This window comes from Bacidia gigantensis (genome assembly GCF_019456465.1).
Source record: "Bacidia gigantensis strain McMullin 20006 chromosome Unknown contig_233, whole genome shotgun sequence".
Lineage (NCBI taxonomy): Eukaryota > Fungi > Ascomycota > Lecanoromycetes > Lecanorales > Ramalinaceae > Bacidia > Bacidia gigantensis.
In genome coordinates, this window is record NW_025408599.1 from 1 (window position 1) to 144,179 (window position 144,179).

Consider the following 144,179-nt stretch of genomic DNA (forward strand, 5'->3'; position numbering starts at 1 on the left):
CTAACGTTGCTGGCGCAATTTCCGCCAACGCTGCTTCTATTGGTATTCTCAAGCGTCGAGGGCTCACCAATTTGGTCGACAGGAAATGAGGGGATCTCAGCTGATATCAGACTAAGGACGTTTTCGGAAATGGCCAGCGTCAGTCCTCGACAATGGATCAACTGCAAAGACTTGCAAGCCTCATTCGACTCCTCCTGTTGGGCAACTCTCAATCTCACGAGCTGGCTGACTAAGTGGGCTCAGAACCATCCAACTTGCACCGAGGATAGATTAGACCCAAGAATGGACGGTTCAGGATGCTGCAGCTCAGATGAGCCATGGGCGCGATGTTTTCTTCGTTTGGCTCGAGGAACGAACGATCAAGACTGCACCGTAATCAACAATCAAAAATGTGGGAGCGACATAGAATTGGACCCAGGTCTGAACGAGACCACTAATCATCAGGTGCGGTATATACAAAAGAATATTCACGAGATCAACAACTTTTTCTCAAATTACTTTCATGGTAAGGTCGCTCTTCTGTATTAAATCAAGCTTGAGAGAATGTCGCTGACTTTCTCTGTAGCGATCGATTCTTCCAAGTCTACCACTTCATTGGACGTCGGATCTCTGACCTCGACTCTCAACCCAATCAAAAGCACTCCGGTAAGTCTCCTCAACCTGGTCGCGGTACTTGGCATGGGCCTAGCTTTTCTTCTCGTGAGTACCTCCTCCACGTTATCAATTCGAAAGCGCCTTCTCATAACGCAATCATATGTAGGCGCCGGAGCTTGCAGCAGGTACTCTCGCGATTCGCAGTCTCGCTCTTCGAGTCCTAATCCAATCCTTCCTCGTCTCCGCCACGCACTCCCCCTCACTGATCAAGTCATTCCTCCCTCTCGGCTCCGCAGCGTCTCAAGTCGAGCAAATCGGCGATCTATCTTCCATGCTGGAGTCCATCACCACCGACCTAAAAGACGGCTTCGACCGCTTGCTAAAAGTTCTAATGGGCGATGTCGCGCAATTCACGCTCTTCGCCTCCACAGGCGCCTGGTCTGGGCAGATCTCCGCCGACTACGCGCAGAGTATCAAAGGCTATGACTTCATGCTGAAAACCCACATTTCTTCACAAGCGCTTAAGATGAACGATTATTGGGGACAGGCCCTTGCAGAGGTCGACCAGGAGTGGTGGGATACGTCGGGGCAAAGTGGAAGGCTCACGCGCGTCTACGATGAACATATCGAGGGGGACCATGACCATAAAAGTCCACCTGACGGACAGCTCAACGGCAACTGGTTTCGCAGCAATGCAACGAGGAGGGTGTACGCGTTGAATTGGAAGCGCGGCGAAAAGCCAGAGAATGGGCAAGATGCTGGGGATATACTCAAGATGTTCAAGGCATATGGATGGGCGCAAATGGAGGTTTTGTTCGATGGTGCGGTCAATTGCACCTATTCTGGCCGCGCCGGAAGTGACCAAGTCATTGGTATCAACCCGGATGGGGGATTGAACGTCGAATGCATCTCCAGTCTGCCGATCTATTTCTACTGTAATTGGACGGATTTGAGGTCGTGTTGTCCGGCGTATCAGTATGATGGGACATGTCCGTACTTTGGCCACGTGGGAGGATGTAAGTGGTTTGGGCTGGGGAGTGTGGGTGTGGAGTGGATGTGGAACTAATTAACTAATCGGCTTCAACGGAAGCCTTGACATCTAGCAGCTTATTCGTTGGTGACGCTCGTAACCCTTTCTTGTGCGCAATAGATGCCGTGGTTATCGATGATAGCACTCATGTGAGACGGTAGTTTCTTTAGCTAAGCAGGATTCTTTGTGAGGTTCTTTGGCAGCTGAAAAAAGCAGAAAGTGGTGCAAGTACTGTATTCAGTACATATTCCGACTCTTTAATCACGCCTCTTGGCCCGTTGACCTTCCCTCGCTTAAGATCTCTCACCATTTTCGCTCTCCATCAAGCCTCAAACGAATTAACCAGAATTTCCCATCGAAATCAATATAGCATTCCATAGTATCCTTCGACTCTGCCTCCCAGACATGGCCATGGGATGTGAGATGCGCAACATCCGGCGCACCCTCAAACTCCTTTAGTGGGTGTTGCCTTTTGTTCATGCCCCTTCCTCCTCCTTTCATAGGCGCGGACTCAAATGAAATTTTCGGCTCTTGATGCACGTAGGCTTTCACTTTGACGACCGATCCCGTAGTGTATAGTTCCCCAAGCGTCTTGGTGACTTCGGATGAAAGCGCTGTAATGGGACATTCGAGAGTCAATTCACTCAGCTTTGCTTTGTGGTCGCGTAGTATGGAGATAGCCCGTAGGAGCTGGCTGTTGAAGCTTGCGCCAATATTTAGCTTCGGCATGAAGTCAAAACAACATGATGGCTGATCATTCTCGGGCGTTATGTTTTTGATCTTGTTGGCCATCAAAGCAACACTGTTGGTATAGAATGTACGGGTAGCTTCTTCGTTGACTTGGCGGCATGTTTGTAGGAGTCCAAGGTATTGCTTGATATCTGGCTTGCAGATTGCTTTGACGGTCCAGACGGTGTTATCGTTAGGGTCTTCGCTTAAGCTTGTCTCTATCAGTGCTACGGAAACGAAGACAGAGGTAAGACTCACAGGGGTCCGGACTTATAGAGCACACGACGCTGTTCCTCATCATTTGGAAGTAACGCATAATTATAGAGCTGTTGCCGAGTCTCAAGCGCGAGATCAAGAAAGCCCACAGCCATGATGCTTTCTGCTTTTAAAAATAGAAGTCTAGCTGTTCTGAGGTGGTGATATGAATTCTTTCAGAGAGGTTTTGTACGCGAGCACATCCGACAGTGTTGTGTTGTTCGCGTACACAACACGAAGTCACGTGTTGAGGTTGACAATGACGTCATCTTAACAATGTAAACATACGACCAAAGCGGAGAGGCGAGGCTCTTCTACCTTCTCTTCGCGGGTCGCAGGATGAGAATGCGCTACAAGGGACCAATCTTGCCTCGTTTTCTTGCAGATTCTTGACAAGCATAATACGTGGTTGTGGACAATGAACTTGCTTAGGATAAACAGAGTTGCGTATTTGCTAGAGCAAGACTGTCCCGTGAGAGTCATCTATTCGCCTAATTTTCATCCTATAAGAATTTTTTTTGACCCCCAAAGCAACCTTTATCATCTTCATCATCCTTCAAGTTCTATTCATCTTTGACAAGGCTGCTCGCCCTCAACGCGTTTCAACAATTATCCTAGCATCCTTTAATCGGCGCTTTCTCGTCAGCATTATCATGGCATACACACACCACCATCATGGCCGGCCTTCCAGGTGTAAGTCGAAATTTGCCCCCTGCAGAGACCCTTGAAAAAAACCAGACTGACTAATGTTTACTAATACTTATCCGTAGCTACTGCCTCCAACAGTTGATAATGTATAAGTACTGAAAGAGGAAGCCACTAATAACCCTGAACCTCCAATCTACGAGGGCATCTACTTGCATCGACACAGAGTCCATAAGATATCTTAAACTCCCGCACAGGCATCGAACTCTAAAAGGATGGTTCGACTGGAATGATCTGAGAATAGTTCCTTGATTCTCATTTCCACAACAAATGCTTCTTGCCGAGATAGCTCAAGCACGCCGGGGTCGAGGGAGGGATGGAGTCGCTACGCTGGGAGCCGGCGCGTATGAGTGAGAAGGGCCTCGAGCGAGAACGGCAAAGTCATTTGGTTGTGAGAAGGCGACGTGCATTTTGGTTCTCTCATAAGTTTCGGCCTAAAGGGTGTCACATGTTGCTTAATGTTGGATTTTGGGATAGTTGGCGTCATCTGAATTTGAGATGGATGGCGTTATGGGTCTTTGGTGTATGTGCAAGTCATTTACCACGCTGTTTCAAACCAATTAGACCTCCTATCATCTCCATATCTTCATTCTGAGTCTCTCCCTCCTAGCATATTGCTTCTTCACTAATACCTCCCCTATCCTTCTATTTGGCATCATTTTCTACGACTTCCGAATCTATTAGAAAGCAGCAGTTCTTCTCCCTGAATCGCTTCTTGCTTGCCGACAAAGTCACAAGGAAAGATGGCTGAAGAGACTGCTTTCCCGTCGTATGCCAGGTGTCTTGACTAAGCCTTCGCATCAAAAACATAATCGCTCAAAAGCTAGCTAATATGACATGAGTAATACCATGTATATCTCTTTCACCAGCGGAAGCCAATCAAAAGGCTTACAAAAACTCACACACCCAAGAAACCGCGAAGAAAGAGGCGAAGATAGTCACCGAGAACCTCAGGAGCTTACTCCTCAAAACCACAGCCGCGGCAGCTAGTAGGCTTGAGGTGGCTCTTGCTGAAGCATATAAAGGGCAAGGGCTGCGTACTCAGCGTGAAAAACGTGTTCAAGAAGCCTTAGAGTTGGTCGGGCAGATTTGGCAGTAGAAGGGGAAGGGGAAGGGAAGGCGGAAGTGCTCTTGTGGGAAGTTGTGAAAGTAAAAGGGAAAGGGAAAGGGGAGGGGGAGGGGTAATTAGATTGGATGGGTGCTATTGTTGGGCGAGTGTTGGAAAAATGATTGTGAAGGGCTAGCGCATGGACTGCCGGTAAGACCGGAGAGTATGGGATGAGACAGGAGATCTATGAAAAGGGGAATACATATATACATTAATACTTCAAGGTGTGCTTGAAGAGCTTGCATTTCCGACTCAGAAACGATTGTTTAGATTCCTAACACTTTCATTGCTAACTGCATAGTCCTCACATAGGCGTTGCCGGTGCGTGGGAGCTTGTGCGGTACTACTGATATATAGAATTAGAAGATACTAGGAAATGGATGTTGTTCTTTGGAATGGGTCCTCTTCCGATGGAATGTTAATACTAAAAGGGAAAACCCTCGCGGTATTTAGAACCTCATCGTGAAAAAGGTCGCCATTATAGCTTCCAGGATTAGCTTTCTTCACAGCAGCCGTGTTACATCGAGTGTCTGCTATGCACTCAACGGAAGTTGAAGGGCACATGTAAAATTGCATTGCGGTCTCCGTTAGGTCTCCAGTTCATCTCGTGGATTGAAAACATTTGCAAATCCAAAATCAGTGATAATGATATTTCGATTCCGATCCAGTATTAAATATGAGTATCCAAAAATCTAGCTCTTTGGTTTTCGCGTTTGAGTCGAGGATATGTCAGTCCAAGTCATGTCGCAATGCAATTGAAGTAACTATATTGCAGAAGATTGTGGTCAAGATCTCTTCCTACAGGTATAGAGCTTTTTCAGTGAGTTACGGGTCTCTTCTGCTCGTTTACTGGTTATGCTAATGGTCAAAGTGATCTAGGTGTTAAAGTGTTTAAAGCATAATCTACTTGATTAAATGAAGACTAATGGCTCTCGCTTTCAACACTTTACTCTGCAATGACAACCTTGTTCCTCTATGTCCCTTTCCCTCTAGCTAGTTTCTAGCATCTATCTCTTTAGGACCGATGTTATTCCTTTACGGCCACATTCTTCTACCCTGAACACAAAATCTGCCACCTTGTAACTGGCTCAAAGTAACGATGCAGTATGCACAAGAGAAACAGCCATCGAAGATTAGATGCGACGTCGATGGTGGCGGCGCAGGCTCAGCTTAGAGCTCCCACAAGAAACAGGCGGCCTAATAGATGTTCGGGTCGTGGCAGAGTAGCCTGCCAGCGACCAGACAGTAGCTCACTAGAGGGTTCGTTATTGTCACGACCTCCTCCGGCTATGACACGAAGAGGTGCGATTTTGATTGTTTTGCTAAAGACTATATAGAAGCGAGAGATGGCTTGGCAAATACTTGGAATTGGACAATTCTTTCAGCGGGCGCTCTTAGGATGCCGCCGCAGTTGAAAAGCCCCTCCTGCTTCCGCTGGAAGCTGCCGGACTTGATCGCAAGTGGCATAGGCAACCAGAAGGAAAAAGGAAACTCGAAGGTGCATATTGCACTACGCCGCCTTCAGCTCGGAGTGTCTCCCGTGGGTTTGAAGGCAAAAGCTAGCTAGCACTTACAAAGTTCCGGCGTCGAATTCCATCTCTTGTGGCATTCCAGCCAAGGGTCTCGGAGGTGGAGCTCAGAGTAAAAGAGCAAGGCTACATTTATACTGGTCAGATCGGCCATGATCGCAAGAGATGGCCATACCCTTTGGCTGGTATCTGTCTTGGTTGAGTAAAGCGATGAAGCTTGGGCTACGGGTCTCCCAGAGGAGAGTGTCCGAGGGCAATTCTCTGGTAAGATCGGCATCAAGTCTCAAAGCCTCGCTACCAGCTGAGCTCGGCGCGCTCAGTGATTATGTCGTCTTCTCCGTCGCAATATGTTGGACGTTTCTTCTGTTCCTCGCCCGTAGCGCCGATTCTCGTGCTGCCATACCTAATTGTACTTACTACGAAAGGACTTGCAGCAACAGAATTATCGCGATGGGGCTTAGAGAGCTTTTTAGAGCCAAATGCCCAAAGGGACTCTATAGACTTTTCGATACCCATTGTCTCAAGAACGTGAACTTCAATCTTTCGGGGCGCCTGGGCTTATCCCTAGCGGTAGCAGAAGCAGTATCCCCCACCCAAATCTCCGCGAGAGCGTTGCGAGTTCTTATCTTCCTAGCATGTCCGACGCGACCGTAGGCTCTAACGCTTCGCCGCCATTAACAAACTCCCTCGTCATCGTCCTAGCCTTTCGCGAGTCCATGGATGCACCTCCACCTATGGATCTCATTTCACCTATAATGCTAACAACAGGACCTTCTTCATCCCCCGCAGAATACCTGTCTCCAAACGCCAAATATTTAATGACCCTCTTCAAGGTTTTCGACTGCTCCTCCTCGCGCCTTCTTCTGGCCCCTTCCCTTTACATCATACTAAAATAATTGATATCGCCTCCTGCACTCCTTCTATGGTGCATACTAGTCTAGTCTACATAGTAGAGCTAGTTCTAATTAGGGTACTTGGAGAGGATAAGAAGGTTCTTTTGCGATTCCTACTACATTCGAGTGCTCTGTCGAAGTAGTCGTTGGCCTTGGCTTCTAAACCGGCTTTTGGAGCTAGGGTTAGGGTAATCCCTGCCGTGGTGAAGAGAACAGATTTTGTCTCTAAGTTGCTGTTGGGAGCGTTTTAGAATCTGTCGATAGGGCGACGAAGAAACGGGTTTCAAAAGGTCAAGAGATCAATCCAAAGGAATGCTTTACGAATCGCTGCAACTGGATATAATAATTTAGTGTCTATGAGAGGGACTCAAAGCTTACAGAAACCTTATAGTCGGCCTGCAGATGAGTTTGGGGGGAGGGGAACCTAGGGAGTGCTTGTATGTAGCTAACGGCTTCTTGATTAATGGAAGTATTTCATGACTCGGTTATTCTGAGTCTAGGGACGCGATGCACAGGATCTGCTTCGTCTTGCATGACGGAATCTCGATGGTAAAGTTTCGAAATTGATAGAATAGATGTAGTTGAATCACTAATATCTATCTGCGATTAGACGGGGCACTTGCTATTGATGGGGGCCGAGTAATATGACGTAAAAATCTACGCGCCTCCTTTGGCGGGAAGGCGGTTAGAGTAAAGAGGATGGCGTCACTACACGCTCAGTCCCTTAGAGGGTTCGAGGGGGTCGTTGTCCACATCGCTGAGCTTAGGATAGACATCTGTTAGTGCACCGAATAGCTAGTATAGGCAGCTCTGGAGCGTGTATTAGATGTGTATCCCCCATCTATTGATATAATGTTGAAATCTAGTGCTAGGGGGCGGCATTCAAGCTTGCCAGCTGAATGCATGGCTAGCGCTTTATGCCGCGCACTCTGACAACACGTACATTGGATGATAGCTGTTAGTAGTCTATCGGTGATCAGCCTTCTGCTTCATTTTTGGAGGGATATAGGATGCTTATGTCAGCAGCGAGAGTGAAGCTACGCTAGCCAAAGATGAGCTAGTGCGAAATGGCTGCCTATCTAACCCCTCATATCCTCAGCCTCATTTAAACTTCACGCGACTTCATCCATCAGCTCGCTGGTTTAAAGTATCATTATCTACCTAGTAAACACAGAATCTTTGCGGAGCAAAGCTGGAGCAGCTTGTCACTGATGATGAACAGCGCTGAGAGCGTAGAAACTCACGATCACGCTGATTCACGGACCTCTCCGGAATCTCAAGACAGTGAAGGAGATAGCTCCGCCAATGGCTCTGAGGTCTTGCAGTCGAACGTTGTTGATGCTGGAGCTATAGAGAATGTTGGGCAGAGGCCGCCAAGCGAAGGGCATGAAGCACCAGGCGTGGACCTGGAGCCGGATATGCCGTTGGAGAACGTCCAGGAGTCAGCTGCCGCCAGTCCGAAATCTGGTACTGAGGACTATAAAAATTGGTTTGGAGAGCGGGGAATTATGAGGACGGTGTATGCACTCACGTTTGGCTGCTGCTGCGTTACAGTTATATATACTGTGCCGGCTTTATCTATCGGTAATGCTAGGGTTTTCCCGACATTCAATTCATATATGGCAATCCTAACGATTGAAGTTGGTAGCTCTATGGTCCTAATGGGGATTCTGGAAATGACATTGTATCTCAAAGGTATTAAACGGGTCGAAGGATCATTGAGTGCCCACCAACCGTTGCATCCGGCGTGGCAAGCTCTTTTTTGGGTCACAGAATTTTTGTTTCATAACCCAACCTTGGTGTTCTCTCTCACTGGGGTGATATTCATCCTTAGTCTGACACTCACAGTTAACAAACCACTTGAGGAGGGTTGGGGTTCGATGGTGCTGCAGTGGACTACAGGACCATTCCCTCAAACGTCTGAAAGATGTGACGTTCGTGTTGAAGCAGTGCAGGTACCGCTGTTTACAGAAGCTATTTACAGCACTCAATTCGGTCGAATTGAGTCATTCGCCGAGATATTCAGGTATATTGCCTTTGATATGAGGGCCGCTTTAAACATACAGAATGATCCAACGCTTTGTCATCAGGGGTTCGTTGGCAATCAGGATTTGTATGGTTTAGGAATCCGACTTGGCATATACCTTCAATGGGTTTCGTCCTTGCTTGCCAACAACCTACTCCCAGAGAGCCGTAAGGAACCTCAAAAGGCTTTCTTGATCTTCTCTTTAGCAATTTGCATTGCAACGATCACCTCGACCTTCATCGCTTCCTGTACCTTTGCTATTGAGATTGAGATATTCTATTGGATGTACTGGGGAGGAGTTTTCTGCGTCTTCATGTCGTCGCCAAGCTCGAAACGGCTGGGATCAACCATCGCGTGGATTAGGCTTCATTGGACTACTGCCATCTATTCCACGACACATATTTTGATGCTCTATCATGGAATTTTCTACATCTACTATGGTTATGACCAGACCTTTTCTCGAATGCCTTGTGGAACATACCACTTTTTCTTGGCGCCAATGAAAGATCCTAGTCGAAGCTTCTTCGTGCTTAGAGACTTATTGACTGCAGCCATTGCCCCGTTCTCTTTCCCATTGCTGTTCGTCTTTCCATTCATGGGTATGCTCCTTGCGGCGGAGATGAAGAGAACTGTCAAAGACTCCCTCTTCTATCAATCATTCTTCCTCACTCCACACCAGTCAAGCAACAACTCGGCAGAGACCGCAACACCGACTATGTCCGTGCAGCTTTCAATGAGATCTCGAATGGTACGAAGGCTTAAGAGACTTCTTGGGAAATTCACCAAAATATACAGGGAAATCAGAGTGGAGATTGGGCTCTCGCCACATGCTAGAGACGGTATTTATCTAGTGACACCCATTGACATCAATAAGCGAAGGTACATCTCAAGGGTAGCGTCATCTCTGTATACTGACTACGTCAAGGAGATATCGCATCCGTTGTGCTGCCTTGGGTTTAGTATCCTTCGCGGTATCAATCACCGCCATTGAAGCAATCCTAAAGTGGAACAAAGTCGTCGGCGTCTACTCCCTTAGATCGGCTGGACAGTACGTAGCTTTTACAATCGGCCTCGCCTCCTTCATATCTATATGCTGGCAACTAATTCAGCAAGAAGGGGTAATTATGCCTGCACTCATGAGTTCTGTAAATGCGCTAAAAACACATTAGCTACGTAGACGAGATCTTCGATGACGACAGACGCTCAGTGGAGATGTAGAAGGCATCGAATTGGAACTAGTACCCAACACGCTCACAAGCGCTGTGCGTCATGCGTTCAGTCAACCGGATATTGGGTTCCTCGCAGACCATGGCGCGCTTCCAGACTCGGTCGAGGCGACGCATACTGACGACGTGACCAGAGACTCCTGGGGCCCGTCGAATATTTCTAATACGGAGGATAATCAGTATGCCATGAGCGGAGCACTTCAAAGTGTATGAGATATCACTACAATGATTTGATGGCACGCAAATGGCCTAGTAGTTCTACATTCTCTTAGACATACCACGACACAACTTCTGTCGCTAAAGAAGAAAATGGGAGCATTCACTAAAGCCTTCTCCTTTCCTTGTTCACGCGATGAATAAATTGTAATTGACGGTCCCTAAGCCAGGTGAAGGCACAAACTCCCTCAATTTATCTCGCTAAGGCCTCTTGCGAGGACTCTAACCCTTACATCGAAGTGTTGCCCGATATATCACATCACAGACCATGGCGCTCACTATGTCAGGAAGTGGAGGCTCCAACGCATATCTCCAACATCTGAATCCTTTGTTCGGAGAACAACAAATTGCAACAAGTCGACACACTCCTGGAACTCTAAGACCCTTTAGTCCTGAGTAAAGCAAGTAGCAAGCAAACTTTGAGCGAAGCTACTCAAGTGAACTCATTCCTTACCTAGCATACGCATACGAGAAAACTCATCTTTGAGCCTTTACTGAAGGCTTTGCTGCGTCTACGATACAAGGACATAGATGCCGCTTTCGCCCGCACCATCATTGTAGACGAGACGCTTACTACGCAGACATCCAGTGACATAATGGCCACGATAACTGCTATTACTTACCGCAAGATCACTTGGCTCGTTGCCATGATCTGCTTCGTTGCATTCACCAGGCATATCGGCAGCTTCAACACCGCATTACGAAGGAGCACATGCAGTGGCGCTGTCAATACGTTTCAAACCCGCGCACTTTCGAAATTACAGGAACGTAGGTTGGTCGTCACGAGCAAGGGATTCATGGGCCTTGTGCCTTCATGCACGAGATTGAGTGATACAATCGCCGTGGTGCTGGGGGCACCGATTCCCTTTGTGTTCAGACCTAGCGAGGGCGACAAGGAGGCGGTTCAGCTCGTTGGTGATGCTTATATTCATGGCATCATGGGTGGCGAGGCTATATATTTTGAGGACTTTGCGCCCAGAGAGATTGTTATCTACTAAGACGAGGCCTTTCCATACAGTGCCCTTACGATGGATGTGTTGGCAGTGTAGACCTATAGTGTACTATCGCTAGACTTCTCATCATGGTGAGGAAGGTGTGAGAACTTAATGTAAGCAAATGTACACTATCTCAACACGTGTCTCACTAATGTTCTTAGCAAAGCCGCTCCTCTTCGCTCTCTCTAAATCCTCTCGACCCCCTTTAGCCCCCTTCTCAGCATACTAAGCCTACATTCCCAGCCCCCACTTTCCCTTCCTTCTCCTCGCCAGCCATCACCCCGAATTAGCATCATTCATAAAATCGCACCCAGCAGCCGAACAAGCATTCTTCTTCGCCACGCAAGCATCATACGCCGTACTATCACAGCATCTCGCGGGCTCTTTTCCCTTACACCTCGGATCCGTCCACGCGCACGGGGGGTCACAATACACGGCGCCGGACATCCCCCATTCGGCCGTGCCTTACAATCCTGCGCGCGCTGACACTGGCCCGCATACAGCTTACACAACGCCAGCGCATCCCCACTGCTAGGATTGGGACCCTGATTCGCCTGCGTCGGCGGCGCCGGCCCCGACGCATTCCGCGGCGTGAATGTCAGCGTGCCCGCTTTCGCGTACACGTCGGAGGGCGAGTGCATGACGGAGTTGACGTCGTAGGGCGAGACGGAGTCGAGCGTGGAGGCGGTGTTGAGGGCGAACCAGGACATGCCCGCGCAGGTGCAGGAGCGGGCGTTGCAGCAGTTCTGGCCCGGTGGGAGGGGCACGCCGTTCGTGCAGATCGGGACTACGTTTTCGCAGTGGAACGTTACGTAGGTTTCGCGGTCGGGGCGTTGGTGCTCGTTTGTTGCGCCTGCCGACGGAGGTGCGCGATTAGTATGTGTTATGTGTGGAGGGGAAGGGAATAATACGAGGGAGGAGGGGACGAACGGGGGGGAAGGGGAAGGGGAAGAGGAGGACTCACCAACGACATACCCGAATAGCTTCGCGATCTCGTTGTCGCCGCAGTAGCCGGCATTGGGGCACGCACTATTTGGCCATGGCAGGTTCATCGTCCGCGCGGAGTTCTTATCGTACCCGAAGCTAGCGACGCAGCCTGAGCAGTCATTGTGTGTGATTGTCAGAGTGCCCGGTGTGAAGGCATCACTCGGCGTCAATTTCGTGAAGGTCAACCAGGGCGCGACGGTGAGCCAGCGATTGATCGTTGCGGTCACTTCCGTATCGAGCTGAGATTGCGCTGAACCGTCCACGAACCTGTATTTGATCTCGCCGTTGGGCCACGATTGCGCGCCGGCGAAGACATCAAAGGCCCTTGTGTCTTTGGACGAAGCTGAGACTTGTTTGCTGAGAAGCTCTTGCTCAGAGCCGTAGACAATCGAGCCGTCAATGATAGCTTGGCCTTGAGATGTTATCCAGTAGTCGACATTGCGGATGCCGAAGAGTGAGTCCTTGATTTTGATGGTCGTCAGATTTCGGGGTGCGAAAAATGCGCTGACATGGTTCTCAGGGGCGGGGGCGGAGATAACAGTGCTTATGAGAGACAAAGCTGCTATGATGTACCGCATTTTGACGAGTAATCAAGGTGAAAAGAGCAAGAGCAAGCGCTCGACTTTCAGATAGGCGTCAAGAAATACTGGAGAGTCTCATCAAGCAACTCAGGGAATGGGTGGGGAGACTCCTACTCGCCATAGTTTTCTCAGCGGCCTTTCTGAAGGACTCAGATTTGCGCTTGTCTTCAGTGGAGTTGCAATAGCTACAACTAGGGCGAGTGCGAAGCGATTGTGGCTTTCGATCATCCGAGCATTCACTCCGGAGCAAGTGTGGTAGCTGCCTCTTGAGTCAGTAATCTCCACGATCGAGAGGGCATAAGGTTTACGTGAAGTCGAATATGGATTCAAGACTAATCCGAGGAAGGTAATATGGGCAACAGTCATATTGGCCAAAAGTCACCTGCAGGCCTCTTGAGGCTCGACTGATCCCACACTTGCAGCACGGGCTAGGGCAAGCTTTTTGCTATCTTAGTGCTCTGCCTTTAAAAGCGTTGGAAGAATCTGAAGGCGTTGTGACTCTGGGGTCTAAATGGTGGAGCCTCATGTTCTAGACCTTGCTTAGCAGGCATTCCCAGAAGTGGAAGTGCAGAAAGACCCTGACTTGACCATCAGACCACTTACTATTCACTTTAGGCCGCGCTCTTCGCTGATCTAACGACCAACTAAGACAGCCTAGTGCCACTTGGGTATTAAGGTTGAAGTTAAACATCTCCTGACATTTTGGCCTAAGCTATCCCATAGGCGCGCTTGATGTACCCTTGATAGACTCCAGGTCCGTGAGTGCTCGAGCGCGATTTTCGAGGGCAAAGGGGAGCTGGAACTTTGGTGGTATAAGGGATCAGTGCTAGGAAGCGTTGTGAGTAATTTGTCATCTGCCTTTTGTATGTTCAACGAACCTCTTCGCAAAATGTTCCTTAGTCAACTTAGTCCTTGATCTCTGAGCGATCACGTAGTGAGTTTAATGTCTGCGCAAAAGCCCAAGATATAGGTGATAGTCGATACCACGCCCTGTTGGCGAGAACAAAGGTACCACAGGGGAGGTGAGAAGCGTGTAGGCAAATCCTTAGTGCCTTTCGTATGCGAAAGGTTTTCGCTTATCTTTGATAGACTTTGAGCCACAGAAGTAGAGGACGCCAGCCCTAGAGGTTGCGATGAAGAGGTCTTGAGAGAGATGGCTGTGGGACGTCCTCTTCGCCCGGTTTGCTAATGGGCTAGGTGAGCTTCTTCATCTCGCAGCGGTAATGAAGTTCTGACTTATCAGGATCTGACTTATCAGGACTTCAAGCCTCTCCCTCCATTCGCAGGATTCCAGCTGCCTTAGTCCCCACGCCGTGCAGTATGTTCGCATAAAGTGCGCGCGTTCCTTGTCAGTCAAGTGAGGGGGATGTTCGCGTGCGCTGAAGCCGTATCATGCCTCGAGATCTTTGATAGGAATACCGTCCGCTTTTGGTGTGGTAGCGAGGAGGGTGGGTAGAACAGGGGTGGAGCTGATTTTAGAAGAATACTTTAAACGCAGTAAACGATCTACTGCTCGAATTCACGAACGGTATTGTCCACCACCAGAGCAAAATCCAGCATGCGGACGATGGTTTCAGCCGTTGGAGATGAGTCGCATGGCGAACCGTCTTCAGTTGTTAGGAAGCGATATGCATGCCCAAGGCAAGAGACGCTTCTTGGTACTAGGTAGTCGAAGACGCGAGGGACTTTGTACGCGTAGACCTTGCGGAGTCGAACGTAGATTGACAAGAGAATCAGACACGGATAGACTGGGAAGCTGACAGAACATGTGACTCTCAAGTTGTTTTGGCGAGAGGCACATAAGAAAAGATTAGAGCTCGTGAGTCGTAAGACCATCGCAGCAGTCTTGCGGATCTGCACATTATTCTGGATATATTGCAGCGAAAGCTAGCCTTCTCAAAGTCAGCTCGCAAAGACATCAATTACAAGCGCAAGGCTGCAAAAGATGTTATCCATAGCAAGATGGTTAATAAATGCTTCGACGATGTTTTTGGGGACAATCAGCTTCGCCTAAAAGCCCTTAGGAGCCATGCGAAATGCTTTCGCTGCGGCTACGCCTCCCTATCAATGGAATAGGGACTCTCAAATATTGCTGGGTCTCCTCCGCATCTCAAACTCTGAAGGATTTGGAAGAGGAGCAAGAATACCAACCAATTCTTCCAAGTGGTCATCGCACTGCGGTCTAAGACTTGATTAATGTTGAGAAGCGTGGTGGACATCTACTCTTCCTCATTTAACGTGGCCGTCAAAACTAGAGATTTGCTCAATCACCTCGTATATCAAACAACTCAGCTGAGGTGCAACCATGTCAAGACTGTGCATGCATGATGATCCTTTAGAACCACTTGCTTTCAACGTAGTCAACGCTTTGATTGACTTACATCGGTCGAGATGGAGCGACTGGTCTGTCTGCTTTATAATACATATCAATTGAGCTTGAGACGGACTATGAAAAGTCAACTATACCCATTGATATGGATATGGCATAAGACTTGTGCAAATTAGTTAGACCTGCATAACTTCCCCTGAATCTTCCGAAAGAGGAATAGTTTGATGGAAGCAGCCGGCCGGAGCCATGTTTCCCCGCTCCGCTTTCCACTTTTGAGAGGACCTTCAACCGATTTCTCTCCATGTCTTACCATGTCTTACCACGAAACAAGCAAAGAGATTGAGTTACATCATATTAAGGTTGCATATTAACTCCACGAGACAGCTGCCCGGGCGGAAATTTGACGGGGCTGTGTACAGACCTTGCCGGCCTTTTCTCCGCTTCTCCCGCTGAAGACATTGGTGCGCATATATATATAACCTTTACCGCGTATATATAACGTTTCCATGTTCGAAACAAGAAAATGGCCTCAAACACTCCTGGGCCGTGCAATGGGGATGGCTCCCCATTGCTCTCTAAAATTTACAACATCTCTAGCCAACGTGTTGTTTGTTGGACAGCCAACTCGAGCATTAATGTCAACCACTAATACTCTGAAAGCAGTACTAGTGCTCAACCCTCAAGATCTAATCCGCCCTTAAGTGATGCGAGAATGGACTGTTGGTATTCGGTCTCTGCTAGTGTCTGCGATTCTGCACCAATATGGCTCGACCCAATTGCTTCCTGGGTTCAATAGTAAGCATAGACAACCATTGCGCCAGGCGCTAGACCGTAAGACTAATTCGTTAAAGGCGACAAGAACGAGGCTCAACTAGATGATCCTAAAGGCTGTGGCGGAGACTCATATAGAGACTACTTCCCCTACATCATCCCCTTTGCCAACAACCAATCATGCAACATATATGGTCCATTTTGCCAGACAGGCTCCATCACCGTCGCCTCCCAGTCTTGCGATGGGAAAAGCTTCGTGACGAAGACCGTAACGACGCCATGTTCGAGTTATCTCGCAGCCCAATCAACTGGGGTCTCCAACAATCCTGGTACGTGTTGATAATCTACTTTGAGATAACAGTAGCTCATGAAGACGAGTTCTCAACTGGACTGTCCATTATGGTCGAAGCCCAGAATGCATATCATACGCGAAAGCTCTCATAAATCACCAACCATTGGACAACTTATGCCCGACGACTTTACCTGCCGAGACGCAGAAATATCCCATGCAAAACTCCTCTGTGAGAGGACATGGATCCCTAACGGAACAAACGGTAAGATCAACAGGCACACCGCTGGTCCCAACGAATCGTACTGGGCTTCAATATCCCTGGCCAGGATTGATCCACAACGCGGACAAGATCGCTGGCGGTGACCACCAGTATTGTTGTGGACCTTGCTATGTCGATATCAGTGAAGTCAAGTTACATTATTTCTCCGATACCACCAGCAATGCAACTTGCAATTCATCAATTGCCGGAACGAGACATGGGCTATCATCAGTGTCCAATTCTACAAACAGTACTCATAAATACAGCAACAATGACATACTCAATATCCTTCACTCTGGCGATAAGGATCGTGCCAAAAGAGCGCCTCGAGAGATAATTGTCAGTGGCCATACCCTGTACGTCGCCATTCCCTAACCTTTGGGGTCTATTGTGTCCTTTCTAATCACCGCTCAGGACTTACCCAAGCTTGTACCTCGAGCTCATGGGCACCGCATCGGTCATTGATGATTGTGGCTCTCTAGGAGAGCTGGCCACTTCGAGGTTCGTTGCAGTCGCACCTGGGGACCTATTCACGATGACTGGGAGCGTCTCAATGGGCGATCAATACATCCCGGATGGATACGGCTATGGCAATATCTCGGGACCTACCCTTTATCCGCAGAAGATCAACACAGTTGATCTTGCCTGCCCAACATTTGGTGTTGGGAAGGGCATATCCAGTGATAGGTTTGGGACGGCCCAGATCACTACTTTTGGCTCCCCTTATCTCCCACTGATCTCTCCGCCTCCTGAGCTATTGAATGCGAACTCGGCATGGAGGAACCTCTGCGGAAACAAACTGTACCCACCTGACTTCAGACCTTTCGCTCTCTTCGATCCCCCCCATGGATACCCCATATACACCTCTCTGCTGTCAAACGTAAAGCAGGCTAGTCCCAACGGCCCTCCTGACCCAGGCTTTAGCAATTCCGCCCCTCCAGCAGCTGCCGCCAAGCAACGGGCCAACGAGATGGTGCCACAGACTCTGGGCCCATCTCTACCGTCGCCCTCGCCATCGCAAGATTCGACAACGAATGACGATCCTACTCCAGTGAATAGCTCTAACAATCCGGATGCTGCAGAGGCTGTGAATAGCCCGGCTCCAGGAAGCGAGGCGAACCCGGACCTTCAATCGCAGGACCCGTCGTCCGCGAATAACGATCCTACTCCAGTGGATAGCTCTAACAATCCGGATCCTGTAGGGGCTGGGAACAGCCCGGCTCCAGGAAGCAAGGCATACCCAGATCCTCAATCGCAGGATCCGTCGTCAGGCGAGGACTTCTCACGGACGTTCTTTAGGACGACTTCTCAGGGAGACACTGGAGATCATGGGGATACGCATGGCTCGGACACTAAAGCAGCAGATAAGGAGCCAGAAGGAAGCGTCGCAAGCTCTGATAAGAGCGCAGAGGGAGGCCCCAATTCGGCTCAAGCCGATCCAGGAGATGGTGGGTCTGTAGGCTCTACTAGTGGAGGTTCTGGAGGTGGAATCATTGGGAGTGAAGATTTGGGGAGTGGAGGCAGTAGCAGTGGAGGCTCTGGCAGTGGAGGCTCTAGCAGTGGAGGAGGCTCTACCAGCAGTGGAGGCTCTAGCAGTGGAGGAGGCTCTACCAGCAGTGGAGGAGGCTCTACCAGCAGTGGAGGCTCTAGCAGTGGCGGCTCTGGCAGTGGTGGCTCTAGCAGTGGTGGCTCTGGCGGTGGAGGCTCTGGCGGTGGTGATGCTGGAACTAATAGCGCTGTTAGTGATAGATTAGGGGCTACCGGAGGTGGAGAGTCAGGAAGTGGAGGGCCAGCGGCAAATACACCAGGAGGAAACACGTCGGGAGAGAATAGCTCTGGAGGTGATGGCATTGGCAAGTCAAGCTCCGGGGGGTCTGACGATAGACCCAATGCTGCTGACACAAGTAACGCCGGGCTTGCAAAAGGTGACTTAGGCGTTCCCATAAGCGGGGATTCTGGCAGCTTCGACAACAAATTCTTCGGAGACTCTAACAGCGAGTCAAAGCCCGCCTCTCAAAAGACAAGCCCAGGCTTTAATCAAGATGATGATCAAGTTTCCGCTGGTGGGACTAATTTGCAAACACCTACAGGCGAGAAAGGAGCCGGCGATACAGCGCCATCGACTGGAGATGCGTCATTACCAGCCTCTGGTGGAAGCGCCGTTTCGCTTGACAAGCAAGGCAATCTCTACGTCAACAAGAAGAAGATTGACACGACTTCTGGAGAGCCAGTCACCCTAGGCGGCGAGACATTCACGCCTAATCCTTCAGGCTTTACAGTTGGTGGTCAAACTGTGAGCCCTGGTGGTCCAGCAATCACACTCCCAGCCCAATCCACCCCAGGTACAAGCGTGTCCCTGGACAAACAAGGCAATCTCTACATCAACAACCGCAAAACCGCCTTACCGCCCCCAGGGCAGGTGATCACGATCGCTGGCCAAACTTTCACCCCCAACCCCAACGGCTTCAAGATCGGCACTCAAGTAATTACCCCCGGTGGAGCTGCTGCCACTCTTACCAGCAACGACCTTGTCACTGCGCCATCAAACCCTAACGCCTCTGTAGACCTCTTTAACCCCACTTCCCCGCCTCCGCCTCCGCCTCCTCCTCCTTCCTCTTCTCCTCAGCAAAGCGCCAGCCCGTCACCCACGCCCTTCACGCTCGCAGGCAAGACCTTCACCCCCCTAGTCGGCACGAACGCAGATGGCGAGCCCTCCGCAGTCAAGTCTGGAAATGTGACGGTTTCGGCCGGCGGGCCGGCTGTTACGGTCGATGGGACGAGTGTGAGTTTGGATGCTAAGGGGACTTTGACGGTGGGTGGGGAGAGCACGGCTGTGAATGGGGCGAGCGTCACGGATGGAGGTGGGGGTGGTGGGGGTGGTGGGGTTGGTGGAGAGACTGTGAGCGGGGTGGGAAGGGGATATAGTAGGGAGTTTGGGGGGACGGGAGGGTGGAGAGGGGTGATGTGGGTGGTAGTAGTGGCGGTGGTGGTGAGTTGGGGCTGGGGGTGGGGGTAAGGGTGAGATGGGATGTTCCTACATAAAATTGGATGGATGTATAGATTTTACGATGATGAATCAGCATTGGCGATCCACTGAAGCAAGTTTCACTAAGACCGGAATCTCCGACGGTGGTCATTCGCTTCCACAGACACATATTACAACCATGATCCCAATCCTGAGCATGGTGAGCAGTGTTGTAAAGCCTTCGTGAGTACAAAGATCAATGCAAAGACCTGTGATCTGGCGTGGAGTAATGTCAAATCTAAAATGTGTTGGGAGAGCGATACTACCACCCTGGATTTCAGCGGACAAAGGGACAATGTATCGCAATTACTTGCCGATCCAAGACAGCGACGTCAATCTCTATGTACAGCTTGGTATAACGATAGGGAGATGACTGGTACGATGAGAGGGAATTTTCTTCGGCTACCTGCATATTTTTAAGCGGTGCCATGGCACCTTTAATTCATCACGTTCAGCGCAGCGGAAACTAATTAGAACTTTAATTTGACAGTCGTCCCATCTTTACGTAATGGTTTTCATATCTGTGATATTTACGATTTGGACTAAGCCTAGACTGTGGGCCTTCCGTGCTCGTCTAGGTCTGGTCAAAGGCGACAGCTAGAGTTTGACAAATCCATCGGCTTTTCCGCCGGCAGCAAGCACAGAGTTAGGGTTACAGACGACTTCAGATGATTCCTTAAAGCCTCTTGATACTTGGACCATTCCATGAACGTAAGAAGGGTTTGGATCGTTCTATGAATGACAGTGGTATGATACAGAGTACAGACGGGCTCTTCGGGGCTTTTCAAGGTAGCGTGCGGGGAGGTTCTTCTGGGGCTTGCTCGGCTGGGTGAAGCTGATAGACCTTAGGTCAGGATGCAGATCAAGGCGCTCATTCAGTTCTTGATCGAGTCGGGATCACGTGTCAACAGCTGCAAGACTAAGATATCAACGAGTAAGGCAAAGATAAGTTGGTGGTTCACCGACGTACCTAAGGATGTAGGTAGGATACAGATCGATAGGTGAACTTCCACGCTTGAGCCTATTGCCGCTGTACATGAGACCGCATATACTATAGGACGAATGATAAGGCTGGGGAATTGTCGATTTCATTAGCAGTGGAGAGCAAGTGGGGACATTCCTTGCTGACGAGGTACACAAAGATACATTCCGTAACGTTATGCTGCAGCGCAAGTAATGCCTGCAACGCCACAAGAGATACATCATGCAGCTAGATAAGCCGAATCCACACCTCGAGATATATCAGCCTACTATTTTGTTTCTTGACCCGAAACCCTCGGCTCTTCAAGCAGGCTGTATGCTGCGCCCTGTTTGCCTGAATACGCCTCATTCCAATCTTTTGCTGCACTATTGTGCCCTTCCGAGTGGATGATTGGAGATCTTGTGTTCATCCCTCTCTGCCTAATGTTTCACACCCCCTGAGTTATGCGCACTGCACAATCTCTTCAGCTGCAAAAGGTTCGCTACCTGAGTTAGGAGGGGCGAAGTGTTTTCTTTATAGGTACACCACATATCAAAGGCTTATTTTGACTAGGCCACGGGGTTGAACCTGAAAGTCCATACTCAGATAGCCTAGATTCTGGACCACAGTAGACAGTGTCACTGTCTCATCGCAACGCTAGTACATCATGACCCCCAGCCATGGCTTCGACCTAAATGAGACGTTGCCTAAACAACTGAATCTCGGCTTGTTCATCATCTTCTTCGCAATGGCGTGTCATTGTTTACGCTTCAAACACTTCTGTAGCTCATGTCGGTTTCCTTAAGTGTCGTTTCGTCAAAGGACTCCTGACCACTGCGATTACTGTGGCTGACCCTGCTCTGCATCAACAAATTGTTCCCTGTGTCTGGCGTATCAAAGCTTCGGAGCGTGAGAAAGTGCCCATTGCCCTTGACTGCGGAACCAAGAGTCACCCTCCCATTGTCGGCACCGGGAGTCGGCGTCGTACTGCCCTCGCGGCGGAGACCAATCCATTTGAAGAATCGAGAATTACTGATCTTGGTGATCCAATACATGCGGGACCTGAAGATTTCCCCCGCACTACGCAGAACAGGAGGGAGCGCTGGGAAACAGCAACACATGATGCCAACGTCAATTTCGACGACCCTAAAAGTGTAAGCGTTGGATGTAAGTCTCAGTTTTGGGGACTCTTTACGATGTGATGTAGACAGGGATGATCGCCCAGGAGAAATCATTAAGGGCTCGACCATTGCGGATTCGATAATAGAGATTCAAAATGCTGCATATGATTGCTCTACATGAGTGTGAATATATAAGCCATCGTTGCTGAGGTGGGGGAGCTCACAGAGTTCCTGTCATGAATATGGCAATCACACCAAATTTCCGCTTGCGCGATAGCTGCAGGCTGGAAGTCACTGGTATCGGAATACAGAGGAGATAGATGTCACTCGCGATATTGAAGGAAGCCTGTACTGTTCCCAAGGCTCTTGCTTGGACAACACGATGCTCATTAGCAAAAGCCTTCTGGAATGATTCTCCAGGAGGAGGTCCACAGAAATACAAAACGAGCGCAAAGCTGATGGCGTAGAAAGCGGAGTTGACGGCGATTCCGAGATAGATCAGCCATCGGGTGTTGCGCACACATGAAAAGATTCGATAGTAGAGCAGGAGGAGCGATATTTTCGTGATGAGAATGACAGGCGAGTACATTGCCTGCACGGCATATGCTTTCTACAACGGTCAGCCAAGCTTGAGTAGATGAGCTAGTGCACCCAAGGCTGTCTGAGCGGCAAACCTCAGCGTAGGTGTCTCCGAATGTCGCAATTGGATAGTCCCAGATGTGTCTCCCATAGCCTGATTCTGTAGCTACCAAGCCATCAGCTCTCGGCACGTAGTAGCTTGTAGCTAACACTGACAGATCATAGTCGCTGCTACAAAGCCCGATGCTCCAACCTGCGATCACTTGAGATATTGGTCAAATCGTGAAGGAAAAGATACGCTAACAGCAGCAGCAATACAAGTGTCTACTCAAGGTCAGCAGCTCTCTGTACTTCACTCGGCTTTATGGTTGGCTTACAGTCGTCTGATGCAAGCTGCTTAGTATATCGGCATCTCGAATAAAGACGCAATGCAACAAATATTATCATCATGGCCGTAGCCGTTGAACATGTTGCATAGAGAGTTGGAGCTCGTGAGTAGGCATGAAAATTAGGGATGACACCAGGCGGAGGACGTCCTGCGGGCGTGTTGGGATCCAGTGTTGTCATGTTGAAACAGATAATAGCCAAGTCTGATGGTCGTGATGCCGTTCGCACAGCTTACGAGAAAGAGGATTTAATGGGACTTTCAATAGTGGGCGCTAACAATCACTCGAAAGTAGACAAGGCTGAAGTCCTTACGCTTTAGCCTTGACAGGAAAAGACCGCAACTCAAGTATTCTACTATCATGTGGCTCAGCCAGCTCGGCTTGACCCTGCTTCAGACTTTAATCGCAGATCGAGATGGTAAATGAGAGGGAACATGTCTGCTCCTACAACAGGTCTTCAGCTCCGTGCTCAAAATGGACTTCCATACAGGCTGGTAGCACAATCTGACACATTGACCTGCATTTACCACGCAGATGAAAATTCAAAGTCCGTCCATATTCTACATACAAACCAGCAGCCGAAATCCAGGGGTAGCTGCAGCGCTTCAATCCGACGCGAGAACGTACAAGATTGACGTAGGCAGCTGTGCCTCATGCGCGGTTCATTTCGAATAGCTGTTGTCTGCAGTATGCAGCTCAGCTAGTATAATTTCAGTCATTGGTGGAGATGAGTGATCGTCATCGAGCTGTCAAAAGCTGCTGCGAGAATGACGACTGACCGCCAATGCAGGGCGGTGGATCTTCATGTGCGAACAAAAGACTTCGGAGTAAATGATTGGACCGGGTATATCCAGCAAGGCTACACCACATCCTTTGCCAACGGATGCCCTGAACAGTCATCGAATTGGAGTCGGTGAACTGAACTCTTTGAGATCCGCTTTTATGATTGGTGATAGTGAACGTGCTCTAGCTGATTATGGGCGGCTGTTCTACTCTAAGTAAACGGACTGGTCCGCGAGAATTTGCAGATCACCGTTGACACGTTGCTTTATTACCGGACATTGCATCCAATTTGGCTCAGTGAGAGTCTGGCGGTGGTGAAGAATAACATGCTGCCTCATATATGCACGTTGACCCCAGTAAAACCTCGGAATGTAGTCACATTGTTCCTGGATGAAAAGTTTCGGTTACGAAATGAGAGACAAGTTATGAAACGACGATTCAAACAACAAGTTCACCGACCTTTCGATCGCTGCCTCGTCAAATCCCACACCCTCAAACTGCCATCCAATTCTCACCACTCTACGTGCACTACTTGAGCGCAACCCGACCGTCGTCATCAGAGTTATCCATAGACCATGGCTATCTTCTCGTCTACAGTTCTTTTATATTCTGCTGCAACTGTCTTGCTGACCGCCCTGAGCTTCTTCCTTTCCAAGCTTGCTAGAATTTGAGGTCAATTCCTTGCAATGAAGAAACAAGGCCTGGTAAGATGTTGCGCAGATGCCTCTTAACATCCTCCGCCTTGTGGGGATACTATGTGAGTCAGGATGTCCAGGTAGAGGTTCTTGCGGTCCTAATAGGCAGAGAAGTAGTACATAATGCGAAACCTGGTCGGGCAATAGCATCTGATGAGTGAGGATGCGTATTCTCCCCACCGCCTAGGCTGGCGCTATTGCAGGCATGATCAGAGCATCTCGCCGGAGTCGCAATTTCATATGCGCAATACGAAGTTTCCGACTGCCACGTAGAAGGCTTGGGGAAAGAGGTTCAGCTCTTCCACGTACTCGAGGGCCTAGGAACCGCTTTTGTTGTTTCTTAGCATGTCCTCACCGTCTTGTATGAGACATGGGTGAAGAGTCCCGCTCCATAGACAACATGTCAAACGATATCAAATACTCTATATGCGGCATCAGAAGGGGTATATTCTCCGTCCATGATCCCATGTACATATGCGTCACCAACAAGCCGATAATTCTGTACTGTACCATTCTCATTCACCTCGAACGGGTGCAGCACATAAGGCGTGCTAGCGTTCGGGAACAAGCACACAATATCTCCCGTCTGGACTCCTAGTCGTGTCAGGCCCAGATAGCCATTCTCAGTCACGAACATTCGCCAGAGTAAAAAGAATCCATCGTTCCGTAGCTCGTTGATGGATTCAGAAGCGGCCTTAGACATGTGGTTAGGGGCCTTGTTGGTAAGGATAGAGGCGGATATCTCACTGAGAGCAATCGCGTCCTCTACTTGGTTCAGTCGACGGCTTGGGACTTGCGTCCATGGCATTGGTTTTCGGCGATCTGCGACTGCGGTGCGGAGTATGGCAATCACTTCGGAGGTTTGTCGGGCGAGGTCCTTTTGAACAGATGGGTCTCCTAAAGTGTCTCTGATGTCCTCGACTATTGGAAGTTGAAAGCCTTGATAAGGGATTTCCTTGTAGATAGCCGTATCTGTCAAAGCATCTCTCGTGGTTTTAATCCATGGAATCAGGACATCGATAAGCCACTGGCTATTCGACAGTTCAAATGTCCCCTTTGGCATTTCGAGTACACTTTTGCTAATTGAATCCAATAATGCGCCCTGGATCGACAACGTGGAGCCGTCAAAGAGAATGCCGCTCTCTTTAGGCTGCGACATCCCAATCGCGGCTTTGTAGAGCATCACACTTCTATTTTAAATTGGATCCTGAAGTTCGACGTATTGTGGAGTCCGAGGATCCGGTACCCAAGATGGGAGATCTCTGGGGCCATCTAGGAGCTCCTGGGCCGTACTGTCGAATCCCCGCTTCGCCGAGAAGCTGAAAGCCAACATATCAATGCCGTAGACTCTTATCAAGGCTTGCGTTACACGTATGAAGATCGAAACCCATCCATCGCTGTATCGGATATCACGTAGCTCTTGCATCTCAGGACTATCGGGATCAACCATGCCGAGCAAGCCGAAGAAATGATCTCGAGGATCTGAGCACTGTCTTCTGGTTCTTCTGATTTTGCTTAGAGATTCCAGCAAACTGTGTAATCCCGTATTCCTCCGCCTCCACTCTAGTTCGCTAGAAAAGTTTGATATTTTGCCAAAAAGATACCACATACTAGATTCAAGCTCACTATCTTTCCCCGCGTCTTTGATGTCTTTCCATTTAACTACGAGCACCAAGGCAAGATGTTCTAAATCCTGATAATCGATTGTATTTAGACCCCAAGATATTAGTATCCGATTGGCCAGGGCGGCTTCCTGCCATGTCCATACGCGTCGCCACCAACTGTCCTCGAAGATAGCGGTCAATGGCTGGATCGGTAAGTCAAAGGTGGTATTTAACCCTACCGAGACGTTGTCTGCGTAGTTAGAGTATCGGATGCATTGTGGCGCAAGATCTCTTCGTAGAGCAAACAAATTCAGCGGATCTATAGACGGGCGAGTGTACTCGGCTAATGCAGCCCCAAAATGTCTGATTTTCGCGAAGGATGTAAAAGCTGCATCTCCTTGCGAGCTGGTTGGTCCAAGCCATGCAACGGTCGCATTCGCTCGAGTGTAGATTTCACTCATCAACTGGATCTGCGACGCTTTTTCCATCTCGTCGTGTTGATTGATACATATTGCGTCAACCCAGAGGTAATAGGGCATGTTTTGGGGCAGCTTGTGAGCTTCCGCATAGTGGGTTACATTGCTGAGTCGGTAGTGTAAGCTCCACTGCATCAAAGCCGTCTTAACATTAAATGTCACTGGTACTTCAAGGCCATTGATGACTACTGACTCTGAGAATTGACCATTACCCCACGTGTGTGATAGAGCTAGATACCTTGGGTTGTCTTCTAAGGAGACAACCTCCATTGCACACTCATACTGGGCACTGATTGGACTGTGATGAGAATCAAGACGTAGCAGGCGTATCTGTCGCTCGCCATTGCTTCGGCCAAGGCTCAGAGAATCGTAGATGCTTGGATGGCTTTCTTTCCATGAAGACCCTAAGCTAAGAGGAGAATGATTATACCATGCGTAAAATTGAGGCACCCAGACAAGGGCCGATATGAATCCAGTCAAGATCGCGATCGCGCCAAGAACCGCATATATCAATGAAAGTACAGGTAGGTACCTTGTCTCAAAGCGCCCACGATTCTCTCTCCGCAGCGCAGGGGCTTCATCGTCAATGACCTGACTATTGACCATACCAAGGAAACTGCCACAACCCAAGCTAAGTTTTTCGCTACATAAGGAACGATTCGCATGAAGAGAAGACCAGCAGGCGGGAAGGAAATTGCATAGAATTGGCTAATCCTACGCTAATCTGGATATAGTTAGAACAGCTGTCAATCCACGCTTTACTGCTCTGGGGAAAGTCTAAAAAGACCAGTCCCATTGCGGTATAGCCTTTGACGTATATACTTGGGTGGCTCGGGGTTATTACAACTCTTCGAATACCTCGAGAATTGAAGTATTATATAATTCCATCTGTATTGACAATATACATGCTTTTTGTACTGACAGTTTCTACTCCAGACCTCTTCTTGGAAGACTTTATTGTAGTAAAGCTTTGAAGGTGTCGGGGGAGTTATGACATCCGCGAGGTCGGCTTGCAGTACTGATAATCTCGAAGCGATTGATGTTTGATATACCGGAGACTCTTCCAACGAAATGAATCACCCTTTGACGATTAGTTGACAGGCTATATCTAGGACTTTGGACAAAGTATGTTATTCAATGTTCCTATCTTGAAGCCTCTATATCGCGGATCTTCGCACTGTCGTTCGCAATGTGCTTACAGAGAATCACAAGTGACATCGACATATATATAAAAGCTTCAGCTTATGAACGCTCCTCTCATTAAAGCAAGAGCAAGGAAGCTTCAAACTCAAGTCTCGGGAGACATAATCCTGTGAAGTATTTGAGCTTGCAAGCTTTAATAGTCGGAGAATTGAACGACAGCGACAGGCAGAATCCTAGGTGAGTCTTATCTTTACAATTAATAGTGCATGAAGACGCTAACTCCACAAAGGTTGTGTGACGTGTGGGCATTCATTTACTCTTTGACGACTCATACCGGAATATTGCTGTACGTGTAGTATTGCTTTAGGCATCAACGCTATCCCTCTGTGCTTTGCTGCTAACACTCTATGTTCAGTACGGATAATGGTGCAGAATTACTCATACAAGCCCCTTCCAGGACCAAGATCCATAAGGCTCTTCGAACTATTGCCTAGCAAGACGAATGACGCCCCCTACAAGGCTGCTTGCAAGATGCCAACATTGACGAAAGCCTCGAATATGAAGCTGTCAGCTACGTATGGGGTAGCGAGGACAATCCAGTCAGCTTAAACTGCGATGGTCGTGAGATGAAGATGACGCAAAGTCTTGCGGGCGCTTTACGTCGCTTTCGTCAAGAAGGTTACGCTCGTACTTTGTGGGTCGACAGCATCTGCATCAACCAAGCAGATTTGTTGGAGAAGAGCGCGCAAGTGCCCATGATGAGCAACATTTTCAGGAGAGCGTCCTGTGTGCTCATATGGCTAGGCGAGGAGAGGCAGGATAGTGACGACGCATCCAAAGCTTTCCGCTGTATGACAATCCTCAACAAGAATTTCTCGGGTCGTGAAGAACTTCATAAATATCACAATATGACTTTCAAGGATAAGTCTCGATATCTGGACCAGGTAGAGCGGGAATTCCGTCTACCATCGCGCGACGATGTGGCAGCTCTAAATAATTTGTTCGAGAGCCCATGGTTCGGAAGAGCCTGGACATTTCAAGAGATACAGGTAGCTCGCAACAGCAATTTCTATCTTGGCTTATACCGTATGGAAGTAGAAATGCTCTATCATAGCAGGGTAACATTGGACCAGCTGGCTGCCTCTACACAAGACTTCAGATTCCTCGTTCGTCGAAATCCGCTCGCACTTTACTCGTTTGTCCAACACTCTGTGAAAGACTCGATCACATCAGACACTCGGAGGACCTTGAGATTCCTATCAACTATGTCAGTACGGCGAGGTGCAGGCTGCAAGGACCCGCATGACTTAATCTACAGTATCCTCAATATCGTTCAGGATGGCCCATCCATCAAGATCAATTACGCGCAGCCTTGGCCGGAGATGTTTGCAGAGTCAACAGCTCAATACATAAATCAATCAGAGAGTCTCGAGATCTTGAATCAAGCCTTGCCTAAGACAGATCTTACCACGTTGCCTTCGTGGGTGCCCGACTGGCGTCTAGGGCCAGATCATAACCTTGGAGGAGCCATGCGCCTCACAAATCTCACCGGGAGACCCTATCGCTGCACTGCCTCCTCCAATGTCGACGGGCGTTTGTCTTCGTCATGTAGGGATCTTAGTCTCCAGGGTTTACTTTGGGATTCTATTCTCGCAGTAACCGAGAGTAGTCCCAAGGCATCAGCTTTCAAGTGGATGCAAAGACAAGCGTTCAATCTGCACGGTGATCAGACACTCAACAGCCCCGAGCAAGAAGAGCTCCCAACACCTGACTCAACCTCCTGCTTCTATGAACCAACAGGACAAAATTTCAACAACTGTTGTATAACACTATGCCTCTTGGACATAGATCCTACGCAAGGCCTTGGTACGGCCACCAGCCACCGTTGGCGTTCATCGTCCATTGAACGTGATACAGAGACCACCAGCTACGATGAGTTTAAGAAACTTATAGGGGAGGCATCGGAGACAAACATGTCGCAAAGACGCATCGCATTCACTCAACACGGTCGGTTCGGTGTTGTGCCAAAAGCTGCGCGCGTTGGAGATACAATAGCCATCCTCATGGGCGGAGACGTACCCATCTTGCTAAGGCCGGATCCAAGCGATCACAAATACGAGTTCGTCGGCGAATGTTATATGCATGGTTTCATGGATGGACAAGCTTTGGTCGAAGCAAGACGCAAAGCAGAGCCAGACTACGATCATAAGGATACGTCTTGGCTGGAGAGACTGCACGAAGAGCCTCTACCGTTCCCCACGGTTGAGATCACCATCAAATAGAAAAAGGCGTGCGGACATGCAAGGAACCGTGGAACTCTATTGGGGCATACATGGTTCATCACGGTGGCTAGACGGGGATAAAATGATCAAGTCCTTCAATGCTTTGCAACACTTCTCTTAGTCCACATTTCCTAGCCCACGATCGCAGGAAAGAAGGTCATAGAATCTCAAACAATGCATATCCTCAGCGGCTAACAAACACAAGACGATAGACCTTGCTCCAACTGTCATCCGTCCCCAAACTAATAATCTCCACATCCTCTTCTAGCAAGCTCACGTTCGCAGACACCGTCAATCTCCTAGAATCCGTCTTATTCCACACAGAGCCCTGAATGAAAATATTCCGCTCCGCACGATCTGCAGTCTTAGTCTGCAAGGCGTCCATGATAGGTTCCAGGTAGCGCCAAGTGAAATCCACAATCTCTAGCACAGAAAAACAAAATTCTGTTTACAATCTACACGTGACCCCTTCAAAAGCTTGAGCTTGAGGTCTTATACAGACGTGCTGATCCTCTATTCAGATAGTATACCTATCTAAGTATGTGTGAATTAATTATTAGTCCGGAGGGAACATAGTAGATGACTGGCTCGGCTCCTGACTCGATAATGTATATGTTTTTGGACGTCCAGAATGTACTTCTCCAATGCTCCAGCCGCCTATTTCATTAGTCTACTTAGTAGACTTTCAACGTATAGCGAAGACGGAGCAGACGCAGCTGATTAATGCCTTTATTGCGGACTTCGAAGCTTTGTACCATATCAAGTCGTTGCAGGCTGTGGGCGGCAAACGCCCGAAGTAAGTTCCACGCAACGAGTGTAGAGGACTTTTGAAAGATGCGCGACCCTGATGCATAGGGATATAGGTCGGAGTCAATACTTCATGCTATACCATATATCACAAAATAGCTAAATTCCATGCCCAAGACCGTTAGACTTATGGAAGCGATCCCATCATATCTCCAAACACTCATTGAAAACAACATACAATACCTTCCCTGTCCGATGTCCGACTAACATACATACTAGAGAGGCAGCCCAAAACGTCACTTCCGACGAACATAACGACGCAGTCATACGGATTACTATATATAAGAAATAGGTTCTGAAGGAGAATCAAGACTTCAATGAGATAGATATGCTGCTAGTGCTGCCCATCATCCAGGCCTCTCCGCAGCTGATTCGGTGCTACCTCCTGGACGGTTCTCGTGAAGGAAGATAAAATACTTTGGAGGAGAGGGGGATAGGGGAAGTAGCAACGAGGGGAGCAATGACAAAAGCATCTCCTATCATATTATAGACGAGTGTTGCACCCCACTTACAAGCATTCATCCCTCTCCTTACATATTCTGACACTATTGGGTCAACGCTTGGGATTTGATTTCGAGTTGAACTTCCCGTTACCACTTTGATCTATGGCTCAACGTCGCTCGTCGAAGCTGCCCTGCCCGTAACAATTCTCGTCCCCAGCACCTGTTTGCCAACACCCCCTCTACTCCTCCCCCGAACTATCACCACATCGCTCTCCTCTGACTTCGACATCCCGTCTCCCGCACAAGCCTCCACAATTTCCTCCCACTAGATACCTCTAACCTTTGTACACTTCATCATCTTCGCCCCTCTACTCTCCACATTCCTCCGATTACATAGCCCCGCCTAAAACGCCGCTACAAGTGATGTTTACACTCCACTTTCTCACACAAACTCCTGAGTCTCTCACCCTCAGCGACGACCCAAGCCCTGCCGCATGTAGGTTCTCGAGCTCTTTCACCGCAATAGCGCTCTCTTGCCTTCAATTTGAATGCTGTACACACCAGGAGCAGAAGCGTCGGAATTGCAGCTCAGTATATTGTAGTCTTGACGTTGGCGGTAGCATTGGCGAGAGAAATATCAAAGGATGAGTAGAGGGCGGTGCAGTGTATATCGACGGTGAAGAGGGAGATTTTGAGGGAAGAGGTGGTGTCGGGGATTTCAGGAAGGAGAGACTTGACCTGAGGGTTGTTTGCGGGGAGGTGCGAGGGTTGGAACATTTGATGGGTGTAGTTGATGAGAAGGCATAGGTCTGCAGTAATCTCATCGAATGGGAGGGAGGCGTCTGAGGGCTCTGTGGAGAGGGTGCTTTCGGAGGAAAGACGAAAGCCAGATATCTCCTCGTGTGTCGAGAGGTTCATGGGTGGGAGCGCGGAGGAAGAGGGGAAAGGTTTGTCACTGTATGAGAGGGACCAATGGGTGAAGATCGTGCTAGTGAATCCCAAAGTATCGAGAACAGGAGGCAGGTGAGGACAATGCCTATTGTGATTTAAATGGGGAAGCTAAATCGTATTAGTTGGGGGTGTGGCAGGAGCGAGGTTGGCAACGGATGACTCCAGTGACTCTGCTTTCAGAATATTATAAATGTGTTGGCCAAGCAAGGCTCTTCCCTGTCTAGCTTCTTGCTCTTGTAAGGGCGATCTGTTTCGAGAAGAGGGTTCACCTCGAGAAGAGTTGGAGGAGCGACCGCCTGGAGAAGAGGCCACAGAGGGATGGCGGCGATGAAAAGAGGCCCCAGAGGAATGACGGCTTTGACGAGACGAGAAGACAAGGGGGCATGGCGGCTTTGCGATGATTCAGAAGAATGGCCATCTCAAGATTCAAATCCAGAGGTGAGACTCGCTTCAGAAGAGCCCCTCGAGATTGGGTTCCCGTCGTAAGAGTAGGCTCCTTGTGAAGACAGCGAAGAAAGACTGGGATCTTCAAGAGAGGATGCCAGAGAAAGGTCACGATCTCGTTGCGGTAATTTGTCTGGCGGAGAAGAACGCCGTTGTAGAGAGCGTCCGGATGAAGGGCACTTCTCATCGGGGAGAAAAAGGTCCTGGACTGGATCTTCTGGCTCTGAGGTTGTCGGGTTTCTTTCGCGGCTGTAGCTTTTAGTCCCGTACGTAAAGATCTGATCCTCAATTTCATCCGGAATCACGGGCGTAAAGTTCCTCTGTTCCGTTTGTTTTCCCTTCCTCTTGCTTTGAACAGTGGCCAAGGGGTGGGAAGGCCGGTCATAATATCCGTCAATGAGCAGATACATCGCGACGAGAGATGTCTGGAGTGACTGAATGGGTGAGCAGATGTTGATACTTTACGAAACGCAATGTATCGCTGGTCAATACTGTTTGTCTACCTTTGAAGGGTTGTAGGGGGGTGAATGCCGTGAGACGGCAGAGCCATTGATCTTAATGGCGCTGCTCATTCAAGGAATATTCAACGGAGATCATTCAATTTGAGTCATGACCTGGATGGTAGCCACGATTCCAATTCCGCTGGATGCGGCAATCCATCTCGCACTGTGTAGGCAAAAGATTAAAGCGTGTCAGTGAGGCTCTTCAGAACGGAAGCAACTTGCTGCTGAGTCTCAATTGAGTTGTGAGAGCATTCATCCTCCCTAGATAAATCATCTGCACTGTTCAAGCAGTCCTCCACAAGTTTGCAGTATGTCAAACCGAGGCGATGTTCGAGCTCGGCGTGTATGCTGGAGGGGCCCCCTTCTGAGAGCAAGTCTTCCCGATGCTGCAAAAGAAGTTCCTTCTTGTGTACTTGAGGCTGGTGAAGTAGTTTTGAGGGATCTTGTGTTGCCTTTTGGGCGTCCGTCTGGCCAACAATGAGTTCCAGGTCGATCATTCGACGCCAAAGAAGGTTGGGCAAAGTGTCCCAGAGCGCAAGTTCGATGAGGAGACAGCCTACGCTGTAGAGATCGAATTCTTTGTTGTAAGGGGTCCTTTCTTGACCAAGCGATGATGGATGGCGGTATAGCTCCGAGAAATCACGTGACGTAGGATCCTCCGTAGCTTCCAGAGGGTTGTCTGCTCTTGCGAAATCGTACCCTCCAAGGTATACCTGCCAAGCGGCTCTATGATCATCCCATGTATCCTTCTCTTCCTTACATACTAAAACATTCTCTGGGTTGATGGACTTGTGCAGCCAGCCTGCGGTATGTAATTGCAATGTAGTCTCAGCCAGCGCTTGCGCGACCGATAATCTTTGATTGAGGCTGGGCTTTAGCGAGGTACTTGATAGCAATTCGAAGAGCGTGGAAGGTTTCGTCGTGGAGGTCTTGGTGGTGGGATACTTGAACAGGTATCCATAGCGTACTGAAGAGCCTTTGACGTATCCAAGGCATTGTAGCGAATGAAAGGATGGATCTGCCATTACGGCCAAAAAACTTGCGACGTTGGCAACGCGATATTTCAGCCGGGTTTCGAGGGCACTGCTGATGTCTTTCCACTCAATGAGAATCTTTTCCTCTTTGTAGATAGCCTCTTCCCGAAAAACGTCAGGTCTTGCATGTCCACGGCATTTTGAGAGCCCATTCAGTGGCACACGCAGGTCCCTGCCTCCCTTAAATGTAGACGACTTATTGGGCTTAGGAGATGCTGGGGCGATGCTCCGGCGTGTATGATCTTCACTTTTAGCTTGCTCTTGCTGAACGGAGGGTATCAAGTCCAGCATGAATCCTTGCTGTCGTAGCCGTGCCGAAGCGGCGATGGCTGGATCGACTGACGCCAGAGGACCGCTCATAGCATCTAGGAGCCCCTTAGTTGGACTGTTTGCGACCACTCTTCTCATGGATTCATTCAGGTCTCGCGCATTCGCGTACTGGTCCGCCGGGTGGAGCAGTGACTGGAGTCTGGCATTCAGATCATGGATGTCTTGCAGCAGGAGTCTAAATTTTGCGGCATCAGACGTTGCCCACTTCAATTTCTTCCACGCATTGTTCCGTCTCGAATGGACTTTCGCGCTATCGTTGACGAATCGCTGCTTCTTCCTGCCAAAGAGGTTGCCGAACACGCTCCTTGTGGTCTGTAGGTCTCCCACCTCCTCTTCTGTGATCTCAGCATCGAGACCATACTGTTCCTTGATTTTACGAGTGTCTGTGAGCAGTTGCTCAAGGTTCTTGAGGGTTTTGTGGACGTTGAGGGGGTTGGAAGTCTTCAGTTGGGGGGTTCGTCGAAGAGGCCGACAGCGTGAGCCCAGGCACTCAGATTGTAATTCTCCCATTCGAGCTGGCAAGCGAGAAAATCCGCTCGACTACCAAGACCTTGAGCATCTTGGAGAACCACAAAGCCCTTGACGCATCCATCGAAGAGTTGTACGGCGAGAGAGACGAAGCTGGCGGCCGCGGCGACTTCCCCAAACCCCGCCATTGGGTTTTTCCGACGCCGGTAATTTATTCGACGCTAGCTCTAGTGAGTACTGAAAGTATCGCGCAGGACGTCACTCCAATCATCATACAATTCATCTTCTGCACACGAGCTGCAATGCGAATGATTCCTCACGATCCTTAGAGAGTAGGGCGTACTCGCGTACTTGGGTGGGATCAGAGATGATTGTATTGGATAAGAGCTGGATGAACAGCGCACCCCTCGCTTGCAGGATGCTTAACCTCAAGAGGCTACACCTATGCAAGACTTGCGGATTGACCAATAACCATGGTGATCGCCCCGCCTTCTGGCCGTGGGGTCGTTGCCGCCGAAGCAGACAAGGCTGAGGAAGCTGAACTTGATTCTCTTGTCGACCGGCAATTTTTCTTCTTCCTAGACGTTACCGCATCACGTAAGAATGGCTGGTATTCCAAACTTCGCAAGTCAATTGTATGGCTCTTCAGGAGACAGGGTCGATCTATGCAGTGCCTGCGAGACCATCAGTGCCAAGATCAACAGCAAGGAGCAGATACCACAAGCTGCATTTACGCAGCTGTCAGTAGCGCTGATGGATCAAATACGGAACCCCGAGTGGGCATCTCGACCTCGGCTATGGTTTATTCTAAAACAAATGAATAGATTGGATGCAATGAACGCTTTCATTACTCAGGGACTGAACGATACCTCGCTGCCGTTTAAGAGCCGGGGTCAGATACCGAACATACTAAACATTCATGAATTCGAGACTTTTGAGCGCTGGCAAGGGGTTATTCACTCCGATATTTGCGATCTGGAGGAAGGGGCACACATCACAATTGAAAATGGTGACATGCTGTTTGATTCTCGACGACCCAAACTGGGCTTTGGAGGGCAAGGGTAGGTGTCACCTGATCGTACAGACTTTGAGCTCGGAGCTGCATTTGATCAGACAGCATTCGATTGGCCTTTGACTAATGAGCTTCTAGCAACACAGTTGTAGATGAAGTGACCGTGAGTATGAGCGGTCGCACATACGCTAGAAAGAGAATCAACAAACGAAAAAAGTTTGGTCACGACACGAAGTCAGCGAAGACCTTCGAGAATGAGATCAAAGCTCTGTCGAAAGTATGCAGCCACGATCACTTGATAAAAGTTGTTGGAACTTACACGGACAAACGGTATTACGCCATGCTTCTTGATCCCGTAGCAGATTGTAACTTGAAGGAATTCATGGCAAAAAGGAACACCCTGGCATCAGAACAAGCGCTGAGTAAATTTCGAACCTATTTCGGATGTTTAGCACACACCCTTAGCTTCCTCCACGAGCCGCCTATCGCAATGATCCATAAGGATCTAAAACCCGAGAACATACTCCTAAAGGGTGACCACATGATCCTGACCGATTTCGGAACGGCGTATGACTGGTCAACAACTGGTCAAAGTATGACCGCCAGTAATTGCGACGATGATAGAACGCCAAGATATCAAAGCCCGGAAGTGGCTCGAGAGGGTTCATTTCATCGCAGCTCTGATATCTGGTCCTTGGGGGTGGTGTTTCTTGAGATGGCTACTGTTCTGCATGGAAAGAGCTTGGGGGATTTGAACGACTTTCTTCGTGCAAACGATCCCCAAGGAGGACGGGACGTCCACCCCTATCAGAACCCAAGAAGCACTCTCGAGTGGCTTGACCATTTACAAGTAGGTAAATGCGGCGAATTGTCAGATGTTGCGCCGTTGCTATGGATCCAGAAGATGTTGAGTCTTCAAGGGTCGAATCGACCATCGGCCATCGAACTTTGTGAAGAGATAGATGATTTCCAACCCGGTCTCTATTGTGGTCGTTGCTGTTGCGATCTGGACTCGGTGTCGGAGTCAGAGAGCTCTTTCGCTAGCGAGCAAGACACCTTCTCAGATTTGGCAGGAGGAGATGAAACCTTACGTCCCTCAAATACTTACGATCCCCCTGGAGCCTTTCCATCCACAGATCCTTTTAGTTATGCACGAACGCCGGTGCCAGAGGCCAACCATCCCGCGTCAGCCTCTACTCTGACTAATGTCTACTTTGCAGATGAAGGTACTAATACAATGGAGCCGGTGATCATACCTATCATCCCAGCTACCCAGCGACCGACTGTTAAGACGAAGTCTCAGACGAAGACTCAGCCGAAGACCCAGCTCCTTCGAAAGACGCAGCCCAAAGGCTCACGTACAACCCATGAGGAGTCATCCAGCAAGCAAAGAGTCCAGGCGATGAAGACAAGTGCAGGCCATACCACAACCCAAGGGAACAAAGAACAAAGTCGAAATCAGAGAATGGGATTTCCTGGCATGGACTCGATTGTCCAATGGTTAGGAAAATCGCACGAGAGGCTCAAAGCACCCCGAAGGAAAAGAGCCCTTCTTACGCCTAAGAGGCGAAATATCACGATTGAATCGCAGCGGATCGGTCATTTCCTATCGTCTCTACCAGATGATGCTGGCGACTTCGTCGGTGACCCAACCATGTTAGAAGGAGAGAATGGACATCTGACCCCACTCTCTCGGCCTGAACAACAATTCGAGCAGCCCAACTTCCTCGCTCCACATCTAAGGCATGCTTATAGCGATAGCGAGCTACAGGTTTCTGATGATGAGCATGACGAAATGTCATCTGATCAAGATCTAAATGAGAAAACTTTCCCCAGGCTCATCAAGTCCGGCAGTGATACTAATCTAGCTTTGGCCAGCGCTATGTCTAGTGGTGACCGTCAGGGAGTCTTCGAAGAGCTCCGGGCATTTGCAGAGAGCTCAAAAGGTCTGTTGCACATTGGTACGACTGCAGTCATTCCATCCTCGACGACGGAAATGACCGATCGGCAGAAAGTCTTTGAGGAACTACGAGGTTTCGCGCAGGCTTCTAAAACCCTAACTCCAACTTCTGCAGTGCCTAGCATTACTTCCGAAAGTCAGGATAATGCAACTATACAGGGTTCCGCCGAGTCAAATGTGCTCAAAGACCATTTTAAACATCTTCGCACACCAATCACTAAGCTGGATGCGCCAAAGCCCACAACAAGCTTGATCTCCCAAGCGGACGCCGGCCCAAGCCTAGCTACCTTTATCGACCAAGCAAACGAAGGCAAGAAGAGGCAAGGTTTTGAATCTGCAACTATTATCATGGACCGAATTTTGAAGAACAAGACCGCGGAGGCACCAACATCAATCATGTCCGAAAAGTCACGATCTTTGCTCGCGCACGGGAGAATCGGAATGCGCTGGAACGACAAATCCTACGGCTATCTTCCGATCTTCACAGCCAGTGGCAAGGTAGGTGCTGTCAGGCAATTGCTGAAAGGTGGATGCAATCCAGGAACAGAAGAGAAACCGCGCTGGCAACCGATCTATAACACAATCGTCGGCGCATCTGATCGGCACACAAAGTGTTTGCGTGAACTCGTAGAGCACGGTGTTGACGTCAATGCCTTCAAACCATTAACAACGAAGAGTGGGAAACGCGGTAAAAGGCCTCTCCATTATGCACTCGAGCAAAGCGTCTGGTCTGGATACTCGACAGTCATCTACATCCTGCTCGCCGCGCGTGCTAATCCAAATGCAAAGGATCCATTTGGTGATGTCCCACTTTTAAAGCTACTGATAGGAAACGAGAAATTACCGCAAGAGAAACGAGACGCATTGTACCTTTTGCTGGCACCAAACTTCTCTACTAAGCTCAATGTCACTCTACCGAGGACAGGAGACAATCCTCTGCACCTAGCCATCCAACGAAAGGACGCCTACGTTCTGGATGCCATCCTAGAGAAGCTTAAGACTGCCTACGACAATACGGAAGACTTAATCCACGGGCATAATAGTACAGGCTTTACTCCCATCCTACTTGCGTTTTCCATACTTTCATTGACGGACGATGAAGCTGAGAACATTCGCATAGTCCACCTCTTGCTCACAAATGGTGCAAACGCAAATGATCAGCATGCCATTAATGGCGAAACTCCCTTGCACAGCGTGGTCCAGAAGTCGAAAAGTGCTATAGCTTTGGAGCTCCTCCTGCGGCATTGTGCTGACCCAAAGATCAAAAACAAAAGTGGCAAGACTCCGCTGGCCCTGATTAACAGTTCTCGAGCTCACAGCCCAGATGACGAGTGGTATCAATGGGCGGACAAGAGAGTAGAAGGGACACTTGACAATGACGATTGGCGCCCGCCGGCGCTGGTCAGTTACCTCAATGACGAGGCAGAAGCAAGGCGCCAAGAAAGTGAACGAAAGCACCAAGAAGGTGAAAGAAAGCGTCAAGAAAGCGAAGCAGAGCGCCAAGGAAGTGAAAGAAAGCGCCGGGGAGTGATGACTGGAGGTGGTGGAGGCTTCAGGTAGGTCCACGGCACTGGTAGTCTTAATAGTAAAAGCTGACATAGTTGCACTCACTAGTTATGCCTATGGTGGAGGCTACACTTACCACAAGCTTGACCCTACAACGTACAAGTATACCAAGCCTTATTCCTTTCAGCGACCTCCTACACCCCCAGTATTCAGACCACCGACTACAAATCCGCTCTTTCCAGAAGAAGGTGAGTCCGAGGAAGAAGGGACAAGGGAGTAGAATGTGGAGGGAGTGGATTTGGAAGGTGCGGTAGATGGTGAACCCGCGGGCGCCCGTTTGAAGGAAATGTAAAAGCCTAAGCCAGGCGCCATTCGAAGTTATCGTAGTCGCTTGAACAGATTCGGATACCAGGCTAGTTCTATGGTTCTCTTTCCAAAACCAGCTTATGGCGTGCAAGTTCTTACATATACGAGTACTAACAAGACTTGCGTCGACCCCTTAGCTTGCTTTATTAAAAAGTTTTCTGAAAATTTCTTAACAAAATTCCCTAAGATACTCTATCCCATCATAGAAAAAGGTAAGTCTAGCTGAATAAACTGATTGTCTTCATAAAGGACAAGGCTCAGGAAGCTCTGATTGAGCCTCTGTGAGTCCCCCTAGACCAATTGCAGAAGCTCTTACAAATCTTCCTGCTCTCGCCCGGGCTATGAACTCCAAGACAAGAGTGGCGCGATCAAAAGTCCAGATTTGCACTGCAGGAAGGCTCAGGATAAGCTGCCTAAGCCTACTCACCACAGTTTGGAGCACCCATAAGATCCGATCGATCGAGGTCACTAGCAGAGGCTCTTCGCTCCAATCCTCTAAGAACGGGATGATTGCTTGATATGTAAGCAGGGCGGTTGTTGCAGTAAGCCCAATATCCATAGCGTTGCTTGGAGGTGCTAGAGGACCTTGGGGTCGAGGAGCTAGGAATGCTTGAGCGGCAAGATAGGCACCAGTCCAGGTCCCTATGCCACCCCCCACCTTGAACACGATATTGCTAATAAGCTGGATACTTGCATTCCTTAGACCTGCTTCAAGGTCATCTGCAAGACTAGGACCTTGTTTGCCTTGCAAGGGATCAATACTGTTGAGAAACTTCTTCACATCCTGCAACCCTTGGCGCGCGTTGCTTACCACGAGCTCAATAGCTGATTCGGAAGGAATTGAAAATAACTGATTCAGGATGCTCTGGAGTTCAATGTTGTCGAAGTGCTGAGATCCCACGTCCAAGGGTCCTATCTTTGTGTCTCCGGAGACTCTTCGACAGCTATCTATATTTACGACGAGTTCGACCAAAGTCTCGTTGAGCGTGAAGTCAACTGCGGCTAAGGTAGTTCCGTACCACCCTGCAGGAAAAGTGTACCCTGATCCTACGTCACCTATCTCTCCCTTATGTGGAGCAGGTTGATAATGTCGCTTGCCGTCTGGCTTTTGCTGGTTGAGCTCCGTTATGATGCACGTTTTCTTATCGTAAATATGGCGGTCATGACAACGGACACACATAGTTTCATTGAAAGTGATCGAACGTGGACATGGACTGTCGACTGAGCTATCCCTATCTTGCCTAACAAACTTCGGAAATGCTGCGCTAGTGAGGACGTTTGGAACATAAATGCTAAAGATTAAGCTAGTATATGTAAGGACCTTGAGATTGATCATGACCGCAAAAAGGCTAATGTAAGAGCAAAAGAGATATGTAAGAAGGGCAGTGTTAGTATAACAATGCAGGGAAGTGGACCCTAGGCGGGTGAAATCCAATGTTTTACTAACATGACAAGATTCAAGCAGACTCTAGCATCTAGAAGGACTTCGAGTTCATATACCATGTAGTAGCTCTTAGCAGTCGGCGTGAAGAGCGGGACATCACGCATGTCTTGTCTATCAATATCTTACTGCGGCTCTTCTAGAGGAGAGGATAGGGACAGCGAATAGTGATAACCGGGTTTGGCTTAACACGCGAATGCGAGCACACCAACGAAATGTCTTATAGGTAAGGTTAGCCCCAAGAATGGGCCGCTTATCAACCTTGTGTCAGGCAAAGGTTGATATGCATAGACGCGACGTCGCTTAGAGTGTTCGCAGCTGCACAAGGAGTCTATTTTTGTTGTAGTGAACATCTTTAAAGCCTTAAGAAGTGCCTACTGTTATATATATTATCTTTAGCTAAGTGAACGAATGAGCTTGCTAATGCCTTAGCAATAACGCGAGATAAGGGAGAGCGTTCTTCGCCCTAGGGCCAAATACGGAACAATTCTTTTCTCTTACGCTCCTTAGGACAGTCATAAGGCTGCCGCTAGAATCAGTCTTTTCAAAGTAGAATATAGCGGCAACAATCCTCTGCTGCTGTTGAGCTACATTTGGCCAAGGCTATGTCGCATTGATGCTTATGAAAGTATCACGAGCATGATCATGAACGGCCTAGAGAAAGGTGTGAGTCAACATTCTGATAGAGACCGAATCTTACTCCTCCATGCCGTCTAGGCTGCACAACTTGGCTTGCCTAGCAGTGCGTGTTTTCGGAAACAGCAGTTCCCTACTTAGATTCAATGCAATACAGTATACGATGGCGAAGATGACTACGATCAATTGATGGAGGCCGACTTGAACATCGCTCATTATTAAAAGGAGGTAAGGGATTGATAATGAGGGGAGCTAACAGATTAAGCAGCGCAACCACCTAAGAGCGATCAATTTACCTCTCTTGTCTTCCCACTATTAACCGTAATAAGTCCTTCAAAATATCACTTTAAAAGCCATCTTAGGCAATGCAGATAGAAGAGATGAAAGAGGTGTGACAAAGGGAACTTGCAAAGCAGACATAGCAGATAGACTCACTGGGCCAATCTTTGCAACCCCAATTGACCCTTTCAACGCCATGTTCAATTGTTGATTCCCTAGACACGAATTCGCAGAATCCCAAACCAAACGAGGTTTACTAACCATTGCAACCATAGCACCAGCGGCTTTCTGGGATAATGTTGACTCCTCGCTCCCACCAGCTCCCGACTCGCTCCCTGATTCAGAGAGTCGGCCGCTGTGGTCATTAGCGGCTACTACGCAACGCATAAAGTCTTGCCATACATACTCAAGAGGGTCAGAAGTTGTGGCCACACATCGGACGCTCCATTACCGCACTATCGGCCCTCATGCGCCTCTTGCTGATCCCTATTTCATCACGCCCATGTCCTTGGAGTACTCGAAACCCACATTTTCAGATTACTGTGTAAGTATTCGTCCTCGTCCGTGTCCCTGGATCGACTGTCTTTCAAACCCCACATTGAGTATTACTTCTACTAGCCTAGTGATACAGATACCTGTCCCCACAGTTTATCCTGCTCTGCCCATTCCCTATTTTCTAGGCCCTCCTCTAGCTTGACCTTTGTCTAATGAGCACAAAATTAAGTGTAGTCTAGCCAATGATTATAAGTTGCATATCAGAAAAGGTTTAAAGGTGAGGGTTAGCTGGGTTGGTATAAGCTAAAGGTGGGAGGGGCAATTATGCGAGGCGGGTGGAGGAGAGGAAGAGGTGCGGCTGTGGGTATGGACAAGTGGCGAATGATTGTAGAGATAAATAGATATACAATTCAATGAATCTAGTCGAAGGCAATGAGAATTTATCTTATGCGGAGCCGTAGTACAGAGCTATGAACAATGGAGCGAGGGTGCATAGCATGCACAGAGAGAAATTGAGGCTTATATTTATAAGCAATAGCAAGAATTATAATTATCTAGCTTTAAAAAAAGGGGTATAAAATTAAGTATTAAGACTTCATCTCGCTTACAGTAAAGTGGAATTATAAGCAGCGAAGACAAGGGCCCCATTTGGACTTGACACGATTATCCTCAATTCTGGCGTCGATAATAGTCCATCGGACTGCGTTCTCTGCTCCAAAGCTTCCTGCGACAAATCTGGCATGTAGTCCCACGCCCGTCGCCTCGTATCTTCATGATCTGCGCGAAATCTATTGCATATCGAATCTGGAGCTAGCTAGGCCTCGCCTGCGGTACATGCATCGAGCGAGGCACGACACGTAGTGCATCGGCTTCCGTTACCCTTAATACTTCCTGGGTGTTTCCCCCACTCAATTCTCCATAGGTCAGCTCAAGACGTCACGTGCGACATAGGCATGGCAGGGATTAGATTCGAAAGGCTCGAGTATAAAGAGTCCCGTTATTAGTGTTGCGTGGATTCTTGTGATAAGAACACGCAGCTCCTGATTGAGCATATGATATTTGGCGGAAAGCCGTCGAGCGGGGAATGGGAGCTGAAACGAGACATTGTTAGGTATTGAGATGTGTTATTAGTGTAGCTAGCAATTCGTCGACTGTCTTGGTTCTTCATCTTCGAAAATGGGTTGAGTGAGATATCCTAGACCCAGTCACACCTGTAAGCGCTTGACGACCGTCTTTGATGTTGAGGCGGGACTTGTCACCTGGGTCCATCACGTTGAACTTCTGGCCATGAGTGAAGACACCTTCAGCCCTTAAGTAATGTTCGAGTCGTAGGCGACAAGAATTTCACATGCTTTTCCCGAGCATCAAGTTCCATTGATCGTCATGATTTGCAGCGACACCTACATTTACCCGCACTATACGTCATTAGCACGAACTCAAAAACGTTGCAAGAGTGAGCGGTGGGAATAGAATCGCATTCTGTTCTAGGCTTGAAGTTCTCCTTTGAACAATAGTAGCCCTACTTCAGTGTTTAGCGCGATATTGCAGTCTCAACCCTCATAGCACGCTTTTATACCGCAAGAACACCAGGACGACAATGGTTTCGCCAGTCGAGAACCAGCTCTTTGCCAGAGATCGGTTATAGGTCTCTTACCAAACGGAACGCGACCCACGGATACAGATAATTGAGCTGCCACCAGTTGAAACTTATAGACCGTCAGCATTTTCGGAGGGGAGATACCAAAGTAATCAAGTCTTACAAGCTTTTCCGGCCTGCGATCCTGGGGTGTACGGCCCAAGATCCGCCAGCGATCATATTGTGCTTGCCATCCATGAAATCAGCTTCGAAAGACACTCGTCAGCTTCAGATACTCCCAAACACGGCTATGGTAACCAGAAAAGAAGGACTGCCCGTACCTGTATATCCGGGATATATATCCATAGCTTTGAATCCCTCAAAGGGCAACAGAAGAGTACTTGTCCATTCCCAAGCTCCACCCATGTCACCCAGTCCAGCCAGTCTATCGCCATTCTGTGTCACGGATACGGGATGGAAGTTCTGCAAACCCACATTGCAGCCTGAAAGATCGACAAACATCTCTTCTGGATCAGGATGTAGCGGCTCCATGTGATCTGCGCCGTTGGATCGCTTCCGCAAAAACGGCTTCTGCAGCTCCACTTGGTGGTAGATACTGCGAATCTCATCGTATGAGGGTATGCGGCCGCCAGCCCAGTCGGCGTAGGCTTTGCATTCGTTGAAAGAGGCCACCAGCGGCCAATCTTCGGCTGAGCGTAGGGGTATCTGCCCAAAGACCGTTCTGACACATGTGTTGTCGAGGAACGATTCTAGGGAGGGTTTGATACTATTAGCTTGAGCGGTTGCGGGCTGACAGGCGGCTGGCTGCACACAGGTAATCTGGTTGGCGCTAATATAACGATCACCGGCCGCACTGATGCCGTTCTGGGCAGTGTCATGTTGGACGGCACCATTGCGAAGGTCGGGCAATCCTGGAGTAGCATGGCTTGTCCATGTGACGGGAACGGTCTTACCAGTCTCAACAAGATATCTTGCATACTCGCCATTACTTATTGGCCGAGCCTGTGCTTCGAATGCCCCTACATCAACTTGATAGGGTGGCCGTTCATTGTCCCAAACGAAGAAACGACTTGGATCTTCGTCAGTTTCGGAATTGGACCATCCATGCGTGACTTTGGTCTTGGGTATGCGGAACCATTGATTGGGTTTCCTCTCACCCTTCGACTTCTCAGCTAGAGCATGAAAGTCTGGCATTGGAACCGGAGGCGGTTTTATATTGGGGCTGAGTAGCGTCATGTAAAGAAATGTCTCCAAGTGTAGCGCTTTTACCTATTGTCAGCCCTCCTACTATCCCAAAGTTGACACTAAGTACGGGAGCATGAAAGATAGGTCTACCTTCATGCTCAAATCCGATCCAGAGTGCTCTTCCCAGCGTACGGTCAGCCCACACATTCTCATCGTCATACAAGGTCGCAATTCGTCGACAAACACGCCGTCGGAAATCCAATATTTCATCAACCGTCGGCCAACTCTTAGGAAGTTGACTATGCTGGTGACACACCTCCGGATCGTCGACATCGGGATCGATCCCGCGTTCAAAGTATTCCACATAGACGGATGGTTCTGTATGCTTACCCCGGAGTGCTCGGCTAATGTGGATATCCTCACTACGAAGGCATAGTCAGCCGATTCAACCATTCATCCCAAGCAATAGAGTTCGTAGGTCTCTTACAAAGTCGGAATGTGCCCTAGATAAAACAATAAAGGGTTTCGTAAAGGGATGGGCTGCTCCATCAGCGAGTGCCTTGGAATCATCTCTGTCGTCACTAAGTCCCATGCTTGCCATAATTGCTGCCATTCCTCTAGATTCGGCGTGGGCGTGGAGGCATAATCTCGAGGGTGAAGCGGGAACGCATATCGACTTTTAGAAGCCATGATTTGCCGTCACGGGATTGATAGCCTGAGAGCTTTCTTTTCTTTGATGCCTGCGATGGTCGAGTGGCAAATTGCTCCTTACTCACTCTGATGCTTAGTTGTCTCTTGACGTAATAGGTTCCAAGTAGGCCTATCGAGTTGAGATTCGTAGTAAATGCGATATCGGTTAGGGGCTTAGCGTTCCATTTCTCTCCCATTAGACTCTAACGATGTTTACGAGCAACTAACTCCGGTCGAGCAATCGAGCCTTATTGCGAAACGAAGCAAAGGGAAAGAAAGGCCAGAGAGAAGGCTAGAGTTGATCTTTGAGCCAATTGTTGAAGAAGAGCTGGAGCTGTTGAAACAGAACCATGAGCGCCGCCACAGTTTGCGCGCTTGAGAGCTACCTGTCTGTAGCTGTCTGTCATGTTCGTTTGCGGATTGATCGCACGGTGATGGGTGAGAAAGTTCATAATGTGTTTGTAATGCCCTTTCTCTCGCTCGCTCGGCAATGCTGGGCCAACCGATTTCACAATGTGGAGGTTTAGAATGGGGGTAGGGTAGCGGAATATCCGTCTAAACCCATTCGCCCCCTCTTTCTCCGTTCGGGCTGATGCAGATTGATCTCTACTGGAATAATGCCCACGCCTTGGTCGATTGTTAAGCGAAAATTAGCGAGTGGCGCGCCTCTTCAGGCAATTCGGGACTGAACTCGGTCACTGTCGGTCTGCAAATCCATAGCTGTCTTTAGATAATTGAAATTCAATCGGACTAATCGGGGCCTCCACCTGCCTTTTTCTTGCAGATGCCTTAACGCGACTGGGTGCGGCCCTCCGGAGATCTTGATCCTACAATCAAACAGAGACAGTATGATTTCTGGCCTTGCTGCTCTATACGAGATCAGGCGAGCCCGGCGAAAATGCCATGACATGTTGAGAGGATGTCGGGAAACGGGTGAAAGATCTCTATGGGCAGACATTTGTGTGGGAGGACCGGGGTGGAGTTTGGTCGGGGCAAGGGCGTATGTGCTGGAGGAGTGGGGTTTGGGGGAAGTGGGGAAGAGGGGGGAAGATCTGCGTTGGGGGCGGGGAGGTTAGGGTCCAGGGAAGATGACTCCGAGGTGCAGGGAGTTTAGGTTTGGAGGTGGTCTTGGGGAGATGTTCGGGGATGGAGGCGAAATAGGGAAGACATTCGCGTTGGAGGACGGCGTTTCCGAGGGAGAGCGTTTGAGTGGAGCCCATATTCGAAAGAGATAGAGAGTAGAGGAAATTATGAGGTAGTGTAAGTGATGTTGGTCAGTGGCAGAGCCGAGCGGCGGATGTAATGGTGAAAACTGCTAGGGGTGTTAGTAGTGAACCAGAAGATGAGTGAATTTGTTAGTAAATAGTAGTAGATGGGGAATAGATGGCAAGTAGATAGTGAAGAGAAAAGAAAGAAGAACAAGGTGGGCGAGAAGAGGTCCTTATATACCCGTGGGTGGAGACCTTCTATGGAGCCAGGATTGATTTCATGGCGGTACGCCATCAGCTTTGCACCAACTCCTGTGGACACCTCACAGCAAGCCACGAGCCACCGTTCGTCCCCAGACAGAATGCGGACCATTTACGATATATCGTGACCCGCGACGAACGAATCTTGCAAAAATGCGACGCCCACAGGTAGCGACGTCTCCATGGCCGTACGCGTATTCCACCAACGCACGTGGCGCGAGAGACGACTAATGACTGTCATGAATGATATGCGACTGCGTTCACAGTGCACGGTGGGAGTGACCAACCAGGATATTGTGCCCAGCGCTCCGAGTCGCTCCACCGCCTTCCTCGATTGATCATCTCCACTGTGGCTGAGCTTGGAATCCCGCACCAGCTGAGCAGTGCTGTGAGGCTCTTGGGCTGTTGTGATCGTGCTTACGATACTGCATGATGATGCATAGACATGTTGGTTGGGGTTATCATATGCAGCACCCAGTCCACGCTTCGTTCGGGGAATGGAGGAAAGAGGGCGGAAAGCCACACTATTTTGGCTTCGGAATAGGCGTATTTTATCCAAAGCCAATATGTAAAGCTAATTAACAGTTAGTGGGGAGGCTTGGGCGATAGCATAAGGAATCGAATCCTATTACAGTATAGCTCGTATAATTAGCCTATTAATTTTTGCAATATACCTAATTTTAGATCTTTTGAAAAAAACCTTGTAAATTTGGCCGCCGTTATATAGCGATAAGCTGAAACTCCTCCGGCTATAATACTTTATAAATATATACTATATATATGTTACTTCTAATGCAAAATTCAGTATTATATATTGAGTAAACATTGTATATCGGATATAAACCGGTAGGGAGCGAAATGGTATTTGTGCAACTATATAATCAACTAGGGCTAAAAACTCCTTACGATATTTCTATATATTAGTATATGCTATAATTATTGTAATTAAGTCGTTATTAGTGTCTACTGTGAAATTCACTTCCCCTTTACTAAGGGGCTTATTTGCTCAATCTCTTTAAGCGATCGAATATAGCTAGCGCAAGCAGAATGCGACTATAGTAGTCAAGATCGTAAGCATTGGGCGGAGCGTGCTAGTTCCATCTTTATTCTGTGTAGTATTTGCGGCTGTCTACTCCCTAGCATAGGGGGCATGTCTTTGCTGTCCGATAGTATAGCTATCTTATTGACGAATATCTGATTCTTTGCCTAGCTCATTGCTAGACGCACAGAGCTTATGTTCTTATGTGTTTAGCTATTTATTTGTCGCTGTCATAGTCTCACCTCTCTTATTCTCTCCTCCTAGCTGAAAAATGGATAGCATCTATGAAAGTGGTATGCAAGGCAAGAGGACATGTCTTTTCCCAATAACTAGTAGTGGATTGACGCTATCAAGAGGCATTATAAGAATTATGCACTTTCTTGATTTCTGTTCGAGTATTTTAGCTCCTTATGCGGTCTAAGAATCATTGTTGCCTTGGAGGTGTAGACCCTCTCTAGATCGAATCACTCTTCTAGATTTTAACAATCCTTGATTTCTTCTACCTTCTGCTTTAACTTCAACGATCCACTTTCCCTAACTCAGGTATATTGCCTCCATAGTTATCTACGCTGCTGTCTCTGTCATCTGCTTCACCAACTCTTGCTATAAGCTTAGGGGCCTCTCTTGACACCTCGATCTTAACATTTATATTCGCGTTCTCTATCTCTTCCTCTTCCTAGATTTATTTTCTATCTGCTTTTTTTAAAGGACCGGAGATCAAGCAACGGCGGGCTATAGCCATCGTGAATATATGCTAGCCAATCCGCGATTAGCTAAATATATGCAGTACTCTAAGGAATACCCTTATAGTGGTTTCTAATAGCGCTTTAAGGAGCGGTATCTACTACTACTATTATTAACGTCTTCAATCCTTGTTACTATATTGATCCTAACTGTATTTATTTCGGCTTTTGTCTAGGTACTTTAGATCTATATATAGTACTGTAAACCTTCTTTTAGTGTGTAGTTTTTATTGAAAGAAAATAACTAAAACATTTACTATGCGCTAAGGTATACTTTGAATAATTATAGCTAATATATATAATTGCTATGTCTTAACTTTTAACTAGTTCCCAATAGTTATATATATACCTATATAATAAAAATTATCTCTTTAGACAATAACCTAAGGTATTAAGTATTATTATATACTTAAAGAAATAGTTAGCTCTTAGAGTTAATCTTTATTAATAGCCTTAAAATATAGATAATATTTAATATTAAGATAGCTTTAATATAATAGAATTAATATTTTTAATATAATAATAAAAGTTATTATATAAAAACTTATAAGCTACTTTTAAATATATTATATTATCTTTAAATTAATATAATATATATTAATTAAAAAGATAAAAAAGAGAAAAGTTAATAAATTTAAATAATAAATAAAATATATACCTAGGTTAATATAACTATTATATAGCTAAAAGAGACTAATATAGAAAAAGATTTAATCTTTAAATCTTTTATAAAAGTTAAAGAACTTAATATAGTAATAACTAATTTTAGTTATTTATTAATAGATTTAAAGGATTTATTTACTCTATAAAGGGAAATAGCCTTATAATATATTTATTACTTTAATTAAAAAGATAATATTTTAATAGGATTAACTATTATCTTCTAAGATAAATAATAGTAATATATATAAATATAATAAGAAGCTATACTTACTAATAAAATTTTTATTTTTTAAGGCCTAAATATAATTAACTATAAAGATATTATATACTTATTTTTAGTTATTATAATTAAATAAAAAGAAGTTAAAAACGCTAGTAAAAATAATAAGTTTAAGTCTAGATTATAATATTTATTTAAAAAGATAATAAATTTATTTAATTAATTAAAATAAAAAAATAAAAAGCTTTATACTTTATTAAAAGTATTAAATATAATTAAAAAAACTATATAATAATATTCTAATCTTTATAACTATTATTTTAATTTATTAAAAATAGTTAATTATAATAGTTTTAAAATATATAAATTACTTAATATTAAATATAATAATAAATAGAATATAACTTTTATATATAATATAAGTTTTAATTAAAGTCTATAATATTAATTTATTAGCTTTTATCTTTTTAATAAAGTATAGATTTAATAGTATAGTATAAGAGCTTCTAAATAGTTTAAAAGACTTTCTATCTTAAATACTAAATTTTTAAATTCTTTAATATATTAAGTTCTAGGATCTAATTAACTTTTAAAGTATAATACTTTATAATTCTTTAAGATATTTAATATTATTTAATAAAAGTAATCTCTATTATAATAGCTTTAAATTATTAATTAAAAGTATAATATTTAATTTAATTAATAATAATATAATTAAAATATTAAAAAAGACTTTTAAGATATTTAATAGTTAATAGCTTATTAATATTATAATATTATAAATTAAAAATATAATAAATACTTTATAGGATATAGCTATTTATAAAGACTTTACTTATTAAGGCTCTTTATCTCTAAATATTAAAGAAATAAAAAATGTTTTTAAGACCTTATTATTTTAAAAAAACCTTTCTAAGTAAAGTATAGAAATAATTACTATTCTCTATACTTCTTTTATAAATTACTATAAACTAATACTCTAGGTATAAGTATCTAATTATTATCTTAACTATATAAATATAATTACTCTTAGTATAATATTTATCTATATATTTACTAAGTATATTTTAAAAGAATTATCTAAAGTTATTATAAGTATTATTTATAATCTATATAATAATAGATTTTATATACTTTAATAAATATTTATAATTTATTAAAAATATTAAAACTTAATATAATTAAAGGTTTAAAGTAAAAATACTATATACTTATTTCTTAATACTAGTATATTTTATATATTATATTTATTTAAAGTAAATAAGAATAGTATAGCAAGAAATTATTAACTCGTTAGTAATATTTATATATATAGAATTATAGATAGAGAATATACGCCTATAGGCTCCAACTATAGAGTATTTAACATTGTCTAACATGGTCTCTTTCGCGCGCGGATTTTTATTTATATCTCGTACTAGCATGGAGAGAACATAGTGATGCAAGTCTGGTTATAATACCCCCTAGCAAGCTGAGTGGTAAGTAAAGGCAAGACTCGCCTCCAATGGCAGTGATTCTAGACGCTTAATAGGTATTACGGTCTCGTCGGTATAGCCGCAGACGATGCGCTCCCTGTGAACTATACCCGGTTGCGATTCTCGATGCGCATGAGTCAAAATAGACCTATTCATGCAACAGAAAGTTTTGCGTGCATTGTTAAAAAGCAATGACCGACGTTCTCTGTTCCGCAACTACTGCTCAACACTACTATTTAAGATCTGCGCCAGTGGCACTGAACTTGGCCGTCAACAAAGTACATTGCTCTTTGACTGCTCAATCATCTTGGTCAGCGATGTCGTTCCAACGGTGCATAACGACCGCGCTCGTCGTTCTGCTAGTATTTGGCGTAGCCGCCAATTCTCAGCCTTCGAAAACGCCGCCTTCTTTATCAGCGATGACCGACACTTACCGATGGGTCATTCGGCCACCAGAAAGCCCATCCATAGAGTTCTCAGGCATCTCCTACACCCAACGAAAGCTGAATCAAGATTGTATCATATCCCTCCTTTGGGGGCAGGCGAAAGCATATCGCCAACGCCAACCACCTTTAATGTCCAACATCGTTCAAGCATCAGCGCAAGGGGAGGAGCACTCGGTCGGCGACGTCATGCTCCGCCTCAAATTCGATTATGAGAGGGTACAGCAACAGGATTGGCCACGGTTCACGTGGCAGGACGTCGCGGCTCTGTTGGATCAACTTCGAGTTGTGTATGGCGCGTATGAGCAGTATAATGTGATTGAAGGGACTATACGGATCCTCGGGGATGTTGAGAGGATTGTTGGCAAGCTTAGTATTGAGAACAAAAATCAGCCAGTGCAGAGAGCGCCGTCGTCAGCCGCTCCAAAAGAGATTGCCGCCGTCATCCAACCTAGTACCGTTAATACTGCAGGGTCTGTTAACGCCGGCAATAAGACCAGCGTTCTTTAAGATCTTTCACGTTGTATAAACGTATACGATAGATAGACATTGTTTTTACTCCTACAAGAAAACGGCATGATTGAAGACCACTATACTGTATTAGAAGAGCTTCCAGATCTGTTAGGCGGGAACCTTGACGCTTTCTTTAGCTCTACACACATGAACATGAGGGGAGAAAGGAGGAAAGAGAGTATGCTTTGGTGCAAAACTCGCTACGGGGACTATGGGCCTTGCTACTCTCTCAGACACATTATTACCGGCGCCTGCTGATTGAATCCCAACGACTCCGCCTCGCAGATGATATTTCGCAAAGATACATTACTTCGATCCCTTGCGACGAACCTGGGCACCTTCCTATTCCGCCACCAGCCAGCTCAACAATACACCTACCGCCATTACCGCCTCTTAACCCTTACCATTAACCTCCACTCCTCCGCCTCTCCCTCCCCTTCAAAACCGGCATCTTATACCCTACCCCCCTCCTCCTCACACTCGCCCCCGGCGCCCCCGTCGCGGTCGGATACGGTGCCGTACTCGTCTCACTCGGTTCAGGCGTACATCCCTCAATAGGCCTCGGCCCTCCACTACCAGGTCCATAGCCGCCTTTGTCATAGGTGTAGCACGTCACGCTGACCAGGCGAGCGCCATAAACGTCAACGCCGTTCCCGCGGATGGGCCAGAAGGTGCAGTCTGAGAATGTGAAGTCGCAGAAGGGGTTGGTGTTGAAATCGAAGTAGTAAGTTGGTGGGGAGGTACTCGTGTCGAGATTGGCGGTCACGATGGAGTAGATTATTAGGGGGAGTCTGGGGGGAGGTGGGTTAGTGGTGAGGTATATGGGGGTGCTTGAAGAAAATAAAAGGCGGGCCAGGGGAGAAAGAGGGAGAAAGAAGCGCATGATGATCAGGAAGCAAGATGGAAGGAAGTGGGCTGGGCTACCGTAGTATCGCGTCACGCCATCTTCGGGCACAGAGATGTTCAGATCTGGGTACACGTAAATGTTGCCTTGTGGGACGCCCTGGCTTTCGAGGATGAAGTATTAAACGCCTTCATCGCTTGCTTGGCGTGAGTACACTTGCTGGTGAGCTGGGCTTGTGGTGGCAGATAAGGCTATGAAGAAGAGGTGGGCTAGAGTGAGGATGGCGAAGAGGCTACCCATTTCTTTGCGCTGCAATTTGTAAGATGCAAGATGGAAAGATTGAAAGATGAGAACAATCTGAGCATTTGCTGGTCTAAATACATGTTTCACCTCAGGACAGATAAGGGGAGCCACGTTCCTCAATAATGCAGCTCGACTGCAGGAAAGCCTGTTCCTGAGTGGTGTAATAGGAGGCAGGATATTACAGCCTGCATTAGACAGGCGGAACCTCGTATCGAGTGGTGAGATCCAATGCCTAGGGATGGCCGGACACCCTCTTAGCAGCAGCACAGTGAAGCCCATCCTGCAGTGATCGACAGGCCGGCCAATTACGGGCACAGCGGACCGAAACATCCTTCATCGGGCTTCAGCGGGCGTTTAGCTGCTGATCGTTACATCGGTGGCTTCACAACGTGCATCATCTCGCAACAGGTCCCTCTTCGAATATTGAGTCATCCCAGAGAGCAGCAAGGCAATCCTCCTAAATGCTCTACGCTGCCTTCTTGCCTCGCGGTTCGAGCGGCAAGAGTACCGAAGTGGCGGCGAGCAAGAAGTGCAGCGCCGCACATATGAACAAGGGAGCGACGGACTCCACATTCGAATAGCTGGCGATGATGATGGCCATGACTCCCATGAAGCGGTTGATTGCGACCGCAAGACCGTATCCTGTAGCTCTATGCGCAGAGGGCAAGATCTCCCTACAATGAAGTTAGTACTATCGTGGCAGGACGGGCATGGATCAACGCACGGTGTGTAGGCATAGAGTGTCGCATAGAAGCCAATGCTATCTCACGTCAGCTTCAAAGCCCCTACCTCTGTTTTGCGATCCATGCTTACGAAAAGATAGTGGTAGCAGACACAACGCCCAAATTCTGTTCTGGCGTTTTCACCTGCGTATATCCGAATTGGAAGATTGCTGTCACTATTGCTGTAAGAGCCAACGTGCCTCTCCTCCCGAGTAACTTGGTTTCGACGGCGTATGCGGCGAGCGGAAGGCCAAAGAGTCCGCAGAGCTGGGTTATCGCGTAGTTCTTCCAGGTGATGTAGTTACTGCTGACACACTCTTTATACCCTCTTAGATAGAGATAGTATAGTAAGAATGTGTGGAAGAGAGGATGGACGATCCCGATGATTGCTGACCGCAGAATACGCCAACTTCCGGGTTATTGAACAGCCCGTAGACATGTACGCTAAGACGCTTAAAGGACCATGCAGACTTCTCGGCATCTTTTACGTCACCGTACGAGCGTAGCTGCTCTGCAGTAAGATCAAGAGGACGGCCGGCCTCGGTCGCAATCTTTTGAAGGGTCTCGACGACCTCGGTGTCCCTCCCTTGCGTGATTAGCCATTTGGGGGAATGCTGTAGCCTTAAGACAGTTACGCGAAGGATACTCAGCACGAAGACTATCGCCCCAAGAGTCCAGTGGAGATAGCGCCACCCCATATTGTGCGAGCGGAAGCATGGCGGCGGCTTATGTTTGGGCATGAATCGCTACGTCCATCTAATGACTCCCCATGACATTGCACGGTTCGGCTTCTCCGTGGGCCCCCTCCGCTTCCCCCTAGTTCTAAGCCAACTTATTAGCCCCAACCGGAAACAGGATTGTGATTCAAGGCTGACCCTCGAGAAGAGGCTAGAGACGATACACAGAGGAGGACAGCACGTTGTTTTTCCTCACCATAGGCATCAGGCTCGACTGGCAAAAGGATGATGCCAAATTCAAGTCAACAAGAATGGACCATTTCCAAAGCAAAATCATCATGCGGTATTGAAGCTTTATCATTACTATGGTGGTGTTCAAATCTAGGATATTTTCTTACTGTGGACGTATCCTCGCTGGAAACGAGTGTGTCTACTCTCCCAAGGTATGCTATCGAATTCATAATAGAATACATGTGTATCAGCAGCAACAAAACAAAACACAATATACTCCTCGAGGTAAATGTATTTGCAGCGCTTGCATGGGTATCCCCAGTGTTCTCTCAAGATCTGCACTGGTATGTTAAATGATCCTCTACCGTAGGTTTACTTGCCACCTTCGCTATAGTAGGATCTAGCTAGACTAGGGGTTAGTGGGCCAAGAGCTCATTTCGCCTAATCTCTTAAGTTTTTATATAGTATTTTGGCAGCCCCTACTCTATTATTCTTATAATTATTTTTATTAATTAAAAGGTTTTTAGAATAAGACTTTAAGTATAGCTAGTTTTTATACTAATATAATATTATAATACCTTGCTTTTAGTTCTATTGCTTAGAACTTTTTTCTTTTATTATATTATTTTTTTAAAAGAAAAAATAAATATTTAAAGCTTATAAAATAATAAGTAGCTTTACTGCCGCTAATATTAAAGTTAGAAAATCTATAAGTAATAAGAGCCTATAATTATAAATATTTTCTTCTTAGCTTATAGTATTATATATTACTATTTTAAATACTTTGCTAATAAGATAAAAATAGTAAGTAATATAAAGTTTAGCTTTTTAAAGCTAGCTATAGTTAGCTTTTTTTTAGCTATTTTTTAAGTACTTTTTATTTATAATTATAACTTACTAATAATATTAAAAATAAAAAACTTCTAAATAATAGTAAAAATCTTTTTAAAAACCTACTATAGCTTTTAACTATTATATACCCTCTTTATTAAAGTTACTTTATATTTTTTCCTCCTTTTAAGTATACTTTTTTTATATATTCTCTTTATTTAAGTTATAGGATAAAAGATTTTTATAAGTATTTTCTTATATAATAAGAACTATATATAAGCTTTATAAATATATTAGATAGTAAATAGCCCTCTTTTTAATATAATCTTAAAGGCTAGATTTTTAAACTTAATTTTAAATATATTAAAAAAATTTAGAAAAGTATTTTTTAAGCTAAAGATTTTTTTAAATTTATTAATAACTTAATTATATAACTTATAAAAGACTTAACTTCTAAAAATTTAATATTATATATAACTTCTTAGTTTATAAAGAGATTTTAGTTTATTTTACCCTTTAAAATAAATATATAGCTTTTTATAAAAAGTTATTAAATTATAAATACTATTTTTAGTTTTTTTTATTATATTATATAAAAAATTTATTAAAGTTTTTAATAAGTATTATATTAATAGAATAATAATAATATAATAAAATAATTTAAAATATTAAGTAAAAACTAAAACTAATCTAAAATATAAATAATTTTTAAAAAATAAAGTTATAATTTTTTTAGCTATTTTATTAATAACTTTAATAAAGTTAAAAAATAAATAAATTTATTATAATTAAATTAATAAAAATTTCTATAAATTACTTTACTATTAATAATATATTTATAGAATATATAAAGATAAATATAAAATAATTAAATATAATAGTTATAAAAGTAAAAATTATTAAAATTTAAATAAAATTTAAATTTTTTTTTAAAATAAAGTCTTATATTTAAAATAATTATTTATAATTCTATTCTTTTTAAGCAATATTTTAAAAAGATTACTATACTTTATAGCTAATACTGCTAATTTTTTCTTAAATAGAATTTTATTACTATTATATAATAAATAAGTATATTAGCTATAGAATTATTTAGAAATAAGTATTATATATAGTAAATTTTATAAATTATAAAAATAAGAGCTTAAATAGGCTATAAAAGCTTTAACTAGCTACTATTAAATATACTTTACCTTTTTATAGTAATAGATTTAAAAACTATTATAAAAGATATAGAAAAATAAAATACTTATTATTAGTTTTTAAAAATAGTTATAATTCTAACTTTATTTTATATTTCTTTTTTTAAACTTAGTCTTAAAAAATAATAAAAAATTTAAATAAATTTATAATCTATTATACTTAAAGGGTAACTTTATTAATAACTTTATTAATATAAATAATAAAGCTTTTAAATATATTAAATTTAATATTATTATTAATATAATACTTAAGATAAGCTTGAGAGTAATATTTATAAAAAAAATTTAATATTTTTCAATATATACTAGTGGCAATAAACAAGTAATAGCTTTTTAGTTTCTATTAGAATAATATATATTAAGCTAACTATTATTTCCTTTTTAATTTAAAAATAATCTTTTTATTTTTAATTTTTTTATTAAAAACTTATATTATATTATTTTTTATAAATTTTATTACTTTATTATTCTATATTATTTAGATAACTTTTTTACAGTTTTACTAGAAAATATTAATATAAAATAATATAATATTAACTTTAATATTGTTTATAAGGATTTTAACTTAGTTATTAATATAAAGAAAAATATTATTAGTTCTTTAATAGAATTCCTAAGTATTAAAATTAATATTATAAATATATATATTAAATTCCTAAAAATAAATTCTAAAAAACTTTAATAAATATATTTTATATCTTTAATAAGAAATTAATTCTATATAAAGATTTTAATTCTTTTATTAAACTTTTAACTTTTATTATAAAAGTTATATAGCTTAGATACTCTTTTTTAAAATATATATATAATACTTTTATAAAAAGAAAAATATAGTATAAGGTTAAAAAAATATTTATTTAGATTTAAAATAGTAAAATATTTTATTATTATATTATAATAGTTATTATTTTAAATATATTTTAAAATTTTAATAAAAGTTTTTTTTTAGTTAAATACTACTTTTATAAAAAGTTTTAAATACTTCTTATTTATAAACCCTATTAAACTACTAACTTTAAAATTTATAATTATAAGCTTTTTCTAAGTATTAACTTCTATAAATATTTAATTTTAAAAAATATTTATAATTTTAAATATTTTAATTTAATAGAAAAAGCTATTAGTAAATTAAACTATATATATAATAAAAGACAATAAGCTAATTTACTATAACTATAAAAAACTTTTTATAAAAAAACTAATAATTATTATTATTAGAAAAGTAGTTTTAATTATTACTATTTTTAATATTAATTTAAAAACTAACTAGCTAATAGGAAAAATAAATATTTTAGTTAATAATTTTTTTATTTTTATTTTAAAAAAATTATTAATAATTATCTTTAATTAATAAGCTTTATAAAATTATAGCTATATTAATATTTTAGCTTTTTTATTAATAATCTCAATTTTTAATTTTATTAAAACTTATTAAGGTTTTTAACTATAGCTTAGTAAAAATATATATATTATATATATAAATATATATAATAGCTACTCTAGGTTTTATATATTTAGAAACTTAAAACCTATTATATTAATAATAATGAAAAATTTATATAAATAGCTTATTAATTATTTTTATTTTTAAATTTAGCTAAAAATAATAAAAGTATATTTTATAAAAATAAAATTAAAGTATATAAAATAGGGATTTAGTAATAACTACTTTAATTACAAGTTTTTTAGCTAGTTAATTAAATATATAATTAATAAAATTTATAAAACTTATAATAAATATAATATTAAAAAATAATAACTTATTACTAAAGATATATTAATTAAGATTATTTAAATTTTAAATATATTTAGATTTGATAAAGCTTTATTATATACTATTTTTTATTTAGTATTTATAAGCTTTTTATATTTAGATAAAATTATATATAATATTAAAACCTAATATTCAACTTCCTTACTAGTATTTAATAAGATTATTAATTATTTTATATAAGAAATACTTTATATTAGAACTTTTAAGTTTAAAAAATAATTTATATTAAAAAAACATTATTTTATATATTACTAAAATAGATAATAATATATATTTAATTAATTTATTATATTACCTATTTTTATTTATAATTTTTTAAATAGATTTCCTATTATTTTAGCTATTTTTAAGCCTATTTATATAAGAAATTACTATTAATAAACTATACTTTATATTATAGAATTATAGCTTATAAAGCTATTACTTAGGATATTCTTTTAAAAAAGAAGTAGTAAATTAAGTTAAAAGAAATAATTTATTAAATTATAGTATTTAGCTTTTAAACCGCTAGAAATTAGAAATTTATATTTATTATATTAATTCTTTATTAAATAACTTACTAGCTATATTTAGATACTTTTTATTACTTTATATAGCTAATATTAAAGAGTTATACCTTTTAGCTTTATTTCTTTAAAATAGTTATTTAATTACTAGGTTTAAGTATAGGTTTAGTTAGCTTAGGGGCAGCTATATAGTTTTACTAGCAAGAGAATTAATTTTTAGCTAATATAAATATTTAATAATAAAGTTTTAAGACTTTTAAGCCCTAGGCTAATATAATTAATATTAGATTTATAACTTATTATATTATTATATTTAAGCTTATAAAACTATTAAAGGATTTAGCTAAACTAAGGGTTAATAAATTAAAAACTTATTTTGCCTAATTTTTTAAGCTTTTATATAATATTTTAATAGCTTTTATTTTAGTATTTTTATAATTATTTCTATTAATTAAAAAGTTTTTAAAATATTTACTTACTGTCTTTATATATAAATCTATAGATATAAATTCTAAAGCTATATTAATAAGGGGGTTTAACTAGTTTAAAAGCAGCTACATAGCTTTACTAGCGAGAAAGTTAGTCTTTAGCTAGTATAAACACTTAGTAGCGAGGTTTTAAAACCTTTAAGCCCTAGGCCAGCACAGCTAATATTAGATTTATAACTTATTATATTATTATGTCCAAGCTCGTGAGACCACTAACTCAGCAAAGTATTTATACGTCTCAGCACTCTCATACGTCGACGCGTTGCAGCACACTTATTTAGCAAAAAAGTTTGCAGTGATAGCACTCTGAAGCGACAGAGCATCACCGACACTGGTATAACCGCATTTTTTATTCGAGCAGTCCGATTGTTGGTCTTTGTAGGACCATTTGACGCCCCAGTCTTTATCTTCAGGAGCTATCCAACTATGCACCAGATGATCGTGTCAGTTGACAACGCCGAAAATGGGACTGTAGAAGGAAGCACTCACTCAGCCGTCATGTTTATCTCCGCAGGATCGATAATTTGGTTGTCGTCCAGCATGATGGAGGCGGAAAACCCAGGGCTGTGTGTTGTAAGCGTGACGTAATTGCCAACCGTGATCCCATAAGTATTGATCACTCCTGCCACGGGATCGCCCACGGAAGAGGGTGCAATTCCAATGCCCGAGTCGGTGGTGACTGGTGGTTCGCCCCCGATGCCTACAATGGCTCCGGACATGACAACAAGAGCACACTGGCCAGCTGGCGGGAATGGGATATTATCTCGAGGCACTAGCGGAATTTTGTTGTTGCTATGGGTCACGGGCAAGGCAACAGAGAGTGCTGCGAGTCGCAGCTGCGAGGAGGTTGGTAAGCATACTGATGGTGATGATGTGAATGCGGAACGCTGAACGATTATACTCTTGGCCTTGTGATATCGTGTACGAGATCTATTTCTTGTGGAGCACTCGTGTCTTCGAGCTGGTTCTTAGAGGTGTTTGGATGCGATGAAGTCTTTCAAGATCAATAAGGGCGCCTTCGACACGATATTTATACACAAAAAGCTGCCTGATAATAGTCGTAGGACGGATTCCTTCGTGACCTGAATCTGCACACAGTCGGTGATGAGATGTTGCTATGCAAGGCAGGGCCGTGGCGCACCTCAGTCCCTAGAACTCTTAGCGAGAAGGACGAAACAAATTTGGTAAATTCTGCATAGATTAAATTTTCTCCGGCCCTATATCCACTCATAAGTAAGGCTAAAGGGTTGCGGCGTCAATTGAAATATCTTACAACATCTTGGCAGGAGAAGCCGACTCGGCAATTGAACCATCCTGTTTGCCCAATCATGCTACGTGGAATTGTAGATCCACTCCTATTTCCGCAAAGGGCGTAGAGTCTGGGTGGGTGGTGATGGATGTGGGGAAAGATTTTGAGCCATGTTTGTCGACTATAGCCCAATGGTTGCAAAGCGAAATTCGAATCAGCGTGCTAAACCTCAATAAAGCACATCGAGCAGGACAACCTGATCCTCCTGGTCCGGATCTCTCGGACGCAGAGATTCATCCTGGAGCCTCTATCTTGATTATCGAAAGATCTCGTCTGACTACTCCAGATTACCAGGGAACATCCGGACGTCATACGGCAACGCAATGCAGACATTACCTTGCAATGATGTAATCAAAGAGATCCCACGCGTTGAACAGTGGCGCAGATCTTTCTATAGCGACCTGTCTCAATGAGTCCTCAATGAATCTGGACTCGAAAAGCTCTTGAGATCTATTGATGAAGCAATGCTGACTTCGAACTTCGCTTCACCAAAACGCACAGGTGCATGACTGACTGTTTCAGCATTTCTGGCGACAGTCGTGAAAGAAGGCTACGGTAATGCCCACAAGAGTCACAACAAGCCTGTCTCGTATCTTTGGCTTCACAAATGCACAAGCATCTTCATCACTTGAATATGCAACGAAATCACACCTCTCAATAGAGACGAACCGTGAGATATTGAAGGATTCCAAGTCCGTGTGGCTCACCAGAGTATTTCCTGAAATCTTGTCTTTTCAAGTCGAGAAGTCCCCTGAAGGCTGGGCTTTGGGCCTTTCTGAAAGTTCACAATATTTGTCTTTCCCTCCGAGCGAGGTGAAAGACTCCCCTCATTCGCACCCCATTCTCACGTATCGAGGAAGTAGCTCACTGCTTTTATCCACAATTCAGCCTTCATCTCAAGCCTAAGGCATCGTATCGCCCAAAAACCACGGTGATGCGGATCATACCAGTCAAGCATCCGAGAGGCCCAACGCAGAAGAGGAAAAGACGACAGGAAAGTAGATTGAGGTGGTGAAAACCACCAAAGTAAACTTCATTGGGCGTTAGGCTGACTCGATGCAACTAATGCAAGTGACAGAGCAGCCGTATCTTCGCGCCACCATTGTGCATGCAAACCTTGCCTAACAGGGCTAGGAGAATTAGCTGCATGCCCTTTGGGGGCTGGAGATTTAACGGACAAGGCTATGACCCCTCCACAAGAATGTAGAGAGCAAGCCGTCACTAAGGGCTGTGTCTTTCCTCTCTTTCCTTATCACATCGTCTCTCACGTAAATGTAGCCTCTTGTGACATACATTGTCGAACTGAGCTCGAGACTTAGCTGATGATCTTGTTATTGCACACAAAATGCGAAGGACGTCAGCCGGAAGTCGACATAGATCCCCTCAGCCAGAGAGTCCTTCCCCAAGATCGAGAAGAAAGCCGATCAGGGAGAAATATGCGGAACATATCGTCGACGATGCAGCATCTGCCTTGATGCAAGACAGCCAAAGAGTCATTAAATTGTCACCGCCCGTCGGTCAATTTATCATCAGCGCAATTCTCCAACTCGCTGCTTTCGCAGTCGCCATTTCGTTCGGAATTTTCGCAGTCAAGAGCGTCAGAATTGCCAATGCAGCCAACCAATATGCGTCACAAGCCCTTCGTGAGACGCAATTATCTAATCGAATTGCATTGTTGGCAATATGCGCCTCAGCTACCGATCACGTGAGTATTGTTTGCTATGAGATGCTATGACTACCTACACTGACTTGTGCTGAGCTAGGACAGCAATCTCTCCGACTTCTGTGAAAAAGCGTTAGGCACCGACTACGTTGTCTTCAACGGGAAAGACTACCAGGCGAAAGACTCCCAGGGAGACATGCCGATGAAGCAAATGTACACTCCCAACCTCACGTATTACATGCCGCCTCAGCAGACGACAATTGCACCATCTACCCTACCACAAGAGCCGGTTTCAACCACGCCATCAAGTACCTTTACAAAGTCGCCTGCAAGTTCAACTGCTTCATCAAGATCGCCCTCGATCACGGCCTCAGATTCAACGTCTTTGCACAACAATACCACTACCAGCACGCCTTTGACCAGTGGCAGCGGTGCTAGCCCGACTGCCCCCGGTGGCAGCCAGAATTCACCCGAGCACACTCCGAAAGCGAAGAACCGCGGAGGAGTTTTGGCTGGCATCATTCTTGGCGTATTGGGTGGAGTACTCGTTGGAGGAATTTTGATTGCATTGCTCTGGGTAATGCTACGGCGCAGACCCCGCTCTGAAGTCGTTACAGTCATAGACGAGACTGGAAATGAGCCTCCTCATTCAACTGCGCGAAGGAGTCATGAAGACCGGCCTGATCATTCGCGCCCGGCAGCTGGCTTGGCAGATGATGCCCTGCGACCACTTCCGGGAGGGAAGGCTCAGACCCTTTCCCATCCTCCTCATCCCACAAACAGTCAGGAAGATGAGGTTCAGGAAATAGCCGAATTGGACGATTACTGTCTCGCCATGGAAGATCGCTCAAGTGTCGGGAGCGAAGGAAGGACCGATCATGCCAGCATTCACAGAGAGGAGAAAGGATCACGCCGTTTCTGGAGGGTTTGTAAAGCCTTGTTCGTCGACTCGACTATCTCGACACGCTAATATGACGATTCGCCAAATGCATCGATGCAATGGTCAATGGCTGTCAGGAGCTTAGACAGCACTTCGAAATTTCTCAGGGGAGATAAGCTTTCATCTGATCCGACCCTCAGGTGCCCTAGCTGCCTTCAGGGACCCGTTGTCTCTGCGCCCTACTTACCTAACCAAGTCTCGTGACTATCCATTCCCGCTCCAAGTCACCTACTCGCTGGTCGGAAACCCTCCAGCATCAGGCGGATTCGCAACACTATGTGCTGGATCCGGACACCCTGGCCCAGGCGGCTGTCCAGGAAGTACACTCCTGCCTTCGCAAACGCTATTGTCGCGCGCGATGGGCGCGGTGCCGATGTAGCAGACGCAGCGTGGTGGCTCGTCGATGTATCTTTTTCTGTGGGGAATCGTGAGCTTGTGATTGACTCAGAGGGCCTCGAAGAACGAAATTCTCGGGAAAGAAGCAAGGGAAGCGGAGTAAAGGGAGAGGAGAGGTAAGGAGGACTGAAGGCGGGCGGGGAGGGGAAAAGGGGGGCAAGAATGAGGGAGTAAAGGGGTAATTACCCCCAAACGTAAGTCGAGTCTGGTGTGGGTTCCGATATGCTGGGTGCAACTTGGCCGCTTGGATTGACGACGTTGGAATTCTGCGGGCCCGCGACGGGGATAGCCAAGGAGAGAGCGAGGAGGAGCGTTGATATGAGGATTTGGAGAAGTTGTGTTTTGGTTCTCATATTGTGTGAGTAGTGCTAGCTGCTAGCGGAAGAATGAGACGTCCAAGGGAGGTCCTCTTTTGGGCTTCTCTATCCAATGGTGTGGTGTTACGGAAGCTGCGAAAATGCAGAGAAGATAGTTGGCTTTATATGTGAGGGCGTAGAAGTTCCCCGCACCGTTGACAAGGCTGTGATTCCTAAGATAGGAGGCTTGGAGACTTGTGTATGTCAAGTGGCGGCACGGTGGAACGCGGCCTGCTACTGATCGTGATTCAAGGCTACAAGCCCATAGTCTATCCCGTACCTCACGGCTTCATGGTAGGAATAAAGAGGCGCGATCTTTGAGGGATCAGCACCGCGTTGTGAGCTTAGAAATGGTCAGTGGTTAGCTTTCAAGCTTGTTGAGCGTATACTCGCTGACGGCTCCTTCAATGAGTCAGCTGCTAGCCTGCCTACAGATGACAAAGTGCAATGGACGTCATGGTGTAATTGCAAGTACGACGATGACACTGCACGGGAAGCAATAAGTTCCCGTTGAGCTAGAGGTTGATGTCGGAGACAAAAGATAGCCAATAGGGCCGACCAGTCCGCGAGACACAAGAGCGTAGGAGACCCGGCGCTTAGACTAATCAATTCTACGAATCTTATCTAGGACAAGTCTTAATTACCTCTTAACCATTTTAAGTCGAAGTTAGGAGGTTTAAAGAGCCTTTGATTACTCATCTTACTCGTGAGACGTTTTGTCCAAGCGGTTTAGATGTATCAAGCTACTCGTGTAACGTCTTACGGGTTTTTGGAATGGGGTTTGAGGATATAGAATCATATAGCCTATTTGATCGTAAGTGGGACTTTGGTTGAGATGTCAATTGGAGGCAGGAATACGTCACTTATTGTCCTTACATGTCGCTTCAAAGTATCATGTAGCGCTTTTCATGAAGGGGGTTGCAGTCCCGCATTCTAATAGGCGAATACATTATCTTCAATCCTTAAGGGCTGATATCGGCCAAGTCCGTACCCTTTCGGACTCAAGACATTTGGGTGCGGGAGGAGGGTTGCCTTGTTACTAATCTTCCTCTTATGATTTGTAGACATCTATACCAATTGCAGGAAGCCTAGTTGGTCATCTTGACCTGGTTCCTTGAGAGCCTCACCATCCATGATGCCGTGGATGTAGCTTCCGCCTATGACTTGATACCTGTTGTCTTCTTGATGGCGAAGCACAATAGCGGCCTGTGATCCAGACAGCACACTGATCGCATCACCCTCTTCGCTGGTCAGAGGCACCCATCCAAGTCGTCCTGACTTGGTTAAGCAAAGCCTGCGACCATCTGCGGCATGCATCAATTGGTAGGCCACTTCATTGAAATCGTTCCAGGCACGATCGTTTACCGAGTAGTCACCGAAACTGGCGCCTCCGCCGTTACTTTCAGAGACGCGACGATGGTTTCGTACTTTGATGGCAGCATCGGCATCAGCTCTACTTACATCTCGGTTTCTTCCACCCATAAGCGTTTGCGCTCGTGCGAGCTCCCTCATTTCTGGCGATCCGTAGGCAGTCGCCAGATCTCTGAGCTCTTTTGATTCTCGGTCGAGGAGTAGTTCGATGACATTTTCATGATCTGCGAAAGAGGTGGTATTACTCTCAAAATCTGAAAGTTCCATCTTGCAGCCTAGTTTCCGGATGGCATCTACTACAGCGCCATAAACTTTGAGAATATCACCATCAACTCGTGGCGTTCGAGTAGGGTCTACCGCGGGTCCTGGACAGAATGGTTCGTGTTCGTGATGAAACGCTGTCACGAGGGTATCTGTCGGTGCCCATGAGGGAGCCCAAGAAGGCAGACCTGCAGCAACTGTATCTTCGAAGATGCAGGATTCAAGTAGTCGAAGGTTTCCGGCTCTTTTGATCATATGGACTGCTTGATCGCGGAAAAGAGTATGATCATCAATCTCGTAAGATGGAGGGTATGGAAGCTCTTTCGGATCCACAAGAGAGGCCAATCCATATATCTTATCTCGAGCATCTGTTGCGCGCCTTGCATGGGTGATCTTAAGAAGCCCAAGAAGCGTATTCTCGCTATTGGCATATTGCTTGATCTTCACGACATGATTGACGCCCATTCGCGCCCGGTGGGTTTGGAGACTTCCTTGGATTGCCAGGCTGCACATGTAGACAGCGAAGACTGAGAGCTCTTCATACTCAATATCATAATCCCCATAAAGCACTAGCGCTGCACGTGGCCGAGCGCTGAAAGCCTCTTGAAATGTCCAAGTTCGGTGGAACCAGTCATGTTGAAAGAGATTGGCAATCGAGCGGCCGTTCGAGCCTTGAACGAAAGCATGGAGGTCCTCAGCTGATTGCAGACGTTCATGATTGTTGTCTCTGAAAGCTCCCTTCGGAGCTTTGTCGCAAAGGACGTTGAAGTCAGAGATAATCTGAAAAGCCGGGGCGGCAGGCCCAGGATCAATTCCTAGCCAGATAAGTATTTGTCCAGCATCAGAGAAGATCTTTCGCATGAGCAAAACTTGCGTTGAGCGCTCCGTCAGATCTTTCTGATTGATGCAAATTGCATCGATCCAAATATATACATCCCTGGAAGAATTGCATACTCGTCGAAGCAGAGCATGAATGTGTTCAGTCACTCCAATGTACGCATTCCCACAGTAGATCTTTCTTGTCAAGTTCGGAACACCCCACACATAAGACACAGCACCATACCCCCTTTTATCGGCAATGTTCACCTCTTTCAAGGAACACTTGATATCAGCGCTTGGAGTTTGAGGGTAAAGTCTCAGAAGTCTGAAGCTGTCCCGGCTTTGGAGCGTGGAGGACTGGTATTCCTTGGTAGTTGTATTCGACAACTTCCCAGACTGCGTCTCTGGCATGGTCTTCTTTTTCATTAGTGTTCGTTTCATTTTAATCGATGTTTTGATCAATTATTTTTGTAAGTGAGAACGGTTGGCAAGCACAAATACGGGAGCCTAGTGGAAAGAGAAGACGATGTTGCAATGCATAAACAAGCTCGCTCCACACTACGAACATCTATTTTGTCGTTTACTCGATCACGGACATCGCCACCCGCATACGCAATCGAAGCATCATGCTGCAGCAAACTTTCATATTATCTAGTAAGCACTAACAGTGAAAGAAGGAACGAAGGATTCAAGGAGCAGTGTTCGACACGACTTTGTGTCTGACTAAGCCATCTTGACCAATGAGATAGTATCTCTCCAGAAAATACCTAAGTATTTTCTATAATCCCCTAATCGCAGGCCACACAGCTCGTTAAAGGGAAGAAGATTAATAATATAGTAGTAGTGCTAGCAGACAAAGTAGTATAAAGTATACGAAAAGAACTAAAAATAATTATAATACTAAGGGGAAAGTATTATTTAATTTATTTAAAACTAACTTATAATCTAAGCTATATATATTAAATAATAAGTTAAGTATCTTAAAACTTAAATATAATATTACTTAAATTAAATAAAAAGAATTAAATTAGAAATATAAAAAAATATTAAATATTAATAATATAATAAACTATATATAATATATAATTATATTTATAATATAAATAATATAATAATAATTTTAAATTATAAAAAACTTAATTAAGTTAATAACATTTACTATACTTAATAAATAGATAATATTTTACTTTTTTATATAGTTTATAAACTTATATAAAGTATATATTTTATATATTTATTTTAATAATAATAATAATTATTACTTATAATAAATTAAATATTTATAAATATATATTTCTTATTATTATATATGTTTCCTATATTTTATAATATATAATTAAAATTCATAAGGTATGCCTTTAAAGAATTAATGGAGGAAAAGCGGGCTTGGCAATATCTTATCTTATCGGAAGGCTTGGCGCGCGCCTTCACTTTTCGATTCCTATAAACAACAACAACACTTTGCCATTATTCACAACTCTCACTTCACTCTCGCGGCGCATTGAGCTACCTTCACCGACATGAATGATTTGTCAGACTACTCTCGCCCTCTCGGTCTTCCCACGCCTCCGCTTTCGGCCCCGCTTTCCCAGTCGTGCAACGCTTCAACACATATTGAATCTTGGCTGGACAACATTCTCTCAACGCATCAGCACCGGAAGCTGAAACGATCGTATCAGCAAACCTGTCAGCCAGAATCAGAAAATCTTCCAAAGCTGGTTCGCCGGAGTGCTCGCCTTGCGCAAACTGGTCTAAAAAGCGGAGCAATGCCTCCAAGAGTCGACCAAATCAAGGTGCGCTCTACTACCATCGACTCCTTCGAGATTGGCAAAACTGACAATTGGCTGCATAGAATAGCGTCAATGCGCCAGCTACCCCGCCTCAATCCAGCCTATCCTCGGGCGTCCTTCATACTCGTGCCCCTACTTCCGGCACTGCCTCCACCACGAAGGATCCTAATGAAGTGCGCCTCCGCCTCGAAAAGCATCACATGTACCAGGAAAAGGGTCACTTTCAAGAGCATTACAAGGACTTCTCAAATACGATAGACGAAAAGATTGGGCGTGTGTTGCCCATCGAAATGGGACAAGAATCAGTTGAACGGTTCGAGAGAGCCTACAAAGAGACCCAGGGAGACAATGAGGATTCATATCTCAACGCGATCATCCCTCTGCTCGCTCCTCGGTACAGAAAGGTACCAGACGCCCCAGAGCAAGAGGTATGGGAAGAATTGCCAGCGGGACCGGTCCTTCCCCATCGGAGATACAAGCTACGGGGATGGGACGAGGAAGGTGTCAAGATGCTGCTCAATCCTCTGTTCAAAGACGGATTCGTTCCTTTTTGTGGCGAAGATGACATTCTGGCGAAGGAGCTAAAGAAGGAGGACAGTATAACCAATCCCAAGCCGGACCGGGTGTTTGGCTTGAAGCAGGAGATTTTTCGATTGCCTGCCGGCTGTCGCGCGTATGAAAATATGGAGAGATTGCTAGCACTGATCGCTGGCATGTGCCACGCCTTCTTTTTGATTGAGGGTAAAAGCAACAAAGGTCTACTGGCTGCAGCAAACAACCAAGCTTGCCGAGCGGGCGCAACGCTGGTGTCGGTCTTGCGGATCTTCCTTGATGCCATTGGTGTTGAGGACATCGCCGAGGGTCTAGACGAGCGGACTTTTGTCTATTCAATGACCATTGATTCAAATGTTGCTAGCATCTGGGTACACTTCGCTGAAAAGCAAAGTGATGGCACTGTTCACTTTCACATGGAGTATGTTACTGGCGCGCTTCTCCGGTCTCGAAACGATATTCCAAGGATGCAACGCTGTATTGACAATATCCAGAGCTGGGGCTGCACGGAGCGCAAGAACGAACTCCTCAAATACCACAAAGAATACCTCATCCCCCATCTTAGAGATGTTGAAACCGGACGACTTGCGGAAAGGGAACTGAAATTTGAAAGGATGGTACTTGAGAAAGCGACTGCCGCGGAGAAAGAAGCCATGAATAAACAAACCAAAGCCGCAGAGAGAAAGGCCGCTGTAGAAGGCAACAAAGCCGCTGCAGAGAAGAAGAAGAAGCCACAAGCAGCCGCGCCATCGACAAGGATGGGACTGCGTTCACAGGACAAGGAGAAGAAGTAGCCGCCAGTCGCAACGACGATACGACACGACACGCAACGATTTGAAGGGGAGCAAAAGTACTTTCAATGGCTGCTGCTGTCCACATAGAGGGATTACGATCCACATCTCTTGCTATCATGACGAAATGTTTGCCAGCTTGCTTACGATAGATAGACGAAGGAAGCCACACGGCATTAAGGATTTGCAGGGCAGATGTAGCAGTCGAAGTTGCATAAATACTCACTACAAACACAGCTGCTCCATTCTCTGACTCGCTCGCCTGAGCACCCCTTTTACCCCAAGCAATCATGCCTCCACTAACGGACTCTCGATCTGCGAAGTGCCCATCTGCTAGATGCCCGCCTACATAAAAAGCGCCGAAGTCACAAGTGAAAGGCGCAATCGCCTGCCTGCCTGCCTGCCTCTCCTTCGGCTCTCTATTGCATCTCATTTGTTACACACCTTTTCCCCCTCTGTTTTTCGTATCGACCGTCCCACCCGCCACAGGATTCTACCCTTCCGATCAAACGTAGCCTGTTCTCTATTCGGCAGCTTACTAATACCACCCTCTCCCAACCCCATGTCTTCCTGCAACCCCTCCCCTTTTTCTCCCCTCTTTCTCCGCTCCGTCTCTTCCCTTGCTTTCCCTCTGTCGCTTTCCTAAAATTCCTATAGCAATACAAGCCAGCGAGCACGCGCTACATCTTCCCCTCACTACGTCTTCCCTGCCTTCTCTCTCCCCGCCTATCCTGTCGTGCGCTCCTGCCGAAACCTCACGTCTATTGTCATCGCCTCTCCACCCCTTTCCTCTCATTCTCCCTCCTCTCCTCAATGCACGATAGTCAGTCAACTAGCTGACTAGCCACCTCTCCTGCCATACCGTCCTCATCCGTCGCGCTTTCTTGGTCCCGGGGCCCGGATTGTACAATTCGTCGTTACTTGGTGAGAAAGCTATGATTAAGGTGGGATTAGTGGGGTGTAGATTGCTTCATCTGTTCTAGGGGTGGGAAATCTTGCGGGTAAGTAGGTAGATAGCGGTCTTAGGGAGTTCAAAGCAAAATGTGGCGCTGTATCGAGGGAAGGGATGTGCGCGAGCACTAGGTCGCAGGGGTGAAAAGGGCTCGTTTTAGGAGTCAAGGGAGTGGAAGAGGAGGAGAGATCCTGGCGGTTGGGGCCGGGGGATCGGTGATGGGGGTTGGAGGATATTAGGGCTCGTTGGAGGGGAGGAGGGGAGGACGGTTATAGATACTCGGGCTTGCGCGTTTCAGAAGGAGGCGGCTGGATTTGCAGTGTGGTGCTATACAGTGGTGTAGGAAGGGGAAAGGAACGGTTGCTGGGTCGTGAGTTATGGGTGGGAAGGATGAAGAATCGACTGTACGGTACATGTAAATGGGGGGAAAAGGCAGGGAAGAAGGAATTGAGTATAAGCAAGGAGGGGAGAAAGGGGGTGGGATGAGATATGAATTAGACGCGGAAGATAACGTGGTGTCCGTTTTCAGGCATGCGAGATATTTCTCTAGATCTTCGCGTCTTGTACTCAAAGTTTATTCGCATTTACTCTAGATCATTTGGTTCCTTGGCTGTCGGCTAGAAAATATTAATTACGTGGAAGAAGGTTACTGTCATAATACTGTTGAGGATTGAATTCATCGAAATTCAATTGTATCGGTTGATTAGCATCAAATCAGCCTACTAACCTCAATTATGAAGCAAGTGATCCAATACCGCCGTACCGTCTGCTGCGCCCTCCGTTTCTGCGGGCATCTGGACCCCCCTTGTGAGAGGGAGGGGGAGAGATCGTTGTACTCTGCCGCCGCGATTGCTTGCTTGCTGTGCTTCCTGTGTGGAGTTCTTTGGATCGAAGGAGGTAGGGTTCATGAGGGATGCACTGCTAGCTGTCTGTCTGCGATCAGCACATGTTCGGTAGGGAGCAGTGTGGAGGCCAAATACCCACCTCTCTATTCCTCATTACGACGGCAGATGTGGAACGTCGCATTGGTTCATTGCCCAAGTCTTTACGTATGTTTGAAATAGCATCAGTGTTTTGCCGCCAATCCCTATCCCATCTGCGCTCTCAGACCAAAAACAATTCTTAGTCGCGCCGCCACAGCTTCCTCGTCAAAGAGTCTCTCCTCTGTGCTCTTCTATCAGTCGCCTGGACCCCTTGATTCCCTCTTTTTCTTGCTCTCCGCCGGGCATGCCACACCACTGCTTTTCGGCCTCCCAAGCCATCATGACCTTCGACTCCGCGCTTGCCCGTGTAGTTTATGCGCTGCCTACTCATCGGTGGGGCACAGTTCATGATTCATCTCGCCCCAAGGACCTATTGACGTAGGCTTCCGCTGTTCAGCTTGGGATATCTGGTGTGTGAGCCATAGATTCTTGGGGATAGCACTTTGGGCTTGGCGAGCGGTGGGGAAGCCGTCGATGGAGGAGACAGTAGAAGGCGCGGCGTCTTCTTCAAGGGTCGACTTGAAAGCGATCAAGGGCACCGCTGTGGGGATGTGCAACGTGAAGAAGATCCATTTCTTGTCTACCAGACCCTCTGGTAGGGATCCTTGGAGTTGGTGTTGGTCGGATCCTCCAGGGCTAAAGGTACCATAAAAGCAATGAAGCGAACTAAGCTTTTTATAGTTTAGTCCCGCGCTTGCCCATCCTGGAACTAGCACGGCTTGGCTCCTTAGTAAGCATCTCGAAGCCTGGAAGTCAGGCTCGTCCCTTATGTCTTTGAAACTCTTCACCCAAACAAACGCTTAGCTGAATTTTGAATCATACCCCCAATGCCGCCGGATCCCACTATAGCCCTCAACCGCCCTGTACAGGCCGTAGTCTTTCTAATGACCAACTCGTCCCACGCTGCCTTGTTCGGTCCTCATCTACATTCACCTTCATGATTTGCTCCATTCAGAGCCCCTCGCCCGAACGTGCGATCAACGATTGTGGCATGCCTAACCCATACCGACCTAACTCGGTGAAGCGCAGCTCTAGGAGCGTTGCGCGATGTACGCAAGGATGACGTTGCCATGAGAAGAGGAGCCCAATAATACACTGCAAAAGTCGCGCTTGATAGCCGGCAACTATACACACGAATTTGTGGGATCAAAGGAAACCCGGCTTGCAGAAACCAGGCGTCTCCTTCACAGTGACGACGGGCATATGAAGGGCAAGCAGGCGTGAAACGCTTTCATGTCGCATCGATGGAATGGAAGGCAGAACGAGACAAAGATCTCCAAAACATCGCAGCGGCAAGAGGCTGATCCGCGGTGGTTGAGCCGCTTGCCCTTGGATTCTTACGGCCGTATGGGCAAACAGATGCTATAAGGTGCTGCGCAGGGTCTCTTGCACCCTGCAAAAACCTCAAGCACGATATTGAGAATGGGGACCGCAGGTATTTGAAGGGTAGATCGTTCAGGGAACACGAGATTCAGAGGGACGAGCAGGACAACTCCAGGCAAGCAGCAAGCTTAAAAAAACTCCGCACCTATAAGATCACTTATGATACGACGCCGAATAGACAGCATTTGAATCTACTAAGTTCCCGTCGCAACAGTACTGCCACCCCAAATCGTATCATCGTGTCAGGGTCAATGCTTTAACGCAAGGTGCTATTCCACGCCCATGAGATCGTCTCCTGAGCGGACAGCTGGTCTATGCGCTAGCTTTGGAAGAACGATTCGGAGAGCCCGACATATTGTCAAATGAAAACGACATTTTGCTCAGAAGCCAGATCGTGGGAATATTAACGCCTTATTCTCTCACCTTCGCGACGTGCAACATTTTGACCTCCGGTTCCCGTTACACGCGTCTTCTACCTCGCATGCACCTCTGCCTGTGGCAAGGAGATCGTTTTTTTACACTTGAAACGAAGAAGAGATTTATTCTCGTCTAAAGCTACACAAGGCGGTAGCGATCTTGCCTATCGAAACAAGAGCCCTTTGCCTCACCACATCCACTTCACTTCACACAGCTTGCAACCCCTCCCAAAGGCAGCCATCATCCATCTACCACATCCCAATCAACCCTTCTTCCCCTCCCCCAAGATCCGCTTCCTCTCAAATCTCAAAATCTCAACCTCCTCCCTCAAATTCTCTTTCTCCTTCCCCGCCGCATCCAATGCCGCGTCCTTCGCAGCCACCTGCGCTCTCAGCGCTTGAGCGTTCTGCTCCACAAGTTCTGTTTCCCATCTTCCTCTTACTAGATCCCCTTCCATATCATCAATCAGGATGAGACATTCGGCCAGTTCCGTGTCGGGGATGGCGCTGGGAACGTTGAAGGCTTGGGAGGTCTGGATGTTGACGAGGACTGTGCGGAGACGGTCGAGGTTCATTGTTTGTTATGTGAATAGTCGTGGTTAGGGGGGACGGGAGGGGAGGATTGGTGGGGTTGGGCTGAGTTGGTGCTGGGAGGATGTCGGAGATCTGGCGGTGGTGATGACGAATGACTGGAAGTGTGAGTTTGCGGAAGGAGGACTCAATGCGCTGAACAAAGATCAATGTACAACTTCTGTCTGTTAGCGTGCGAGGAACAAAGAATGTAGCGGGTCGTGTTGGGAGAAGACGCAAACGGGGCTGCCGCAACGTGTGATTGAGCCTTTCAGGGCTTCCTTTGTGCCGTTCGTCTAATGCATGTTTCAAGGACCTCTCTTGTGAGAAGGGATTGGAAGATTTCACGGAGGATGTAAGGGATAAGCGGTACCAAGAATGTACAACAGCCGCGTTGAGAGAATTGGGACAGGGGATAAGACTCTGTTGTTCTACGAGTCAAGTTAGGCCGCCCCAACATCCGTGTGAACGCAAAGCTTAGTGGTTTCAATCTCGTTGCAAACAAGACATTATTTTGTTCCTACTTGAAATATAGCCCCGAGAAGCATACACGATTGCTCTCCGGCTTACTGACGCTCGCTATATAAGAGGATCTGAAGAAGGATTCGGAGTGGAAGCTTTTACTCCAAATATTCTTTCCAGGGCATATATCCCTTTACTGTAACACCTAACAAAAGACCATACATTGTCAAAAGGTGGAAACGATATTGATCATCTATCTCGTTCTCGATTTGAACCGAAGGTTGCGTATCATATGCTGGTGAATGCATTTCCAAACCCGCAAAGATATCTTGACATAAGCCTCAAGCCGTGTGAGCGCAGGACACTCTATTGCTTCAGTGTCCTTGTGACATTGACACAATTGCCAGGAAGCCAAGGTGTGCCACAGAGCTACATGCTAGGTTGATGTCGATTGTGCATGCCCATGTATGCCAATATAACAGTGCTTATAGAAACATAATAGTTGATATAAAAGAATTGAAAGTTATACGAGGCGGAGATGTATAAATACTAAGAATTGTTGCTGTTAGTGATCTGGTCGTCAGCGTTGTATCGAATGTATTAGTAGAGGTGGCGGCTAAGGTCGCACATTAATAGGAAGCGACCAGCTAGAATGAGGGAAATGTTTATAAGTCATTCTTTGCTGCCGAGTCGAGCTCGTATGACTTGGTCAAAAATTCTACATCTCCTACTACAAGTACAAAACGTGAAGAGGCGTTAAACAATATGCAAGCAGCTACCGTGGTATTGTTTGTTTGTTGAAAATTATAGTACGTGGCGGTGAGGAGCTGAGTTTTCATCTTGAAGAGATGCATCTTAAAGAAATGTTATTAGCAACAAAGTCTTTACTCTTTTTCTCTGACTTAATTAACCTTTTCTCTAATTCTTCTATCCTACACAAACCTCCTAGCGAACTGCCGTCCGAATTTGACGGAGCATTTCCTTGCTCAACGCCGCTCATGCCATCTGCTGAACGAAAAGACAATAGTGGTATCAACGGAGCATGTTCACGCTCAACGTTGTCCATGTCTTTGGTTTCGTCAGATCCAGTACCTGATGTATCAACGGAGCATTTTTCTAGCTCAACGTTGCGTTGCGTCCGGCACTGGAGGTAGTCGTGGTAGAGGTGGTTTGTAATCGCCAGAGTCTTATGCGTTAATAGTTCTCTATGTTCGGTTGCTCCACTCTGTATTCGCCTGATTCATACCAACCCTGTTCATCGTAAGTACCTGGTGGAAATACTATGCTTGAAATACTCCCCTCAGACGGTGAATCTGATGAGTCCTGGCTGGTTCTGTCGGGAGTCGCTGCCCTTACAGTCGGATTTGCACCATCTAAGTAGTGTAGAAGCTCAACGAAGAATTCTGCGAAATAAGACCTCCAGGAAACTCGCATGACTGATGCCAGTATCAAGTTTGGGGACGACCAGACTGAGATCAAGATCGACCAAATCAGCTTCAGGAACGACAAGATCAGGTTTAAGACAAACCAGGTCAGGATCAGAGCTGACCAAATCTTCTCGCCGATCCACTTCCAAGGGACTTTCTTGAAGTATCTTGTCGCCGTACTAGACAAGTACCAGATCGCACGTGCCAGTACTCCCATCCCTGGCAATTGGCAAACTTTGTAAACGAGGTAGATGACTGTTGCGATAACTTCTAGGGCGGCGAGACCTCGCAATAGAGACCAGAATGTCGTTGAGCCTGTGCCCACTGCCTCTAAGCCACTGTAATCCCGGTGCAGCTCGAGGAGAAATACAAATATGTAGTAAGAGATCTGGATTGGCATCGCAAGACCATATGCGAACAGCACGGCTACTATGGCCCAAGCGATGCAAACGATGTCTCGAAACACTGCGAGTGTATAGCCTAGGCCGTGGAGAACCGTTGCCAATGTTAATTCCGAGAGAAAGTTTTGGCCTATCGCGAAGACGTAGCCTATGCTACGGAGAGTAATTGCCGTGCTTGATAAGTTCGATTCACGGTACGAATGGAGATGTTGACCGATTAGTGTGCTTGCAAGGCACCACCACTGTCGGATGATATTGACTATAGATGGAATTGACGCCATCATGATCGCCGCCAGGGCCATCAAAACGTAGACTTCAAGACAGTCTAAAAGGTAGAGGAAAGCGTCCAGTAGCCATCTAGGCATTGTAGCACTTATGTTGACTTTGGATATTTGAGGCATCTTAGGTAATTGAATGTTCGGAATTTGAGGCTTCTTAGGTAAGCCAAGCATCTTGGACAAGAGACTTGAGAGTGAGAGGTTGATTTGGTGTTGCAATTAGGGGGCGCTTAATTGCGAGGCTTTTCCGGTGGAAGGGTTGGATATTCAAATAATGCTTCTTTGTTTTAGTATCAATTTCACAATAAGATGGTGGAACAAGTAAGTTGTTCCTGCCATTGTTGATCGAATAATGAGATACTGTTCGAGGCGCATTGTTTGCAGAGACCCTGTTAGCAGCGTTAGATGTTGTTTACAGAAAGCTTTTGCCGTTCAAGGACAGAAGACTGATGTATATCGTTCGGTATATAACTCATCAACATAGTCCTGAGCCTGTCAATGCAAAGTCCAGAGACCCTTCCCTAGTGCGTCGCAGGTCATTTTCCGATTCGAGCATGAATATAAAAGACTGCCATCCCATTCCAACTTTAATATTCAGTAAGAATCACCAAGTTGTAATAGTATCTAACAAAAAGAAAGCTAAAAATGTGCCTAGCTGTCACACTTTACCCCTACCCCTAAATTCAAGTTTCTTAGGATTTTTGCCAATTTTTTTTTCGCGTTTCTATGCTATTACTTATTTTTTAACTATTAATAACTTTATTTAAAAGCCTTTAAAACTTTTAATCTTTAAGTTATATAAAAGCTTTTATCTTTAGCTTTTATTTATTATCTTAGTTATTAGTTTTAAGTTAATAATTATTAAGATATTAAAGAATTTCTAAGAGTAAGCTCTTATAGTATAGATTTTAATATAATAAATCAATTATATATCTAGTAAGCTATCTAAGAATATAATTATAGAAGAAGAGCTATACTAAGCTAGGTAGGGCTAAGCTAGGCCTAATTAGGTAATTAGACTAATTTAAGCTTCTAAAGGCTATACTAATAATTTTTAATTAAAACTAATATAAGGAATATATTAAAAGTTTATATAATATAAAGTAAATCTACTAATAACTTTCTTAATAATATTTTTAATAAGCTAATATTTAAATTATTTAAAAATACTTACTTTAAGCTTTTATTAAACTTTTATTTTACTTTAATTTAGCTTTTTATTTTTAGGTTTTAAATAAAAATTAATAATATTATTTAAAAAGTAGTTTAATTTAATTAGAAAAATATAATTAATTAAATAATATAATAAAAATCTTTTAAATTTAATAATTAAAACTTTATTTAAAAGTAGTTTTAATTAACTTTCTTTTAAAAGTATATTTATTAAATTTAAATTTTTTTTTATAAAGTTATTAAATGATTTATCTTTAATCTTCTTCTAGTTTTTACTTTTAAAAAAATTTTAAAAATCTTAAAAAAACTTAAATATTTTAAGTATTCTAGTCAATTATCCCTTTCAACAAAAAATATTTTTAATTTTTATTAATTTTATTAATTTTATATAAGTTTATAATCCTTTTTTTATAATTCAATATAATATTATTAACTTAATTAAAATATATAATTATAATTCTTTTTACTTTAAGAATAATATTAATATTATAAATAATAAGTAAATATAATTAGTAAATAACTTAATATATTAATTATATTTATAAAATAAATAAAGTTTTTATATTATATAATTAATATTATTTTCTTTATTATATAAAGCTTAGCTTTAACTATCTATTATAAAAAATATTAAAAAGAATTTATTTTATTATTTAAAATATTATTTAAATATTATATAATATAAGTTAACTATAGTATTAAAAGAAAACTTTAATATTAAAACTTAATAGTTTTACATATATAAGTTTTTAATAAAATAGTAACTAAGTAAGAGATATAACTAGCTAATAGCTTATTATAATAAATACTTATAAGTTATTTAGTAAATAATTAGAAAAAAGATTAATATAAAATAGGTTATTTTTATTAATAAAAGTCTATTTAAAGAATTAATTATATAATAATATATAACTTATATTTTAATTAATAATCTTATAAAGTAGACTTAAACTATAAAATAAGAAACTATATATAATATAGTTTTAATATAAGTAATAAAGAGTTATATATTATAGATATTTATAAAATAAAACTATATTAATAATAAAGAGTTTATAAAATAAGTTTAAAAGAAGTTACTTCTTTTAAATAAATTTATACTTTAGTTCAAGAAGTATTATAGAAAATACTTTAAATATAAAAAAGATTGGTATTTTTATCTATTTTTTAAATATAAGTAATATAAGCTTATATATTTAATATTTACTATTAATATAATAAAAAAAGAAGTAAAAATTAATTTATTTTTATTTTTATAAATATATTACTTAAAAATATTTAATAAACTATTTATTACTTAGGTTTCTAAAGCTTCTTTTAAAGTATTAAGATTTTTCTAATTTTATATAAGTTCTTTAGTATAGTTTCTATAATTTAAATTTATTTTAACTTTTAATTTATAATAAATTTAAAGTAAAAGATAGTTTTAAACTTATAAATTAAAAGGCTATTACAAATATATAATAATTAGCTTAGTATTTTAAATAAAATATTAATATAAACCTTAAATACTTTAAAATAAAGCTTATTATAAAAAGATTTATTAAGTTAAAATACTTAAAATAAAATATTATAAAAAGCTTAAAATTATTATTATAGATATCTTTACTTAAATTATATTTTTAGAAATAAAAGGTTTTATTTTATATTTATTAGAAAACTAAAGTAATAAAAGTAATTATTTAAAACTTTTTAAATAACAAAGTTATTTAATATAATTAAGTTAAAAGTTAGTAATCTAAAGGCTTTAAAGTTAGACTTTATAAAATATAATTTAATTTAAGATTTACTATAAAGTTTATAATAGTTATAAAATAATAAAGAAGAAAGTTTTTTATTATAATAACTTTAAAAGTCTTAAAAAAATACTAAAATATATTCTTAAACTAGTAAATTCTTTTAAAGACTATTTCGAGCTAAAAGCTAGCTAGCTTGATTATTAATTGATTATTATTTAGTTATAATTATTTATTAAGTATTTTAATAAAAAGTCTTTAGTATTAATAATAAAAAAGTTTCTAAAGTTTTTAAATATATATAAAGTATAGAAAATTAATTTTTTTAATAAAAAGTATATAAAAAAGGTAAATAAATCCTTTAAAAAATATAATATAAAGTTAAGAATAAAGCTTTTAATAATTAAATTTATTTATAAAAAACTAGAACTTAATATTAAAATAAATTATTATAAAAGAATAATAAATTATTAATTTTTAAACTAAATATTAAATAGTAAGTTTTTACTATCTAAAGTTAAAAAAATACTTATAAAAGCCTTAATACCTACTAGGTATCGAAACTAGTTTAGTACTATAAAACTTATAAAAAAGATTATTATATTTTTTAAACTTATAAAAACTTTAAATCTAATTATAAAAGATATAATTAAGAAGGTAAAAGTAGCTATAGTAGTTATAATTACTTTAAAGATAGTAAAATTAATAATTTAAATTATAAATATCTATATAAAAATACTAATATAAACTTAGATAATAAGTATAAAAATTTAAAATCTTATATAGTAATTAGTAAGGTATTTACTATAAAACTTATCCCCTAGAGATAAGCTTTAAATAATATATATATTTAGTATTTAATTACTAATTAATTAATTTTTATTAAATATTAATACTTTATACTTTAGGATAATATTAGCTAAATAAATAATATTAAAAGTATTATTATATTTTAAAAAATAAGTATAATTAAGCTTTATCATAATATAAATAAATAAAATATATATTTAAACTATTAAATATACTTTATATTTTAATAATATTTATTAATTTTATTTCTTAGAACTAACTATTAAATAATAACTACTTATTAAAACTTATTTAAAAAAAATAATATAATATTTAAGTTAGTTTAAAAAGTATTATTATTTAAATAAAAAATAATCTTTTTTTATTTAATTATTAAGAGAAGTTAATAGCTTTTATTATTATTAAGATAACTAATATAAATATAGTTCCTATTAATATTTAATTAAATTTATATAAAACCTTTAAAAAGGATAATAGTTTAAAGAAAAAGCTATTTTATATTTATAATAAAAAAGTATTAAAACTTTAGTATAATTAACTTAATTATATTAATAAAAATATTATTAAATATTTTATATATATTTTTAAAAGTATTAAACTTAGGAAAAAGCTTAAAACTATAGATATTTATAATTATTATATTCTTTTTAAAGTATGTATATACTTATATAAAAGCTATTTTTATATAGACTTTATTTATAATAATATTAAAGAGTCTTTCTAAGAAGGCTATATAAAAAATAAATATATTATCTTATTTATAAATAATTAATTAAAGTATATTATTACTTATTTAATCAAAAGTTTAAATTTATTTAATTTTTAATAAATAATACTTTTAAATTAAATTAAATTAAAAACTAGTATTATAATAATAATATTATTATTAAACTTATAATACTTTATAAATTATAAATAAATAATATTATAAAATATATAAATTAAATATTAATAGCTATACTAAGGATACTATACCTTAGCTTTAACTTTAACTAGAAATATAAAAAGAACTTATTTATAATTATAGTTTATATTTATAATTATAGTTTATATTTATAATTATAGTTTATATTTATAATTATAGTTTATATTTATAATTATAGTTTATATTTATAATTATAGTTTATATTTATAATTATAGTTTATATTTATAATTATAGTTTATATTTATAATTATAGTTTATATTTATAATTATAGTTTATATTTATAATTATACTTTTATTATAAGGTAAAAGAAAAATATTATATAAAATATTTATATATATTAAACTTAAGCTTTTATATTTTGAAAAAGTTAAAACTAAAAAATATATTTTAAATTAAAAAATATTAAATACTTTTATATTTTTATAAGAGAAGAAAGCCTACTTTAGTATATTTATTAGCTATTATAATAAATATTAATATATTATATTTATACTTAATAATAAGATCTAAACTTATTTTTATATAATTTTCCTATAAGAAAAAAATAGCCTACTATTAAATAAAAATAATATTAGCTTAGAACTTATAGAAACTATAATAAAGGGGGAAAAGTATTATTAAGAAAATATATTTACTAATAATTCTTTAGCTTTACTTAGTTTTAAAATAGAATTTAAACCCTTTTTATAATATTCTCTTTACTTAAAGTTAATATTATTATTAGCTTGAAATTTAGTAATTTTTAATTCTAAACTTATATTAAGAATTATATCTTTTTTATAAAGTAATAAGCTGTTTTATAATAAATATAATAAATAATTTTCTTATAAATTAGAGTAAAATTCTTTAATAGTATTTAATACTTAGGGAATAGGAATATTTATTTAATCTTTTAACCTTAAATATATTTATTATTAATATAAAGTTTACTATCCTTAAAATATATATATAAGCGTTAAAAATAGCTTTTATAAAATATAATAAAAGTTTATAATATAGAATAAAATTAAGTCTCTAATTTTAACTTAATATTTTTTAATTAATTAGCTTTTTAAAGTAAATAAATTTTTATATTAAAATATAATACTTTTAATAAGGTTTTTTAATATAAAATAAGGTATACTTTATTATATATTATTTTAAATAATAAAAAAGGTTAAACTATATTAATATTTTTACTTTAATAATTAAACTTATAAGTTATAAAATAATTTTTATTTTAATAGTAGCCTATAACTAAGATCTAAAGTAAATAAATATAGTAAATAGAATTATAGAACACTTTTTATATCCTTTTTATCTTCCCTATTCATAGTAATTAATAATAAATTTATTTTCCCTTTAATTTAAAAGTATATATTTTAGTTTACCTAAGTTAAAAATTTTAAAATTATAATTTAGTTATTATATTCTATAATAAAAAATCTATATAATATGAACTTTTAAAACTCTTAATTTATCTTTTTTAAGTATTTACTTAAAGTAGTATATTTATTTTTATTAAAAATAATATTAGTTTTTTAGCTTTTTAATAATATTTATAATAATAGTCTTAGCTTATTAATATTAAACTTATTAGTTTATCTTTAATAGAAATCTTTTTAGTAACTATAGTTTAATATTTAAATATTAGTATTTTAAATACTATTTGTATTATAATTAATTTAGCTCTTAAGCTTTTAAGTTTTTCTTTTATATTAAAAATTATTATTTATAATTTTTTATTTAATCTTTTACCTTTAGCTTATATTAATATTTCTTTATTTTTATTTTTATTAATAAATTTAGAATCTTTATTCTTTTAGCCCCTTTAGGAGGAGATATATAAGTTAATTAGGATTACTACTTTTCTTTTTTAGTTTTACTAAGTATTTTTTTTAGAGTAGTTAACTATAATTATAATAAAAGGGTATTAGTTTTTATAATATAAAGTAAGAGTTTTGAATAGGTTAGCTTTTTAGAGTAATAAAATATTAATATTTAATATCTATATTATATTATATATTACTTTAAATTAAATAAGGTTTAAAGTAAAATAAATATTTAGCAAGATAATTCTTATTTTATTATATATATTTATAGACTACTTTTTAAAAGTCTTTCTTTAAGTACTAGGTATTTAAAGCCTTTAAATATATATATTTATTTTTAATTATTATATTCTTTAAGAAAGTATTTATTCTTATAAATAATATATAATTTAGCTATATTTATTATTTTAAATACTATTATAAATAGATCTTTATAACTAAAGCTAGCTTTACTTATTAAGAACTTAAAACTATATTAGCTTAAAAAGTCTTGAAATATTATAAAGATATAGAATAGCTTAGCTATCCTATATAGCGTTTTATATAGTTAGAAAAGGACTTAAAAGTTAAGAGTAGTAGTTTCTATTACTATATTATTATCTTTTTCTATATTATTAAGAGTATTATAATAGTAAAATTTTAAAAGCTTTTTTATATAAAAGTAGTTAATCTTAACTTATTAGTCTTATAGAAGGAAGAATATTTATAATTTCTAAAAGGCTATCTTTATTAATAAATAATAAATTATTTAATTCTTTATAATATAGGGTTTAATTTCTTAAATATTAGTAGTAGCTATAATATACTAGTATATTAATTTATTATAGATTTTAATCTTTATTCTAGTATTTTTTATTAAAGCTTTAGCTTTAAAATAAATCTATTTCCTATCTATAAAATAAGGGTTAATTACTTTAATATTAAGCTTAGTGTTTTCTACTTTTTTAGCTTTTCTTATTTATATTATTTTCTTTTTAGCAATAGACTTTATTTATACTAAGTAGTTAGGTAATTTATAGGTACTAATACTACTTTTTATTCTAGCTAGAAAAGTAGCTTAGGAAAAAGAGCTTATAATATTTTAAAGTTATTTTATAGATTTTAGCTTTAGGGTATTTATTTTATATATTTATTTAAAAGAAGGCTTATTAAAAGAGGCAGTATTATTAAATTTAATTTTTTTAATTTTTTTTAGCTTTTTTTTTCTTTTTCTGTTTTACTAGGTAGTTATTAAACTAGTAGTCTAGTGATTTATAAAACTAATAAAGTAAGGAAGGTTTTTCCCTAGTAGCTTTAGCTACTTATATTTTCTTTTTTTTAACCCCTTATTTTACTTTGTTTTTATTTTTATTTATTTATATTTAACTTTTTAATATATCTTTCTAGGATTTTTATTTATTGATTATATTAGCTTAGTTATCTTTCCTAAGTTTATAAGCTTTTAAACTTATTTTAGATATTATATTAAATAGCTATAATTTATTTTCTAAATACTTTAATATATATTAGTTACTTTTTTCTTTTAAATATTCTTTAGAAATAAGTAGATTCTTAGTTTTCTATTTATTTACTTATACTATCTCTAATAGAAAGCTACTTTTATTATTAAATATTCTTAATTATTAAAGTATTATCGCTAAGTAATAAAGTAGGCTCTACTAGGGAGGCTATTATCTTAAAGTAAATATAGTTTTCTTTAAAGTTTAGAATATTAAAGATTTTATAAGTTTTTATATTACTTATAAGTACTTTAACTAGATAGTAATAAATAGGTCTAAGGTTACTTAATAGGTTAATTACTTATAGGCTCTACTTTATTACTTTTTTATTAATCCCTACTATAGCCTTTATATAGGCGCTATATAACTCTTCTTTTTTTATAAGAAGTTAGGTATATATTAATATATTGCTATCCTTTTTTAAGTTTTATATTAAGCTAGCTATACTAGTATAATAAAGAGGGCATTACTTAATATTTTATTCTTAACTTATAAAAACTTCAAATATTAGTTTTATATATTTATTTTATCTATATTAAAGATATTAAAGACTAAGGCTTTATATTTCTATAATTTACTATAGTTATATTATATATTCTATTATAGTTAATTTTTTTAAACTTCTATAAAAAGGTAATATACTTAAGTCTAGATATAAAGATAGCTAACTTTCCTTTATATCCCTAAGATAAATTATATTATAATATATAATTCTTTTTCTAGGATTTAATTATAGGTTATAAATATAATTTTTAATATTATTATAAGTTTATATTATAAATCTAAGGGATTTATAATAAAAGCTTATAATCTTATATTAGATTTAAGGCTTATACTTATATTTAAAATTAGTTTTACTACTAGTTTACTATAGTAGTAAAATAATTCTAAATATATTTATTAATAGTTTTAATTACTAAGCTTATATAATATATATTTTATTTTATATATTTATATTTTTTAACTTAATTATATAATTAACTTATTTTAAGTTAATAAGTAATTACTATTTTAATAAAGCCCCTTAATTTTTATTTACTTAAGACTTTTTTATAAAAAACTTATTTTTAAAGAAAATTTTAGTTTCTTAATTTCTATAAGTAGGAAAACTTTAAATAAATTTTTAAAACTTATATATATTATTATTCTAATATAATTTTATATATTTATTTTATTTATTTTTATTTTTAGTTGAAACCTCCTATTTAAGAATAGTTTTAAGATTTTATTAAGTTTTAAAACTTTTTAAGTTCTAATTTTAATTTATTAATATTTTTAAGATTAAAATAGCTTTATTTAAACTATTTAAGGTTTATTTCTTTTAAAATTAAAATTACTTATAGTTTTAATAACTATTATTTTATATTAATTTTCTTAACTAGATTACTAAGTATTTAAGCTATTTATTAATCTTTTTTATAATATTTAACTTTTTAAAAGCTAAGTTTTCTTTATTTAAATATTTTTAATATCTTTTAAAAAAATACTAATAATAAAGCTTTTAAAAGTATTATTATTTAAAGCTTTTATTAAAGTATTTACTAATTAATTTTTAGTATTTATATATACTAGTTTAAATATAGATTTTTTTATATAATTATATATAAAAGAATATTATATATCTATATACTTTATTCTAGTATAGTGCTCTAGATTTTTAGATAAATTAATAGCTAATTTATTATTATAGTATATTAAATTTAATTAATTAATTAAATAGTAATTATAACTAAATTAGCTCTTTACTAGCTTCTTTTAAAGCTATATATTTAGCTTTATATAAGCTTAAAGCTATTAATTTTTAGAGTCTTAAAGACTAAGATATAAAGCTATTTTTAAAAAGAATATATAACTACTAGTAAATTTTCTAATAGTATAATTACCCCTATAATTACTATTTATATAACTAATTAAATTAAATTATATTATTATTATTATTATATAGTATTCTATAATTTATTATACTTTTTAAATAAAGTTAAATATAATTTGAAGCTTTAAAATAATTACTATTAGGATTATATATAAAATAAGCATAATTATTAACTAAAAAGTTAAATTAGGCCTAGTGTATATAGATAAATTAATTAATAAATTAATTATTTATTAGTAATATTTTACTTTATTTAAGCTAGCCTATTCTATAGATTTTTTAAATTTAATTCCTTATAGAGAGGGATTTAAAACTTATTTATTTCCTTTTATATTAAATCTATTAAATAGTTCTTTAATATATTTAATTTAACTTTAAATAAAAGCTTATTTTTAGCTTTATTTCTTTTTATTTCTATACTAAAGTAGTATTTATTACTACTTAAATTAATAATATTTATTTTTAATTTTATATTACTTTTTAACAAATTAATTTCTTATTTATTATTAGAAAAAATTAGTAAATTATTAATATAAGCTATAATAATAATATTAATTTTATTATTTATAAAGATAAATTTGTTTACTTTTATAGAATTAAATCTTAAATTAGCTAATATATTTACTAAGAAATTATAAAACTCTTTAATAGCTTATTTTAAACTATATAAAACTTTATTTAATTAATATATTTTATTAGTACTATTACTAAAGCTTTCTAGCTATATTATATAGATTTTTTTAAATTAAAAAATATTTAGAAATATTAATATCTTATACTATATTATTATTAAGCAACCTTCTAATTAGTCTTAATAAGTTAATAAAAAGTATAATATATAATTAAATTTAAAATTTAAAATTTTTTATATTTTTATATATCTATATAAAACTTATATATTATTTATATAAAAGTTTTTATACTTAGAAACCTAATTTCAAATCTATAATAATTATTATATATAATATAAGTATTATAAAGGTTTTTTCTAATTTATAAATTTTTTTTTTTTTATATATTATTTATCTTTTTTAAATTAATTAATATAAATTAATATAAAATAATATACCTATATTTCTTTTACTTTTTTTTTTCTTTTATATTTTCTATATAGTTTTATATAATTTTAAATATACTATTATAGCACTATATTAAATATTAATATAAAAAATAGCTATTTAATTTCTATATTTATTATATTATATAGATTTATATAGCTTATTATAAATAAATTTTATATTTATATTACTTTATATATATAAATACTTATCTTATATTAGCTAAATATTTATAAATATTTAATTAAATTTATTCTTATTTTTATTAAATCTTTTATATATTAATTAAAGTTAAATATAGTTAATTTAAATAGTTATAAATAATAATAGTTTAAATATAAATTATTTTTTATTACCTTCTTTTTTACTTAATCTTTTATATTATTTTATAGCTTAATATACTTTAATATAACTACTTTATAAGTATTTCTAATATATTAGCAAATAACTTATAATTATATATATTAATATCTTTTCCTTATAAAGCTTTAAAAACCTATTATAAGCTATATAGTCTTAATCTTAATATATATTACTTTTAACTTATCCCTAGATTTATATAAACTTTCTTTAAAGCTCTTTTAATCTTTTATATACTTTTCTAGCCCTTTTATAAGTAGATTAAACTATTATATAATAATATATATATATTATACTAATTATTAATATTAATTACTTAAAAAAGCTTATATTATATATTTATATAAAGTTATACTATATAATACTAATTTTATACAACATAAATATAGCTATTATTAAGCTTTATACTAAGCTAATAAATAAGTAAATTATAAAGCTATTTATTGATTTTTATATTATTTTAATATTTATTATAATTATAGTAATAAAGTTATTATAAATTTACTTAAGCTTTTATTATTTTTATAAATTACTATAAGATAATATAAACAATATAATATATTTCTACTAATAAATAATAAACTATAATAATATATTAACTTTTATTTCTTATATATATACTTTTAATTAATATTTATATAAAATTAAAGGAATTTAGTTATTCTAAATATATAAAAAGCTTTTTTATTTATAAGGCTTACTTAGGCTTTCTATAGATTAATTACCTTATTTTATATAAATATATTTTTATAATTATTTATATATAGTAATTATATAAAATAATAAATTTTAATAAAACTTTTTAAAATAACTTATATAAATAATTTATAATTTTTAAAAATTTTTTATTAATATTTATAAAACTATATAAAAGAATTTAAAAATATATTAATAAGAATAAAGCTTTTTTTAAATTTTATTAAATTTATAAATAAAGTTAATTTTTAAAAAAAGTATTAATCTTTACTATATAAACTTATTTATAAATAATAAAGTTTTTATTATTATTTTTAATAAAACTATAAAGCTTAATATTTATAATATTATTTTTTAGTCTAATATTTTAATTATATAAATTAGCTTTTTATTAGAATAAATTAAAATAATCCTATATATATATACTTTTATATTATATATTACTTTTTTTATATAAAAAACTAGGCTAAAATATATTTAATAGTATTAGTTTTAATATTATCTCTTTCCTTATACTAGTTTATACTCTTTAATATTAAATAATATAAGATTATTTTAATAATATATAGTTAATTACTTTATAACTATTAATTAAATAACTTTTAATTATATTTAATATAATTAGAAAAAATTTTATATAAATATATATAATAATATTTAAATATTATAACCTATAATAATACTAATTTCTTTACTATTAATTATTATATTATTTTATTTTTATTTTTTATAAAAAGTAATTAATTTATAGAAAAATTATATTATAATAATATAATTATTCTATAATATTTTAATAAATTTATTTTATTTATTATATTTATTATAAACTGTTATTAGCTAAAAGTTATATAAAAGCTAAATAAATACTTTTTAAAAAATTATTTTAATTTTATTATATACATTTTTAATATTAAATATAAAGCTTTATTTAAAGATTTAAAAAAAAAATTTAATACTATAATTAACTATATTTAAATATTAAAGTTTTAAAAACATAGTTTCCCTTATATATATATCTTTATTTTTTAGACCAAAACTATATTAATAACTTTATTTATATTAAATTATTAACTTTTATAATAGACTTTACTAGCTATTTTATAAATATTAATAAATTTTAAATAATATATAGTTTTTATAATAAGCTAAACTATAAGGAAATATAGTGCGTAGAGACCTTAATAAGTAATATATATAATATAGTTAGTTAATAATAGATTAATTATTAAACTATCTAAGGATTATAATAGAAGTAGAGCTTTATACTAAGCTAAGTAGGGCTAAGCTAAGCCTAATTAGGATATCCTTATCCGCTTTTATTATAATCTATAATAGTATACTATTAAAAACAATAAAAAATAATATCCTTATTATTAGTATAGCTTTATCTTTATCTATTTATATTTTAGCTTTTATAGAGAATTATTCCTGTTTAATTTAGTTGAGTTTTAAGTAAAAACTGCTTATATTATATTAGGGAAAAAGCCTATTTTATAAGGGGCTACAGCGACAGCAAGGTTAAGTTAATTAGGTTAAGGATTATATTAAAAAGGTATATTAATGTATAGAAAGAGCGACAGTAAACAGAAGCTAATTAATTAAAAGGAGTATTAAAAATTAGAAGTTATTTAAAATTAAATTTAAAAGTTAGAGATATAAGATTATAAAATAACTATATAGCTAAAAAATTATAGCTTAAATTATTTAAAACTAGTAGAAAAGTAATTCATAAGTTAAAAGCTATATAAACTATAGAACCTAATTATTATAGTAGTATATATAGCCTATATAATTATAGCAATAATTATTCCCTATAATAAACTAGGCGTTTATAGATATATATTCTTTATTATTATATATATTTCTTATATCGCGTAGTATATAATTAGGACTATAAGCTATAAGACTAGTTATACTAATATAAATATCTATTACTAAATTATATTCCTACTTTTATCTACTTTTATTAATAAAGTAAATAGCAGTAGCTAGTATTCCTTCCTCTATATTTATATAATAAACTAGCTATATTTGCTGAAACAATAGCGCTAATTAGTACTATTAATATTAAAATCGGAAATTTTAATTTTAAAGAAGTTAATTTTACTAATTAAATAAGCTTAAATAAATAGGAAAAGTAAAAAGGGCTTTTATTAGCTAATTTTGCTATTACTACAATAGTTAATAAAAAAGCTAATTGCTAGGGGGACTAGGCCTAAATTATTATTATTACTTATATATATAGATATTATACTAAATTAGCTAGAGATGCGCTAATTCTTTTAGGAAATTAGTATAGTTTATATAGGAATATAGAGGCTAAAAGCTAGTTTTTAGCTTATTATTAAAGCGATTATAAACTATAATAATAGTATTATAATTTAAAAGTTTAAAGCGCTTAGTAGTAACTATAAAAATGTTAGCCTACTTAATAACATCTTTATTGCTAGCGGTATCCTATTTTATATAGTAATTTCTTAGTAAATTATTTAAAAGCTAGCTATTAGTCTACTTAAAATATTCTTATAAATCTTTAACTAAGATATTTAAGTTGTTTATATTTAAAACTTAGTATTTATATTTATTAGTAAGCTTATATTACTATTAAATATAAGTTTTATTTAAGCTATTTATTAAAAAATCTTTACTTAAGAATAAAATTATAATATAATCTAATATTGCTTTTGCTTCTTTAACTTTTACTACTACTTTAATATATTTAATAAAGCTATAAATATTATTATAATTATTTTTATTAAAGTAGCTAATATCTAATTAATAGAAGCAATCTACTAATAATAATAACAATATAACTATTTTCTTTATCTTTTTTTAGTATATTTTATCTTAAGAAGATATATTTTAAAGTAATAAGCTTAGAGGAATAGTTATAGCCATTTTTTCTATTTTTTTTAGCTTATTTAACCTTAGGAATTATGTTTAAATAATAGCTTATATAATCTATGCTCTAAAGCCTATATATCTAGCTTTTATAGCTTATTTTTAATTAGTCTAAGCTATTTATTTAGCTTTTTTAATATTATTATTTTTTATTTATCTAGCCTTTCTAACATTATTACTCTCTATTTGTTTAGCTATTCTAATATTATTGCTTTTATTATTATTATAAGCTAGGTATTTATTATAAAGACTTCTAGTTAGTCGTTTTCTAGTTATTATAAGCGTATTATTATTACTCCCTATGCTGGTTTTAGAGCTATACTAGTAGTAATACTAAAATAGTTATCTTTCTCTATTATTTTAAGCTAATTAACCTAGTAAAAAGGTTAAAAAAAAAGCGGTTTTTCAATAGTTGTCTAGCTAAGGTGCTAAGGCTATTTCCAGATACTAATATTTAATAGGATAATAACGATACTTAATCTTTTAGTGTTGCTATTATTTATAAGGAAATATAATACGTAAAGACCTTAATAAGCAATATATATAATATAGTTAATTAATAATAGATTAATTATTAACTTATCTAAAGATTATAATAGAAATAAAGCCTTATACTAAGCTAAGTAGGGCTAAGCTAAGCCTAATTAGGACATCCCTATCTACTTTCATTATGATCCGTAACATAAACCTAATTATAAGTTATATAAATAAAATAAAAAATATTTTTAAATAAATTTATATAAAGAAATTTCTAAAATCTTTTAATTTTAAAATTATTATTATAATATTTAAATACTTTTAGTATAAATATTAGTCAAATAGTTATACTTAAAATAAAAAGATATACAGCTATAATCTCCTTTTAAATAACTACTAAATAATTTTATATAGTTTTTATTTAACTTTAAAATATAATATATATATTAATATTAAAATATATACTTTTATAAAAGCTAATAAATATATATATAAAAATAGAAACTATATTATAATAGTAATATAAAATAATTAAAATAAAATTATATACTATTTAAATATAATACTTATAAAGAACTTTTAATTATATAAATCTTTATAATCTATTTCCCTAGTTAGTAGCTAATTTATTTTACTAATAATATAAGTAATATATAGATTAAAGTAATTTTAAATAAATTAATATCTACTTTTATAGCCTTTTTTAAATATAATATTAAATATATAAATAGTTATAATACTTTATATTATAACTTTTTAAATAATTATATATTTTTTAAAAATCTTATAAAGTTAGCTTAAAAGCTTTAATATTATAAGTTTATAATTAGCTATATTTATTTATATAGTTTATATATAAAAGAGTATTTTTATTTTTAAAAGTTTTTAATTATTTATAAAAATATAACTAGCTTTAAAGATTTTTATATAATTAATAAAATAACTTATTTTAGCTTTAAATAAGCTTATCTTGTTTTAAAATTGGTTTAGAATAATTAAATATAAATTTATTATTTTAAAAATATAATTTTCTTTTTTATTAATATTACTTTATATTATTTTTTTATAAATACTTTAATTTATAATAATATTATATATTTTAAAATATTTTAAAAATAGTTTTATTAATATATTTATAATAATTTACTCTTTTATATATAATAATATCTTTTTATTCTCTTTAGATTTCTAAATCTTTATTATAAATATAAATTATTTTTAATTAAATAGATTTTAATAAATATAAATTAATCTTTTATTAAATTTTATATATTTTTACTTATTTTATAATAAAATTATATTAAAAGTAATATTTTAATATATAATAAAATAAATTATAATATTTTTATTTAAAAATATATTTAAAATTTATAAACTATATAATTTAATATTAAATACTATAATTCGATTTATATAGCTATTAAATAAAATTATATATATTTCTTCCTTTAAAAGCTAGCTAAAACTAGTAAAACCTTTTTTTATATTACTTTTTATATATATTATTATATAAAAAATAAAATTATTTTATATATTATATTATTAAGTATTATAGTGCTTTTATTCTTTAATAAATAGACTTCATATTTATATTTTATAATTCTGTTTTTTTATAAATCTATTTTAATTAATTAAATTTTAAGGAATAGTTAACTTATAAGTTTAATTAAATAAATAGAATTAAGTCTTTAAAATAAAATTTTAATATAGAATAAATATAATATTTCTATAGTTTATTATACTTTTTATAATATTATAAAGACTAAAGATCTTTTATTTAAAAGTATAATAATTCTATTTAAAAGAAATTTTATTTAAACTATTCTTATAATTAAATATAATAATTATATTAATTAAATTAATATATCCTTATATAATAGCTTTATCTAGCCCTAATTAACTATTTTATATTTATATTAGAATATATAGCTTTAAGTAGGCTTAGAAAATATATAGTACTTTTAGTAAATAGAATAAATATTTTATAATATAAGCTTTTATAAATAAATATAACTTTTATTAAAAATCTAGTATTAATTTTTTAATCTTATTTAACTTTATAAGTATATATACTCTAATATAAAACTCTTATAAACTTAGAATAATTATACTTTTTTTAATTAATAAGCGATTTTAGCTATATACGATAATATAGTTATTAAATTTAACTTTTTAAACTTAAACTAGATATTTAACTTTAAGTAAACCTATTATTCTATTAATATTATTAATTTTAATAATAAAATTAAAAATTATATTTCTATAGAGTATCTATAGACTTTTATACTTATTAAACTACTATTTTCTATTTTATATTTAAAGATTAAAGCTTTATAATAAAATAAGGTTAATTATTATAAATATATAAAAAGACTATATAGAAGCTATAATTTTAAATAGCTTTTTTAATAGAAAGAAATAGCTTTTATATAAAATTAAACTTATTATTATAAAAAGTAAATACTTATATATATTTTTATATATTTAGTTTTTAGTCTATTTTTATTTTATAATAACTATTAATAAATTATAAAAATAATTTTTATAAATTATTAAAATTAATTTATAAAATATATACTTTAATTATATATAATTAATAATATATTATTTTATTAAGGATTATTAATATTATATAACTTTATATATTTTGTTATAGTTTTAAAAATTAATTTATAAATAATATAGTCTATAGTAAAGTTTTATTAAAATAATTAAATAATTCTTTATATAGAAATATATATAAAACTTATTAAAAAACTTAATATATAACTTATGAAAAACTTTATTAAAAAACTTGTTAAGAGACTTATTAAGAGACTTATTAAGAAACTTATTAAGAAATTTATTAAAAAACTTATTAAAAAACTTATTAAAAAACTTATTAAATAACTTATTAAAAAATTTATTATAAAATCTATTAAAAAACTTATTAAATAACTTATTAAAAAACTAATTATATAATTAATTATATAACTTATTAATAAACTTATAAATAAACTTATTAATAAACTTATTAAAAATTATTATATATTTTCTTAAAGATTTAATATAAAACTTTTTAAAACTTTAATATATATATTATAAAAATTTTATTATATATATTATATATATTAAATTTATTAATATTTTTATTAAATATATAAATCTTAAATATATATATTTTATTTAATTAATAAATATATAAATAGTTATATAAATAAATAAATATAAATAAAAATCTAATAAATATAAATATATAAATATATATAAAACAATAATAATAATATTTGTTATAAAAATTTATATATATATAAAAATATTATAAAGATTTTTTATAGCTATTTAATAGCTATTTTACTATTATTTTATAATTCTTTTTATTTTTAAAGCTTTTCTTTCTACTTTTCCTAAATTTAAAGTTAATATACTTATTTATAAATTTATATTATTAATTATTAATTTTTTTTAAATAAATAATTATTTATAAACTTTTCTCTATACTTATAATAATTTATATAAAAATTACTTATAAATTTTTCTATTATTATATAAATTTTAAAAGTTTTATAACCTTTTTAATAAAAAAAATTTATTTTTTTACCTTTATATATTATTTTTATATAAAATTATATTAAATATATAATTATTATTATTATTTAAAGATAACTTTATATTAATTAATATTTCTAGATATAGCTAGATATAATAAGTTATTTATTTATAATATAAATTTAAAGTTTTTTTAAAAGTCTAAGTTTTACCTAACTTTTATACTAATTAATTACTTTACTAATATAAAGCTATTTATTTACTTTATTAATATTTCTACTTTTTATAAATTTTAATTTTTAATTATATTATTTATAAATCTATTTATATTAATATATATAGCTATATTTCTAGCTATATTAAAACTTTTAAATATTTTCTTAATATATATTAATATAAAATAAATATAGTATAAAATTATAAATTAGAAAATTAAAATAAATAAGTATATATAGTTTCTATATAATTAAAATTATAAAAATAATTTTTTTAAATTTTTATTATAAAGTTTTAATATTAAATATTAAAGATTATATATGTTTTAGCCTTTCTAAGAATAATATAATATTAAATTTTATAAAGTTTTTTTATAGCTTTTTATAGAATTTTAAAAATTATATAAAAATTTATAACTTTAAATAATTTCTCTATAACTAAAAAAATTTTTATATTTTAATATAAAATAAAATTAAATATAAAATTCTATTATAAAGCTTAATATATTATAATAAAATTTTATTATTTTTTAATAAGCTTATTTTAATAAAGTTCTAATAATAAAATTTAATATATAAAAAATTTAATAATAAATATATAAATAAAATATATATTTTAAATACTGATAATAATAAAATTAAACTAATAATAAAAAAATTATAATTAAAAAGAAAAAAATTTTTATTACTAAGTTTAATATATTAAATTATTTTAATAATAATAATAATAATAATAATAATAATAATAATAATAATAATAATAATAATAATAATAATAATAATAATAATAATAATAATAATAATAATAATAATAATAATAATAATAATAATAATAATAATAATAATAATAATAATAATATCTATTAATATAAAATATTATAAATAAAAATAATATATTAAATAATAATTATATTAATATTATTATTATTAAATAAAATAATAATACTTTATATAAATATATAGCTATATAACTATAATATATTTATATTAAATAATATAATATATATTTTTAAATATAATAATTAGAAAAACTATTAAAAAAAATAAAAAATATTATATATATTTTTATTAAATATATATAGTTTTTAAAAAAAGATTATAAATTAATTAAGTAGCTATAAAATAATTATAAAATAGCTATATAATAATTATTATATAAAATAGTTTATCTTATCTTTTTGTAGCTTTAAAAGCTTTTATATTAATTTATATATTTTAATACTTTTCTATTTAAATTATTATAAATTACTTTTATTTATAAATTTTTTTTTTTTATAGTGTTAGTAACTAATTAAATAATTCTATATAATATATAAATACCTTTATAAGTTTTTTAAAATATTTTATATAATCTATATTGCTATATTTAAATCATTTTTTAAGTACTATATAAATTAATATAATTATAAATAAAAAATATATTATTATTTATAGCTTATAGTTTTTATTTTAGTTAATTTATATTTATACTTTTATTTTACGTTTTTTATATTAATTAATATAAATTTAAATATAGTTATTCTAATTAATATAAATTTAATATAAATAAATATTTTTATTAATAATTTTCTTTATATATATAATTAATATAAGCACTTATATAAATATTATAATAGGCTTTATAAAACTAGAACAAACTATTATTTAATTAACAATTTTTATATATATTTATACCTTTTATTATAATAATTATATATAATTATATATAGTTATAATAAACTTACCTTTTTAATATAGTTTTTACTTAGCTTCTATATAGTAATAGTTAATTTAATATAAAATAATAGAGCTTATTTGTAAAGATATTATTTTTATAATTAATATAAAGCTATATATTCTTTATTTAAAAAATATATATAAGTTTTTTATTTGCTCTAAAATAATTACTAATTTATATTTACTTTTCTACTTTTATAATCTAATTATATTTATTATAATCCCTTAGCTTTTTATTTATATTAATATATAGTATATTTAAGTAGTATATTAGTCTATATATTTAAAAAAAAAATTTATCTATTATATTAAAAATTGCTATAATATAATATAGATTTATAAAAATTTATATAAAAAATAAATAAATAAAAAAAGAATTTTATAAAAAGAAATAGGTATAAATTTATATAATTGCTATAAAAAACTAAATTTAAAGAAAATAAATTAAAATATAATAGGTAGCTATATAAAGCTATAATAACTTATATATTAAAAAGAAAATTTTATATAAATAAATATAAAAAGATAACTAACCTATAAAAACTATATATAGATATAATATATTAGCTATATCTATTTTTTTAGCTTTAAAATAAGCTACTTTTACTATTTTATATAAAGCTATAAATATATAAAAATAATAATATAAAAATATATTAAATTTTATATAAATAAAACTAATAATATAAATAAATATTAGTATATTTCATATTAATATTATAGCTATGTAGTACTTATAATATAAATTATATAAAGTTTATATATATTTAATTTCTAAGATTATAATTTAAAAAATTTTAATATAAATAAATACTATTTTATAGTAATAATATAATAAGATCTAGCTTTTTATAGTTAATACTATAATTTATTTCTATATAGATTTATATAATTTTATAACTATTTTTATAGCTTTTATTCCTATCTATAAAATTTCAATTTTTAAAAATCCTTATATATTTAAGGTTTATTATACCTTATCTATTTAAGCTTTAATCTATTACATAAATATAATAGTAATCCACTAGTTACTTTATAAATTTCTTATAAAATACTTATAGTTTTTAGTTACACTTTAAATTTATTATTAAAGTTTTTAATACTTTCTTTAATAAAGTAAATAAAGAATACTTTACTAAGTAATAAGCTTATTTTCTTTTAATAATACTTAATATTTTATAAAACTTTAGCTATTTTAATATATTAATAAAGTTTTAAATTATTTTATAATAATAAAATTAATAGAGAAAATATAGAAAAAATATAATAAAAGCTATAAAATTAATAAATTATATATATAATAAACTTATTTCTTACTTTTACTTTCTACTTATAAGCTATTAATAAGTTAGTTATCTTTTTAATATATTTTTTATTAATAAGCTTAATAAAAGTCTTTAACTTAATTCTAGTTTATGTTTTTTTACTTCTTCTTTTTATTACTACTTGTTTCTTCTATTAATTTTTATTTATTTACTTTATATAATTATTTTATTAAAACTTTAAATTTTATATTATAGTATCTATTTTAAAAAATTAGAAATAGAAAACTACTACTTTTTATATATAATAATAAAGATTAATAGAAATAATAAAGTAATAATAATATAATAATAATAAATTTAATAGAAACTTTTCCTATACTATTACCTAAGAAAATTCTAAGTTTAAAAAGAGTAAAAAAATATAAGTATAGTAATAGAAATTTAAAAAAAGGAAACTAAAGTAAGTAAATATAAGGTATTAAATAAAATATTAAATTAAATATATAATAAAGTTCTATATTTAAAAAGTATATATATATATAGAATTCTCCCCTAATTGAGAAAAGTATAGAGTTCTATTAATTTATTATTATCTATATTTAGAATTCTATTAATTTTATAGTTTAAAGTAATATTAAAGTAAAGAGTATTTATTTAAGCTAGTGTATTTATAGCCTCTAGCCCCTTTTTTTTATTTTATTTATTTTACTTTTTATTTTTTCTTTATTTACTTTTATATTTATATTATATTTTTTATTTATTTATTTAGTAAATAAAACCTTTATTTATATTATATATTATTATAATTATCTTCTTATTTTTCTATTTTATAAACTACTATAAGCTACTTTTAAATTAGTTTATATTCTATATTTAGCTTTTATTTTAGTCTTTTAAGCTTAAAAGTATATTTTTAATAAATATAAAAAGAATTAAACTAATCTTAAAGTAGATAATATAGTCTAGTAAATAATAAAGCTTTTATAGGTTAATTAGAATTCTAAATCTAATTATTTATTTTCTATTAATTTATTTTAATAACTTTATCTAAATTTTTTTTTTATAAAATAAAGACTTTACTTTTTATATATTATATTATTTTAAAGAGGAAATTATAGCTCTTTATAATTTATATATTTAAAAAGAAATAGAAGTAATAAAAGCTATATTTAATACTATTAATCTAGGCTATCTAATTAGAGTATAAAGTTTTTATAAAAATATATTACTACTTAATATATAGCCTAGTATAGTTAAAGCTTAAATATAATTAAAAAATATAAATTTATAAAAATATAAAATTAAAAAAGTATAGAATACTAAGTATTTAGCTATATTTATATATCTAAAAAAGATATATAGTTTTAAAAGATAATTTAATTTAAATTAAATATAGAAATAAAATTTAATTTAGAGACTAAAGTAAAGCTAACTTTATTTATAAAAAAGTATAACTTAAAAACTTTTTATTAAGCTTTTAATTTATTATTTTTAATAATTTATTAATTTTATTTTATTAGATAAGCTAAAAGAAATAATTTTAAATTTAGAGCTAAAAATATTCTATTAATATATAATATATTTAATATTTTATAAAAAATCTATAATAACTATTTAAATATTATATTATAAATATAATAAATAGATTATTAGAGTATTCTATTATATATATATATATTAGCTACTTACCTTTTAGCTCGCCTATTAGCTAGGCTAGGCGCTAGCCCTATTAAGTTAATACTATTATAATGCTTTATACTTTAGGGTATATATCTTCTATATTAATAAATAATTATTATACTATAAATAGATACTTATAATTTAGTAGTAATATTTACTATATAACTTTAAAAACTATTATTATATCTATATTTTATTCTTTAAATAATATATTAGCTATTAGAGCTTTAATTAAGAAGAAATCTATTTTTTTATTATTAAAATAAAAAAGCTTCTTAGCTCCTATACTAGACTATTATATTATTATAATATTTATATATATCCCTATTATAGCCTTTATATTATTAAAAGGTAAGATTTATATTTATTTATATTTCTTTATCCTAGAAAATAATATCTTAGCTTTAGCTTATTTTATTATAATCCTACTATAATTTTAAAAGATTTATTTATATTCTAATACTTCCCTTTAGACTTCTACTATAGTTCCTCTTTAAAAAGAGGAATCCATTATAATTTATTTTTTTCTACTTAGTTATTTCTTTTTAAGTTTTTAGATTTTAAGATTTTAAAACTTTTTAATTTTAAAATAATATACTTACTATTTTTAAAATTAAAATAAATAAGTTAAAGTAATTATTAAGTAATAATACTATTATCTTATATAACTATATTATATAGTAAAAGTATATTATACTATATATATACTTAGCCTTTATTTTTTTCCCTTAGATTTTAAGAATTTTTTACTTTTTAAATCTACTATTTAATCTTTAACTTTATTTTTCCTAGCTATTAACTTTTATTATAACTTTCTTTTATAATTATAAAATATATTAATATTTTAATTTTTTTAATCTAGAAAAAAAGATTATTATATTAATACTTTTAGAAATTAAATATATTATTCTTTTAGCTTTTAATTTTCAAAATTTTATATCTTTAGAATATTTATTTTAAAAAAAGTTAATAATAATATTAAAGAATTAATTGTATAAGTTATTAAGAAATAAAGCTTTAAACTATTTTACTTTTATAAATCTTAAGTAGAAACTCCTTTTTTAACTTTCTTATTTAGAAGCTTAAAATATAAATAATTTTAATTTTAATCTTATTATTAAGATATCAAATATTTATTTTAAATTTTACTTAAATTACTATTAAATTCTAAATAATAAGTTTTTATTTTAATTAATAAGAACTTTGCTTCTAGGGTTAGCTAGATTTAAATTAATTTTAAAAGAATTAATATCTAGAATATAAAAGAAGAAGCTTCTACTTCCTCTTTATATTATTTTTTAATTCTTAAGTATTAAGCTCTAGGAATAATTATAATATAAATTTTTTCTATAATTATACTTTTTATTATAAAAGATTAAAAACTTTTAAACTAAATAATATTTATTAATAATTTATTTTAATAACTTTTAATATTATTTTAACTTATATCTTTTAAATATTCTATTCTTTTTTTAAGTTTTTAAATATTTAATTAATTTTATATTTATAATATTAATTTATTTAAGCTTATAGATAATATCTTTCTTATAGAGTTATTAGATAGGAAAACTATATATTATAATAATTTCTTTTTTACTTTAAAAATAAGAGTTAAAGCTATAAGTAATAATATAATAATAATTACTTAAAACCTAGATTAATATCTTTAAAGAAAAATTAAAAAATAATAAACTAAAGAATTATTAAATATAGCTTATACTAGTCTATAGACTTCTATAGAACTTTAGTACTTTAAACTAAATTTTTTTTTTATAAGCCTCTTAATATTATATTTACTTACCTAAAATTAGTAAAATATATAATTATTAATATTTAAAATTATAAAAATTTAAAGGATTATATTTAATAAGTTATTTTAATAATAGAAATTTTAAAATAATAATTTTAAAATCTATTTAAATTATAATAGTGTATAATTATATAAATATATAGCTATATATCTTACTACTATAATAGCTAATACTTATATCTATAGTTTTTAATCTATTTTAATAAATTTAATTAATAAAAGTTTAATCTTTATAAACTATTCTTTAAATTAAACCCTTATAATAGCTATATTTTATTAAATTTATATAGTAAGTAGAATAGAAATAAGTAATTTAATTTATTAAAATTTTAATTTAATTTATTTGAATAATTAATATTATTAAAATAATAATTACTTATTAACTTAAAATAAGTTAATTATATAATTAAGCTAAAAAATATAAATATATATAATAAAATATATATTATATAAGCTTAGTAATTAAAACTATTAATAAATATATTTAGAATTAAAATGCTACTATAGTAAATTAGTAGTAAAATTAATTTTAAATATAAATATAAACTTTAAATCTAATATAAGATTATAAGCTTTTATTATAAATTACGTAGAATTATAATATAAGTTTATAATAATATTAATAATTATATTTATAATTTATAATTATAAATATAAAGATTATAAATCTTTAAATAGTTTTTTATCTATAAATAAAGAAGTTCTCTTTCTTTAAAAATTAATTAATTTTATTTTATTTAATTGTTTTTAATATAATTATTTAAGACTTTAAATATATACCCTATACTATTAACCCTTTCTATAATATAAGTCTTAAACTATATATCTTAATTAGGCTAGCTTTAATACTTTTTAAAAATTTAATTTTATTAAAAACAATATAATCTATCCTTTAATAGGTTATAAGTCTAGCTTAGCTTATTAAATATTAGTTTAAAATTTTAAAATAAATAAAATAAAGTAATTATAAAATACTTATTTAATAATAAAAATCTAGTTATTAAACCTTAAAATATTATACTAAAAATATAATTTTAAAATATTTTTTAATAAAAATTAATAACTAACTCTTAAAAATTTTAAGAACTAAAAAATTAGAAATAATTAATAAAATAGCTTTTTAATTAAATAAAATTATTATTTCTATTAAACTATTTAAAAAAGAAAAAAAATTATAAAATATAGTCTATAAAAGTAGACTAGCTATTAGCTAAAGAAGGCTTAATAAAATATATTAATATTAAAAACTTTAGTATTAATTTTAAAAAAGAAAGCTATAGAGCTTATATTATAAATAAATAAATAATAAAAATTATTTTACTTATAAAGCTTAGTTTATATAATAGGCCTTTATTATAAATTAAATATTTAAAAAAAACTTTATAATATTTAGAATATTTTAAGTAATCTTTATAGTTTTAAAAGGTTTAACTTAGAATTTCTTTTAATAAAAAAGCTTTTTAATATAATTTTCTAATCTATAAATAAAATAAAATTATATTTAAATTAAGTTAAATATTTTTATAACTAATTAATAGCTAAAGATATAATAATATTTAAAAAAGTTATATATACTTAAGTATTAAATAACTTAGAACTAGAATATAAAACTTTATTAAAGCTAAGGCACTAGGCCGCTTGCAGCCTAGCGCCTTAGCGGAGAGTGTTTTTATAATTGTAGCTAGTTATATTATAATTAATTAAGTTACTTATCTACTTTTAAAAGGTTATAAGCTTAGCTATACTAGTATTGTATTTATAATTACTAAATAATTATATTTAATTATTATTAACTATATGCGTAGACTCGCTATATTATAGATGTTTTAGCGCTTTATAGTTGTTTTTTATTATATATATTATGCTAAAAAATTAGTAGCTAAAAGCGCTAAAGCCTATTAAAATCTAGCGGTTAAAAGCTAGAAATTTTTCTATTATAAATTTAGTTTTAAGAGGAGCTACGCTCTTAATATATTATAACTATTTAAGGCTTTATCTCTTAAACTTATATAGAAGTAAATGTTTTAAATCTATTATAAATTAACTTTAGTTTAGCTTATTAAAAGCTTTAAATAATATTAATTTAAAGTATAATATTTTAGTATATTTATTTTAAACTTTTATAATTAAGCTCCTAGCTAGTTTCTAAGCTAAAGCTTATAACTTTTAGTTAGCTTAATAGCTAACTAGTTTTAAAGATTTATATTAAACTAGATTTTTAGTATTTAAACTAAAGAAATTAGTATTTAAATTAACTATAGCTAATAAGTTAATTATAATATTTAAACTATTAATAAAATAGAAATATTTATTTGTAAAGCTAGCTAGCTACTAGAAACTAGTAGTAGGCTAACTATTAATATAAAAATAAATAATCTTCTAAAAAATTAATACCTTTAAAAGATTATATTATAGACTTTATTCTTTTTATAATTAAAAAATACTTTTTTTATTTATATTTATAAGTAATATTCTATTTATTTTATTTCGCGAAAACGTTAAAAGTATACTACTTTTAAGCCTTTTTAAAGTAAATTTACTTTAAAGTAAAAATAGATATACTATCGCTAGTTAGAAAATACTTTCTAATACTTTTAAGCTTCTTTTTAATATAATTATATTTTAAAAAATATTGTTAATTATAAACATATTCTATTATTAAGTATACTTTCTATTTTAAAGTTTTAACTTTTAAATTATATTTTTATTTTTTTTATTAATTAGTAATATTAATTTATTTATTCTAAAAGCGTAAATATTATTTTAATAAAAATTATTTTTAAGTTTTTTCTTAGGAGCCTCTATATCTTTTAAAGTCTTTTTAAAATTTTAATTATAATAAACTTTAAGAACTTTAGTTCAACCCTAAAAAAGGTTGAAAAGCTTTTTTTAAATAGTAAAAACTATATTCCCTAGGCTAAATTAATTAAGAATAAGCTTTTTATACTAGAGCTTTAGTAATATGTTAATAGCTTTAAAACTATATAGCCTATAGAAAAAGATTAGCTACTTTTTAATAATTTGCTAGCTAATTAAAAGAAATAAAACCTTTATAATAATATAGTCTATATTAAACTCTAGGAAATTATTAATTCCTATTTAGCTAATTAAATTAAAAATAAGCCTATAGCTAAAGAGGCCTAGCTTATAATTAAGTTTTTAATTATCTAAAAAAAGAGAGCCTTCCTAGAAGAAACTTTTACTAAATAGGATAATTTAATAATAAAAAAGTATAGCTTTTTAAAAGAGTACTATAAATAGTTTTATAATCTCTATAAAGTTCTTTTTAAAAATTATAAAATACTAATCTTATTAAATAATTACTATTTTATTTATAAACTTTATAATAGTTTTAAGCCTAAATATAAATACTACTTTAACTTATTTAATAAAAACTATAATCTCTTTATTAAAATAATACTTATAAAGGCTAAGTATAATTTACTTTATATAATTACTTACTTTTTAGCTTATAAAGCTTTGAATTTAACTTATATATAAATTTTTACATTTACTATGAAAGTAAAAGCTCTTATAATTTAACTATTTAATTTTAATAAACTAATCTAAGTTAAACTTTAATTTAATTTAAAGAATAAATAAGTAATAGATATTTTTAAACTTATAAAATTTTATAAGAAAGTAAAGTATTTAAATCCCTATTTTTATAATATAATAGCTTATACTTAAAAGGCTAAATAACCTTTTTAAAGTAAAAACTAAAGTAATAGTTAGGGGGATAAGAAACCTTAGCTAAATAATAATAAAAAGGAAAATAAAAAAAATACCTATTAAAATAGTTTAAAAAATACTATTAAACCCTTTACTAGTATTACTTTTATTAATATTAATAAAAGAATATTAGTTTAAGCGTTTATAGCTAGCTTTGTCTCTAGAGTAAAGCTTATATAGCTCTTTAACTATAATGCTTCTTATTATATTATTAGTAATCTCTTAGTTTTTATTAAAATTAAATATTCTGCCTAGCTTATTTTAATTATAAGCTAGGCTGATAGTAAATATATAACTATTTATAGAACTATTTAGCTCCTATTAATAAATTAGAATAATATATTCTTATTTATTATTAATAATATTTTTTATATACTAAATAACTTTTTTAATTTAATCTCCTTTTTATAGCTCTAGCGGTTAGGCTATTTACTAGAGTTTATACTTAAAAGTATTAAAATCAGGCATAATAGTATTCTAGTATATTTTATAGACTATAATTTTTATTACCTTAAGTGAGATTAGCTAGTTAATTTATATTTAAAAACATTTTTTATTTAATTAAAAAATATTAATAAAAAGAGTATAGCCTTTTAGTACAAGCTTATAAGCTATATAAAAGAATAGATTATTACTTATTTATTAAGTATAATAAATAGTATTAATTTAACTAAGCTTCCTATACTTTAAAACTACTATTATATTATTTATATTAAAATATAAATAAAGAATTTATTTTATAAAAGCTATATTTTACCTAGCTAGTATTAAAACAAACTTACTTATATAAATATTTTTAAACTAATTATAAAAGTATTTCCTAGGTAAAAGTATTTTTATATATTTATTAAAAATATTACTAAGAATATAAAAATTTATATTATAGGGGATAAGTTTAAGCCAATTTTTTAATAAACTTTTACAAGCTATAAAAAAAATTAAAATTAACTTAAATATACTTATTAAATATTTATATAGTGATTTTAATACTTATAGTAATGATTTATTTAATAATTACTATATTAAATATAATATTATCTAGGAACTTATTATTCTAAATAACTTTTAAATAAATAGAGTAATTAAAAGAAATAGCTAAACTATTATAATATATATTTATAGCTTATTTAAAAGTAGTAAACTTTTTAAAATTATAATTATAGAAGCTATTTATACTGTAGTTTATATTTAAAACTATTACTTAGTTAATAGGCTAGATATAATACTTTATAAAGCTACTAAAAAAGGTTAACTAAACCTTAATTTACTTAAGAAACTTAGTATTTATAGTATATATTAGAATTGAAATCTAGCTAGTAAAAACAGACTAAGTTTAAGGCTAAGGCTACTTGGGGGAGGCTTATTAACTTTAAAAGTAATAATTTCTACAACATATTAATACTTAATAGTCTTATTTAATACTACTATTATATAGAGTAGCTTTTTAATAAGGAAAGACTAGCTAAAGATAAAGAGAAAATCCTCCCCTTTTCTATATTTTCACTATAAACAAAGGGACTTTTTATAGTATTATTAGTATTAAAGTAGTATTATTTAAAAAACTTTAATATTAAATATATTGATTTTATCTACTATAATAATATTAATTAAAAAGATTTTTCTTTTCTATTTACTAGAGATAATATATTAATAGCTAAATCTAACTAACCAACTTTATACTAGTTAATTCTAAATATAAATACTTTAAAATTAGGACGCTTAACTCCTAACTTATTTATACTTATAGAATTAAACTATATACTTATAGAATTAAAATACGACCCTAGTATTTAAACTAGTAAATAGTATTAGCTAATTCAACTATAGGTTGGCGGGTTAGTTCTCTTAGAATATAAATAGCGGTTAAAAGATAAGTAAAAGTAAAATAGCGAAATAAAATCAAGTTATAACTATTTTAGATTTCATAGTAAGGAATAAAACTTATATTGAATATAAGGAAATCTATCTAAAAAAAAAGAACAAAAAGTTTTATATATATAACTTTATTTAACTTACTTAATAGTACTTAACTTTTAATTACTTTAAGTATATTTAATCTAAAGGTTGCTTAGTACTTTTAGCGCTTAAGTATACTTAAGTATTTTAGCTATTTTTTTTCTTTTTAGTTATTCTTTTTTATAATCTATTTTAGCTATAGTCTTTGTCCTATAGCAGTTACTTAGTTATACCTATTATATAAAGTTATAATATTATTTCCTTTCTTAATATAATTATTTTTAATTACTAATTTCTTTTATTATATAACTTTTTTAATTATATTATATAATTTTTTAATAATAATACTCAACGCTATTATTATACTTCTAAGAAAAAAAAGCGTTATAGTTATTATATTATTATATATTATTGTAAGAACTATATTTTTTAAAGTTCTAAGTATATAAAAACTAATTAGTTAGTTTACTATACTAAGTATAATAAATATAATTGAAAATATAACTTAGCTCCTTTTAAGAAAAAGATAGATAAGCAATATAATATCTTTAATAACCTAAATAAATAAGAGCTAGCTGCTTATTTAAGCTGCTATATATTTGTAAAATAAGATAATTTTATTTAAAGAAGCTAGATTAACTAAATAATCTTAATATAAAGAATATATTAGAAATAAAAGAAGATAAGCATTATAAAGAAGAATAAGAATAGCGATCTAATAATATATATCTATTGACTTTAGCTCTTAGATTAGATTTAACAATTGATAATTTTTCTTTTTTTAATAATCCTAACTTTTCCTTTTCTAATTAGTTTAATAAATAAGTAGAAGCTTTATTCGCTTTTATTATTACTACTAATAAAAGCGCTAATGCTTCCTTATGCAATTAGAGTATTAATTATATTGTTCTTCTAGTATTTTTTTGACTTCAAAAGTATTATTTTCTTTAAGTTTATATCCGAATAATATTAGAATTAGTTTAATATTTTTTGCTTTTTCGAAAAATAATATATAGAATATTAGGTATATTTTTATGTTATTTAGTAATTCTAGTTTATAATTAATAAGTCCTTTCTATTTCTATATTTTTGCTAACTTATAAATAGTCTAGTTTCTTACTTAGTCTTTTTATCTTAAGATTTTTTATATAAAGCTATACTTTCTTTCCCTTTTTTAGCTAAGGTCTATTTATCCTATATTTGTTTTCTTATTTTTTTATTTTAATTTATACTTTTTCTAGAGAGTTAATAATATTTTTATATATTTATTTAAGTTCTAATATATATTTAATAGCTTTTTAGGATTTTAGTAACTTTCTTAGTATATTATTTATATTTAGATTCCTTCTATAATTCGTATAGAATAGTATTATTTTTTATAGTATTTAATATTAAGTTATTGAGTGCTAACTCTATTATAAGTAAAAGCTTTATCTAATTATTCTAGTTCTAATTAATATAGTATTGTAAATATATTTTTAATATTTAATTTATTCTTTTTATTTAATTATCTATCTCTAGGTAATATACTATAGAGAGTTTTAGCTTTATTCTAGTTTCTGCTATAATTGTTTTTTAGAATAAAGATATAAATAATTTATTTCTATCTAAGATTATTTCCTTAAAGAATTCTTTAATTCTAATTACTTTATCTAAGAATATATATACTAGTTATACTGCATTATATATTTTACTAAATAATATTATTATAATATATTTTATATATCTATTAACTATAACTATTATAGTATTATATATTTCTTTAGTTCCTAGATCTTGTAATAGTAGTAGCTTTATTATAAAATCTATTATAATATATTACTATAGAAACTCTAGTAGGTATATCTTCTATAGATAATTATATTTTTTATAATTCTTAGCTTTGTTTCTCTTATATAAAAAGTATTCTTTAATATATTTATTAATTACTATTCTTATATTTAATAAAGACTAATTTTGTTTAATAAGTTTATATATTCTAACTATTCCTAGATATCTATACTTTGGATTATTATAATATTTCTATATTAGTTTTTATAGGAGTTCCTTTAATATATAGTATTATTATTAATATTTTAGCGGCTCCTTTTATTTTGAACTAATCTATTTCTAGGCTATTTTATTATTTCAATATACTTTTTGTACTTAATTAATAAAGTTATCTTTTATTAGTATATTAATTTATATTAAATATAATATTCTATTATTACTTTATCTAAATATTACTGCTAAGTATTTATATTTCTATTAATATAAATCTAGTTGTCTACTAAGTCTATTAGTAATAATATTGTCTTTTCCTAGTATATAATTAATTCAAAATTTATATTATACTAATAGTTCTGCTTATTTAATTTATTATCAATTTAGTTATTTTATTATTATAAAATATACTAAGTTTTTATAGTTTATAAATACTTTAATATTTTTTACTCCTTCTATATATATTCTCTATTATTAGAATATATTAACTATTGCTATTAGTTCTTTGTTATAGATATTATAGTTTTATTCTATATCTATTATTTTATATAAATAGTATATTATAAGGTACTATTTATTATTTATTTTTTATTATAAGTATACTTTTATTACTATATCTAATATATTAGTTTTAATTTAGATTGCTTTTCCTAATTAAAAAGTTCTTAGTACTAGAGTCTTTATATATTCTTTCTTTAGTTCGTTAAATACTTATTATTATTCTTTAGTTTAGTTATATTCTGTTTCCTTTCTTATTAGCTTTATTAAAGGTAATATAATTTATAAAAACCTTTATATAAATCTCCTATTAAAGTTAATTACTTTAAATAATAATTATAATTCCTTAACTATTATTAGCTCTAGTTAATTTAGTATTGCTTATATTTTTTCTAGATTTATTACTAAGCTTTTAATGCTTATAATATATCCTAAGAAAAGTACTTTTTTCTTATAAAACTTATACTTTTCTAGTTCGAGCTTAAGGTTTACTTTTACTAAATATATAAATATTTTTTAATATCTTCTATATATTATTATATTATTTTTAAAAATATTAATATATTATTTAAATATATAATAATATACTAGTCTAGTAAGTTCCTTAGAATATTATTAACTAGTTCCTAGTATAATACTAGTGCGTTAGTTAGCTTAAAAAGTATAACTATATATTTATATAATTTATATCTTGTTTTAAAAGCTATTTTCTATTTATAGTTTTTAGCTATTTATATTAGGTTATATACTTTATATATATTAAGCTTTAAAAACTATTCTGCTTTTTATAGTTAATTTCTAAGTTTATTTACATTTAATAATAAGTACTAATTTTTTATTATAGTATTACTAAGTTTCCTATAGTTTATATATAGTTATAGTTTACTATTCTTTTTTAGAATAAAAAGAATTAAGTATCTAGCTAAAGAAAATAATAGCTTTATAAATCTTTTTATAAAGTTTTCTTTTAAGTATTTATCTAAAGCTTTAAGTTCTATTTCTAATAATTAATATATAGGTTTAAATATTAGTTACTTATTATTGATTAACTTAATTTAATAATCCTAAAGTTAATATAATAATAATACTTTTTCTTTTTATTCTTTTTTAAAAAAATATATTTATTTTCTATATTCTAGTAGTATAAAAGCTTTATTAATACTCTTTCTTTTAGCTTTATAATTAATTAATTTTTCTTCTCTATTTACTAAAGTTAGTATACTACTTAGCTGCTTATTTTTTAAAATCTAGGATATATAAGTATTTATAATATTCTATTAAATTTTTTTATCTAAAGTTATAGTTATAGACTACTTAGGTTTCTAAGCTTTAATAATAAGCTTATCTTTAAACCTTAATTTTTTAGATAGCTAGTTAATAACTAGGTTCTACTTTTTTAACTAAAGTATCCCTAGTATAATATTATAAATAGCTATTTTAAGTATATTAAATATTATACTTTTATTATACTATTAAATAGCTATTATTATTTATATAGTTTTTTTTATAATTAGGTTAGTTCCTATTATATCTCCTATAGCTATTATAATTATATATAATTTATTTATTATTTATATTTTAATTTATATTTTTTATATCTTTTATTCTAAAATATAGTTTCTCCTTACTCTTATATTTATAAGTATAGTTATTAATATATTATTAAGCTATATATTTATTACAATATATAGGTTATATTCTTTTAATATTTTACGCTTTGCTAAAATTATTAATTATTACTTTAAATAGTATTTTTTATTATAATTTCTTATTTCAACATATTTTATATAGTACGCTTTTATAATATTGCTATATTAAAAGCTAGTCTTCTTCTTATAGGATATATAGTAGGTATATTCTATTTTTTAGTTTTTTTATTAGAGATTAGTAATATAATTTATACTATTTATTTTTATATCTTAGAAAGAACTTATTCTTGTATTTATTAGTTAAATAAGATATATATTAGTTGATTATATAATTAGTCTATATAGTTCTTTTATAAGGTTTTTAATAAATAATTTATTATATTACTATTTTAAGGATTTCGTTTTCTAGTATATATATAGTATCGTTTACTTGGTATTTAAGCTAGAAGTTAATATAAAAGTATAGTATTTTCTTAAAAAGTTATTTATTATTGTCTTTTAGTTCTATATTTCTATACTATCCTAGTTTATTAAAAAGATTCTATAGTCTATTTTCGAAGTACTTTTATATATAATTATATTATCTATATATTTATTATTTTTATTTAAGTTGCTTTATTACTTTATTAAGGTCTATATTAAATAGTTTAAATACTTTTTCTATTTTTTATAGAATTTTATTTAGTATATTAATTTGTTCCTACTTTTTATATTTAATTAGTATTTGTTCTTAAGTGTTGTTATCTACTATTATAAAAAATGATATATCTAAGTTTATATTGCTTACTAAGCCTTTAGCTTCCCTATTATTGATTAATGATAGATATAGTAATAGAAGTTTTTATAAAATATTTAATTATTTTTATACTTAGTTCTTTAACCAATAATTATATATGATATATCCTATTTTACTATATCTATAATACTTTCTTTAGTCGGGCTTTCTATAATTGCCTTTACTATTATATTATAATATTAATATATTTAGCTCTATAGGGTTATTTTGTAGATTAGCACTTCCTAGCTATCTTATTTTATAATTATAGTATCCTTAGTATCTTATTATATTATTATTATATCCTATAATAACTTATCCTATATACTATTTTTATTATTTGTTTCGCTTTATATATTGTTAATATAGCTTATTATCAATTTCAATTATTATTTTTATAAGATTATTAGTATCTTTAATTTCTTTGCTATAGCATATAAGCTTGTTTTAGATATTGTCTTTTAGTCTTTATTTAAATATTAATATTTAAGCTTTACTATTCTATTTTATTATTACTATATAATGCTAGAAGATAATTATATAATTAGTTGTTCTTTTAGTTTATTATAGTTATTATATTACTAATTCAATATACTATTCCTTATTAGCAAGTCTAAATATTTGTTAGATCTGTTTTTTAAATTTAGAATAGTCTTCGATCTATTTATAGGTTTCTATACTAGCAGTTCTATTTATATACTTTCCGAAGTCTAAATTAATCTATAATAGTGCTTTGCTTTTTATATATATTACTATAAAAGCTACTTTAATTTTACTTTTAATATTAGATATTAATTTAAAATAGAAATCTAATTAAAATAATTAGTTATTAAGTTTGTTCCTTTCTTTATAAAAGAGGTTAAGCTTTAAAGGTTTAGTTCTATCTTTTTTAATAGCAGTTAATCGACGTATTGTGTACTCTTGCTAGGAGCGTTGCTTATTTATAGTAGATTTAGTTATATTTATTTTAAAAGTATTTAATATATTATAATTTTAGTATTTAAACTAGTAAATAATATTAGCTAATTTAACTATAGGTTAATAAGTTAGTTCTCCTAGAATATAAATAGCAGTTAGAAAACAAATAAAAGTAAGATAATAAGATAGAATTAAGTTATAACTATTTTAAATCTTATAATAAAGAATAAAACTTATATTAAATACAAAGAAATTTTTTTAAAAAAGGAAATAAAGGGTTCTATATATATAATTTTACTTAACTTGCTTAATAATACTTAACTTTTAATTACCTTGAGCGTACTTAATCTAGAGGTTGCTTAGTGTTCTTAGCGCTTAAGCATACTTAAGTACTTTAGCTATTTTTTCCTTTTTTTGGTTATTTTTCCTTGTAATCTAGTATAGCTGTAGTCTCTGTCCTATAGCGGTTACCTGGTCATGCCTATTACGCAAGGTTGTAATAAATTAGACTATATTTAAATACTTTTTTTTACTATTCTAATAAAAGATATTTAACTTAATTATTACCTTTATTTATATAAGCTTTCTAAATTATTAAATTTATTTATTAGCGCTATATTTATTATAATTGCTTATAAAGAGGCTAAGCCCCTATATAAGTGTTTTTTTATTTAAGTAATAGTATACTTTATAGTATTTAATTACTTAGAATTAAAAGATTTTAAAATATATGATAAAGCTATAGCTAATATTTATTAAAAGATAAATTAGTAATTTACTATAAAAGAAAAGCTTAATTTTTTTATAAAAAATAATATTTAGGACTTACCTTAAAAGTTCTTAGTAAAGAAAGGGATAAGAATTTCTAGAAAAAGTCTCTAGAAAAACTTATTATCTAGCTAGTCAGTGGCTTGAGACATGCGTAATCCCTCTTTAAATAAACCTTATAATAAGCTTAAAAATGTCTTAAAGTAATCCTAAGACGATCCCAAGCTGAACTCAAGTTTTATTCTAATAAATCTTAAGAGAAACTTTAAAAAATTACTTTTTTTAAAATATTCCTTATTATATAAGCTTTATTACTTAAAATAGACTAGTGGGAGAGCCGCATCTATATATATATTTAGCTAAATCATGTGAATTTAAGGTTTTTATTATATAAGCGTGGCTATATCACTCTAAAACTCTGATTTTCAACGCGACTTTTTAAAGTTTTAACTTTAAAAAAAATCTTAAATATATATTTTTTTAGATTAGATTTTAGTTCTAGGCCTAACTTAGTTAGATTTCTATAGAATCTAAGCCTAAAAGGAGCTTAAGATAGTCTCTAGATATTTTTAAATTAAAATTTTAAATAAAAATTTCTAGAGTATCTTTTTTTTAAAAAATTAACTTTAAAATATATTAAACTTAAATAGACTTTAAACTATGGTTAGCTTTAAGAAAAGCTTAAATATATATTAAATTAATCTTATTTTAAAGTTTTACTTAACTAAGTCTTTTATTTTTATATAGGTTTCCTAAGGTAATTACCTTTTTTAAAAGAATTAATATATTAACTAATCGCTAGGTTTATACTTTTAAAAAAGGGCTTACTAGTAAAGTTATTTAGTATAAAACTTGCTAAGTTGTAAAAAGTATTAATTTCTATAATACTTTTATTATAATTATTAAATTAATAAGCTATAAAGTACTTTTTACTATTACTATAGTTTATAGTTTTAAACTTAAATAAATAAATATTAAAATTGCTTTCTTTTATAATAATATTACTAAAGATATTTATAATAAATAGCCTAAAGGCTTTAAGGATAGAATAGAAAGGGTTTATAAGCTCTATAAAACCTTATATAGTTTAAAGTAATTATTATAAATTTAGTATTAATATTTATTTAATTTCTTTATAAAGTTAAAGTATTATTTATTTATTAAAAACTATAATATATTTTTATACCTAGAGCTAAATATTATTATTGCTATATATATAAATAATCTTACTATTATTAGCTTAAATATAAAGACTATTTCATAGCTAAAAGTTTAATTAAATAAAAAGTTTAATATAAAAGACTTAAGCCCTTTTAACTATTACCTAAGTATAAGTTTAATCTATAATTATTTAAATTATATTATTTATTTAAGTTAAGAAAACTATTTTTATAATATTTTTAAGTAGTTTAATATATTTAACTTTAATATAAAAAAAAGTATAAATATTTTAATAGAAACTATTTAGCTTTAGCTAGCTATAAATAATTATATAGCTACTATAATATTTATATAAATATACTAGTTTACTATTAGCTTTTTTATATATTTAATACTAGGTATTTACTTTAATATTACGTATATAGTTTCTATTATTAGTTATTATTTATTAAATCTAAATAAATTTTATTAAAAGGCTATAAAGTATATTCTCTAGTATTTATATAGTACTATAATCCTTAAACTTATTTTTAAAAAGCTATTAAATCTTTTATTTAGTTCTTTTAATATAGACTATATTAGAGATTTTTTTACTTACTTAGGTTTTATATTTAATTTAAGGAGTACTACTATTAGCTAGTCTTTTAAACAATAGCCTATAGTAGCTTTATCTACTTATAAAGCTAAATATATTAGCTAAGTTAATATAATTAAAAAAGTTATCTAGCTAGAACATTTACTTAGCTAATTAACTAAAACTATATTTAACCTTACTATTTTATTTAATATTGATTTAGAAGATATTATTTTTAATTATATATTTTTAATAAAGTAGAAGTTTGTTAAAAATACTTTTACTTTTATAATTGTTATCTTTTATAATAATTAAGGTGTTATTACTTTTATAAAAGACTTTATAAGCTATAATAAAACTAAATATATATATACTAAATATATATTTTTTAAAAAGTATATTAATAATAAATAAGTTAAACTAAAGTACTACTTAACTGCGGATATAGTTGCTAATAGCCTTATAAAGCCGCTACTTTAAAATATTTTTAAGATTTTCTATTATAACTTAGGCTTAAAATAGTATTTTTAATATTTTATTACCTAATTTTATTAAGTAGTAATAGGTTAATATTATATATTTCTAAGTATCTTTTAAAGAGATTTACTAATAGAATTTATTTTAATATTATAAAAATTATAGTTTTACAATTTAATACTTAATTGCTTTAATACTAAAACTGCTTTAGAAATAGCTTTATTATTACTAATAAAAGATTTACTTTACTTTTATATTATAACTGTTATATAAAATATAGTTTATTAATTTATCGCTTAAGTATTTAAATAGTTTACTCCATAAAGTCTAGCTCCTTTATTACTTGTGAAAAGTTTACTTTATTTATTACTTTATTATTAATAGGGAATATTTAAGTACAATTTTACTTAAAATCTTTAAATTAGACTAAGACCTAGCTCTATAGCCCTTTTACTGCTATACCTACTATAATACAACCTATTTAGATAGTACTTATATATAGCTCTAGTAAAAGTTTTTAGTTTAAATAGTTTTAAATATATTTAGCTTTAATAGTTGCTAGATTAATTTTTATTCTTACTACCTCTACTAACTCCTACCTACTTTAAGGAAAGCTAGGCCTATAAGCTATTTATAGTTACCCCATCTATCATAAAAGCTTATCCTCTTAACATTTAACTACTTAGATTATGTATTTTAGCTTTAAGACTAGCTTATATCTTAAGATAGGATAAACTTACTTTAAACTAGATTACTTTACTTTTAAGGGCTATAGGGGCTATAGGAGGCTTAGCTTTAAGCTAAATACCCTAAAGCTATCTATACCTTATATAAGGTACTTAGATATATTTTAGTATAAAAAGTATATATATATATACTAAATTATAAAAAAAAATTTAAAAAATAATATTTTATTAAAAAATAAAATTTATTTTTATAAAATAGAGGACTAATTTTATATATATAGGGAGATATAGTAATAACTTAAATTATATTTCTAATTACTTTAAGTATAAATAATATAATAAGTTATAATATATATAGCGATTAAGTAGGAATATAAAAGCTAAGCCACTAAGCCGCAAGTTAGCGGAAACTGTCTTTGTAATCGTAGCTAGTTATATTGTAATTAACTAAATTACTTACCTACTTTTGAAATAGTTCTATACTTTATAAAAGTAAATATTATTTTTTATTAAAATATAGTTTTTTAAAAAGAAAATTTATAGCTTAGTATATATATACTTTTTATACTAAAATATAATTAAATAGCTTACATAAAATATAGGCAACTTTTAAAGTATTTAGCTTAGGCTAAGCCTTTTATAACTTTTATAGTTTTTAAAAATAAAATAATTTAACTTAAAGTAAATTTATTTTATTTTAAAATTAAACTAGTTTTAGAATTAAAATATATAATTTAAGTAACTAAAGATTAAGGGAATAAGCTTTTATTATAAATAGAATAATATAAATAGCTTATAGGCTTAGCTCCTTTAAAGTAGATAGAAGTTAATAAGGGTAGTAAAAGTAAAAATAAGTTTAATAACTAATAAAATTAAATATATTTAAAATTATTTAAGCTAAAGGCTTCTATTAAAGTTATATATTAATACTATTTAAATAAATTATATTATAATAAGTATAATAGTAAAAAAGCTATAAAGCTAAGTTTTAATTTAATTTAAAAAATTTTTAGTAAAATTATATTTAAATATTCCTTATTAATAATAAAATAAAAAATAAAATAAACCTTTTATAAGTAATAAAGGAATTAAACTTTATACAATAAATTATTTAAGTACTTAAGTAATAAGTTAAAAAACTATATTTTATGTAATAGCTATAATATAAAAGTAAAATAAACTTTTTATTAGTAATAATAAAGCTATTTCTAAAGTAATTTTTAATATTAAAGTAATTAAATAATCAATTATAAAACTATAGTTTTTATAATATTAAAATAAGTTCTATTAATAAACTTTTTAAGAAAGTACTTAAAAGTATATAATATTAACTTATTATTATTTAATAAAATTAAATAATAGGGCGCTAAAAATACTATTTTAAGTTTAAATTATAATAGAAAGTCTTAAAACATTTTAGAGTAGTAGCTTTATAGAACTAATAATAATTATATCTATAGTTCAATAGTATTTTAACTTAATTTATTTATTATTAATATAATTTTTAAAAAATATATTAATATATATATATTTAATCTTATTATAGCTTATAAAGTTTTTAAAAAAATAATAATTTTTTAATTATTATAAAAGATAATTATTATAAAAATAAAAGTATTTTTAGTAAGCTTTTATTTTATTAAAAGTATATAATTAAGGGTAATATTTTCTAAATTAATATTAAATAAAATAGTAAAGTTAAATATAATTTTAATTAGCTAACTAATTAAGTATTTTAGCTAAATAGCTTCTTTAATTATATTAACTTAGTTAATATATTTAGCTTTATAAGTAGATAAAGCTATTATAAGCTATTATTTAAAAAACTAATTAATAGTTATACTCTTTAAATTAAATATAAAATTTAATATTAAGTAATAAGTAAAAAGATCTTTAATATAGTCTATATTAAAAAACTAGATAAAAGGTTTAATAGCTTTTTAAAAACAAGTTTAAGGATTATAAAATAAAATTTATTTAAATTTAATAAATAATAGCTAATAATAGAAATTATATATATAATATTAAAATAAGTATTTAGTATCAAATATATAAAAAAGCTAATAGTAGACTAGTATACTTACATAAATATTATTATTAAAATAGTAATTACTTATTAAACTTAAAATAAGTTAATTATGTAATTAAGCTAAAAAACATAAATATATATAATAAAATATATATTATATAAGCTTAGTAATCAAAACTATTAATAAATATATTTAGAATTATTTTACTACTATAGCAAACTAGTAGCAAAACTAATTTTAAATATAAGCATAAGCCTTAAATCTAATATAAGATTACAAGCTTTTATTATAAATCTCTTAGATTTGTAACGTAAGCTTATAGTAATATTAGTAATTATATTTGTAATCTATGATTGGAAATACAAAGATTACAAATTCTTAAATAGTTTTTATCTATAAATAAGGAGGTTCTCCCTCCTTAAAAATAAATTAATTCAATATTACTTAATTGTCTTTCAATACAATCGTCTAAGATTTCAAACATACGCCCTATACTATTAACCCCTCCTACAATATAAGTCCTAGACTATATATCCCAATTAGGCTAGCTCCAACCTTTTTTTAAAACTTAATTTTATTAAAAAACCTTAACTCCTTCTGTTTGAACGTAATCTATCCTCTAACACTTTTATATTATTAAAAGCCTCTTATAATCTAATAAGTTTTATATTAAATAATCTTACTAGTAAGCCCTTTTTTAAAAATATATATTTAGTAGCTACTTAAAATATTAACTTTTTTAAAAAATTAAACACTTCTTTTATAATAAACTGTTAGTATATTTTTTAGTAAATATTATTTATAGTTTTATTATATATTTTAAAATCTCTTAATTTTAAGTAATCAAATATTATAAAATATATTATTACTTAAGTAAAGAAATACTTATATAAAGGCTTAGCTTTTTTATAAATAATTATAGTAAATATAGTACTAGTAAGCGGATTTAATAATATAAAAAGCTTATATAAATAAAAGTAATAATTAAGTTAAATATCTTTTACTAAAGTAATAAATTTTTTTTTAATATAATTTAATTCTATAATAATATAGTTTAATTCTATAAATATAGATAAGTTAAAAGTTAAATACCCTAATCTTAAAATACTTATAAATAAAGTTAAAGTATATAAAGTTAATTAATTAGACTTAGCTATTAGTATATTATTTTTAAATAATAAAAAAGAAAAATCTCTTTAATTAATATTTCTATAATAAGTAAACTTAATATATTTAGTAATAAAGTCCTTTAAATAACGCTATTTTAGTACTAGTAATACTATAAAAAGTCTTCCTATTTGCAATAGAAATATAAAAATAAAGAGGATTTCCTTTCTATTTTTAACTAGTCTTTTCTTATTAAGAAGCTACTTTATATAATAGTAGTATTAAATAAAACTATTAGATATTAGTATATAGTAAAAATTATTATTATTAAAACTAATAAACTTTTTTTAAATAACTTTAGCTTTAAACTTAATTTAATTCTTATTAGCTAGATTTTAATTTTAATATATATTATAAATACTAAGTTTCTTAAATAAATTAAAGTTTAGTTAACCTTTTTTAGTAGCTTTATTAGGTATTATATTTAATTTATTAACTAGGTAATAGTTTTAAAAATAAGCTATAGTATAAATAGCTTTTATAATTATTATTTTAAAAAACTTATTTTTAAATAAAATATAAATATATATTATAATAATTTAGCTATTTTTTTAATTACTTTATTTATTTAAAAGTTATTTAAAATAATAAATTCCTAGATAATATTATATTTATTATAATACTTTAATTATTAAATAAACTATTATTATAAATATTAAAATTACTATATAAGTATTTAATAAGTAAAATTAAATTAACCTTAATCTTCTTCTTATAACTAGTAAAGGTTTACTAAAGGGTTAGCTTAGATTTATTATTTATAATCTTATTTATAAATTCCTTAATAATATAATATACTTGTAATTTTTTAGTATATATAGCGCTTTAGGCACCTTACTATATAGACTTATATTATTAAAAATAGAAAGTTAATTTTAAGTTAAATTTTAATCTTTAATATTAAAATTAAAATATTATTAAAAATTAATTTTAAATTTAATTAAAAGTTAATATATTAATATTTTAATTATTAAGTTATATAATATAAAACTAATTATTATTACTTATATATACCTAATATAAAACTAATTATTATTATTTTTATTAAAATTATTAGACTTTAAATTTATAAAAATAGTTAATTTAGTTAAAGTTAATACTGTTATAATTTCCTTAGTAGTAGTTAAACTATATATTTTATTATTAAATATTTATTAGATATTTACTTATATTTTATATATATTTTCTATTATAATACTATTATATTATAGTAGTTAGCTAATTTATTATATTTAATAAAAAATATTTAATTATAATAATAAGGTTAAGTTTTTTAGCTATTAATAATATAATTCTAATAATTTAATATAAAGTTTAAGTTTTATTTAAGTTTCTCCCCTTAAAAGCTAATAATAATATAAATCCTATATTTAGACTTTATTAAAGAATAATATATATAAATAAATATGTTATAGAATTTATATTTTAATAAACTATTAGTATATTAATAAAATTTATAGCTGGTTTATAATATATTATAGTAATAAAGTTATAAGTAAAGTTTAAAATTACTAGTTACTTTTATTATATAAATAGCTATAATAATATTTTTAATAAATATAAGTATTTTTATATCTTTTTTCTTATAATTTTATATTATTTTTAATAGTTTTAAAAAATTTATATTTAATAAAGTAAATAACTATAAAAAAAAGAAAATAATTTTATATTCCTTTACTATATAAATCTATATATTTATAATAGATATTAGTAGTTAAAAAGCTCTTTTTAAAATTATTTAATATTTTATAAGTAATAGTAAAGTTACTACTATTTATTAATACTTTTAAATACTTCTTAGTAATAATTTATTAATTTATTCTAATATTTTTTAATAAGCTTTTATCTTTATTAAGAGCTTATAATATTTTATAAAATGATTTTTAAAATTTATTATTATTTTCTATTATAAATTTATTTTTAATATTATAAAGTTTTTATAATACTTAGTTAAAAACTTTATATTAACTTTAAAAATATATATTAGAATTAATTCCTAAATAACTTTATTTAAAAACAAACTTATTAAAATATATAATATTACAAACCTAACTATCTTAATCTTAATTTATTTTATAACTTTATTAGTCCTAGTTATATTCTTTTCTATCTTAGCGATATTTATATATTCTATATTAAAGTCTTTAAAATTTTATATAGTTAACTTATATAAATCTAGCCCCTTATTAATAGCCTAGCTTTTTAAATAAATTAAAGAACTTAAAAGGTCTAAAGAGTAGATTATAATTAAAGTACTACTTAATAAAATAAAATCTAATACAAACTCTATATAATACTACTTAAACTATTTAGTAAATATTTAAGGTTTAATATTTAAGGATTTAGTTTTATAAAATTTATTTATAAATATTTAATTAAAAGAAACTATTATATTTATATAGATTTCTAATAAAAGCCTAGACTAGAGTTTAGTATTATAGCTCTATTTAATAAAAAATTATAACTAGTACTTATTTTCTTTATAATATAAGTTATATATAACTAAGTTATTAAAATAATAGAGAAATAATCTACTTCTAGATTCATTATATAGTTTTTAAATATATTATTATTAATAATAATATAATTACTATCAATATCAAACTTTTCTATATATTAATACTATAATTTATATTTATAATTTTTTAAAGTATTCTTATTAAAATAGTTTATATATCTAATTAAATACTTAAGGTTTAAGCTAAGTTTTTTACTTTTAATTTTATTATAGAATTTATTAAATTCTAATAACTATTAAGTAATAAGGTTCTTTAATATTAAAGTTATAGTAAACCCTAGTCCTAGTTAAAGCTATAAAGTTAAAAAATCCTTCCTATATAGGTATAAAAAGAAAGAAGAAATATAATAATATATACTATTATTATAATATAAATTTCTAATTTTTAATATTAGAGATTCTTAGCTTGTTTTAACTAAAGCTTATATAATATTAAGATATTATTTAAAATAGAAAAGTAGCTATAACTTTAATATTTAAATATAATTTAATAATATTTAATTTTAAATTAGATTTAAAATTAACTTTATTTTTCTTAGCTTTATTCTATTTATTAATATACTTTTACTATAACTTTCCTATAAACTAATAAATATTTAATAAGTTATAAATAGTTATAGCTTTATTAAAATAATATTTAAACTTAGAAATATAATATACTAATTTATTATTATCTTTTTATTTAATATAAACTTAAATATTATATATATATTAATATAATTTTTTTTATTTAATATTTGTTTATAAGCTATAGAATTAATTTAGTTTTTCTATTTAAAGTTTAAGTTAACTAGATCTTTTAAAGCAAAAAGGAGGATTAAGACTTATAATATAATAGTTATAAAAATTTTATTTTAATATTTTTCTAGTTAATTTCAAACTATTTTATTATTATTAATAAAATTCTTTATTTCCTTTATCTTACTATTAACTTTTTCTTTATTCAAGAATTCCTATATATTAATATTTAAGTCTTTTTTTCTATTATTAGGGTTAGATATCTTTAACTTTTTTTATATTAATATTTTAAAATATTTATTTTTATTACTATTAGGTTTTTTTTTAAATTTATTAAATTCTTCTTTAAGTATATTTTTATATTTAAAGTTTAATAATCTTTATAACTATAATAATTATTTATTTAGTTTAAAGCTTTATAATAATAAATTAAGCTAATTTAATTTAATATTTTCTATTATATTAATTTTCCCTAGCTTTATTAAAGCTTAATATAATATTAAAAAAGATAATTTAAAGAAAATCCTTTTATAAATATTAATAATAATAGATAATATAATAAAGGATAAGAGAAATTTATTATAAAAAAAGTTAAAAAAGTTTAAAAAGCTAGAAAAAATATAGAGGGATAATTAAAAGTAATATTTAATAAAAGTAATTAGTTATAAACTTAATATAAAAGTTTATTTCTAATTATATTTAGAAAATTAAATATAAAAATAAACTTTTATAATTATTATTATAAAAGTTATAAATAATTTATTAAATAATAATTATATTTTAATAAAGTTAATAGTAATATATTAAAGCTATATCTATAAATAAAATAAAAGTTATTTAAAAATAAATAGTTTTTTTTAAAAAATAAATATAATATAAAAACCTTTAGGGTTTTAAAGCTTAAAATTAAAAGCTTTAAAAAAGATATATTTATATTTATTACTAAGTAAACTAAATATATATAAAACTTAGTCTTCTTACTTAATATATCTTTAAATACTTAAATACTAAAGTTTTCTTTAAATAAAAATATATTAGAATATATTATTTTAAAATTTATTATAAATATATATTTTAATATTCAAATTAAAATATTTAATAAAAAGAAAATAAGTATATATTTATAATATTTTCGCTTATAGTATTTTAATAAAATTTTTATAGCTATTTTAATATCTATATTATTATTTTCTTTTAATTTAATAATCTAATTTATTTTAATATTTTAAAGGACTATTTTAGCTAAAGATATATTATTTTTATTACTTTTAAAAGCTAATTTAAAAAATATCTAAATATTTTTTAATTAGCTTAACTTTAAGATTATATATTATTTCTTTAACTTTATTACTAAGCCTATATTTATATATTTTAAAATAATTTTTTAAAAAAGAAATTATATTTTTAATTATTAATAACTATATACTACTAGATACTATTAATTTATTATATATATTTCCTTACTTATACTTTAGTTTTAATTTGTTTAAACTAGTTAGTATAACTACAAAATTATTAAAAAGTATAATAGTAAAGAAAAATAATTTAAAAAAATAAATAATAATAAATTTTTTTATTATTATTATAAAGTAATAATAAAATAAGGTTATTACTTTATAATTTATCAAAAATTAAAAAGCTAATAATAATTATAATATATTTTTATAAGTTATAATTATAATTATAATTATTTCTATATAATTTATTATAATTTTTTAAATAATAATTATTTATAAAAATTAAATTATATATTTAAAGAATATAGTATATATAATTACTTAATTTATAGTAGGTAATTTATTTATTTAATTAAGTTTAATAATTTTAGATTAATTTTAAATTTTAAATTATTATTTTTATTTTAAGTTTATTAAATTTTTTTTAAGTATTTTATAATATTTAAATAAAAATATTAAGCTAATTTTAAATATATTTATTATAAATAGTTATTAAATAATTTATTATTAAAAAATAAATTTAATAAAAACCTAATTATAAAAAAGTTATATATTTTAATATTTATTTATTATATTATTTTATTATATATAATTATATTATTAAATTTTTTAATTATATTTATAAACTTAGTATTATATTTTTAAAGCTTATTAATAGTTAATTTATATAAATTTAGCTTTTCTATTTTAATTTAATTTTTAAAATAAATCTATAATATAATTTATATTTAAAATACTATTTAAAGTAATAAAGTTTAAAAGATTATATATATAATATTATATAAACCTTTAAAAAATTATTTAAAAATTTATATTTAAAGATTTAACTTATAAAGTTCTTTAATAAAAATTTATTTTAAGTATTTACCTAAAGTATACTAAGTCTTTTACCTAGTATCTATATAAAAGCTAAAATTAGAACTTAGTATTAAAGCTTTATTTAATAATAATTTATATATAATATTTATTTTATTTATAATTATAAACTTTTTATATATTTATATTATAATTTTTTTAAGTAAGATTTTAAAGCTTTTTTACTTTAGTAAATAGTATATTTAAATAAGTATTAAAGGTTTAAGCCTAGCTTTTTATTTTTATTTTTATTATAAAATTTATTAAATTTAAATAACTATTAAATAATAAGATTTTTTAATATTAAAGCTATTATATTATTTAGCTTTAGTTAAAACTTTAATATTAAAGAATCTTTATAATATAAATATTTAAAAAAATTTAGTAATTAATAATATATATTTTTTTTATTATAATAAAGTTCCTTAATTCTTTATTCTATAAATTTTTAGCTCTTTATTAATAGAAACTATTTAATTTTATAATAATTTTTCTAAATAAAAAAATTATTATAATTTTAATATTAAAATTTAATTTATTAATTATTATATTATTATTATAATTTTTATATAAGTTTATTAGTAATTAATATATAATAAATACTTATTACTTTATTAATATAATTTTAAGGCTTAAAAGTTTAATATATTATTTAATAGTTATTTTTTTATTAAAATTAAGTTTGAATATTTTATATATTTTAATATAATTTTATTTATTAATTATTTATTTAAAATTTAAGAAATAATTAAAACTTATAATATAATATTAATAGTATAGCTATTTTTATTAGCTTATAAATTTTTTTTATTTAATTACTTTTTATTAATAAGTTTCTTATTATTTTAAGTTTATTATTTAGTTCTAATTTATTAGGCTTATTATTTATAAATATATTTAAATTTAAATATTTTAAACTCTATTTTTTATAAGAATTTTATAATTTATAGACTTTATAAAAATACTATTTTTATTATTTTTATATTTTTTTTTAAATTTATTTAATTTAAAGTTTTATATTTATAAATTAAACTAATTTAATTTAAGGTTTTATATTAATATAATTTTTTTTAGTTTTTTTAAAGTTTTATATAATATTAATTTAAAATAACTTATATATAATTTTATTATAAGTAATATTAATAATAAATAATATAATAAAAAATAAAAGAAATATTTTATAAAAAAAGCTATAAAAGCTAAAAAAGCTAGGGAAAGTTTAAAAAATAATTAAAAATATTATTTAACAAAAATAATTAACTATAAGCTTAATATAAAAGTTTACCTTTAAATTTATTTAAAAAGATAAATATAATAATAAATTTTTAAAATTATTATTATAAAAATTAAAAATAATTTATAATATAATAATTAAGTTTTAGTTAAATTAATAATAATATATTAAAATTATATTTATATAGAAAATAAAGTTATTTCAAAATAAAGTTATTTAAAAATAAAGAGTTTTTTTAAAGAAATATTTATAATATAGAAAGTTTTAAAAAATATATTTTATTTTATTATTAAAATAAATAAATTATTTATTAATATATTTATAAAAGCTTTTATATTAAACTTATTTTTATTTTTAAATATATTAAAATATTTTAATATTATATTTATTAATTATATATTTAATAGTAGCTAATTATAACTAGTTAAAAAGTAATGTTTTTAATATTTAGATTTATTATCTATTATTATAAAAGTAGTTCTATTTCTATATTTTATTATTTTTAATTTTAATATATTTAAAATATAAATTATATATAGTTATAATATATTAAAATAAACTATAGGCTATAGCTATATATATTTAATAATCTAAAGATATTTAAATAAAAATATCTTAATATTTCTTAAATAGCTTAACTTTAAAACTATATATTATTTTTTATTATTATTATTAAGTTTATATTTATATATTTTATAATTATTTTTTAGAAGTAAAATTATACTTTTAATTATTTATAACTATACTTTACTAGATATTCTTAATTTAGCCTATAAGTCTCCTCTTTTATACTAAGCTTTTAATTTATCTAAATTAATTAATATAATTATAAAATATTTATTATAAAATTACTAAGAAATATAGTAATAATAGAGGGTAATTTAAAAAAATAAATAATAATAAGTTTTTTAACTATTTTTATAAAGTATTAATAAAATAGAGTTATTACTTTATAATTTATAAAAGATTAAAAAGCTAGTAATAGTTATAATATGCTTTTATAAATTATAATTATAATTATAATTATTATTATATTATATATTTAAATAATATAGAAATTATTATTTTATTAAGTAAATAGTAATATTTATTTATATAATTATTTAATATTAAATAAGAAGTTTATTTAATAATTAAGTTTTATAAATTTAGACTTAAATTGAATACTAAGACCTAGAATTTAAGATAGAATCTAAATAATTTAAATATATTATCTAATTATATAACTTATTAATCTTTAATACTAGCTTAACATTATTACTTATTATTTATTATTAAAATACTTTTTATAAGAAGTATAGTAAAATTTCTTTAAATATTATAAGTAATTAAGTACTTAAGTACTTAATAGCTATATAAATATATTTATTACTAAATAGAAAAACTATTAAATAATAAATATTAAAGCTATTATATAATAAACTATTGAAAAATAAAGCTTTTAAATAAAATAGTAAATACTAAATATAATTAATATTTATATCTATAAGCTTAAATATTAATATTCTTTTATTTCTAATATTTTCTTTCTTAAATTATTATTAAAACATTTGGAAAAATAAAAAAAAATTATTTATTATTAATATCTATTCTTTATAAGCAAAACTCTATTTTCTTAGCTTATATAAGTATACTAATAAGGACTATAAATAGTTATTAAGTATTTTAAGCTAGGGATCTTTCTATAAATAAATTTTAATATCTTTATATAGCTTACTTATAAATACTAAGTATTACCTAGGATTTAAAATTAATTTTTAAATCTAATTTTAAAAGAATTTAATATACTAAGTAATACTAAAGAATTAAAAATTAATTTTTAAATCTAACTTTAAAATAATTTAGGATATAGACTTTAAGTAAACTATAAATTATTCTTATTAATATAATATTATAATTTAATTTTATATATATTTATAATTATAATACTAAGACCTATTTAAACTTAATATAATATTATTTAAAGGGATATAATATTAAGTAATATATAAAAATTTAATTTAAAAATATATATATTAATAAATATATAGATACTAAGTAAAAGATTAAGTTTAGAAAAGACTAAAAGCTATATATATTTTTATTATATCTTTTTAATATTTTTTAAAAGCTAGACTTAAAGTTTAAGATTAATTTCTTAATATACTAAATAAAGTAAAAAATAAAAGCCTATAAGCTACTCTTAGTAGGGTAGAATTAAATAGTTTTTAAATAACTAATATTTATTTATTTATAAAAATTAAAATACTTTTTAAAATAATAACTTAGAAAAGGTAAATAATAACTATTAGAATATATTATCTAATTAAATTTTATTAAAAACTAAGCTATTATTATTAATTTCCTTTATAAATTAAATATAAATATTTTATTTAAAAGTTATAAGAAAACCTACTAGTTTTCTAGTATCTTTAGCTACTAATGGCTATAATAATAAAAAAGTAAAAGTAATAAATTGCTTTCTTACTTTATTAGAGCCTAGTATATAAAACTACTTATTTAAAAACTATTTTAACTTTACCTTTAGTAAATAGTTTCTAAATAATAAAATAAATAAAATATATATTAACAACTATTTTAAAAACTAAAATATTAATAAAAATCTTAAATAGCTATTATATACTAATATAGAAAAGTAGTATTACTATATTAAAAATATTCCTTTTAGTTTTCCCTCTAATAAATAGATTTTAAAAAAGCTTAAAATAAAGAGTAAAGTTTAAAACTTATTAGTAATTAACTATAAAATCTAATATTATAATATTATTAATATTTTATATTTTTTCCTAAGATATTCTATTTTTAAAAATAAATTAATATATAAACTAGTCTAATTATAGAGTATAAATATAAGCGATAATAATAAATTAATCTTTAGTAATATAGAAAAAGTATATATAGAAATATATATAAGTAATTAGTAGTAATTTATATAAAATTATATTTCTAAAAAGGGAATAATTATTTTAATATTATTAATATCTAATAAAACCTTAATAATATTATATAGAAGTAATTTATTAATATAGCTAGTATATATTATAATTAGTAATTTAAACTATATAATTTATAAAAGCTAAGCTTAGCTAAGTTTTCTCTTTCTTAGTCTTATTTTTATTATTAAAGTAAATAATAATAGGTTTTTCTTAAAGAAAACTATAATTAAAGCTTTACTATATAGTAATAAAGACTATTTTAATATATAAATTAACTTAGTAGCTAATTAATTTTTTTATAGATTATTAACTATAAATAGTATTTAAGAATTTTAGTAATATAGAAATTAATATCTAATATATTAACTTAAAAGCCTAGTATTACTTTTTAATAATTACTAGTATATTAGCTAATTATTTAGAATAGGTTTTAATAATAAAAGTAAAGAGTAATTAATATTACTTAATCTATTTAATGCCTTTTTAAAAAGAGAGGAAATATAATAAGTTATTAGCTATTATATATATATAAATATAGATAGTAATATATTAAGAATAGCTTTTTTAGAAGCGTAAAAAGGAGAATATAGTAGTAAATAATAATTTAAATATCTATAAAGTAAATAAGTATTTATTTATTAATATTTATTTAACTATAATAGTAAATATACTTTATTAAGTATTAAAAAGCATTATAATATAGCTAATTAATTAAATTTAGACTTTTATTTAAAAGCTATATTTAGCTAAAAGGAGGAAGTATAGGTAAAAGCTTTTAATAGCTAATACTTTAATAAATATAAAACTAGATAAGCGTTTTTATAAAGTCTTAATATTTATTAAGTTGAAAAAGTTTAAATAATCTAATATAATAAGTTAATAAATAAAAAATAAATAAAAGGCTATAGTTTAGTAGCTAATACCTATAGTTATATTATTATTATAACTTAAAGCTTTAGAAGTACTTTAATATACTTATACTATATTTAACTTTATTATATTAATATTATATATAATTTATAAGAATGTAATATTAAGCTACTTATGATAGGTAGTCTATAGGATTAATAAGTTTAAATATGTTTTTAACTATTATTACTAGTTAAATACTATATTAAATAATAACTCTAGTAATAGGTAAACTAAAAGAAATTTTAATATTTTTAAATTATATATTATTACCTATTATAAAGACTTTATCTAACCCTATAAAAGTGCCTAAAACTATAATATATACTATAATAAAGTAGCTTATAAATTTTTATTAAAAGATCACTTTTTTAAGATAAATAAATATAAGTTCAAGACTTAAATACTAGAATATAATATATATTATATAAACATATTAGTACTTACTAATTTAATTATATTCTAAAATAGTTCACAAGTTACTACTATTAATTATACTTCTAATACCTTTATTATATAGCTTTTAAAAATAAGACTAATATTTAATTAATATAAAAAAAGTGAAATTTAATACTTATAATAAACTAAGTATTAAATCCTAAATACTAGAGATAAGCTTATTAGATAGTAGCTATAAAAGATATATAATCTATAAAAAGTTTTAAAGCGCTAATAATCTTTTTATATAAAAGTTATAAAAAACTTAATAATATTATTAAGCTTATAGTAGATATTTTTTAATATAAATATAATTACTTTTAGGCTAGTAAATATTATATTAGTATTTATATTTCTATAGTATATTAGGCTATAAATAGTAAATAAAATATTAATATTAAATACTTAATAAAATATATTATTTAATATAAACTTAATTAGTAAAATTTATTAAAGTCTTACTAAGATAATATCTAGATCTAATCTAATTTACTAGATAATAATTAGGCTTAAAACATTAATAATAATACTAAATATAAAATTAGTTAACTTAAATTAATTTTTACTATAACTAATCTAAAGTACTAAAAATCCTATAATAAGGTTTTAATATAGATTAATACTTTCCTAAAGTTATTAAAATAGTAATATAATAGTAAAGTAAATAGAAATTATAATATATTTAAGGTTAAATTAATATTAAATAATAAAGCTAAAAATCCTTAGAACTTAAACTTTTATTATATATATAAAATATATTATATTCTATATAATATATATCTAGTTTTAATAAAAAAATTTAAAAATTTTTTTATATTAATAATTTTATTAATTAGAATTAATATAATAAAATATATAGTAAAAAGTAGCTACTTAAAAATTATAAAAAATACATAATTTTAAAATATAAAAATAATATAAGTAATAGAGTAAAATTAATCTTTAATTAAAAATTACTTATTTTATATCTTTCTTAAAAAATGTTTAAAATATATTAATTTTTAAGTCTAATATTAAATCTAATCTTTAAATTTAAGTTTATTTAAGATAGCTTTTATAATATTATATATTTAATATTTTAGCTACTTTTTAGTCTAGCTTAGCTTAAGCTATTTAAAAAGATTTATAAGTAAAAAGTAATAATAATAAGTTTATATTACTCTACTACTAATTAAGCTATAAAAAATATATATTAAAAAACTTTAAAAGTTAATAAACTACTTAGCTTCTCTATTCTAAGCCTTAGTATTTCTATATTAAATCTTATTATTTAATACTCTACTTAAGCTTTAAAGTAAAAGCTTAAACTTAAATCTAAAGTAGTATTATTATAACTTAAATAGTAGTAAACTATTTTAGTTAAAGAAGTATTATTATATAAAAGGCTTTTAACTTCTCCTTTATTAGGCTTAGAAGTATAGTTATTAAATAAACTTTATTAATATAAAAATTTAAAATTAACTTTTAATAAGTTATAATACTCTTAAAAAGAGTTAAAACTTATTAAGACTATATTATTACTATTTTCTTTTAATATTTATATTAAGAAATGTTAAATAAAAAAAGAATTAAAATAAAAGTAAATAAAGTAAAAAGAAAAATATAATATAATAGGAGTAATATCTATTATAAAAAATAATAAAATTCTAAACAATAAAAGCCTTTAACTTAACAAAGAGCCTAATACTTAAGAAAAAACTTTTAATATAAATATTTATTTTAAGGGCTTAAATTATATTATAATATAATTTCCTCTTAAATTATTTTTAGCCTATCTATTTAATAAATTTATTACTTAGTTTAGTAATATTAGAAATCTACTATATATTTTTACTAGTAGATTGCTATTATATTTATATAATAGATTAAAGCTTAAATAAATATAATAAACCTTAAATATATAAAGATTTTTAGAAATTAAAATTTTATAAGTAGAAATAAAAGCTATAAAGGTAATTATAGAATTATATAGAATTATATAGAAATAAATTATAATATTAATTATAAAAAGCTAAATCCTGCTATATTATTATTATTATAGATTGTAATAAGAGTAGGATAGAGATATCTTAATTAGGCTTAGCTTAGCCTTACTTAGCTTAGTATAAAGCCTTTTTCCTACTATAGCTTCTTAGATAGTTAATAATTAATTTATTATTAACTAACTATATTATATATATTACTTATTAAAGTTTCTATATATTATATTTCCTTATAATTACTATAAAATAGTATTTCTTTATATTAAAATTTTTTAGATTATAATCTTAGAAATTAAATATATATAAGCTTTATATAATTTATATTATAAATATATTATAAATACTATATAGCTATAATATTAATATAAAATATACTAATATTTATCTATACTATTAATTCTATTTATATATAGTTTAATATACTTCTATAATATTATTTTTATATACTTATAGCTTTATATAAAGTAGTATAAATAGCTTATTTTAAAGCTAAAAAGAAAGGTAAATATAGTTAATATATAATATTTATATATAGTCTTTATAAGTTAATTATTTTCTTATATTTATTTATATAAATTTTTTTTTAATATATAAGTTATTATAGCCTTATATAGCTACTTATTATATTTTAATTTATTTTCTTTATTATAATAATTATACAAATTTATATCTCTCTTTACTAATTATTAAAATTCTTTTCTTACTTATTTATTTTCTATATAAACTTTTATAAATCTATATTATATAGAAAAATTCTTAGTATAATAAATAAAAAGGATAATCCTTTAAATATATAAATTAATATACTACTTAAATATATTAATATAAATAAAGGGCTAAAAGGTTATAATAAGTATAATTATATTATAGAAATAAAAAAGTAAATATAAATTAGTAACTACCTTAAAATAAATAAAAAACTTATATATATTTTTTAAATAAAGGATATATAGCTTTATATTAATTATAAAAATAATATTATTATAATTAAGCTATATTATTTTATATTAAATTAACTATTATTATATAAAAGCTAGGTAAAAATTATATTAAAAAAGCAGTTTTATTATAATTATATTTAACTATTATAATAAAAGGTATAAATATATATAAGAGTTATTAATTAAGTAATAGTCTATTCTAGTTTTATAAAACTTATTATAATATTTATATAAATATTTATATTAACTATATATATAAAAGAGACTATTAATAAAAGTATTTATTTATATTAAAATTATATTAATTAGAATAACTATACTTAAATTTATATTAACTAATAAAAAAAATATATAAATATAAATTAGCTAAAATAAAAGCTATAAGCTATAAATAATAATATATTTTCTATTTATAATTATACTAATTTATATAATATTTTAAAAATAATTTAAATATAGTAATATAAATTATATAAAATACTTTAAAAAAATTATAAAGCTATTTATATATTATATAAAATTATTTAATTAATTATTAAATTTATAAAAAAATAAATAAAAAAAGAATAAAAAAGTTATAAATAAAAGTAATTTATAATAATCTAAATAAAAAAATATTAAAATATATAAATTAATATAAAAGCTTTTAAAGCTATAAAAAGATAATATAAATTATTTTATAGTTTTTCTTTAAAAGCTATATATATTTAATAAAAATATATATAATATATTTTTTAGTTTTTTTAATAGTTTTTTTAATTATTATATTTATATATATATTATATTATTTAACATAAATATATTATAGCTGTATAGCTATATATTTATATAAATTATTATTACTTTATTTAATAATAATAATATTAATAAAATAATATTAATATTAATATAATTATTATTATTATTATTATTATTATTATTATTATTATTATTATTATTATTATTATTATTATTATTATTATTATTATTATTATTATTATTATTATTATTATTATTATTATTATTATTATTATTATTATTATTATTATTATTATTATTATTATTATTATTATTATTATTATTATTATTATTATTATTATTATTATTAAAATAATTTAAAGTTATAGATTTTTATATAATTCTTAAAAATCTATAAAAAGCTATAAAAAAACTTTATAAATTTTAATATTATATTATTTTTAAAAAAGCTAAAATATATATAATCTTTAATATTTAATATTATAGCTTTATAATAAAAATTTAAAAAAATTATTTTTATAATTTTAATTTATATAGAAACTATATATATTTATTTATTCTAATTTTCTAATTTATAATAAAGATATTTATAGTTTTATATTATATTTATTTTATATTAATATATATTAAAAAAATATTTAAAAGCTTTAATATAGCTAGAAATATAGTTATATATTTTAATATAAATAGATTTATAAATAATATAACTAAAAATTAAAACTTATAAAAAGTAGAAATATTAGTAAAATAAATAAATAGCTTTATATTAATAAAGTAATTAATTAATATAAAAGCTATATAAGACTTAAACTTTTAAAAAAAATTTAAATTTATATTATAAATAAATAACTTATTATATTTAACTATATTTAAAAATATTAATTAATATAAAACTATTTTTAAATAATAATAATAATTATATATCTAATATAGTCTTATATAGGAATAGTATATAAAAGTAAAAAAATATATTCTTTTTATTAAAAAGGTTATAAAACTTTTAAAACTTTATTAGTAAAAATTCTAGTGCTAAGAGGTGTAACAGCCTTATAAAATATACATTTTATAAGGTACCGCAATTAGCTAGTTGTATGTATAGGCTTGGCGAAAAACTATAGAGTTTTAGTAAAAATAAACTTTTTCTTTATTTTAAAACGCTTATATCTCGCTTAATATTATATGTATTTTAAAAACTTTAAAAGATTTGAAATTTTCGCTAAAAGTAGCCTTAGTAAGTAATTTATTAAGCTATAATACCCTATATTAAAGGAGGTGTTCTTAAAAAGATTTTATTTTTTTAGTTTATAAACTACTTGCTATTTGCGCGCAATCTATAGGCAAACTGCGCATGAAAGCAAATATATACTTTCCTATATTCCGTATATTCTACGCGGAATATAGGCTAAAAATTTTTACTAATATTATATAATAATAGAAAAGTTTATAAGTAATTTTTATATAAATTTTTATAAAAAATATTATAATTTTATTTTATATATATTTATATATTTATATTTTTTAAATTTTTATTTATATTTATTTATTTATATAATTATTTATATATTTATTAATTAAATAAAATATATATATTTAATAAAAATATTAATAAGTTTAATATATATAATATATATAATAAATTATTTAATAGTTTTTTTAATAAATTTTTATAATATATATATAAAATTTTTAAAGAAATATAAAAAGTTTTTTAATAAATTTTATAATAAATATTTTAAAAAGCTTTTAATATATATATAAATATTTTTAATACTTTTATTTATAAATTTTTTAAAAAATTTATTAATAAATATTTAAAATATATAATAAGTTTTTTAATATATAATAAGTTTTTTAATAAAATTTTTAATAAGATTTTTAATAAAGTTTTTAATAAGTTTATTAATAAGTTTATTTATAAGTTTGTTAATAAGTTATATAATTAATTATATAATTAGTTTTTTAATAAGTTCTTTAATAAGTTTTTTGATAAGTTTTTTAATAAGTTTTTTAGTAAGTTTTATAATAAGTTTTATAATAAGTTTTTTTATAAGTTTTTTAATAAGTTTCTTAATAAGTTTCTATTAAGTTTTTTAATAAAGTTTTTAATAAGTTTTTAGTAAATTATATAATAAGTTATATATTAAGTTTTTTAATAGGTTTTATAATTAAGTTATATAATAAATTTTATATATATTTCTATATAAAGAATTATTTAATTATTTTAATAAAGTTTTATTATAGATTATATTATTTATAAATTAATTTTTAAAACTATAAAAAAGTATATAAAGTTATATAATATTAATAACTTTTAATAAAATAATATATAATTAACTATAGCTAAAGTATATATTTTATAAACTAATTTTAATAATTTATAAAAATTATTTTTATAATTTATTAATAGTTATTATAATATAGAAATAAATTAGAAACTAAATATATAAAAGTATATATAAGTATTTATCTTTTATAATAATAAAATTAACTTTATATAAAAGCTATTTCTTTTTATTAAAAAAGCTATCTAAGATTGTAACTTTTATATAATTCTTTTATATATTTATAATAATTAATTTTATTTTATTATAAAGCTTAATCTTTAGGTATATATTTTATAAAAGTATAATTAAAGCTTTAACCTCTAAATATAAAATAGAAAATAATAGTTTAATAAGTATAAAAATTTATAAATACTCTATAAAAATATAATATTTAATATTATTATTAAAATTAATAAAATTAATAAGATTAATAAAATTAATAATATTAATAAAATTAATAATATTAATAAAATAATAAACTTATTTAAAGCTAGATATCTAGTTTAAGTTTAAAAAATTAAGTTTAATAACTATATTATTATATATAACTAAGTTTATTTATTAAATAAAAAAATATAATTATTTTAAGCTTATAAAAGCTTTATAATAAAGTATATATATTTATAAAATTAAATAAAAAACAAAAAATAATATTAAATTTCTAATAAAAGTTATATTTATTTATAAAAGCTTATATTATAAGATAAGGTATTTATTTAATTTACTAAGAATATTACTTATTTTCTAAGCTTATTTAAAGCTATCTATTTTAATATAAATATTTAATTTACTAAGAATATTACTTATTTTCTAAGCTTATTTAAAGCTATCTATTTTAATATAAATATAAAATAATTAATTAAAGTTAAATAAAACTATTATATAAGGATATATTAATTTAAGTAGTGTAATTACTATACTTAACTATAAAAATAATTTAAATAAAATTAATATATTTTTAAATAAAAGATCTTTAGTTTTTATAATATTATAAAAAGTATAATAAACTATAAAAATATTATACTTATTCTATATTAAGATTCTATTTTAAATAATTAATTTTATAAATTAGCTATTTTTTAAGATATAATAAATTAAAATAAAATTATAAGAAAATAAAATCTTTAAATATAAAAATAAAGTCTATTTACTAAGGAGTAAAAGTACTATAATACTTAATAATATAATATATAAGATAATTTTAATTTTTATATAATAGTATATATAAAAAGTAATATAGAGAAAGGTTTTAATAGTTTTAGCTAGCTTTTAAAAAAAGAAATATATATATATATAAAATTTTATTTAATAGTTATATAAATCTAATTATAATATATATATTATTTAATAATAAATTATATAGTCTATAAATCTTAAATATATTTTTAAATAAAAAATATTATAATTTATTTTATTATATATTAAAAGATTACTTTTAATATAATTTTATTATAAAATAAGTAAAAGTATATAAAATTTAATAAAAATTTAATTTATATTTATAAAAATTTATTTAATTAAAAATAATCTATAATTATAATAAAGATTTAAAAACTTAAAGGGAATAAAAGGGTATTATTATATATAAAAGAATAAATTATTATAAATATATTAATAAAATTATCCCTAAAGTATTATAAGATTTATAATATTATTATAAATTAAAGTACCTATAAAAAATAATATAAACTAATATTAATAAAAAAGAAAACTATATCTTTAAAATAATAAATTTGTATTTAATTATTATAAAGTAATTTTAAAGTAATATAAGTTTATTTAAAAGTAGAATAAATAACTTTATTAACTATATAGAAATTTTTAAAGCTAATTATACTTTTATAAATAATTAAAAGCTTTTAAAGATAAAATCTCTTTTTTATATATAGATTATATAAATAAATATAATTAATTATAAACTTATATTATTAAAGCTTTTAAACTAACTTTATAAAATTTTTAAAAAATATATAATTATTTAGAAAATCATAATATAAAGTATTATAGCTATTTATATATTTAATATTATATTTAAAAAGCTATAAAAATAAATATTAATTTATTTAAAATTATTTTAATCTATATATTATTTATATTATTAATAAAATAAACTAGCTATTAGCTAAAAAAATAAATTATAATGGTTAATATAATTAGAAGTTCCTTATAAATATTATATTTAAATGAATATTATATTACTTATTATAGCCTAATATAATAATTATTTAAATAATATATAACCTTATTTTAGTTATTTTATATTATTATTATAATATAGTTTTCACTTTTATATATATATTTATATATATATTTAATAGCTTTTATAGAGGTATATACTTTAATATTAATATATATCTTATATTTTATTATTAAAATTAAATTATATAAAACAATTTAATAATTATTTAAAAAAATATTATAATTATATATTTTTTTATTTTAAATATAATTATTTTATTAATATTTATATTAAAAATATTTAAACTTTATAATAATAATTTTAAAATTTTAGAATTTTTAGAATTTTTTTTATATAAGTTTATTTAAAAATACTTTTCATTTTATTTATATAGCTTATAATAAAGTTTAACTTATTATAAAAACTATATATTATTTATAATTTAATAATATTTATAAAATAGCTAGTAAAGTCTATTATAAAAGTTAATAATTTAATATAAATAAAGTTTTTAATATAGTTTTAATCTAAAAAATAGAACTTTTTTTAAAAAAAATATATATATATATATAAAAGAGACTATATTTCTAAAATTCTAATATTTAAATATAATTAATAGTAATATTAATTTTTTTTTATAAATCCTTAAATAAAATTTTATATTTAATATTAAAAATATATATAATAAAGTTAAAATAATCTTTTAAAAAGTATTTATTTAACTTTTATATAACTTTTAACTAACAAAAGTTTATAATAGGTTATTAAAGTATTATATAATAGCTATACTATTATAATATAACTTTTTTATAAATTAATTACTATTTATAAAAAATAAAAATAGAATAATATAGTAACTAATAATAAAGAAATTAATATTATTATAAATTATAATATCTTAGATATTATTATATATATTTATATAAAGCTTTTTTTAATTATATTAAATATAATTAAAAAATATAATTAAAAGTTATTTAATTAAAAGTTATAAAATAGTTAATTATATATTATTAAAATAATTTTATATTATTTAGTATTAGAAAATATAAATTAGTATAGGGAAAGAAATAATATTAAAATTAATATTATTAAATATATTATATATATATATATATTTATTATTATTATTATAAAGCTATATTAATATATTTTAGTTTATTTTTTATATAGAAAAAGTAATATATAATATAAAAATATATATATAAAATTGCTTTAATTTATTTTAATAAAAAGCTAATCTATATAATTAAGATATTAAACTAAAATAATAATATTATAGATACTAGGTTTTATAGTTTTATTAAAAATAATAATAGAAATTTTATTATTTATAAATAAGTTTATATAGTAAAGATTAATACCCTTTTTAAAAATTAATTTTATTTATAAATTTAATAAAATTTAAAAAAAGCTTTATTCTTATTAATATATCTTTAAATTCTTTTATATAGTTTTATAAATATTAATAAAAAATTATATAAATTATAAATTATTTATATAAGTTATTTTAAAAATTTTTATTAAAATTTATTATTTTATATAAAATATATAATTATTATATATAAAGAATTATAAAAATATATTTATATAAAGTAAAGTAACTAACTTATAGAAGACTTAAGTAAGTCTTATAAATAAAAAATTTTTTATATATTTAGAATAATTAAATTTTTTTAGTTCTATATAAGTATTAATTAAAAATATATATATAGAAAGTAAAAGTTAATATATTATTATAGTTTATTATATATTAGTAGAAATATATTATATTATTTTATAGTAATTTATATAAAAATAGTAAAAGCTTAAGTAAATTTATAATAACTTTATTATTATAGTTATAATAGATATTAAAATAATATAAAAATAAATAAATAACTTTATAATTTACTTATTTATTAGCTTAGTATAAAGCTTTATAATAATTATATTTATACTATATAAGACTAATATTATATAATATAACTTTATATAAATATATAATATAAGTTTTTTCTAAGTAATTAGTATTAATAATTAATATAATATATATATATTATTATATAATAACTTAATTTATTTATAAAAAGATTAGAGAAGTATATAAAGGATTAAAAAAGCTTTAAAAAAATTTATATAAATCTAAAAATAAGTTAAAAGTAGTATATATTAAGATTAAAATTATATAGCTTATAATAAATCTTTAGAATTTTTTAAAAAAAATATTAATATATATAATTATAGGTTATTTATTAATATATTAGAAATACTTATAAAATAATTATATTAGAATATATTAAACTATAAAATAGTATAAAAAATTAAATAAAAAAAAGATAATAAAAAGTATTTTATATTTAGATTATAATTATTTATAATTATTTATATTAGTTATATTTAGCTTTAATTAATATATAAAAAATTTAATTAATATAGAATAAATATCTATATATATAAAATAATATAAATATAAAATTTACTTATAATAGGCTATATAAATTTATATAGTATAATAAATATAGAAATTAAATAGTTAATTTTTATATTAATATTTTATATAGCACTATAATAGTATATTTAAAACTATATAAAACTATATAAAAAATATAGAAAAAAAGAAAAAAAGTAAAGGAAATATAAATATATCAATTTATATTATTTAAATATTATATATAATAATTATTATAAATTTAAAATTAGGTTTTTAAGTATAAAAACTTTTATATAAATAATATATAAATTTTATATAAATATATAAAAATATAAAAGGTTCTTAATTTAATAACTTAATTATATACTATACTTTTTATTAGCTTATTAAAACTAATTAAAAAGCTATTTAATAATAATGTAATATAAGATACTATAGTAAAGAAAATAAATTTCTTAGCTATAATAAGTTAATAGCTTATAGTAAACTCTAGTAAGCTAAGCTTCTTTTTAATAAAGATATTAAAAGATAGATTATATTTAAATAGAAGGAATTAAGGTTTTTTAATAAAATTAAGTTTTAGAAAAATATTAAAGCTAGCCTAATTAAGATATATAATCTAAAACTTATATTATAGGAGAGGTTAATAATATAGAGTATATATTTAAAATCTTAGATAATTATATTAAAAGATAATTAAGTAAAATTAAATTAATTAATTTTTTAAAAAAAAAACCTATAGATAAAAAACTATTTAAGAATTTATAATCTTTATGTTTCTAATTATACATTATAAATATAATTATTAATATTACTATAAACTTATATTATAATTCTAAGTAATTTATAATAAAAGCTTATAATCTTATATTAAATTCAAGGCTTATACTTATATTTAAAATTAATTTTATTACTAATTTACTATAATAATAATTTAATTTTAAATATATTTATTAATAGTTTTAATTACTAAGCTTATATAATATATATTTTATTTTATATATTTATATTTTTTAGCTTAATTATACTTAGGATTAGTATAAGTTAAGTTAAGTTATAAAGGTTATAACCTAACCTAATAACTTAAATTAACTTAATTTAATAAAAAACTTAATTTAACTAAGTTAAATTAAATTATAAGCTAAGTTAACCTAGTAGCGAAAATTAATAATAGAAATTTATATTTAATATTTCTATTAATTAGAATTTATATTATTAGTTTAGTTTTATTAATTAGAATTAATATTTTTAATTTAATTTTATTAATCTCTATAGAAAAATATATTTTAATTATATTTAATACTTTAAAATTTTTTAAAAATTAAATTTTATTACTACTTATTACTAGATTTATTTTTATAATAAGTTTAGGGTTAAAGCTTTATTACTATTATTTTAAATAAAAATATAACTTTATAATATAATATCTTAATTAATTAGAATCTACTAGTATATTTTTATTATTACTATATATATTATTATTTCCTTTTCCTATATTTATATTCTTTATTTTCTTTTTCTTTTTATTATAATTCTTTTAATAATAATACTTATTCTTATTATTTTAATTACTTAATAACTTATAACTATTAATTAACTAAGCTTTCTTTAGAATTA

The 144,179-nt window shown here is 30.7% G+C and overlaps 19 protein-coding genes across 19 annotated transcripts; 8 read left to right on the forward strand and 11 right to left on the reverse strand.

Annotated features, from left to right (window-relative positions):
* Positions 1–282: 282 nt before the first annotated feature.
* KY384_004635 (uncharacterized protein) lies at positions 283–1,660 on the forward strand (the record flags this gene model as incomplete). The annotated part of the gene is made up of 3 exons (XM_044813140.1): positions 283–505; positions 566–645; positions 761–1,660. The coding sequence occupies 3 exons, from the start codon at positions 283–285 to the stop codon at positions 1,658–1,660; spliced, it is 1,203 nt and encodes a 400-aa protein (XP_044669880.1).
* Positions 1,661–1,927: 267 nt separating this feature from the next.
* On the reverse strand, positions 1,928–2,724 carry KY384_004636 (uncharacterized protein; the record flags this gene model as incomplete). The annotated part of the gene is made up of 2 exons (XM_044813141.1): positions 1,928–2,564; positions 2,612–2,724. The coding sequence occupies 2 exons, from the start codon at positions 2,722–2,724 to the stop codon at positions 1,928–1,930; spliced, it is 750 nt and encodes a 249-aa protein (XP_044669881.1).
* A 5,330-nt stretch (positions 2,725–8,054) lies between these two features.
* KY384_004637 (uncharacterized protein) lies at positions 8,055–11,309 on the forward strand (the record flags this gene model as incomplete). Its single annotated transcript, XM_044813142.1, has 2 exons — positions 8,055–9,748; positions 10,784–11,309. The coding sequence occupies 2 exons, from the start codon at positions 8,055–8,057 to the stop codon at positions 11,307–11,309; spliced, it is 2,220 nt and encodes a 739-aa protein (XP_044669882.1).
* An 805-nt stretch (positions 11,310–12,114) lies between these two features.
* Positions 12,115–12,871, reverse strand: KY384_004638 (uncharacterized protein; the record flags this gene model as incomplete). The annotated part of the gene is made up of 2 exons (XM_044813143.1): positions 12,115–12,159; positions 12,278–12,871. The coding sequence occupies 2 exons, from the start codon at positions 12,869–12,871 to the stop codon at positions 12,115–12,117; spliced, it is 639 nt and encodes a 212-aa protein (XP_044669883.1).
* Positions 12,872–16,253: 3,382 nt separating this feature from the next.
* KY384_004639 (uncharacterized protein) lies at positions 16,254–19,541 on the forward strand (the record flags this gene model as incomplete). The annotated part of the gene is made up of 3 exons (XM_044813144.1): positions 16,254–16,303; positions 16,792–16,881; positions 16,940–19,541. The coding sequence occupies 3 exons, from the start codon at positions 16,254–16,256 to the stop codon at positions 19,539–19,541; spliced, it is 2,742 nt and encodes a 913-aa protein (XP_044669884.1).
* Positions 19,542–24,478: 4,937 nt separating this feature from the next.
* Positions 24,479–25,258, reverse strand: KY384_004640 (uncharacterized protein; the record flags this gene model as incomplete). The annotated part of the gene is made up of 1 exon (XM_044813145.1): positions 24,479–25,258. The coding sequence occupies one exon, from the start codon at positions 25,256–25,258 to the stop codon at positions 24,479–24,481; it is 780 nt and encodes a 259-aa protein (XP_044669885.1).
* Positions 25,259–25,270: 12 nt separating this feature from the next.
* On the reverse strand, positions 25,271–26,761 carry KY384_004641 (uncharacterized protein; the record flags this gene model as incomplete). Its single annotated transcript, XM_044813146.1, has 1 exon — positions 25,271–26,761. One exon carries the CDS (start codon positions 26,759–26,761, stop codon positions 25,271–25,273), a length of 1,491 nt encoding a protein of 496 aa, XP_044669886.1.
* An 803-nt stretch (positions 26,762–27,564) lies between these two features.
* On the forward strand, positions 27,565–29,580 carry KY384_004642 (uncharacterized protein; the record flags this gene model as incomplete). Its single annotated transcript, XM_044813147.1, has 2 exons — positions 27,565–27,644; positions 27,849–29,580. 2 exons carry the CDS (start codon positions 27,565–27,567, stop codon positions 29,578–29,580), a joined length of 1,812 nt encoding a protein of 603 aa, XP_044669887.1.
* A 3,327-nt stretch (positions 29,581–32,907) lies between these two features.
* Positions 32,908–34,602, reverse strand: KY384_004643 (uncharacterized protein; the record flags this gene model as incomplete). Its single annotated transcript, XM_044813148.1, has 1 exon — positions 32,908–34,602. One exon carries the CDS (start codon positions 34,600–34,602, stop codon positions 32,908–32,910), a length of 1,695 nt encoding a protein of 564 aa, XP_044669888.1.
* A 561-nt stretch (positions 34,603–35,163) lies between these two features.
* Positions 35,164–39,318, forward strand: KY384_004644 (uncharacterized protein; the record flags this gene model as incomplete). The annotated part of the gene is made up of 3 exons (XM_044813149.1): positions 35,164–35,621; positions 35,711–39,088; positions 39,147–39,318. 3 exons carry the CDS (start codon positions 35,164–35,166, stop codon positions 39,316–39,318), a joined length of 4,008 nt encoding a protein of 1,335 aa, XP_044669889.1.
* Positions 39,319–39,596: 278 nt separating this feature from the next.
* KY384_004645 (uncharacterized protein) lies at positions 39,597–40,584 on the reverse strand (the record flags this gene model as incomplete). Its single annotated transcript, XM_044813150.1, has 2 exons — positions 39,597–39,671; positions 39,832–40,584. The coding sequence occupies 2 exons, from the start codon at positions 40,582–40,584 to the stop codon at positions 39,597–39,599; spliced, it is 828 nt and encodes a 275-aa protein (XP_044669890.1).
* Positions 40,585–44,119: 3,535 nt separating this feature from the next.
* Positions 44,120–45,727, reverse strand: KY384_004646 (uncharacterized protein; the record flags this gene model as incomplete). The annotated part of the gene is made up of 3 exons (XM_044813151.1): positions 44,120–45,114; positions 45,188–45,459; positions 45,525–45,727. The coding sequence occupies 3 exons, from the start codon at positions 45,725–45,727 to the stop codon at positions 44,120–44,122; spliced, it is 1,470 nt and encodes a 489-aa protein (XP_044669891.1).
* A 6,028-nt stretch (positions 45,728–51,755) lies between these two features.
* KY384_004647 (uncharacterized protein) lies at positions 51,756–52,289 on the forward strand (the record flags this gene model as incomplete). The annotated part of the gene is made up of 1 exon (XM_044813152.1): positions 51,756–52,289. The coding sequence occupies one exon, from the start codon at positions 51,756–51,758 to the stop codon at positions 52,287–52,289; it is 534 nt and encodes a 177-aa protein (XP_044669892.1).
* A 1,959-nt stretch (positions 52,290–54,248) lies between these two features.
* KY384_004648 (uncharacterized protein) lies at positions 54,249–54,859 on the reverse strand (the record flags this gene model as incomplete). Its single annotated transcript, XM_044813153.1, has 2 exons — positions 54,249–54,478; positions 54,556–54,859. 2 exons carry the CDS (start codon positions 54,857–54,859, stop codon positions 54,249–54,251), a joined length of 534 nt encoding a protein of 177 aa, XP_044669893.1.
* Positions 54,860–62,524: 7,665 nt separating this feature from the next.
* KY384_004649 (uncharacterized protein) lies at positions 62,525–63,812 on the forward strand (the record flags this gene model as incomplete). Its single annotated transcript, XM_044813154.1, has 2 exons — positions 62,525–62,884; positions 62,943–63,812. 2 exons carry the CDS (start codon positions 62,525–62,527, stop codon positions 63,810–63,812), a joined length of 1,230 nt encoding a protein of 409 aa, XP_044669894.1.
* A 1,790-nt stretch (positions 63,813–65,602) lies between these two features.
* Positions 65,603–67,396, reverse strand: KY384_004650 (uncharacterized protein; the record flags this gene model as incomplete). Its single annotated transcript, XM_044813155.1, has 1 exon — positions 65,603–67,396. The coding sequence occupies one exon, from the start codon at positions 67,394–67,396 to the stop codon at positions 65,603–65,605; it is 1,794 nt and encodes a 597-aa protein (XP_044669895.1).
* Positions 67,397–68,505: 1,109 nt separating this feature from the next.
* On the forward strand, positions 68,506–70,121 carry KY384_004651 (uncharacterized protein; the record flags this gene model as incomplete). The annotated part of the gene is made up of 2 exons (XM_044813156.1): positions 68,506–68,778; positions 68,838–70,121. 2 exons carry the CDS (start codon positions 68,506–68,508, stop codon positions 70,119–70,121), a joined length of 1,557 nt encoding a protein of 518 aa, XP_044669896.1.
* Positions 70,122–72,376: 2,255 nt separating this feature from the next.
* On the reverse strand, positions 72,377–73,256 carry KY384_004652 (uncharacterized protein; the record flags this gene model as incomplete). Its single annotated transcript, XM_044813157.1, has 2 exons — positions 72,377–72,852; positions 73,226–73,256. The coding sequence occupies 2 exons, from the start codon at positions 73,254–73,256 to the stop codon at positions 72,377–72,379; spliced, it is 507 nt and encodes a 168-aa protein (XP_044669897.1).
* Positions 73,257–74,115: 859 nt separating this feature from the next.
* KY384_004653 (uncharacterized protein) lies at positions 74,116–74,427 on the reverse strand (the record flags this gene model as incomplete). The annotated part of the gene is made up of 2 exons (XM_044813158.1): positions 74,116–74,235; positions 74,296–74,427. The coding sequence occupies 2 exons, from the start codon at positions 74,425–74,427 to the stop codon at positions 74,116–74,118; spliced, it is 252 nt and encodes an 83-aa protein (XP_044669898.1).
* Between the last annotated feature and the right edge of the window lie 69,752 nt (positions 74,428–144,179).